At 52.1% G+C, this 121532-nt stretch overlaps 2 protein-coding genes, 1 long non-coding RNA gene and 1 other non-coding gene across 10 annotated transcripts; 1 reads left to right on the forward strand and 3 right to left on the reverse strand.

The window, feature by feature from the left end:
- Window positions 1–659: 659 nt before the first annotated feature.
- On the reverse strand, window positions 660–7924 carry LOC106003748. Of its 3 annotated transcripts, XR_001176412.2 has the most exons (5): window positions 7581–7924; window positions 5874–6064; window positions 2711–2898; window positions 2379–2511; window positions 660–2075 (listed from the first exon to the last, which is right to left on the reverse strand). It is a non-coding gene; the product is annotated as an uncharacterized LOC106003748 (long non-coding RNA). The 3 variants fall into 3 exon arrangements; XR_006604687.1 differs by lacking the exon at window positions 2711–2898; XR_001176413.2 differs by lacking the exons at window positions 2711–2898; window positions 5874–6064 and having other exon boundaries at window positions 7581–7912.
- Window positions 7925–7996: 72 nt separating this feature from the next.
- PCGF3 (polycomb group ring finger 3) lies at window positions 7997–60194 on the forward strand. Of its 3 annotated transcripts, XM_045073162.1 has the most exons (12): window positions 8079–8216; window positions 23931–23971; window positions 24308–24460; window positions 26844–26995; window positions 28829–28946; window positions 30248–30344; window positions 33585–33640; window positions 42263–42373; window positions 43198–43286; window positions 48540–48677; window positions 55850–55930; window positions 56318–60194. In XM_045073162.1, exons 4-12 carry the CDS (start codon window positions 26915–26917, stop codon window positions 56363–56365), a joined length of 819 nt encoding a protein of 272 aa, XP_044929097.1. In that variant the 5' UTR covers window positions 8079–8216; window positions 23931–23971; window positions 24308–24460; window positions 26844–26914; the 3' UTR covers window positions 56366–60194. The 3 variants fall into 3 exon arrangements, with proteins under 3 accessions (XP_004772415.1, XP_044929097.1, XP_044929126.1); XM_045073191.1 differs by lacking the exon at window positions 26844–26995; XM_004772358.3 differs by lacking the exons at window positions 23931–23971; window positions 24308–24460; window positions 26844–26995 and having other exon boundaries at window positions 7997–8216.
- On the reverse strand, window positions 25836–25940 carry LOC123391256. The gene has a single exon (XR_006605885.1). It is a non-coding gene; the product is annotated as a U6 spliceosomal RNA (small nuclear RNA).
- An 18062-nt stretch (window positions 60195–78256) lies between the features above and the next one.
- CPLX1 (complexin 1) lies at window positions 78257–113668 on the reverse strand. 3 transcript variants are annotated; one of them, XM_045073378.1, is made up of 5 exons: window positions 113508–113668; window positions 112749–112847; window positions 111266–111371; window positions 86682–86857; window positions 78257–80254 (listed from the first exon to the last, which is right to left on the reverse strand). In XM_045073378.1, exons 3-5 carry the CDS (start codon window positions 111294–111296, stop codon window positions 80057–80059), a joined length of 405 nt encoding a protein of 134 aa, XP_044929313.1. In that variant the 5' UTR covers window positions 111297–111371; window positions 112749–112847; window positions 113508–113668; the 3' UTR covers window positions 78257–80056. The 3 variants fall into 3 exon arrangements, with proteins under 3 accessions (XP_044929313.1, XP_044929354.1, XP_044929279.1); XM_045073419.1 differs by lacking the exon at window positions 113508–113668 and having other exon boundaries at window positions 111266–111367; window positions 112749–112905; XM_045073344.1 differs by lacking the exon at window positions 113508–113668 and having other exon boundaries at window positions 112749–112904.
- Between the last annotated feature and the right edge of the window lie 7864 nt (window positions 113669–121532).

Raw genomic sequence — 121532 nt, forward strand, 5'->3', positions numbered from 1 at the left:
GTCAACAGGTATAAACTTAGCAAACTCTACACAGGACTTATATGTTAAAAATTATACAACATAAGTGAAAGAAATCAATGAAGACCTTAAAAAAAGGGAGAGATATACCATGTTCATGGATTGGAAGATTCAACACAGTAAAAATGTCAGTTCTCCCCAGACTGATCTATAGATCTAATACAGCTCCTATCAAAAGGGTTTTGTAAACATAAACTGGGAAAAAATATTTGCAAGCCACATATCCAACAAAGGACTGGTATATAGGATATATAAAAAGTCCTCAAAACCCAACTGTAAAAAAGAAAGAAAGAAAAACAAAAGTCCAATTAGCAAAAGACAGGAAGAGACATCTCACTGAAAAGAATATACAAATGACAAGTGATGATGAATGACTAACATCACTAGCTATTAAGAAAATACAAATTAAGGGCGCCTGGGTGGCTCAGTGGGTTAAGCCGCTGCCTTCGGCTCAGGTCATGATCTCAGGGTCCTGGGATCGAGTCCCACATCGGGCTCTCTGCTCAGCGGGGAGCCTGCTTCCCTCTCTCTCTCTCTCTGCCTGCCTCTCTGTCTACTTGTGATTTCTCTCTGTCAAATAAATAAATAAAATCTTTAAAAAAAAAGAAAATACAAATTAAAATCAGAGTGAGGTACCATTACATACCTTTCAGAATGGCAGAAAGAAAAATCAATGACATCATGCTGGTGAAGTTATGGGTAACTCAGTTACCTATCCACTGCTGTTAAGAATGTAAATGGTACAGCCACTGCAGACAACAGGCCGACAGTTTCTTATAAAACTAACATGCAATTATCATAAAACCCAGCAGTTGCATTCTGAGGCATTTATCCCGGAAAACTAAAAACTTACTTTCAACAAAAATCCATACCCAAATATTTGCAGCAGCTTTATTTGTGATACCCCAAAACTGAAAACAACTCACTTGCTTTTTAGTGAGCACATGGTTAAGCCAACCATACTGCATCCACAGCATGGACTGGGACTCAGGGAGAATGCCCTGTTCATACACAAAGCGGTCTGCAGAATCTCAGGGTAATTATGCTGAGTGGGGAAAAAAATCCAAGTTCAGAAAGTTACATACTATGTAATCTATCACCCTCAAAGGGAAACTGCCAGTTATTTTACCAGCAAAAAAAATGGGTTTATTTGGGAATAGCAGAGAATCACGGTCCAGGGCAAGCAACCTACAACAAAACCAAAGGCTAGTCTGGGAAAAGAGAGGAAAGAGGAAGTTGGGAGGAAAACAGAAAGTCCTTTGGGGTAAAACTGGGAGGTGGAAATGTACTGGCTTCTCGTTGGCTAGGCTGTTGCTGGGGGAGGTGGAAGCTTTCCTCCCGCTGGGATAAAGTTGTAGCTACAGTGGCACTGATTTACTTTCAAAGTCCCTCTCTTTTTGCTGGGTCTTCACCTGTAGAGCCTCCCTATTCCATTTTAGTGAGGGTCCCCTTTATTAATATGCACAAATTCCACTTGTTGACACTTTTGAAAAGATAAAATTTTAGAAGTGGAGAGCCTATCAGTGGTTTGAAGAGGGAGCGGGAGGGAGATGGGGTCCTCCTGGCGATGGAAATAGTCTTGACTGTAGCAGTGGGAAGGAGTCTACGAGTCTACGTGTGACACAGCCTTGTGATGTCCGCGTAAGCAAAACTGGAGAAATCTAAGATGGCCATTCATCCGTGTTGGTGTCATGGCTGGATTATCATACGGTTGTGTTTTGAAGATGTTACCTTTGGGGGGAACTGGGCAAAGTGTACAAGGAATCTGTTTTACATCTTACACCTGCTTGTGAATCTATAATTATCGCAAAATAAGTTTGATTTTAAAAACTCACATAACATGGAAAGCACACTCATTTGGAAACAACTTTCTCCACTCTCACACTTTATTTAAATTTGGGCGAGTAGCTTCAGCATAAGCATTTAAGCTGCTTAAATTTTGAATCGAGGTAAAACACCATCCATGAAGGGTCATTCCACACCCAGAATCCATCAGCACACCGCTGGGACCACTATATCTTGAAGAAATCCTTCAGTGATCTCCACCCACGGTCTTCCTTTAAAAATGATGTTTAAAGGTTTGTTTAAAAAAAATTTTTTTAAATAAAGGTTTGTTTAAAATAACATCTGACACACAATTATGACTAAATCTTTCTTCCAATTTTTTATCTCCTTTTTTCTTAAGCAAGTACAGACTCCCATTAGCATCCCAAAGTAGCATTAATCAAGGCTTTATCAGGCCACTGTGTCTTCCCCAAACAATATCTTGTTCAAAATTAAGCAAATGAGAGCAGTCCCTTTGCCAAGAATGGAGCCCAGGAACACCTTCTTCGCTGAGGATATTGGGGAAGAAATCTCACCTCAGATGATGAGATGCTCACAGTCCATCCTGCTTGTTTGGTTTTTACTCGGCTTTTATCTGCTCCTCTCAAGAGTATGTCAGCTGTTTGAGGGCAGGAGCCAGTCTGTCCATTCCTGAATCCCTGGAACAGGCTGGGGCCAGCACACACCAGTGGAAGAAGAGACAAGTGTGTGGGATGGGTGACCTCTCTGCCTTGCCCCTGTCCTGTCCAGCAGGTTCTCCACAGGGTGGCTCACTCCCCCCACCCTGCCCTGCAATGTGCATCCTGGACATGAGTCTCTGAGCCTTCAGATTCCAGACACACACCCTCCCACTCACATCTTTACTCACATCTACCCCATGCTGCTTTCCCCAAGTTCACGGCTGCTGAAAGCCCCCACGCATCAATGCTGCACCACAGCAGGGAACCGAGTAAGCAAATCTGAGTCTAGATTCTCAGACTGCCTCAAAAAGGATGCTCTGACTTCAGCCTTATCCATATGGGTGGCCCATCAGGGAGTTTGCACTGGAATGTGAACCTGTTTTGTTAGAGGAAGAAAGTCTCTGGTCACTGTGGTCTGCGTTCCAGTTGGTCCCCACCAGAGAAAAGCCCTTTGGGGTTGCCTCCTCCTGATCTGTTCTGCCTCTCCCACAGTGGAGGGAAGTCAGCCTTGGAGGCTCATTCCATCACAAAGTCAAGACGAGTATCTGCAGCCCCAGCTGGCTAGCCCATTTCACGAAGAACTCTGAGGTTCAACTCTTTTCTTGTTACTCAGACCTGTTCTGTCCACTAAAAAAGAGGAAGGATCTGAGTTCTCACTTTTTCTGTATGTTCATAGTGAAGTGGACAGTTTTTTGTATGTGCATGGTGTAGAGTAGTATCTAGTATGTATATGAGAGAGAGAGGTAGCCATCTAGTGTTACTGTGCATGGGCTGATGTTCACCTATGTGTGTGTGTGTGTAATACCAGATGGTACCTAGTGTGTGTTCATGTTGTGTTATGTAAGACCGTGTGGATTTTGATATGTATGGTGCAAGATGGGTCTCTGTCTCCTGTATATGCGTAGCAGGATGAAATGGGAAAACAGGCATCTAATTCTTTGGTGTGTAGTTTGTGAAGTGCTTCTACTGTGTGTGTGTGTGTGTGTGTGTGTGTGTGTATGAGAGAGAGAGAAAGAGAGAGAGAGAGAGATGACTGTGTTACCTCAGAAGCTGTGCTGGGTCTGAGATTTTGTTCTACTTGTGAGCTCAGAAGCGAGCCTACCCAGGTCACATGTATGTGTATGCAGGAACTCCGGGACCTGGGTCAGGGGTGAGCAGCACCTGTTCCTTGCAGCTACGGTAACATCTTGTGTTGATTCCTACAGTTCTCGTTTCCAGGGGTGGGCAGATGGCGTGCACGTGCCCTGGGGTGCACTTCCAGAGAAGAAGCCCGACACAGGACACTCTTATCTCATACCACCTTGCCTCCCAGAGAGAGCAACCTTCATGCTGGAATGTGAGTACATCTCCAGGGAAAAGAAGGGATGGGCATTGTTCCTGACTCCCCCAGAATGTCTCTGAGACAAACATCCTTAACTAGGCTGTAAGTGATTTTGCTCTCAGGACCTGGACCAGGCAGAAACAGAAACCTGAGAAATTCATGGGGAACCACCTCTCAACAGGATTTACTTTCTTAAAAATACCTCCACAGGGACTGTGAGATCAAGTCCAGTGTCAGGCTCTCTGCACGGTGGACACTCTCTCTCCATCTCCCTCTGCTCCTCCCCCTTGCTTGCTCTCTCTCTCTTTCTCTCTCTCTCTCTAAAATTAATCAATCAATCTTAAAAAATAAAAACACTTCAACAGGTACCTAATTTTTTCTTTGTGGATATGGCATGATGGATCTTTTAGCATGGCCTTCTGAGGTGGAAGGTAAGTGTTTTGTGTGTGAGAGAGAGAGAGGGAGATGTGAGTGTCTAATTTCTCTGTGTGTATGAGATGGGTGTCTAAGCTTTTCCCCTGTGGGGTTGAAATTAGTATCTGATTCTTCTGTGCATTTTACAGGATGACATTTTGTGTGCGGAATGACATACTTACCACATTTTTCTGGTGTCCCTTGGAAATGGGTACCCATTTGTTGTGTAGACAGACGTGTATTTGTGTGTGTGTGAGGTCAGCGCAGCTCATCTGATTGCTGTTTTGCTGTTTTTACCTCTCTCTGTTTTCTGACACGTCTTGCTGCTGCCACTGGCCAGCTGCAGCCCACAGGGACACTCACCCAGGCAGGCACACAGAGCGCACGGTAACCCTCACTTATGGGATGACTCACAGCAGTCTGCACACACTTGTCTCCATCCTGCTTACCTTTTTTTTTTTTTAAAGATTTTATTTATTTATTTGAGACCGAGAGATCAAGAGTGTGTGCAAGCAGGAGAGAGAGGCAGAGGCAGAGGGAGAAGCAGGAAGCCTGATAGAGTCTCCATCGCAGGACCCACAGATCACAGCCCAAGCGGAAGGCAGAGGCCTCACCAACGGAGCCCCCCAGGTGCCCCTGCACCCTGCCTCTCTCAGCAGCACACCCTGTCTCTCCTCCCTGATGGTGGGTGGCCTGTGGTGGTGCAGGCAGGTGTCTGCTATTCCTGCCGCAGCTGCCGTCAGATGCACAGAGCACATTCACTCCAGAGGCCTTGCTGGCTGGCTCTGGTTGTTTCTGTTACAGATGATGTTTCATCTGCTTTTTTTTTTTTTTTTTTTACACATTTTTGCCAGTGTTTTGCCAGCACCAGACTGGTCAGGAGAGGGCTCAGTGAACCTGAGGGAGGGAGGAACCTCATGAGCAGTGAGGACGGACCACCCAGGTCTAGGAGCGGCTCTGCTAGGCCTTGAATGTGAGAGCAGGCATGTTCAGGAGAGCCATGCTACTGGAAGAAGTGAGTGGGGGAGAGTATCCAAGGCCAGGCCAGAGTCAAAGCAGGACCTTGGAGACCTAGAGCAGCCCCAGAGCTGGTAAGCAGAGGCCTGGCACCCTCTGCCTTAGGTTTCGAAGGGTCAGCTCACTAACTGCTCTGTTCAGCATAGACCGGAAGTGGGCCAGAGGCTGCAGAAACAACCCAGACTGAACAGGTAGGCTTAGGTCAAGGCAGCGTGGCAGAGTCCAAGAGCCATGGTTGGGTGAAGGCATATTTGAAGATAGAGCCCCATGACTTCCCCAGGAATTGGACATGAGAAAACAGAGAAAGAGAGGAATCAGGAATGAGTCCAAGAATTTGTGCCCCAGTAACAGAAAAGATGAAGTGGCTATTGGTTGAGATGAGGAAGATAGAAGGAAGCAGGTCACCTGTATAGCCCCAAGTTGTGTCCTGAATCTGGTGGGAATGATGTCTGCTGTTCACTGGAGGGACACATGATGCATAAGCACTGGAGCATAGCCAGCATCTGGTCTGGGCTTGAAACCATGGGCGGAGTGGGCACTGGCCAGGAGAGGAGCTGATGACGAGAATGGGCTTGGAAGAAAGGACCCCAGTGTCTTACTTAGCAGGCAGGATGGAGTGCTGTCCTCTGCGGTGGGGGCTGGAGTGAGTAGCAGGCTTGAGGGGAGATCAGGAGTGGACACACGATACCAGAGCCTGAGCTCTCTAAAGATAGCCCAGCAGAAAAGTGGCCAGACAGTTGGATACAGGAACCCAGGGTTCAGGTCTGGGGTGTTGTTGCTGACGAAGTCCCTGGAGAGAGCAGGCAGGGCAGATGTCCTGTCTCCACTCTTTGAGAGAGACTTGTAGCCATGCCTCATGCACACACCCTGGCTCTCCCCCACTTGCAGACAGATGGCTACAGTGTCAGAGGGCCATCAGATTCCTGTGGTTACTGCCCTGTGCCCAGGGCTGTTCTTGGCCTTTTATCCCCACCTCTGCTACCCAGACCTCCACTGCAGACTAGTTCAATTTAGCTGCCATCTCACTGGAAAAGAGAAACAGCTGGTCGAGATGCTGCCCAGGCCCCACTCCCTGCATCAGGGTCTTCCTCCCCAAGTGCAAAGGGCTCCCAGAGCCCCGCACCCCAGATCCAGTCCCCAGTCCCAGGTGAGGACTTCAGATTAGGCAGCCTTCCCTCTCTCCAATGTGGTCATCTCTCCCTGTACCCCATCAACACCACTGAGGCTCTGACCCAGACAGAAAACAGTCTTCTAGTCCCAGAAGCCCCTCCAAAGCAAAACACCTGGAAAGTTGTCTGTATTTACTCTCTCCCTTGAGCCCACAATAATTCAGATTTTACCTAGGCAATTCATCCACACTGTGCTCGTCAAAGTCCCAGAAGAGTCCCACTCCCCATACCCCTCTCAACAGCTGACCAGACATCACTCACCCCTGGGGATCCTCCTCCCAAGTCTGCTCAATCAGGGTCTTTCTTGCTGGATCCTCCTGGACTCGCTGATTTCTCCATGTGGGCAGAGGCTCAGTACCCTCATTCCTCATTCACCCCTTGGACTCACTCATCCATCTCCAAACATTGCAAACTCAGACTATACTCCGGAAGCCCACAACCTCACAGCAGCACCACGGGGAGTCCAATGGATATGACAGTTGCATTCCTGACCCCACTCTCCTGCACTCCATCACCATCCCCAGATTCTCAGAGGCTGTCCACCCTTCCCATTGTTCCTCACCCATCCTGCCTATTCTCAGGCTGAGCCCCAGCAGTCTACACTTCCTCCCCTCCTGGGCACCACCCAGGCAGCACCACGGCTTCACCCCTGCACTGCCTTCTGTGCCGCTTCTGCCAGACGAACAAGACAAACAAACGGAGGAAGGTTTTACCGTGCCAGCGCCATGCCATCACTGCTCTGCCCAGAATGCCCAGGGACCTCTCCATCTGACCTCATCTCCTCCCTCTCCATGCCTCATGCCCTCTGACTTCCATGCTGGCCCCTGGCAAGCATCCTTCAGTCCCCCCACTTTGCAGCTTGGTGCTGGCAGGACAGCTTGCCTGTGAACTCCACCTCCAGATATTTGCTGGGCTCGTTCCCTCTGTGTTCCTACTCTGTGCCTCTCTGGCTAGCTCCTTCTATGTCCCTTACGTGCCCATCCACCCTATTGTAACACTCCACACATCCACTGCCTCCCCGACCCAGTTTACATGGCTCCCACATGACACCTGATTTATTTTTCCCTATGTTATTCCCTCCCCCCGGGGCCAAGGTGTGGAACCCACAGAGGAAGGGACGTCACAGTCACTACTTACAGTTCCAGGGCAGAACCGGTGCAAGGGTGGACTCACACAGTTGCGGGGTCAGCCCTGCTGCCCACTGTCCTGCCTGGTGCACGGAGAGCGCTCGGTGCTAGGTCCCAGAAAGGACTGGATCGCAAGAACAAGATCGACTCTGCCACAAGAACGTCCCGACCCGGGCGCTAGCTTCAGCGCCGGCTGCTTACTGGGTCCTGTGTGCAGCAGGACGCTTCCCCAACTCCGGCGCAGCACCCGCGGACCACGCCCCCTCCAGCCACGCCCCCGCAGTCCCCCGCCTCCTCTGCGAGCCCCGCCCCCGGCACCTTCCCAGCTCCGGTTCCCTCGGTGGAGCCTTGCGCAAAAGCGCCTGCGCCTGTGACCACGCCCCGGCCGCGCCTTCGGGCCCCGCCCCCTACTTGCCCCGCCCCCTCCCGGCTGCGGGGTGGGAGCCGGGCCGCGCAACGCGCATGCTCTATGCGCGGCGCCCCCGACTCGCCGCTCGGCTCCGTTCGGGCATTTCCGCCTCTTTGTTTTAAACTCCGGACGGGTTTTTTTCTCCTGCTCTTGGAGGGGACCCGGAGGGAGCGGCGCCCCCCCCACTCCCGACGCTGCCCCCGCGTGCGCCCAGCTCGCCCGCAGCCGAGACGGCAGGTCAGTGAGTCCGCGCCCCGCCTGGCCTGGCCCGCGGCGCCCGCTCCTCAGGCCGCGGCCTCGGCCGGTGTGTGGGCCCGGAAGGCTCGGAACCCCGGCCCGCGCCCTTGCGCCCCTCGTCGGCCGTGCCTGCGGAGCCCCGACATGGCTCGGCATGCTCCGGGCACGGGCCGGACCCACGGGGCCGGGACCCGGGACAGGTCCCGGGGAAGGGCCGGACCCCGGGACGGGTCATCTGGGAGGGACCGGAGAGAACCGGACCCCGCAACGGGCCAGCTGGGAAGGCCAGACCCTGAAACGGTTCACGGAGGAGGGCTAGACCCCAAACCCACCAGACAGGAAGCGCCGGACCCTGACATAGGTCACCGAGGAGAGTCCAGCCCTGGGATGGGTCATCCAGGAGGATCCAACCCCAGTACGGGTCACCAAGGAGGACTGGGACCTTGAGAACGGACAGGAGCCAGAGAGGGCTGGACTCTGAGATAGGTCACTGAGGAGGGCCAGACCCCAGGATCTGGCAGGACCCAAGGAGGGCTGGAGCCCTGGGCTGGGTCACTGAGGAGGGCCAGGACATCAAGACTGGCCCCAAAGAGGGCTGGGATCCTGGAACAGTCCTGTGAGCACTTCTGAGGCCCTGATACAGCCCCTTCCGAGTGGGAGGCCAGGACCCTGGGACCGTACCTTAAGGAGGAGGGTTCATCCCATGCTACAGGCTCCGGGGATGACCAGGGCCCCAGGTAGGTCATTTGAGAACATCTGGATGCTGGGGCAGGACCTTGAAGAAGCTAGGCTCTCCAGGAGGGCCAGGACCCTGACAAGAGCTAGAACTTGAGACAAGTCCCTCAGAAGGCCTGAACTCCTGAATAAGTAGATAGAAATCACCCAGACCCCAAGAGTGAACTATATGGGATGCTGGAACCCCAAGCCAGCCTTCCAGAAGGTTGAACCCCTAGGGCAGGGGCCCTTAACGTGTCCATTCTATGCAACCGGATCCACCTGCTGTGAAGGCTTGGGAGCATCAGGGATCCTGGTCAACTGAGCCCTACAGTGCAAGTCCCTCCGAGGCCCCTGAGCACCCTGATGTTAGGAGCACCTGGGCCAGGCCTACAGACCTTCTGGCCTTCAGCAGATGCTGCCTGGCTGGGCCCCAGGGACACATGTGAGGCAGGGTGGGGACCCATCCTCATACCTATAGGGATTCAAGTGGAGCTTCTAGTCTGAACTGGCTTCATGCCTCAAGCCAGCACTGTGCTCACTCCCCAGATCCAGAAAGCTGTCCCCTATCCTATTCTTCAACACCTACACCAGGGCTACTGTCTTTTGCCTTGGCCTTGTGGTCAGTGTTCATTACCTTCAACCACTCCAGCCCTCCTCTCCCTCCATTGGTGGAGGTCATATGGTTGTCCAGGAAGATCCAGGAGGGGTGGGTCCAACCAGGAGTGTTGGAAGCCTAGGAAAGTGTTTTGAGGGCGCTGGCCCAGGGCAGGAAAGTTGGAGCAGATGAGCATATATATCAGGTGAGTGGATTAGGCACCTTCTCCACTCCAGGAAAGGAAAATATTAAAGGACCTAACAATGGGGGCCTTTGCTTTTCTGAAACCTTTGAATGACACTTTCATCTAAAACTAGCCTGTGTTTTCCTTGAATTTGAAAGTGCTGATGAAAAAGTAGGGTGTGGTATGTGCTACTCTTTGACTGGGGACTGGCTTCAGAGTGCGTCCAATAAGATAATGCTGGAGGAGTTTGAGAAAATGAAAAGCCCAGGAGGGCAAGGGCATTGTCCAGCTCAGCTCCCAGAACTGGCTGCCTGGTGTGAGGTCAGCAGGTAGCACACTATTATTAAATGAAGAAGTGAGTGTGTGAATGAATGGTGAAGGGCAGGAATACTTGTAGAAAGATCAGCGTGTGTTAGGCTTGCAAACTGATCCAGAGATTGGGCAGTAGGATGAGATAAAAATCTAACACTCTGAGCTCTATGAACTCCTGAAAGAGACACTTGAACTGGTCAGTTCAGTATTTCACTTTGTGCCACAACTTTACTGCTTGGTCATTTGGAAGAAGACCCATTTAGGTTTTCAGATTGGCATTTTATAAGACCAAATCTTAAGCAAATGGAGTCTCCAAATAGTCCAGCTTAGGAACTTTTTTTCGCCAAATGTAACCACATGTGGGACCTTCTTACTCAACACTTCTGATTTTTTTGTTGTTGTTGTACTTTTGTACCTTTTTTAAAACTTAATTTGTTTTCTGAAGTTTTGGAAAAGACTTGCCAAATTGGGCATTCAGCTTTGGTTAGGTTAATTTCCTATTTTTGCATTTTTAAAGGTGTGGTAGTCCTGCATGGTTGCATTATTTATATATTGCTGCCCAACAAATTACCCCAAAACTTAGTGCCTTAAAACATTAATTATTTTACCGTTTCTGTGGATCAGGAATCCAGGCACTGCTTAGCTGAGTCCTCTGGCTCAGAGTCTCATAAGGCTGCCTTCAGAGTGCTGGCTGGAGCTGTGGTCTCATCTGAAGGTTTGACTGTGTGTTTGACTGTGCTTCCAGGCCTGCTTGCTCGGCCACTGGGGCTCTTGATAGGGCAAGTCAGAGGGAGCCAGTGCAGAAAAGAGAGCAAGCAAGAAGGCCACAGTCTTCGAGACCTAATCTTGGCTTGGACATCCCATCCCTTTAGCCATATTCTGTTTGTTAGAACCTCGTCACTGGGTTAGGGTTAGGTTTAGAGTGTGTGTACTGGGCGTGGGGTGATGGTCACTGTGGCCATCTTAATGCCTGTCACTTAGCAGATTTCAGCTCATATAGGGCCTGTACTTGAGAAATACCCACAAGTCAATTAGCAGAATTGGATAGAGAACAGTGTGTTCAGTAGAAGGTTGCAACAACTCAGCTCTCTTTGATTGTATAGGTTCCTCTGATGTCACCATAATGACCACAGCCACTGGAACTTACACAGGAGGGAAGATAAATTATAAATAGGGAAGATGCTTGGGAATTACACCTGGAGCAAACCATAAGCAACTCCCCTGCCAACCCTGCAAATTAAGTTGAGTGCTGTAGAATTCTTGGATAGCTTCAAGTTCAATGATTTCAGTGTTTCCAGAGATCATTTTAGTCCTGCTCGAGATTTTGCTCCAGGAATTATAAACTGACCCTTGTAAAAAGTTTTTCAGGAGTAAGATCCTGAGACATTTTAGATATTTGACCCTCGTAAGGAAATCATGCTCCAGGAGCCAGAATGTAAGGGCCTCAGTGCTCAGAGCCTGTGGCTCCTTGGAGCTCATGGACTCTGGTGCCATGCCTCTCTCTGGCACCCCATGCGGGGGCTGGAGTGAGGGCTGTAAAGTGCACTGTGGAAGCCCTCTGCAGAGGGATGTGTCCCCTCCTGCTGCCCAGTTCTTTCTGGACCTGCTGGGGTCCAGGTCTTGCTAGTGGGAGGAATGGGCCTGTTGCCAGTGATTGGAATTACTTACTTGAGTTGTTAGGTTGAATTATAAAGGAAGGTTTATTTTGGTTTATACTTATGCTTTCTCGAATGCCAGGATTTATTATTTCATTTGAAGCTATTTACTTATTGGTCAGAATCGAATTTGAAATTGAAAATGTAATTTTACTATTGAAATATGTTGAGGTTTGGGGACAGTTTCTTACTACCCTTCTGATATTTGCTGTTTGTAGTACAGAAATGCTGCCCAATTCATTGTGCTTCAAAAAAATGGAACTATACTGCTCTACAAGTTGATAGTTTATCATTAAGTTTTAAGAAGTAAGACCTCTAAAAATTTCTGATCTGCCATGTTCCTCCCTACAGAACTGAATTCTCTGAAGGCCAAAGGACAACAATAATGAAACGCTTAACACATGATGAGAGAGTTAAGGTGTGAGCCTTGCTTAGGCACATCTTCAGAACTGTCTGTTAAATTAAGCAAAACTCATTGATAAAAAATAAAATGCTCTAGAAAATATATCCTTAAAAACTAATTGTGGGGTTGATTGCTTTTTTGAAGAGAACTTCTTATATTCAGGTGAACATGGAGAGTGGAAGTTAATTAGATTATTTTGCAAATGAATCAGTATTCACTGGACTTTGCTACGTTAACATGCTGTTAACGTATTCCAGATGTTTAGCAAGAAATATGCCAACAGTAGAAAGCGGTCTGCGTTCTTCTTTGAAGCCCCTGCTAACTGTGGGTTTTATGGGGGCAGAAAGTAGTGATGCTCAGCAGGGCCTGGCCAGTGTTAGATGCGCAACAAAGAATTGAAGTCTGATCTTCATTCACACCTTGTGTGGCCCTGTCTTGGAGATACTGTGTGTGTCAGCTCATCTGGTTCTTAAAGGCACCCCACGTCTGCTCTCTGATCATCCCTATGTGCCTGGGAGGAAACAGATGCAGGCCGTGGCTGGGATGTGAGGAGCAGAGAAGGGTCAGCCTTTCCATTTTTATTTCAGAAAAAAACACAGTGGAGGAAAACGGAAAAGATTCTATACCCCACCCTGATCTTGCAATTATTTATGCTTTGCCGTGTTTGCTTTATCTCTTTTTTCTAAATATTTATTGTCACTGAATCATCTGAAAGTAGCTACCTCCCAATCCCTTCAGTAATTTTGAGCACACGGGTCATGGGATCAGGATGGAGTCGTCTCCGCACAACCACAGTGTCATTCTCACACCTGAGAAATGGGCACTCAGTTCACATACTAGCTAATTTTCTGTTCATTTTCCAATCTCCTGACTTGTCTCAGGAATGTCTTCTGTGGCGTTTTCCCCAACCAGATCCAGGCAGGGTCCTGGGATGGCACAGGGTGTCCTGCGCCTCCTGGATGAGGCATAGGTGGGTTCCCTGGGTGGCACTGGGGGTCATGGCCCCTGTGTCTTCTCAGGTTTCCCTCTTGCCCTCTGCAAGGTTGACTTTTGCAGGCTATGTGTCACACCTGGATTTTTCCGATTCTTCACTTACGATGTCATCCACCTTTGTTGTCTCTGTGTACTCTGAACTAAAGGAATGGGGGAGAGGCCAAGTCAGGCTGCAGGTCTGGGAGATGCATTCGCAGGGGCCAATGAGTGCTTCATGTTGCGCCATCAGGGACACCCAGTCAGGTCCTGTTACTTGGGTCAGTCCTGCCAGCCGCGCTTCTGGGGCCACAGTTCCCAGTGTCCTGCCATGGGAAACTCAGCCAGGCCCTCCCTGTCCCATTTCTGATGGGGACGCAGCCTCTGGCCATTTCATCCTTCCTCACAGGCACATGGGCAAGCCCTGCTCCTCCGTGCCAGTGCTTTAAGCAGACTTTGTAGAGGGTTCAGTGCATGGAAAGGGTTTGAAATTGCTAATGGAAATAGGAATTTTGCTGACAAGTAACATTTCTTTACCCTAAAGTAAGTACCTTTCTTACTGTAGAGACAGGAATGGCTAGAGGCAGTTGGTTTCCCCCAGCCTTTCGTTAAAGGCAGCCTGGGGACAAAGAATCAGAAACCACAAGGGAGGTATCTTAGTCAGCCACCACAGCAGAACGTCACAGACGGAGTGGTTTAAGCAGCAGGCATTTATTTCTCACTGTCCTGGGGGCTGAAGCCGAAAGCCAAGGTGCCAGTCGATGTGGCTTGGGGTGTGGGCCGGCTGCCTCCTGGTGGTGGAAGCCCTCTTCTAGCACCTCTTGCACGGATGCTAATTGTACCCGGGCCCATCCTTACGCATCTGACCATGTTGCCCCAGGTGCTCCGTCTTGGGGCATGGCTTAGGGCGCCAACACAGGAATTTGAGGTGGGCACAGTTCAGTCCAGACCAAGGGGCTGCAGCTTCTGCCACTTGTTTATTAACTTGTTCCTTGTCTCTAGAATTGGGAGAATAGTTGCCAAATGAAAATGTCCCCAGAGCTTGTGGTCACTCTGTTTTCATGCTTGGGAAACTGGCCCTTTCTTCGGCTATTTAATTCCATGTCTTTAAATACAGTTACATTGATTTTCTAACACTGCATAACAACTTGCCTCAAAATTAGTGGCTTAAAAGGACACTGGCTTACTAGTTCCAGTTCCATGGGTTGGAAGTCTAGCACAGTGTGGCTGCTCTTCTGCTCAGGGCCTCAGAGGCTGAAATCAGCTACCTCCCAATCCCTTCTGGGACTCGGGTCATCTTCTGAGCTCACTCACCCACCTCCTGTGGTTGTTGGACTGAGGTTCTGCTTTCTTGCAGGACGTCAGTTGGGGGCTGCCCTCAGCTCCTAGAGGCCCCACAGTTCCTCTTCCAAGGACTGTGGGTAGTTGACAGCAAGTTGCTTTCTGCCGGGCCGGTAGGACTTGCCCCTCTGTCCTGCTCTTCTGCTGTGAGCTGGAGAAAACTCTGAATGACCGTGCTATTTGGCTTACCCTATTTTAAGGTCAGCTGATTTGGAACCCTAATTACATCCTCAAAAATCCCTTTGCAGCAGTACCTAGGGTTAGTAAGGTGGGAGACTGAAGTATGCCAGGGCCCAGAATCTCATGGCCATCTCAGGATTCTGCCTGCCACAGTCCTGCCCCAAAATTCAGATCCTCCCAAATGCCAAATACACCTGTCCTTCTTCTGAGGTTCCCCAGGGTCTTGTCCCATGGTAGCTCCAGCTCAGAGTCCCAGACCTTGCCTGAATCACAGAGTTCTGGAATCTCATCCTCTGGATCACCTGCTTGGTGCAGTCCACTGGCTGCTACTCCTGGACACTTGTGAACCAAGTGAGACAGATCGCCTTCCCAGCACCCCACCCTCACCCCCCAGCAAGACAGGTGTAGATTACCAGTTGAGAATGGAGGAGTGGACATAGCAGGGAGTCACAGGCCCAACGCAGTTCTGAAATCCGGTGGGGATGCCCCATTGGGATTCTTGATTGGGTTTTGAGCTCAGGGTGAGCCCGCTCATTCTGTGCTTTGCCCTCTGGGCTCTTGTTTCTATCCTGAGTTGGCCTTTTTCATGAAGGGGGTATGCATGTCTGCAGCAGAGCCAACTCATCAGTTGGCTGCTACTGGAAGAGTCCTGTCCTGCAGCCCCTTTCCACAACGTGTTTTTCATCTCCAGGGGTTGGATCTGGGAGTTAAAATGGGTATGATTATATAATGATCTGTTTTACAGTTGAGTTCTAATCTCACCTTCCCTCTTTCCTGACATTATCTGACATTACTGTCTCCTGTTCCAAATTCTCAAGGATCGTGTCTGAGCTCGTGCCCTCCTTGGCCCTCTGTCCTCGTCCCCCTGTCCCGTGTGGATGCCTCGTCCTCCAGGCCAGCCGGCCGCAAAGTGATCCTCTTGCACTTCGGGGGCCCCTTGCCCCGTCAGTGGGGTGCCTGCTGCTCTGACCCCCTCCCTCCGGGTCCAAGGTCAGATGTTCCTCCGCACCGGCTCTCCTCTGGTCACTGTCTAAAGCAGCCCCTCCACCTGTTTCCTCTGCTTCGCTGCCTTCCTCTGCTTTCTTCACGGTGCTCATCACTCTTTGCTGATGAGTTTGTCATGTCTCGTCACCAGCTGGAATGGGAGCTCCCTGAGCACAAAGCCTGTGATAACATATGAGCACACTTGTCTCCATAGGCATGCCTGGGATGAGTATTTGAGCACCTTTCCTGAGACGTCGGAAAACACCATGGCTTCCATCCATACTTGGTTGATAGTTTGGCTGGATGTAGAATTCCACATGAAAGTCTCTTTTCCTCAGAACTTGGGAAGAATTACTTCTTTTGCTGGTAGGATTCACTGTTGCTGATGAAAAGTCTGGTGCTGAGTCCCACTCCACTGTGTGCTCCTTTCCTCCCAGAACCTGTAGGACCCTTTCTTGTACCCTTGATGTCTTCCGCTTCCAGGACTTGGTTAGATGTGGGATTTTCCCTCACTGTGCCAGGCACTCAGGCCTTTGTGGTCTGATGGTTCTTTTAGCTGGGGAAATACTTGAATAATTTTTCCCAAATCATTAAATACTACCTACAAATGAGCATAGAGAAAGATACAATGAACACCTGTGTACTTATTACCCAGCTTAAGAAATAAAATATTAAAGTATATTTGAAATCTCCTTATCTCGGTTTTCTGTTTTTTCTAAAACACCTGTTGGTTGGATGTTGGATCTTTTCCATTTCCTATCTTAATCTACTCTTTGAGAAGATTTTCTCGACTTTATCATATAACCTTTTTATTGAAATTTTAATAGCTCCAGTCACATGGCTGGCGTTATAGTATAGGGAGATGGGTAGTAACATAAATAGGTGTATTATAAATTCGAGGGTAATATCTTAAATTTGTGGTGTGTGCACACTGGACATGTAATTGTCAACAAGATGGTCCCTAAAGGCGTTGCTGGATAGATGACATTTGATAAAAGCCTTGATGGAGGTAGTAGGGTAGTTCCTATGTATCCACCTGAGAGACGATGTTCCAGCTACAGTAGGTGCAAGGGCCATGAGGTGGGAGTACATCTAGAATGTTCTAGAACTAGCAAGGAGTCCACCATGGCCAGAGTGGAGTGAGGTGGGTGGCTTGGGGCCTCAGTGGCCACTGGAAGGCTCAGGCTTTCCCTGGGCCCTTGGAGAGTTTTATACCACAAAGCCACCTGCTCAGACTCGCATTTCCTCGGGATTCCTGGGAGTTGCATCGGGGATGAGTGTGGCTTGGTGTGCCTGAACACAGTCCAGTAGGGTAAGTGTGAGGGGTATAGTTGTCCTTACCTCTTGCACATGGGTGCCAAGTAAGTTGAGAAGCCACAGATGGGATGAGCCGGTGTGGACAGGAAATCCAGACTACACACTTGGAGATGCCAGCTTTCCAAGTGGATCACAGGTGGTTAGCATCTGAATTTGGGGTCAGGGAGCATTGAGCGGCCTAAACATGGAAGTGAGAGGCCAGTGGGATGTGACTGAAAGTGGGTGGGCTGGGCTCAAGGGACAGGCGTCTGGGAGCCCACCCTGGGAACTGTATCTCAGATCACTGACTTCCAAATGTATATAAACCCTTAATTTAAGAAGTGAAGATTGGGAGTAAGTTCAGCAAGGGACATGGTCATCAGTCTGCCATATCAGTGAATTCCTAGTCACTCATTTAACACATTAGGCCTCCTGTTGTCCTCAGAACACCCAGTGACGGGAAGAGCAGCTGTGGGTGGTGGCCTGTGGCATCCCTGAGTGGGGAAGCGAGGACAAGGCTGGGGAGGTAGTCCTCAGCTTTTTGCAGGGCTGAGACCTTGGTGACCTGGGAGTGGGGGTAGGGTGTCAGGTCCAAGTTAGGGGAGATGATGGAGCAGCGGCTTCACTGTCCTTTGAGTCATGAACACTTTTGAGAGTCTGAATTCAAAGCAGTTTTTTGTTATTCATTATATTTTTAAAAAGCTTTTGTGACAGTACGTAGCCACATAGAAACACATCTAAAGTTTCACTTTCTTTCATCATCTTAACCTGATTTCAATGTCCTAGCAAGGCACATTCATGATACGGTTCTGTTCATCTTGAGATGGCAGTGAATTCTGGGTATTTGGCCCATGTGTGGAGTGTCCATTCCTGCAGGCCTTGCCTGAGGACCTGGTGATTCTGTCCTCGATTGCATGAGCCCCGCCATGTGCCAGAGCCCTGCTGGGGAGCTGGACCATGCAGGGAATGGGTTAGCTGGGTGCCACAGGGAGTGGCAGGGAGGCAGGATGGTGGGGTCAGGGAGGCCATGGAGAAGAAGCTGCAGTGATCAGACACCAGAAACTAGGGCTCTTCCTGAAGCACGTACTATGTGCCAACACAGGTGCTCTAGTTGGGGGAGAGAGGAAGAGGAAGGCCCATCAGATGGGACAGCAGGTGTGGAGACACATAAGCATCCAAATCGGAGCAGGCTGGTTTGGGAGGAGAGAACACTAGGCATGGGGCAGAGTTCAGCAGTTTGGTGATTTTCTTGTGGAAATGGATGAAGACAGAAATCTCTCTGGTTGATTGGGCAGCTCTGGGGTGGGTGCTCTGCGGACATCATGGCCAGCAGTGAGGGAGCAGCCTGAGCCCTGCTGTGGGGGTTCACAGTGCCACGGGGGCAGGCTGGGCACAGCACCCTGAAGAGGCTGACAGTGTGGGGACAGGATAGCAGTGGCATTAGATTTGGTGCTGTGGTCACCTGACCAGAGGGCTCAGGGAGCCAGCCTGATGCCCTGAGGATGGAGGGCTGGGCTGGTGGGAATGGTGCACACACAGCCAGAAGCAGGCGAGGTCAAGGGGCAGGGACATGCCCTGATGTGGACACTGATCGTGGATGGAGTCCTGATGTGGATGGGGCTTATGGGACTGGAGCATGGCAGGAGGGCATGGCTGGATCCTTTCAAGGCTTTCATGCAGGAAGGACATGTCTGATTTGCTTTTCTATGTGTTGCTCAGACTTGTCCACGAGATTGAATTTGTGGTGAGAGTGGGCATAGGGAGGCCCGTCCTGGGTGCTTCTGCCATCTGTATGGGAGCCATGGTGTGTCCAGGGGATAGCCGTGGGCATGGAAGGCGGACAGAGGGCATGGCATTCAGGAAGAAACGGGCAGGACTGGGGTGAGGGAGGAGAGGAAAGTATGACCCTCGCACAGGCAGCTGGTGCTTGGATGTGGTTAGGGGTGGGAGGGGAAGCAGGTTGACAGTTTCTTATAAAGTTGTCAAGCAGCCTCATGTGGCCCCCTGGTCGGTGTTTACTCCAGAGCATCCGTCCACACGACGTTGTGGTCATGAGTCCCTGACACCCCCACAGGAAACAGCCCAGGTCTCCCATCTGCTGCTGAGCAGGCCAACAACAGGGCAGTGGACGATGCTCAGAATAAGAACGAGCTGTGGGTGCTGCGTGAGCAAGCCCCAGAAGAGGACAAGTGAGGGGAGCCGAGTCGTATGACGCCACAGACACAGCCCCCGGAACACGTCGCCTCAGTGCAGTTCCCGGGCAGATCGGGGTCTCTGGAGTGAGGGTCAGTATCTCCACTGGGCTGGTCCTTTCCCAGGCGAACGTCGAAGCTGAGTCGTCTCTCTAAAGTACGTGTAGTTTATGTTTTGTCAAGTATTTCTCAGTAAAGCTGTTTGGTGAAGGTTAAAGTATTATGATCAACTTTGTGTTAATGATTTTTTTTTTTTAGAAGATTGTGTTTATTTATTTGACAGAGAAAGAGACAGCAAGAGAGGAAACACAGGCAGGGGGAGCGGGAGAGGGAGAAGGAAGCTTCCCGCTGAGCAGGGAGCCCGGTGCGGGACTCAGTCCCAGGACCGGGGATGATGACCTGGGTCAAAGGCAGACGCTTAGCAACAGAGCCCACCGGGCACCCCAGGTGCTGATGATTCTGATTAAGATTTTCCTGGAAACAGAGCTGGAGACTTGAAGGTTCTCGTGAGACGTGGTGGGGGAAACGAAGCACACGCGCTGGCTGTGGATTTGTGGGAGGAGGCAGGTGCTCCGGGGTCCCCAGGCAGGCGGGCCTGAGGGGGGTCTGGGCTGGCGCTGGAATGGAGGGAAGGGCAGGTGGGTCTGGCCCCGAGGAATGTGCTTCCGGGGAGGCCCACCAGTAGGGGCACTGCTGTCACACTGCGTCCCTGGGCCAGGGTGCACAGCTCATCGGTGGCCGGGGAGCCCGAGCTGTGCGTGTGTTGGCGTGGGAAGACAGCTGGGGTAGCTTCGTGGTTCTGAAAGCCCCATGGCATTGCATCATCCGTTGTCTGAGGGCGGCTTTCCATTTTCCAGTAAAAATGAGGGTGTGTATGTACATGTTCCAAGTATTAAAGGACATACCCACAGAGGGAAATACACAATTACATTAAGGACAGCAATTCGTTTGGGGGGTTGTAGGGATTTTCCTTAGTGTTATTCTTTACTTTCCAAATCATGTTGAATAAAGGTGCATATTACATCCACACTGCAAAAAGCCTGGTGTGTTTACCTAACAGATAGTCCAGGCTGACAGAGGTGCTGGTGCACCACGGGAATGGAGGGCTGGGGAAGCATCCCACAATGGGCGCTCACAGGAGTCAGAGGGAGGGCATGACCCAGCCGGGCTCTTGCAGCTGAGGGGCCGGTCTAGGGGCACTGTGCACGGGAATGCACAGGGAGCCTGGGCCTTTTTGCACAGGATGACTGCCTGCAAGTCTGCGGTGGGCCTGAAATTTGTGGCGGAGAGACATGCCACCCCGCCCTTCTGGAAGGCTCCAGCACCAGTGCAGTGCATGGTGGAGCCAGCCCCCCTCCCCCTTAACCACAGCAGGGAGCCACGTGGGAGGGGTCGGCCTGGCCATGGTAGGGGCAGTGACCGGAGATCCTGCAGATAGTTTATGTTGGTAATGTCCTCATCACCGGGATCTCACTGAGAGCAGTCTGACAGGGTGGGGGGCCAGCAGAGACAAGGGAGGTGTTCACCAGTGAGGCCCAGCTGTGGCAGACCCTCATTGGGATTTTAACTTGCATTTCCAGGGTTACTAATGAAGCTGAATGTTTGAAAATACACTTATTTGGATTTTCTCTTCTGTAAAGTGCCTGTGGTTCCTTTTATTGCTTGGAGCAGGAGTTGGCAAATGTTTTTGAGCAAATAATGTAGCTTTCTGGGCCATATGGTGTCAAAATTCTTCCATCCCAAAGCAGGGACAGACAGGACACAGGTGTGTGGGCGTGGTGGGTCCCGCTCAGTCTCTCTTCCCAGAGCAGCCTCGTGGAGCCCTGTCTGGACCATCGTCTCAGGTGTGACTGTTTAACTCTTGTGTTTTGTGATTATCTGAGGTACTTATTTTTAACGTAGTTGATTTTATTAGTTTTTCCCTTTGTGATTAGTGCTTTTTGATTCTGTAATCTTTTCCTCCCCTGAGGTCAGGAGGATTGCTTGCCCTAGTATCTTCCAAAGGTTTAAATTTTGCTCTCACGTTTGGTCTTCGTCCACCTGGAACTGATTATTTAGGGATAAGGGTAGGGGAGATGCCTGGTATAAACTAGGAGTTTGTTTTTATTTTGTTTTTCCAACGTCACCTCCAGGAATGTTTGTTGTAGTTTTTTAAAATTTTAGAATGCGCTTTTTAATGGAGGTACAGTTTACACACACTTAAGTTCACCGCAGCTTTCATGCTGTGTGGTTGGTGTCTTTTGGTGCATCTGTGACCACACCCCACTCCTGACCCAGAACGCTGCCATCTCCTCAGACTTCCAGCCACCAGTCCCTGCCACAGGCCATCCCATGGGCTCCCAGATCTGCCTTTTCTAGAACTGTGTGTCCAGTGGGACATGCACCATGAAGTTCTTGTGCCTGGCTTCTGTCCTTTGTTCATTTTGGTTGCTGAGCAGTACCCACTGTGTGGACGGACCAATTTCTGTTCCCACCACTGCTAACAAGCACTGTGGCTTTTTTCCATTGTGGGACTACTATGAAGAAAGCTGCCTTGAACATTCAGGCATAACCCTTTGAGTGGATATTTGTGTTTGTGTCTCTTTTATTTATTTTTAGAGTGGTGAAGCTCAGAGGCAGAGGGAGCGAGAATTTAAGCAGGCTCCATGTCCAATGTGGAGCCCGATGTGATGAGGCTTGATCTCACGACCCTGAGATCACGACCTGAGCCGCTATCGAGAATCAGACACTCAACTGACAGAGCCACCCCGCAGCCCTGTGTCTCTTTTAAACAGAGAACCTTTATTAGCTTCTAAATTTGCTAAGAGGTTTTTTTTTTTTAAATCATGAATGGATAATGAATCTTACCAGATGATTTCTGTGCATCTTTGGAAAGATCTTATCATTTTTCTCCTTTTGTCTTTTGTCAGGTTACTTTTTTACTTCATAGTAAGCCCCCTTGTATTGTAGGGACAACCCTCATCTGTCAAGCATGCCCCTCCTGCTCAGATATTCCTGGATCAGGTGACTCCGTGTGCTCACAGCTTTGACACTGATGGCCACCAGTGAGTTCAGTCTATGATTTTCCTTCAATTCTGGTCTGAAGTGTGTGTTGCCTTCATAAAATGAGTTGGAAAATACCGCCTTTTTGATTCTCAGAGTGGATTTGTCTGAGGAGGTTGGTTTTGGCTCTTTGAATACTTGGTAGAATCCTCCTGACGGTGGGCCTGGGGTTTTCCTGATGACCATGTCCACTTCCTTAATCGTTACAGAACTTCTGGGTTTTCTATTTCTACTTACCTCAATTCTGGTGAGTTATTTTTCTGGGAATTTATCAACTTCATATAAATTTTTAGCTTTATCAGCATAAAATTGTTCATAATTCATACTAATAGCTTAATTTTATTATTGCTCAAATGTATCTTTCTGAAGGAGGGACTCATTGACCCAGTCCCCCCACCAGTGCCCCTACTTCCCCTACTCTGGTCTTTCTGATAGCATTTGTCACCTGTTAACATACTAAGTAATTTACCTGTGTATTGCATTCATTACTTATTGTCTCTCTTCCTCCAGTAGGGTGTAGGCTCCAGGGAGCCTTTTTTGTGTGTCGTTCTCCTTCACTGAGGTCTAAGACCTCAGCTCAGGTGTCTGTTACCGTGTGTCTAGCAACAACACAACTTAAATAAAATCCACCAGAAGTTTCCTCATTCACACTCAACCAGATGTCAGGGGCTCAGCAGCCACCCTGCTGGGCGGAGGGGATTTCTCAGGAGTCCCACCAACCCAGAGCATTCTGGTCAGCCCTGGTCCAGAGCCAGGCCCTGTGTTTTGTCTTTGTTCTCTTGTCAGTGCCTTAGACACACCTGTTAGTCTTCCTAACCAGCCAGCTAACTCTCTTCCTCCTTCCCCTCCCTCCCTCTTTTCCTTTTTCTGTAGAAGTTAATTGAGCTCCAAAGATTAATTAATAAAAACTGCAGCATGGAAATCTTGAAGAGTAAAAATCACATAAACGGCGTATAATGTGAACATCATTTCAGTATTACTAGGCCCACTGTTCCGAGGTTATATTTAGCCACATTGTTAACCACCAGGGCCCAGTGCTTTCTCAAGTGCATCCTGGCTTCAGAAGGGAGCAGGCATGGCACCTCCAGCCCTGCCTGTCCACCATCCCACCTGGAGGGTGTGGAGACCTTGGGGGAGGAGGGAGAGGCCCATGGGGGTCCCAGAGGAGTCTCAGATGGAGCCCCCACATGGCACCATGGCCAACAGCCTGACCCCCCTGGGGCCTCCAGGCTGGAGTGCAGACCTTACCCCCACAGATCTGAGAGCGACCTGTTGGCTCCCTCTCACCCAGAGTGGGAGCCCAGATCCTCCCAGAGGACTCACACAGCCCTCTCCGGGCCCCAACCTCAGCCCTTTGCTGGTTGGTGTCTGTGCCTGTCTCCACCCAGAACTCCGTGACCCCTGCTGAGGCCCAGAACCCAGCATGCAGCCTGTGTGCTCACCTTACGGGATATGAGGAGGGATATAGGGTGCAAAACACACAGAAATCACAGACACTAAGTACAACTGTGCACTAGTCTCTGGGGCCTCCCATTGGGTCACCCCCGAGATCTCCCCCGTCCTCTGGCCTCACGTCACATGACAGAGCCCCCTGCCTACCCCCACGCCCCTGGGTGCCCTCCCAGCCCAACAGCCCCTGGGTCTTGGTGCCACCAGACTGCCACGGACATCTGCCCATGTCTTTGTGGCCGCTTCTGGTTCTTCACTGTCATCAATTCTTGTTTTCCATTTGGTTGTTTGAAATAAGTAAATGGGCAAAGCCGAGGCTGCAGGTCCAGCAGCGGATGTGGGCTCTGTGTGGACAGCGTATGTGGGTGACGCCCCTATGTTGTGTGTCTCCACAGGCTTCAAAATGTAGCAGAGCGTCCCAGGCTGCCATGTACAGGTAAATGCAGTTTGAACGTGGATTTTTCTCTTCTTTCAGTGCATGTGAATTGCTTAAATTCACCTTGGAGTAGACTGTGTGAGTATGCTACAGCCACAGAAAAAGTCGTCTGCTATAACTTCTCTAAAATGTAGTCTCTAACAGTGATAGGGGCAGTTAGGGAGCAACCACTCACATATACCCAAACCGTCCCTTAATTAACTCTTATGGTCAACTCTGTTCTGTTGTTTACTATGTGGGACTCACCCAAGAATTCTGGAAAGAACATCATTACAGGACTTTGTGCGTTCTGTGTGAATGAGCTGATGTGAAATAACAGGGCTGTTTCTGTGCCAGAAAATGGACAGAGAGCAAGGGACAGAAGGGAGGCGCCGACGTGAAGACCCACAGGGCAGAGTGAAGCCGCTGGCGAGGACCTACAGCCTCAGAGCCGCAGCCTGAGCGCCCAATGCAAAGGCAGGAGGAGGGGACCGAAGACATCTAGAAGAGGTGAGGTGCGGTCTCCCCTGGCCTCCAGGCAGCCTTTCAGCAGCCTGTGTTGTGGCATGGGGAGGAACAACAGCTGTGAAAAGCCCACTGTTCACATTTACTGCTGACCTCTCCTGGGAGAGTCTCTAAGTTGCACCCATTGAGGCATCTCAGGGTCTGCAGGCAGGTGTGTGTGCAAATGGTACAAGACTGACAGTCTTGTAGCACTTTCCTCCTCTGGCTCATGCCCACCTGGTGTCCAGTGTCCAGGGCTACAAAGGGGCTGCCAAGCATGGGAGGCCTATGGGCAGGACATCCGCCTGATGGCAACAGTGGACATGTCCCCTCTGAGTGCAGCTCCTCGTGGGCCTGAGGACAGGAGGGTGGTTGGCCTTGGGGCCCAGCTTGGGCAGAGCTGGTAGTTGGGCTGCCAGTTGGGGGACTCTTAGGGCCCTCTTATCTCCTAATGTGGGCGGTCAGCAGGTAGAGGGTCCCTTTTCCAGGCTGTCAGGGCTGTCCCCTCAGCCAGGCACTGTGCTCAGGCAGCCTGCCCCTCTTGTCTTCCCTTGTCTCTTGCGACCTCCCTCCCTCAGGGGTCACCTCCTTTGGGGTTTCCTGTAGGTGAGACTCGTGTGTGCTCTTTTAGCAGGAGTCTCGTGAGGGGTGCTGTGTCCTTCATGGCATGACTCCAGGAGGCACAGCTATCTGTCTCTCATCTGATGCCCACCTGGGTATCAGCTGGTCACTCGGGAAGTGATGTCTACACAGTGTTTCTACCTGGAGGTCCTGCTGTCTGTGCCTGAGAAGTGTTTGGTGGAGGGGGAGGGGTCTTTGAGACTCTTTGAATCTTCCCTTCCTCAACAAAGCCTCCATTGGTGATTCCTGAGGAAACTGTCGCTGCGGTTTCTGTGGGGGCTGGTGACTTCTACTTCCATGTGATCAGCTCACCTTCTGGAAGGAAGAACGTCTCATGAACTTCATTTGGTCTTATTCTGTTGATAATGATCTGATTCATTCTGTTCGCCTGATGAGAGTGACTCCTTATCTTGAAGCCCCAGTTGTTCTCAGTGTAGCCGATGGAGCCCTTGGAGCCGGGGCCAGGTCCACTTGGGCCCAGTTCTATTACATTCCCAGCCCGGCCTTATGTGAGCCATGTGCCTGTGCCCCCATGAACCTCACGACAGACGGCGGTGTGTCCAAACTGGGACCTGGGCCACCAAGGAGCACTTACTCCCAGGCCCTTCCAGTGGACAGAACTGGGAGGTAGGTGTGCGAGTCCACACGCATAGGCACACACACGTCTTCATCTCCGTACCTACCTGCTCACTAAGCATGAGCTCACACTGACCCCATTCCTCAAAGGGGCCAGAGGCCCCGTCTATGCCAGAGTGACCTGGGACTTTGCTTTGGCTTTACAAGTTTTCATGTTGCCCTTGAGCTGGGGCCGTGCTAATCTGCTTTGTATCATTCTAACTTTAGTATATGTGCGGCCAAAGCGAGCCCTGTTTTGTCTTTTGTTTGGCAGCTCAGTTAACTTGGTGTTTGGGAAGAAATGTCATTGCTGAGCATGTTACAGTGGGATAGGAATATTTGTGTGTCCCGTATCCTTAGTGGCTGGCGTATAAACTGCTCAATAGAAGGTTGAGGACATGAGAACAGTGCTCAGCTGGGGCCAGCATGGGGCCTCACGCAAGATTTCCATGTCAACAGGCAGGCCCCTGTTTTCTGCTCTGCTTCGCTTGGGTTTCCTTCTCTCCTTTTATTTCCTACTCCACAAAGTGGTTCTGGGTTCCCCGAGGGTCAGCTACTTGACTGGGACTCAGTGCACACACTTGCCAAGACCAGAGTACAAATCCGCATCAGTTGAGAGCGAGTCCATCTTCCCCAGCTGAGGCTAGTTGGCTTGTAGAAACCCCTGTGAGAACGTTCCCCCAAGCTCTGTTTCATCTTTACTAGATTCCTAGTAACATCAGTGAGCCCCGGCCCACAGACGCAGCTGGCTGCGAGGGAGGTGGGAAGGTCCCTGTCCCATGGGTACTGCGTGTCTTTTGAAGGGAGGAGAGATGTGGGTGAACAGCAGAAGTATCTGCTTTTGTCTCATGTTCGACGCAAGTCCTGAGTAGGACTGCGGTGTAGACACACTCTGTTCTGTAGGTATGCTAGCCTGGCAGGCCGGCCGGTGGCAGTCACTTGCTCTGGTAGTTTGTTGGTTCCAACAGTGCCCCTCCAGACTGCTGCTTCCTCCAGGGCCTTCGCCTCCTCATCCAGCCGCAAAGCCCCAGCCAGGCCCCCAGCCACACTCACTGTGCAGGCACGGCCAGCACTTGCCCTTGGGCCTCACACAGAGGGAAGTGGGTCTCAAGTCCTCTGCATGGTTTGCTTGCTTTTCCCTTTTCACGAACAGCACTGAGCCATGAGTGTCCTCGCCTGGTGGCCTGGGAGCCATGTGCATGGTGCGGCCAGCCAACCTCAGAGATGCCCTTGACTCCGATGTGTCTGTTTCTGGTCTTCATGCAGAGCTCTGTTAGTGACGCTCACTTGGAGAACATTCACTCCGTGAGTATCCACCGGAGCAGCATTCCGTGTTGGGTTCCTACTGCTGCTCTAACAAAGGACCAGCAGCACGAGTGTGTCATCTGACAGTCCCAAAGGTCAGAAGTCAAGGTGCCCACAGGCCTGACTCCTTCTGGCTCCAGGCGAGAATCGTGCTTTGTCTTTGCCAGCTTCTGGGGCACCTGCACCTTTGGCTGCACCTTCAAGCCTACACCCTAGTATCTCCCAGTCTCTCTGCCTCTGACCCTCCCACTCCCTATTTCAGGGCTCTGTGATGACATGGGGTCTTTGGGGTCATCTGGGAGCATTTCCCGTATGAGGTGACATACAGGTTTGGGGGTAAGATGTGGACATCCCCAAGAGCTGCTGTAACTCCTAGCATAGCTCAGGCGATACAGTGACAAAACCAACCCTGTGGTCTAGGAAGAGACAGGTGACCTGGGTGCAGAGCCAGGTACAGTGGTGTACCTCCCCGACCCTGAGACAGAGACGTCACGTCAGCACTTTGGCACACAGATGTTTGGGCTTTGATGATGTGTGTGCAACACTGATGTCCTGTGGGACAGTGACGGGGATCGGCAGGTGGCCTTAGGAACCCCCAGTTCTGGGACTGGGTTGTGCTGGACCAAGAGGCTACTGTTGTGCTGGGCCAAGAGGCTACTGAGGCCCCAGGAAGGGTGAGGTCCAGGGGCTGGTTGGATTTCCCTTGGACAGGGCAGAGAGTAGGGGAGGAGGATCTGGAGCACCTGCTGGCTAAGTAAAATTGCTTTTGTAGCCAATTCTCGGTGGCAGTTTTCTGTCATTTGCCATTTTAAACAATTGCAGCAAACATCTTTTGAACTTGTCCCGTTATGAAGATAAATCTCTAGAAATGAGACGGCAGCCCTTCTGACCGTCTGCTTCCCTGGGACTGGTCAGGACTGAATGTCAACTGAATATTGGAAATACTGCCTTCTGATGCTGGAATGACATGCAGGTATCACCTGCATTTGGACGTGTCCGTGGGCTGAGCACCTTTGCTTGTGCTTACTAGCTATTTCTGTGTGTCCACACTGAGGCCTCGTCGAGGGACTTTGCTTCTCACTCAGGTTGGGCCAGAGTCCCTCAGGGTCACTGACATCCCTCAGGGTCATTCTTCCCCGAGCTTGCCAGAGGAACCAGAGGCTCTAGCAGTGACCCCGCAGCCTCCTATCCCTGCCCCAGCACAGGTGGCCTGCTCCCCCAGCCTCTCTTCCTGTGGCTCCATGCATCTCCCGACTCACACCCCCCACATGGCTCCCTAGATGGCCTTAGCTCAGTCCCAAGCAGGAGAGGGTTGGGAGAGCCCTAAGAGGGGGCAGTGTCGCAGCGGTTAAGGGGAAGTGGTCACTCGTTTGCAGAGTGCTGCCCATTGGGACAGTCCCGGTTCTCTGTGAGAAGACCTACAGCACTCCCTTCTATAGATGGGAAGCCGGGCCACACAGTTTCTATGGTGAGGACCTGGCCCTCCATCACGCTGAGCCCTTCTGTGCTGGAACTTGATTTACATTGGGCCTGAAACTTTGATGGAGCACATGGGAGTATTTTGGGGGCATCTGGAGGGCGCAGTCAGTTGGGTATCCGACTCTTGGTTTTGGCTCATGTCGTGATCTCAGGGTCATGAGATCAAGCCCTGCATCAGGCTCCTTGCTCAGTGGGGAGTCTGCTGAAGATTTTCTCTCTCCCTCTGCCCCTCCCCCCATTCATGCTGTCTTTCTCCCTCTCTCTCTAAAAATAAATCTGGGGGGGAAAAGAAAGAAAGAAAGAAAGAGATGGGACTATTTCAGATATTAGTTAATAAGTGGTTTTCTCTTGCAGAAGCCAAAGATGTTGACCAGAAAGATTAAGCTCTGGGACATAAACGCCCACATCACCTGCCGCCTATGCAGCGGATATCTCATCGACGCGACTACGGTGACCGAGTGTCTGCACACATGTATGTGGGGAATATTGTAGAACATGGTCTTTGGCAGCCATGGGGGGGGATGCGACCAAGGTCTGTATACATGTATCTGGGGCATATTCTAGAACATGGTCTTTGACAGCCGTGGTGGGATGTGACTGTCTGCATACTCGTAGGCAGAATGCCTTAGAACGTGGCCTTTGACAGCTTCTAGCCTTGGGGTTTCTTGATCCTTGGGCTTGCTCTCCTTCCTTCCTTCCTTTCTTTTTTTCTTTCTTTCCTTCCTTCACTTCTCTTCTCTTCTCTTTTCCTTTTCTTTCTTTTCTTTTCTCTTCTTTCTTTCACCAAAACCTTTTAGCTCAAGCACAACGCAAGACATAGAAGCAGGAATAAAGATTATCTTAAATCAAAAAAATTAGTTCAAATTTAAAAAAAAATATTATGGGTAGTTTCAGTAGAAATATTATTTAAGAAAGCCAAAAATAGGAAAAATTCAGTTATTTCCATGTAACAGCAAAACCAGTGTAACTGTGTTATGACAATATTCATTTTTAGTGGAGAGAAATGCTTACTTTTTAAAATTTCCAAATGAATTCCTTAAACTTTCTGAAAGGGGAAATGTGGTTTGGCTCCTCGAGGCTGATGGGCTTGTGTTGTGCTATTTAGAAGACTCTTAGCTTGTGCTGGACTTGGGTGTTTTAAGCCCCATCTTGAGTGAACATTTAGCAGGTGTAGTTTACCCGAAGCTAGCCTTCATGACGGTGGCTGAGGGGGGCTGAGGGGGCTAGGCAGGAACACCGTGTGGAGACAGGGTCTTTGCCCTAAGACCAGTGCCTGGAATGCAGGTGACTTTGGATCCTGTATTTTCTGCTTTAGAAAATAAAATATTTGCCAGTTTTGATAGAACTTTTATTATAAAGGTAATTATAGCTTTAAATTGTTATTCTCTGTTGAATTTTCTCAAATTTCGTTGTACACAGAAAAATCTCATGATTTTTTTTTTAGACAAACATGAAAATTTTAAGTGTTAGCCCCTCTGGTGAGAATATATGGATGAGACCCTGACGTGCATTCTAGTGATGTCTCCACTCTTGACCTCTGGGCACCCCCTCTCCCTCAGGTTCCTTGTCCCTCCTACCCTTACCCCTCAGACCTGCTGAGTGAGCACATGAGACTTCACCGTGGTTGGTGAGACCCAAGAGGCAGGTGTCCCATCGAAGCAGCCACATGCGCGGTGGTGAGTGGGTCTGCGCATGGCCCATGTGCGAGCCAAGCCCAAGGAGGCGCCGGCATTCTGCTCTCGCTTTCTGACATGTGTGTGCTTTCGCAAACAGTCTGTCGGAGTTGCCTGGTCAAGTACTTGGAAGAGAACAACACCTGCCCCACGTGTAGGATCGTGATCCACCAGAGTCACCCACTGCAGTACATTGGGTAAGTGCCTCCAGGGTCCCCGGGCACAGCTTCTGGCCTCGTTCCCTGTCAAGGCCTTGCCCTGGCCTGTGTGCTTGGCCACCCTGCCAGCCAAGTCAGACCGGGGAGCACCGGGGCCGCTCCCACAAGTTTCTAGGAGTATTTGCTCAAATTGAATAATCTGAGGAACCTCAGGACCCACGTGGATTTCACTGGTTTTACACTGAACTGGCTGAAGTTTGCTCTAAAGTGGGTAGCAGCCCTTGGCCTGCCTTTCTGTTATGGAACAAGTGGTTCTAGGCCCCTTGCTTGTGGCCTGCATCTTGCTTCTCACAGCTGGTGGCCCTCCATGTTGGGTACCTTCTTGGGTAAGGGGGGGCGTCTGGGTTGGCTTGTGGCTCTTATGTGGAGTTTTAAATGGCTTCCAGGTTTGAGGGGCTGTCCCAAAGGAAATGAAAGCACTCCCCTACCACGGGGGAGCAGCAAAGGTAGGTCTGGAAATCTGTTCTGAACCACTCATAAGGATGTGCACAGGAGAGGTTTTAAACATGTGAGCAGCTGGCATCGGCGCAGCAAGAGGCCACTCCCAGATCAAGAGGTAGAAATCACCAGGCCCAGAAGACCCCGCCCAACAGCCCACTGTCCCCGGACAACATACCTTAGTCCCCTCTGTCCAGCTTACTACAAGGGGGACCAGTGGTGTGTTTGTACGCCTTTCCCTTGACCCATCCTGTTCTCCAGACCAGTTAGTTTTGTGGGATCCTGTGGCCGGGGCACATTGGGGTGTCCACAGTGGGCGCTCAGTGCTGCTCTAGGGTTTGCTGTATAGGTGTCTCTTCTTTGCCATCCCTAAGGACAGGGTGTTGGGATATAGAGCTCTCGTACCTTCCCATGCTCTCCTGGGCTGTTGTGGACTGCATTCTTGCTGTGTGGTGTGCTCTTGGCCCTGATTATCAATGAGCACCAGCCTGCTCCCAAATGTTACCTGGCCATTCGGGTTTCTGGGAAGTGTCTCTTCATATCTCATTTCATTTTTTCTACTGGGTTCTTTGTTTTATTTGTTCTGCTTTAAAGAAATGTTTCATATATTCTGGGCACTAATTGTTGGCAGTGTCTATGTATGTGTTTCCTGTCTTAGGGGGTGTAGCTTTGTAGAGCACATGGGGGCTTTCCTGATGTGAACTGTAGAAGGCAGGTGGTGGTAGGAGCTTCATGCCGGTGGAAAGCTGTAGAGACTCTGGCCCTCCCTCCCAGAGTTCCAGGGCCCCTTTCCTGTGCTCTGGGATAGGCAGGGTGTTCTGGAGAACAGAAACACTTTAGCAGTGCCGGACCGTGGTGTTCTAGGAACAGCCTAACCTGTAACACAAGGAAGGGGGCCAGTGGAGTGGAGCTAGCTGGGTGCACAGGCCAGGGCCTGCCTTCTCTCTGTGTAGTGACGATGTAACCAGGGCCAGGGGGTTGAGGTGCAGAGGTAGGGGGAGATGCACAGCCCTGAGGCCTGTCATGGGCTCTGCGCTCCAGAGTGGCTCTTTCCTGCTAATCTTGTCCCTTACTCCTTGCCCTCTGTGCTCTGTCTGGAACTATACTGTTTTACCCATCCTAATGCCAGCTGTGCTGTTGGCTCAGAGCCTTCTTCCTGACATACCTTTGTCCTACACACTTGGCCCAGCTTCTGCTCTGATTCTGCTACACTTTGACCGTGAGGTTGCCCCAAAGGAAGGGCCTTCACGTTTGGGCTGCGGCAGAGTGGGAAGAGGGCACTTAGGGTGGGGCAACAGGACCTGGTGGCCCCATATTGGGCCCCAGACAGTGGCTCAGGCCTTAAGAGGTAAGATGATACCATGGGGTGCTGGCCGCAGACAGGTGTTAAGTCTGAGCTTCTAGGGTCTGGAGGATCTATGAGGCAGCTCTGCCCTTCCAAGCTTCAACTTCAAACCGAGGACCTTGGCCATGTGGGCCATGTCAAGAGAGGAGTTAAGAGGGTGTGTGGCCTGTAGCGTGGAGTGTGAACATGAACCCTGCAAAGGAATTGGCTCTGTTTCAAAGGTTTGCCACAGCAAGAGCCTGAATGTAGCCGACACCAGGAAGAAGACCTTGTGCTGTTGTGCCTCCTGGTACCCTCCCCGAGGAGAGTCCGCTGAGCCCTCCACTCAGCGCTGTGGGTCTCTGGCCATGCAGGCAGGGCCTAGCCCAGTCATTTGGAGGACCCAGGGTAGAGCTCTTTGGCAGGTTCCGTCCAGCATCCTCTCCTTAGGGATCGGGTGAGCTTTCCGCAAAGCCAGTGAGGGTGGAGTCAGCGAGCAAGGGAGTCGTGTGTGCTGCAGGCCAGTGGTGGTTCCGAATGCTTATCCATGTGCATGTGCCTGTCACCCATACACGCACGTGAATGTGAGCGTTGGGACGTGAAATGCATTTCTTAGTGTGTAGCACAATCAGAAGGGTTGAGAAACCCTGCGTCCGTCTGCCATGGGCTGAGTTGTTAGCCCATACGACACCAGTCGTAGAACTTTAGAGTTATTGGAAGCAGTGAGCAGTGGTCTCTGCAGGACCCAGTCCCCCAGCATTTCTGGCAGAATTGTGAGCCTGGTGAGCAGCTGCCGTGTGCCCAGTCCTGTCCTAGCTCTCGCAGCTAAATGTCTGATCTGTGGAGCAGAGCTGTTTGTCAGTTGCTTACAAGGTACCTATCTGTGTTCTTAAGGTTTTCATTTTAATGGACGATGTTTGAAAACAGTTACTTCAATGTATTTATAATTTATGTTCAGAAATAACAAACTGGAGTAGTGTATTTGAGATACTGTGCTCATGTAACCTTTTCAGAAAACCTTCATAAGTAGATCATAAAGACCACCAGAAGGGCCTGATCTTAGCACCTTTTCTCTGCATTTTTGAGAATGTTAAAGAAAACTTCCTGTCTAGTGGAGACCCCAGGAAGCACCAGTGGACAAGACAGGTGTGCGGCTGGACAGACCACACCAGGCCGTAGCTCTGTGTTGGCTCCACATTTGGCAGGCAGGGGGCACTCATCCCCTAGAGGATCTTTGTGCCACCGCTGCTTGAAATGTTCTTAAGCTTCTAGAACCTGAATTAAATGATGCATTAATTCAGATCATATATAACTTCTGCTAGCACATTTTTTTAAGTGCAAACTAGAAGCAAAATTCAACCAAGATTTAGAATTTGCGATTGTGAATTTTGCTGTTGTAAAGGAAAAATGTGCCCAGGTGTTTTGGCTGACCTGACCTGTTGTATTCTTTTTGCCAGTCATGACAGAACCATGCAGGACATTGTTTACAAACTGGTTCCAGGCCTTCAGGAAGGTGAGTGTCAGAGTGTCTCTCTCAGACTGTGGAGTCTGTAGCACGGCCTCTGGGAGGCTTTCCTCATGGGGGTCCTGGACCTGGAGGGAGGCCCCTTCTGTGGCAGCAGCACCGCCTGTCTTGTCCCCACACTGAACTCACGAGTACCATGGTGCTGGTTTCTTCCACTGTCCTCCTCGCCAGCTCCTGTGTTCAGAGGGGCTGAGTTGACCATGCAGTCTCTCTGGGGCAGCCTCCCTAATCGCAGACACACCACCAGTAGCCGGGGTGTCGATAAAGTTTACCTGCATCTAAAGTCCAATCTCATTAAGAATTAAAAAGAAACACTGTGTAGTATAAGTATGCTGGAAGTGGAAATAGCCGTTCTTTTTTTAAACTTTCCTGCAGTCCTGAACACAGAGAGTGTTGCTGCCCCTCTTTGTGGGGGTGATGAGGGGGCAATGGGGAGGGACATTGGCCTTAGGGTCCCACTCGGGATCCGAGGGTGCTGTGCTTGCTGATAAAATTCTGTACATTGTCTTTCAGAGATAAAATATGGTAGGGATTCCTTTTGGCTGTTTTCTCCTTGTAATGTTTCAAAGGAGGGTTGTAATTGAATATACAGCTCACTGTGTAAGCTTAGAAGATACAGCTTTTCCAACAGTGCTGTTAGTCTTTTCTTCACCATTCACAAGGTCATTTATTATAAGAAGAATTTAAGATTCCTGAGTAAAATGTAGATGGAGACAGTCATCTTTTGATACCTCGAAGTTTTTAGTCCTAAAGCAAAGAATACATCAAAATAAAACACCAGTACCTTAAAAATTTTTACAGAGTATTTTAAACACAAAAGCAGACAGAAGCACGTATCAAATCCCATGTGTTTATTACCCAGCATCCGCAGTTTCCCAGCTCACAGCGAGTCCTGTTTCATCGACTGCTCCCGCCCATCTTCTGCCAGAAGATAAGGTTCTTCTTAATATATGTAACCACAAAACCTTTATCAATCTAAGAAAATAATAGTAACCCCTTGGTATCAAAAAGCCAGTCAGTGCCAGCATTTCTAACCGCCTTGAGAACACCACATTTTCCAAGTTTGTTTTAGCTTATTTCAGTCAGGATCCAGGTTAGGTCGCCCTCCCGGCCTCTCCTGTCTCCAAGTCTGGACTTGCCGAGGGTACCCCGGTTCCTGAACCGGCGGCCTCTGCAGGCCTGACCTGATTCTGGCTCGTGTTTCTGGCAAGTCCCACTCCGGTGGTTATTCTGCCTGAACAGGTGCGTTTGGCCTATGTGTCCTGTTGCTGCAGCCACCCTGCACGCAGAGCGTCAGTCTGGGACTTGTTAGGAGCAGTCTGATCTGCCTCTTCTGATCTACCTCTTCCGGCCCGACCGGGCCGTGTACCGGGTAGACCACGTGCGCAGAGCCATACATCACTGCAGGGTTCCTGAGGCCCATTCACATCAACAGGCAGAACTGAGTTTGTCTTTCCTTTGTATACAGCCAGCCGGGCCTTCGGGCCCCTCCAGCCACCGTCAGTGGATGGAAACACATGCACGTGTTCACAGCGTGTAGGGGTCCTTGTCCTTTCTGAAGCCCGGGTGCTCCCATCCGTGGCCTCCAACAGCACCCCAGGAGTCTGGAGTGGCTCTGCTTGCCCAGCAGGCGGGTTCTGGGCTCCTCTTGGTGACTTCCTGTCCTCTCCCCACAGAGTCCGGGTGCCGTCCATGGGTGAGATGCCCGGTGACACGGTTATAACGGAGGTCTCGCTGGTGGAGACCATGTGCAAGTGCGATAATGCCGGCTGACTGAGCCAGTCGCCCTCTCTCCCCCTTGGGCCGGGGTCTCTCTTCTGGCAGACCAGATGCTCGGCTTCTCTGGCCCTCAGACTTGCAGCCCCATGTTGCTCTTCACAAGAACAGCACGGCTTTGAAACCCTCGACAGTGTGGCCGCTGCCACGCTGCAGGCTGTCTGCAGCCCCTTTGTCATGTCAGCTGTGCCCACAGCTGCACACCTGATTTCTCAGGTGGAGGCCCCATTCTGGAGGCTGCACATGCTGCCGCCCGGGCCTCGGAGCTGCGCCTCTTCGGGTTCCACCCCCACTGCCGTCCTCTTGCCAGCTGTTTCTCTGTTCCCCGTAGACAAGGTCTTTGGTGGAGAATTTGTTTTTCAGTTGTCTTTTGTTTCCTTTTTTAATAATTTTTGAAAATCTGCCTTTGAAGAGGCCACATTTGCTCCTTGTCCTGCGTGCCACAGAGGCACTCGCCAGGATGTGGGGCTCTGCCCGTCTGACGATGGCTGTGGGGGTCCTTTCGCTCCTGAACTCCTCCTGACAGATACTTAGGACATACCCATGGTTGGCTTTAACTGAAGGGAGGGGGTTTGCTGATCACCCTTTTGCATACTTTTATGGGAGTGGGTGAATATATTGGGCTTTATTCTGGAAGTAGAATCACTAGGCCAAGGGTTCTGCATTTTTATTTCTTTCTCTTGCCTCTTGGCCCTGCCTGGAGTAGGTAACGGCAAGCTGCAGGCCAGATCTGGCTTGCTGCCTGTCTTCACGGCGCTCATGAGCCAAGGACGTTTTTTACTTTTGTAAGGTTGGGAAAAGTCAAAAGAATAACATTTGTGATGTGAACGTTACATTAATTGAAATTCCATTGTCTGTTAAGTAGTGTTACTGGAGCGCAGCATGCTTACTCCTCTTTGTATCGTTTGTGCTAGCATCGCACCCGGAGCAGGCACTGGTGGCACACTGGGTGCTGGGGTTGGGGGGGAGGCCTCACCGTTTCGTGCACAGTGGATCTAGAAACACAGGCATAGCTCGCCAGCTTTTCGAGAGCCATGTGCCACTGCTGACTCTGTTGTCCGAACCTACCCATCACGTCAGAACCCGAAGGAAGGAAAGTCTGGGCTCCAGATGCTGCCTGTTTAAGCCACAGGGATGCGTCAATGGAGCTGTCCTCGAGAGCCAGTGGTGCCATGCTGAGCCACCGTGCTGGGGTAAAGGAGCAGAACCAGACTGAATACGCAGGAAGGAAAAAAAATCTAAAATAGAGTAGCTCATCACAGCAGAATTTCGTCACAAAAATAAAAAGTGAAGATACGGCTGCAGTTGGAGTAGGTTTCTGACTGGCTGGTGTGTTAGCCAAACAGGGGAGCCATTTACCCTCAATTCAGTCTTGTTTGACACCAGCAGCCAGAGGACAGACTGGCTGTGGAGGGAGCTTCTGGGAGCTGCATCAGTCGTCGCAGAGGAAGCCAAGCCGGTGGTTCTGAGTGTCCAGTCTGCTCAGCCGTTTGCATGGGGAGCTTGCAGTGACCAGAGAAAACGTCTCTCTGAGTGGTGCGCACGGAGCAGCTGCCACCGGGAATCTTCAAGGGGTTGAGAAACTTCCAGTCCAGTACAACCAGAAGTGGCATCTGCTCAGCTGTGTTCCAGCCAGCAGGAGCAGGAACATGTGTGGGGTGGGAAGATGCTCAGTTGGATGGACGAACTGCACCTGTGAAAATGGAAGGTGTCTGGGGGACGTCGTATTCGCCAACAGGAATACTGCTGAGATGACTCTTTCCTATGTCACTGGACCCGCGGTGTCCGCGGTGGACTTCATTCACTTTCAGATGTCACTATCCCCTGGCGTTGGAGGTCCTGTCCAAAACGGAGGTTAAATGTCCCGACTTTCCCTCCCACTCAGCCCTTTAAGGCTTCAGGCTGGCAAAGTGTTTGTGTGGTGGGGTTTGGAGCTGTGGGGAGAGGAAATTTTCAGAGTGGAAAAAAGCACCTTTAACGTTGAAGGACTTCAGAAAGTACCTTTTTCCAAAGACTCGACAATGCTCCTAATGAAGTCAGGCAGTGTGACTTGGGCGCAGATTCCCTGCGGTGAGGCGCTGCCCTCTGGACGTGGTGCTGTCAGAAGCGAGAGGAGGCAGGAGATCTCCAAGCCCATGTGAACTGGGAGCAGCCTTGCTTTCTGAGTTCTGGCTACAGGCCCAGGACCTCGACCTGAATCCACATGTCAGAGTCCACTGACTGTGCTGCTTCCGTCCACCCTCCAGGAGGAGCAATGAGTCCTCAGTGTGATGGCACCACAAGGGACAACACCGGGAGAAAAGGCCCCCCCAGGGTTCTGGGAGCACCCCCTCACTGATGCATGAGCCCAAGAGGTCATGTGCTTGTGGACTGATGCCAGCATTTCTGTGTGAAAAGAGATTTTCAAAAATGAAAATTTGTAAAATCTCATTTGAGATAAACATGCACAATCAGTTTTGATGATAAGGAATACTAACTTTTAACCCCGATTAAATCCCCCCTAAAAGAAGTCCGTTTCTCTTGTTAGCAGCCTGTGATACAAAAAACTGTCCTCAATTATAGTTTTAACCATATTTTGAAGTTTCATGACTGCTAGTTTCCAGTTCCTCACATGAAGAGCTTGGAAGTCACCACTCTGTCCTAACAAATAAGCTGAACAGACTGAGAAATCAGCCACTTTTCTTAGATTGTAAGAAGGGTGGACACAGGGGAAACTGCTGCCCCAAGATTAAAGAAACTGGATATGGGAGCCCTGGCTTCCCAGGTCAGAGGCTCCGGAGCGGAACCCTCCCTGGGAACTGGTACAGGGCCAGAAGTCTGTAGTTGAGGAATGGCTGGAGGCTCCATGCAGACAAGTCAGAGAGAGAAACCTGCAGGAGGATCCGGTGTCATGAGCTTCGCCCCCAGGATCTCAACCACGGTCCCTCAGTGCTTCCGGCAGGGGAAGAAGAGGAGCCATTCAGCAGCACTTCTACCAAGGCCTGCCCACCGGGGAAACTAGCTGAGCGAGGGGAACTGGTCTTCCCAACCACAGTGGGAGAACACAGCTGGGACGCGCTGACCAAGCCCAGAGTGGAGGCCCCGGCTGAGGATCACAGAGCCCTTCCCCTTCCCCACCCCCACCATGTCACTGAAGGCCTCTCCCTGGCACATCACAGCTGGCTCACCAGAAAACATGACAAGGCTCACTGAAAGACAGAAGCAGAGTTTCAGGACACAGAACAAGCACCAGAACCAGGCATGGCAGGGATGTGGGAATTGTCAGACTGGAATTGAAAACAAACGCAACAAATATGCTAAAGGCTCCAATGGGTAACATGGACCAGGATAGCTGGGCAGTGTAAGCAGAAGGACGGAAACACTAAGGAAGACGCTAAAAGAAATGCCAGACATAAAACCACAGTAGCAGAAATGAAGAAAGCCGCGGGCCAGTTAGTAACACGACTTGTGTAGGGTTGTGTCAACAGAAGCTAACCAAAATCAGAGTCTCCCAAGGATGAGCGACTGCCGCAGAGGTGTACCGCACATGGGATGGGAACACAAGAAGCAGAGGAGAGAGAGAAGGAACAGCAGAAACATGTGAGCTGATCATGACTGAGATTTTCCCCAAACTAACATCGGACACCAAATCCCGGACCCCGGACGCTCAGAGAACACCAGTCAGGATCAGTGCCAGGAACGTGAGACCTATGCATATCATTTTCCAGCTACAGAGTAATCAGACTAAATGAGGCCAAGGGAGAAAACACCTTATTACAGAGGAGCAAAGGTAAAAATCCACCTGACTTCTCCAAAGCCACGCCAGCAAGGAGACCGGAAAGTACAGTGTTTGGTGTTGAGAGAAGAAACCACTGGCCAGAGTTGTGTGTCCTGCAGAAGGCAAGGAGAAATAGCTTCTCTGGGAGCCAGAGGTCTCAGGAACTTGTCGGAACGCATAAGTAGTTCTTCCGAGACGAGGAGGTGCCAGAGGTTGGAAACTTTGACTCACATGAAGGAAGGAAGAGCATCAGAGAAGGGATCGTGAAGGTAAAGTGGACCTTTTTTCTTCATCTGACAGATGACAGTTTATTCAAAAGAAGAGCCAGAATGTACTCATTATACTTACATAAAACATTTGCCTTCTCCCCGGTTCCAGACCTGCCTATGTCATACCTCGGCGTTGCTGCGTAGCTCACACAGCCCCAGTGTCCACTGCGTCTGACGACGGGATGCTTGCCAGCCCTGGGCTAGTGCTCCACATGGGGTGTTCGGTCCGAGTGGTGCACGTGGATGTCCTTGTCTCAGGCCGGATCCGGGGGCAGGGGGAGCGGGTTTCAACCTGAGTGTGAAGTCGGCCATGGGACCCCATACGCGCCCACGTCATTGAGGAGGCCTTGAGAGCGGCAGGGAAGGACACGGACTTGGGCCCAGTATGGCCTTGCGTCACTGCCCTGGATTCTCCTAGATCCTAGTTATACCAGGATCTGTAATTTTTGTAAAATTTTATAAAACTATTTTATAAAATTTATTATTTTATAAATTTATTTTTATTTATAAAATTATTTTATAAAATGTATTATTTTATGAATTGTAAAATTGTAATTTTTATAAAAAACGAGATCATGCTACACAGTCTTTTCCATGATGGCCTACTGTGCTTGTTCCACACCAATAATAGGACCTTGGTGCGCCTGGTGGCTCATTCGGTTGCGTGTCAGACTCATGACTTCACTTCGGCTCAGGTCATGATCTCAGGGTTGTGGGATCGAACCCTGCACCAGGCTCTGTGCTCAGTGGAGAGCCTACTTAAAATTCTTTCCCTATCCCTCTTTCTCTGCCCCTCCCTCACTCACCCATGTGCTTGCTCACTCTCACGCTCACTCTCTCCCTAAAATAAATAACTAAATCTTAAAAAAAAAATGTGACTTACATCTTTTTTTTTTTTTAAGTAGGCTCCACACCCAGCATGGAGCCCAATGTGGGGTTTGAACTCACAACGCCAAGATCAAGACTTGAGCTGAGATCAAGAGTGGGTCACTTAACCAACTGACGCACTCAGATGCCCCCAATCTGTATCATTTTTAGTGGCTACACGGTATTCTGCTGAGCAGAAGGCCTTATCCCAGGGTAGCCAGATACATTAGGTTTATCTCACATGTTGACTGTCCGTGTGGATGGCATCTGGACGGAGTGTTGAGAAGGATTCTGAGGCTTTCTTGGCCTCGCCCTTCTGTCAGGCCCAGCCCCCGTTCAGACTTGTTTCTGGCCCTTCAGTGTTGTGAATAAGGCCCCAGGGACTGTGTGCCTCCCCGTCTCCTTATGCACTAGAGTGGTTACTCTTTAGGACGGATTACCGGCAGAATTTTGGGGGCCAGCGGTTAAGTTTTTAAATAGTTTTAAATAGCAAGTTACCTTGCTGAAAATTTACCCCAAGGGACATTTGTGTGCTGATCTGTTCCTGACATGGAGTATTAATTTCAATATTCCATTCACTCTGAGAGGTGAAAAATTTTGAATGACAATTAAAACAAGGTATTGGAAGCAGTGTCATTTGCGAGAACTCTTGCGCTCTGAACGGCGGGACGGCGCTGTACTTGGAGAAGCTGGTGGGAGTGGCCTCACGCCGCAAGCCCTGCTCTTCACACCTTTATTGCTAAGCTAGCTTGAATATGTCTATTTCATTTCTTTCTGAGCTAATCCCAAATTTTCCAGACCAGTCTTCTGGTTTGGCACTTTGCCGTATATGGTTCCAGCACCCCATGTTTCCCTCTAGGCAGTAGAGCCGTCCCTTTAGTTCTGAGGGGCGGCCACTTTGTGCCTGAGCCTTTTGTCCCCCTGTACCCATGTGCTTCTGCGGAGCATCAGTGCACGTCCAGGTTGTGACCAAGATGTATTCCTGGCCCCAAGGAGCTTGTGCTATAGGGGAGGACACGGGTGCAGGTAAAAAGTGCAACAGAGTGTTACAGGGTTAAGTATACAGAAGTGTTTTTCATAGGCTATTAGTTTGAGCAGCTTGGTTTAAAGTTTCTTTGCTGCCTGCCGTGGGGCCCCGAATAATGATTAATTGCTTCGTTGTCTGGGTGTATGGTTTACAATCCTTTTCTGCTCAGAGTCAGCCTTTCAGCCTGCTGTCCCTGCCTTCTCCTGGCCTGGCTGCCACTCTGCACGGGGGGCTTCCTCTGGTGCAGCCGGCAGCAACTGGCCTGCCAACCCCCGGGAGTAGGGGTGCTGGCTGACATCACTTCTGAGGAGCGGACTGGAAGGCAGTGTGGTGGCAAGGCTTCTGCCCCCAAAGGAACCTTCCTGCGGGTTGAGGGGCAGCTCCACTGCCTCCCCAGGATTCTGTGAGCCGTGATGGCATGCCACAGACACCAGGGGCCACTCTTTACCCCGTGCTGGCACCCCTGGGGTGGCCCTCTGTAGCCAGGAGAGGACACTGCACGTCAGCAGCACTCAGAAAGCCCGAGTCTGTCACTGAGCCGCCCAGCGGTCCGGGGGTCCTGTATGCTGGCCACTGAGGAGTCCTAGAACATTGAGCAGATGCCCTGTGCTGAGAATGGCAGTCTTGGGTCTGAGGGTGGGGAGTGGCCTGCAGCTTGCGGTCAGGGGTCTGTGCGTCCCCATGCCCTAGTGCTGGCAGTTTCAGCCTGGTGCCCAGTGCGTCCTCCAGTCAGGGCTCCATGGCTCTGAGGTTCAGAGGGTGACAGTCCAGAGTCGTCTTCTCGTTAGTGGCAGCCATCAAAACCCTCCAGATCCAGATCTGTTGTTTGCTTCACATGACATTTGTGAACAGAATTTTCATGTGATTCACTCCCTTCTTAAGATTAAGATCTTGTATATATTCATTTTCAATAGCGGAAATGAGGAAACAGAGGGAATTCTACCACAAGTTAGGCATGGAAGTGCCTGGAGATATCAAGGGGGAGACCTGTTCTGCAAAACAGCACCTAGATCCCCATCGGAACGGTGAGTGGGCTCCGGCGTGCCTGCAGCCAAGGCCGGGCTTTGGTATGAACCTCTTTCTCAGGATGCCCTGTGCCCCCTCCACAGTTTGTGGTACAACCTGGGAGTTTCTGGGGCCCAGCTGAGAAACGGGAGACAGAGGGTCCCCCATGAGTACCTGGAGGTGGGGTGCTGTGCAGTTGGGCCTCCTGAGACTTCCCTTCGATTTGTACTGCTTCAGTGCAAAATTAGTGATATTTTCAAGTTGGTACAAATTAAAACAAATTATTCAAGTATTTCATGCCAGGGTGTTTTTCTAGTGACCCACAGGGGTTCCTGAGAAGTTTCTAGACTACCCTGTGTATGTTTAACAATGTTAGAAGAAAGGAGAGGTCCTGTCTGGCCCCGAGGAAAGGCATGGTCTGCATGCTGCACCCCTGTGGAGGCAGAGGGAGGCAGTTGTAGGCTGTTTGGGAAGCCAGGGGTCTTGTCCCAGCCACTTACTTGTAAAAGCAGTGTTGGAACGATAAAGATTGTAGGGGCCCTGTGCTACCTAGTCGGTAGTTGTATATTAAGCATTGAGTAGTATTGGGTGCGAGGGTTTCTCTGCCCCTTTCACTGCCCCCACCAGCCTTTGCCTGCTATGTCCTTGGACACACACTTGAAGGGACACCGTGTTTTAACAGGTGCCCTGTCCAGCTCTCCCCAGTTTCATATCCTTTTGAAGGTGCAGCTGTCTTATTTGAATGAGTTTTTATAGCATTTTGAGTATAGTGTACAGTTTAAAAAAAAATAATGGTTTGACATTCTGGGTTTCGTAATATAATATCTCCTGTTATTGCTGAAAGGTGAAACCAAAGCAGATGACAGTTCGAACAAAGAAGCAGCAGAAGAGAAGCAGGAAGAGGACAATGACTACCACAGAAGTGACGAGCAGGTGGGTGCTGCTGCTGTGTGTGCACTGTGGTGGGCTTCAGAAAATCTTAACTACCCCAGGGGGATGTTTCCTCTATTTACAGAGAAAAGGCCAAGTAGCCAAGAAATGACACGTTCAAATGTCAACATATTTCCTTAGATTTTCCTTCTTTATCTTTTCTTTTTAATTGCCAAAGTGATAAATGCTCACTTTAAAACATTTTAAATATAAAGCAATTGAAGTCCACCGTCTGCACATTACTGCCCAGGTAGGATAATCCCATGTCAGGCGTTCTGTGCACCTGCACATACAGTATCCAGATCTACAGTCCTGCCTGTGTTAGAGGAAAGGAAACAACGCAGCATTGAGGGATCTGTGCATCCGCCACGCAAAAAGGAGAAGGAAACAGTCACAGAGATGCTGTAAAAGCTTGTGATCCAATCTCATACCCATGGTACTGGGCCTTTCCATAGGATACCCTGCCTGGAAAGCTCTCACAGTCATCATACCGAAATTAGAATCATCTCGTTAACGTGAAAGACAGGAAAGTGCACAGTCTCAGCTGTTACTCAGCATGGCTCGGAGGACTCCAGGCACTCACTGAGACAAACCGAGATGTGTGTGACACAGCAGAACGCTGTCCCTCTCACATTGTCTTCACATAACCTAAGACTCCGTGGGGGCAGTGGTAGAACTTGTTGCTTGTCAGGGGATGAAATCATCTTGGGGGGAGGGGGGCTCATCACAGGACTGAGAAAAACTTAAGAATATTCTAATAAGAAATTGTGTGAGGCTAAATGAAGCCACTGAAATGTTATGGAAAAACATAAGAAAAAACCTGAATAATCAGGTGTTAGGTTATTTTAGAAAGATTTATTTATGTACTGGAGAGAGAGCGCCTGCGGGGGTGCAGGGAAGGCCAGAGGGACAGGGAGAAGCTCGGGCAGACTCCCCTCCGTGCTTCTCACAGCCGGAGCCGAAACCAAGAGTTGGATGCTCAGTGACCGAGCCACCGGCCCCAATAATTATTTAGATTTAACAAAAGGTAGTATGGGTTTGTGTGGGCTTTTGCTCATACTATTGGGTTTATCCCATCTTCCTGTTTTGTGGAGTCTGTGTTTCTTCTGGAGGGACCGAGCATCCCTCTTCACGTCTTTTCAGAGAGGGTGTGTGCATAATGAATTCTGAGTCCCTCCGTGTTTCCCATACAGGGCTGCATGATACTGTGGCTGGGTGTCAGATTCTAGATTAGGAATAACTTTGAAGACAAACACTTCCTTCTTCTGTCACTCAGATGACTTGACTGAATTGTGCACTTTTCACACTAAGCATGAGCAAAAGAAAAAAACAGCTAAGGGAAGTGCGAGCCCCCAAGTCTGAGACACTAACAGGCTGGAGTCCTCAGGCCCAACGCTGACACTCGATGCTCCTCAGGGTTTACTGCTCTTGAACTGTGGCTGGGCTACAGTCCTAGGTATTTGTTCACAGAGAATCCTAATGCCTGGCGCGATTCTGAATTTATTCCTTATAGAGCACCTGTGGTGTTTCCATCCGCTGGAAGTGTTGCTCAGACACCTTGATGGCTCAGTGCCCTAACCCTTTCGCTGCCCTCTCTGCCCTCTGCCTTTGTCCCTGTTCCCACCCTTGTCCAGAGCACGTTTCTCCCTGCTGATGGGACAGGACAGCGCCCACCCTGGGCTGCTCCCAGGTGGGCCTGAAGGAAAGCACATATTCTGGTGCTCTGGTGAGTCACTAGAGTAAACATAAGAAAATTAGAATATACACCTACTTTTAGGAAGAATTTGGCCCTCCTATAAGGCCCATTTTCTGCCTGCTTTTGAGCAAATGGGCTGTTCATCCCCAGAGGTGCTGTTGACCTGTGGAGTTCCCTGCACAAACAGCCATAGGAGGGTTCTGAGAGCTTCGAACCGTTGGGCAGCATGGCCACAGCCCCATTTCCTGCTCACTTGGGAAGCACGCACTGAGCCCAGCATGGCTGGGTGTGATGTCCAGGCCCCAGAGAGGAGGATCCAGAGCCAGTCTGGAGATGCCTGCCCCACCCAGGTTTGGGGGATGCTGGGTGCAGTGTGCACCTGTTCTGTACTGGTGGCCAAGGGGGTGGCCTCAGCCCTGTGGGACAGTGGAGGGGGGAGGCTGGGCACCACCCCACCACAATCCCTGAGCACCCACCCTGTCTGGGCCCTACCCTGCTCCCAGCTGGTGAGCAGGCCCTACCCTGCTCCCAGCTGGTGGTGCAATGCAGGGGTGTCAAGAGGGAGGGAGGGTGGGGTAGAGCTGGACCTTGCAGCAGGGCTGGCTGAGGAGGGAGGAGTCAGTGAGTGTGGAACCCTCAGCAGAGCAGAAGACTCGGGGAGGCCAAGGCTCCCCAGATGGGAAGGCGACCAGGCAGCATCTGTGGCTCGGGACATGTGAGAAAGGGTGCCTGTGGGACACTCTGGTCAACTGGGGAGGAGGACACAGGGCTTGGGGCTCCTGTGCCCAGTGAACAGAGAACTGTGTGCTGGGCTGGGTCACTAGGTTTGTGTGTATATCTGTGTTTGTAGCTGTAAACCGTAGGAAACAGAACGTGTGTCTTTCTACAGCTGACTTCTTTCAGGTGCAATTATATTTCCGAGAATTTGGGGATGCATGATGTTGCCACATAGTGTTGCTATGTACTCTGTGGTATGCAGGGCGACACTGTGTCATTGCTCACTGACCTTTCTGTCCGGTGTCCTGGTCCCTCTGGTGCTCTGACACCTGAGGGGCCGACTGGCATGGCCAGCCAGGTCTCCTTGCACCTGTGCCAGACCTCACTCGCTGCTCCCGGACATGACGCCTGGTTGTCGTCCTCACTGCTGTCTTCGTGTGTGTACTAGTGGTGTTGAGCGTCTTTTCAAATGTCTCCTGGTTCTCTTGGGGCCTCCACTTTTTATCAAATTACTTATTCTGTCATGGACTGTATGTACTGGGCAGTCTGACATGCCTCCTCGAGTTGTCTGGGGCCTGCTTGCCCCCGGTCACTGTGCTCAGCCTTGAGGCTCTGGCATGGACTCATTAGTATTCAGAACTTTGCGGTCTCAAAGTAATGAAATTCATTAGTGTTTCTTTCCGTTATCTCAGGAAATTTCCCCACCCCAAGGTCATAAATATGTTCTCATAAATGTTTTCTTGTAAAATGTTTTAAAGTTTTACTTTTTACAGTGACGTTATAAGCCACCAGCAGGTAATTTGAGTGCAGCTGGAGAAGAGGTTAAGTCTCTTTTCCTCCAGGTTGACTAGCTGGCTCATCAGCATTGGCGAATAGGCCCTCCTCACCTGTCTGATAAGAGCCTTCCATCCGTGCTGGGGTCAGTTGTGTTCTGTGCCACTGCTCCTGTCTCCCCTTGTGTCTAAACCCTGAGGAATTTACTGAGTTGCAATTATTTAATTATTTTACCTGTGAAGCTGTGGCTTCTGATGGGGCATATACCCCTTATTTTTCTTTCTCAAAATTATCTTGACTAATCACGCCCCTTTGCTCTTCCAAATAAAAGCTAGAAAGCAGCCGGCCACACTTGCTGAACAATCCGGATAGAACTAGGGGGGCCCGCCAGCCTGCCTGCTCACCTGCCCACGGCTGCTCTCGTCTCCCTCCCAGACCAGGGTCCCCTCTCCTCGTCTGTTTCATTTCATCCTCGCTCTTGAGTGGTCACTTCTCTGCTTCCTGCTGCGCTTTCCAGGCCCAGTGGCTGCATCTGGAGGCCCACCTACTGCACCTTCCTGGCCCTTTCCCCACATCCATCCGTGCCGGTGTAGGTTTCCTTCATGTCTCTTGTTTTGGCGTCTTTGCTTCCTAAATTTGAGAGTTTTTGTGCTCCATCATTTTGATCCTTAGTTGTTACTTAAATTTTGCCTTTCCCTAGTTCTCCCTTCTTCCTTCAGAATTTCTGTCACGTGTGTGTTAGACCCCCTCAGTCTCTTACCCCCTCACCCTTTCTTTGTTTTCTTATTTTAATGGATATCTTGCTCTCTACTTCTTTTAGGTAATCTCCTCAAGTTGATCTTTCATGAAATTGGTCTGTGTTCTGCTGAGACTCATCTGTGGTTCAGCCACCCACTGAGTTTTTACCGGTTGTATTTGGTTATCTTTTTTATACCTGCCTGTTTTTTATTCAGAGTGTATTATGTCTTTAATTCCTTCTTTCTATCTCTAGTAATTTTAGACATATGTATTTCAGTTAATTCCTCCATTCTTTTTTTTTTTCTTTTGAGAGAGATTGTGCAGGCAAGGGGGGAGGGGCAGAGGGAGAGACAGAATCTCAAGCAGGCTCCACGGCCAGTGCAGAGCCTGACACAGGGCTCAGTGTCAACGACACTGAGATCATGACCTGAGCTGAAATCAAGAGTTGGCTGCTCAGCCATCTAAGCCACCCAGGCACCCCTCCTTTGTTAATTCTTTTATCAGAATTTTGGGGGTCTGACAGTGCCATTTTTTGTGGCTGCTACTAGAAAAGGATTCGTTCGTGAGTGCTATATTGAGTGGGCCTTCTCAGCAGTCCTGCGTGGCCTGGGGGTCCTACCTTTTGCATCTGCCGGGTACCCCCTCGTCCCAGAATCCCTTTTACTTAGTTACATTGCAGTCCCTTGTCACACGCCCTGTACTGTGACCCCACTGAACTGTTGATTGTCTAAGAGGTAACTGTGAACTTTCAAAGTTTGTGCCTTTGCTTATGGTTTTTTTCCCGAGCCCAGAGTCCTTTCTTCGCTAGTGACTTTGCCGTCCTGTGTCAAGGCCAGGCATCCTACTGCTTCCTTACAAAGCTTTCCTGGGCACATTCATGCAGAGTCAGGCGTGCCTGTCCCTGCTGGCCGCATGTTCTTCCTCATCGCGCCAGCAGAGCACTCTGCACAGCCCATGGGATGGGGCTCGGGGAGAAGCTCAAGATGGGGCTGCAGTCTGTGTCCATTTCCCTCTGAGACCAGCGCTGTGTGTACAATGAATAAATAATTCTCAGATTCACTTTGAAGTACTATGTTCATAAAACAGAATTAAAAGTGTTGGATTATATTTCACAAAACGGTAAACAGATTTTAAGATAATGTGTATATAACAATGAAAGTAAAGCCCCCTTCCACAGTGTTGAGGCCAAAACAGATTTCTGATTTCACAAAGCCAGTGTTGTCACATTTACTGGAATGAGTAGCTTCTCCAAGAGCCTCTGAGCCACATAGCACGCCCCCGCCGCGCCCCCCCCCCCCCGGGAGGCCTGCCAGCCTGTCTTTCTCTCCCAGGTGAGCATCTGTCTGGAGTGCAACAGCAGCAAACTGCGGGGCTTGAAACGGAAGTGGATCCGCTGCTCGGCCCAAGCAACAGTCCTGCACTTGAAGAAGTTCATCGCCAAAAAACTTAACCTTTCGTCTTTCAACGAGGTAATAGTTGTACCGCAAACAGAAAGTGTAGCAAATCTTTCCTCATTTGTGGAAGTGATACTTCTAAAGGTCTTCAGGGGTTTTTGTTTTTACATCTTTGGAGATTTTAAATCAGAAAAAAAAAATTTTGGTTTGTTTTGCGGGCTCCCAATTAGTGTGATGGGACACAGTGTGGCCAGATGAGGGCATGGGGAGCCCCCTAACAGGAGAGACAGCAGTGGGGATGGCAGGGAAAGGCTGAGATGTATGAAAGGCCTTGCTCTCGATGAGAAACACCGTTCTGTAATTTCACAAATGGGTTATTGGCTGGGTAGGGGGTGAAACGGTTGGGAAGGTCGATAAGGTAAAATACTTCCAGGTATTTTGTGGTAAATGACGGGAATTGAATGAAAGTCTGCACCTCTGGTGTGCACAGGGGTTGGTGGCTGGCAGCTCTAGTGAGTACCTTGGCTCAGATTCTCAGGGAGCCTTCCCGAGGCAGCAGCACTTACACTAAGCCATATTTTGCTTATGGGACAGATGTGGATTTGAGAAACCAGAAGGCAGATCATACTTGGCTAAATGGTGACCCCCACAAAAGATATGTCCATTTCCTAACCCCCAACACATGTGAACATGACTTTATTAGAAAAAAGGTCTTCGTCAGTGTGTCGAGAATCTTGAGATGAAGAGATCATCCTAAATCATCCAGCTGGGCCCTAAATTCAGTGGCAAAGGTCGTTATAAGAGGAGAGCAGACACAAATTGCCTCAGTCAATTTTAAAAGGTAGATATCTTACAAAGTGTCCTCTCTGACTACAGCAGCATTAAGTTAGAAATCAGTAACAAAAGGAAAACTGGAAAGTTCGCAAAACTATGGAAATTAAACGGCACACTTTTTTTTTTTTAAAGATTTTATTTATTTATTTGACAGAGATCACAAGTAGGCAGAGAGGCAGGCAGAGAGAGAGAGGAGGAAGGAGGCTCCCCGCCAAGCAGAGAGCCCGATGTGGAGCTCGATCCCAGGACCCTGGGATCATGACCTGAGCCGAAGGCAGAGGCTTTAACCCACTGAGCCACCCAGGCACCCCAAACAGCACACTTTTTAAAAGAGATTTTATTTATTTATTTGAGAGAAAGAAAGAACACAAGCAGGGGGAGCAGCAGAGGGAGAGGAAGAAGCAGACTCCCCATCAAGCAGGGAGCCCCCCAGGATCCAGGACCCCAAGATCATGACCTGAGCCAAAGGGAAACACTTTGCCAACTGAACCACCCACGCACCCCTAATCAACACACTTAAACAACTAATGGATCCAAGAGAAATTGGAAAATACTTAGAGAAATATGAAAGTGAAAACACAACTTACCAAAATCTGTGCGAAGCAGTGCGAAGGGGGAAATTGATGCTATCAATACTTACATTAAAAACAAGAAAGATCTCATCAACAACCTAAATTTACCACTTGAAAAACTGGAAAAAGAACAAACTAAACCCAAATCTAGCAGAAAGAAAGAAATACTAAAGATCAAAGCAGAAATAAATGGAATAGAAAACAGAAAAACAATAGAGAAATTCAGCAGTTCTTTGAAAAGGTCAATAAAATTGACAGGGCGCCTAGGTGGCTCAGTTGGTTAAGCCTCCGACTCTTAATTTCAGCTTGGGGTATGATTTCGGGGTCGTGGAACTAAACCCCGGATTAGGCTCTGTGCTTAGCACAGAGTCTGCTTGTCCCTTGCCCCCACCCCTCTATGTTTTCTCTCTCTCTCTCAAATAAATAAAATCTTTAAAAATCATATATTTTTTAAAGATTTTATTTATTTATTTGAGAGAGAGAGTATAAGAAGGGGGAAGGTCAGAGGGAGAAGCAGACTCCCTGCCAAGCAGTGAGCCCGATGCAGGACTCGATCCTGGGACTCCAGGATCATGACCTGAGCCGAAGGCAGTCGCTTAACCAACTGAGCCACCCAGGTGCCCCTAAAAACCATATTTTTAAAAAAAAATTTTTTTACAAACTTTGGACTAATGGATTAAGAACAAAGACAAATTATTAAAATCTAAAATGAAAGCAGAGGCAGTATTACCAATTCTACAGAAATAAAAGGGATTGTCAGAGAACACTGTGAACCATTATATGCCAGCAAATAGGATAACCTAGATAAGTGGACAAATTCCTGGAAACACAGAACCTACCAAGACTGCATCACAGAGATGCAGAAAGTCTGAACAGACCTACGACTGATAAGGAGACTGAACCAGTAATCAGAAATGCCCAAGAGAGCAAAGCCCAGGACCAGATGGCTTCTTAGGTGACTTCTACCACTTAAAGAAGAATTAATACCAATCCTTCCCCAACTTTTCCCAAAAAAAATGAAGGGGAGAGAAACTTCCCAGCTCATTCTATGGGGCCAACCTTACCCTGCTATCAAAGTCGGACAGAGACACTGTAGGAAAAGAAAACTATAGGCCAACATCCATGATGAGCACAGATGCAAAAATCCTCCATGAAATACTAGCAAACAGGATTCAGCAGCATGTTACAAGAACTATATACCACAACTAAGTAGGTATTTCTGAAATGGAACTGTGGTTCAACATACAAAAACTGATCAAGGTAATGTGTCCCAGCAACAGGATGGAGAGGGGAACTACATGATCATCTCAACTGATGTAGGTCTGCAAAGCATTTGACAAAATTCAATACCCTTTTGTGATTAAAAAAAAAAAAAATAGGAATGGAAGACACATGAAAATAAAAGCCATATATGAAAACCCACTACAAGCATCAGACTCACTGGTGAAAGACTTACAGTGTTTCCTTTAAGATCAGGAACAAGGTAGGGATGCTGCTTTCACCACTTCTATCCAACATGGGACTGGATGTTCTAGCCAGAGCAGTTAGGGAGGAAGAATATATAAAACACATCCAAATTAAAAGGAAGAATTAAAATTATTTCTGTCTGCAGATGATATGATCTTACATGTAGAAAACCCCAAAGATTACACACACATATTAGAACTAATAAATTAATTCAGCAAGGTGGCAAGACACAAAATCAATACAAAAATCATCTGGATTTCTGTACATTAGCCATGAATAATCTGAAAAGGAAATTATAAAAGAAAATTGAATTTACAGTAGCATCAAAAAGAATAAAATACTTAGGAATTAACCAAGGAAGTGAAAGACTTACACACTAAAAACTGCAAAAATTGCTGCAAGGAATTAAAGAAGGCATAAATAAATGGAAACGTATCCCAAGTGGGTGGATTGGAAGACTTGATGTTGTTAAAATGTTAATACTACCTAAACAGTCTATAGTTAGAGCAATCCCTATCAAAATCCCAATGATCTTTTTGCAAAAATTTAAAAATTTTTATTAAATCTTGGTGGACCGTGAGTACCCAAAACAATCCTGTAAAAGAACATAACTGGAGGAACCACGCTTCCTAATTTCAAAACTTTTACTATAAAGCTACATTAGTAAAAAAGTGTGATATTGACATAAAGACAGACATTTAGATCAATGGAATTGAATAGAGAGTCCAGAAATGAACCCTTATGTATGTGGTCAAGTGATGTTCAACAAAGGTACCAAGACCACTTAGTGGGGAAAGGATAGTCATTTCAACAAATGATGCTAGAAAAACATCACCATGCAAAAGAATGGTGTTGGATCCCTACCTCACACCATATGCAAAAGTTAACTTAAAGTAGATCAAGGACCTAAATGTCAGACCTAAAACAGTAAAGCTCTTAGAAGAATACGTAGGAAAAAACCTTTTTAAAATCCATGACAGTGGATTTGGCAATGATTTCTTAGATGGGGCAGTAAAGGCACAGTCAGAAAATTTTAAAAATAGACAAATTGGACTTTCTGAAAATGAAAAAATTTTATACAGATTGTGAGAAATTATTTGCAAGCCATACCCTGATAATGGATTACTATCCTGAATATACAGAGAACTCTTAAAACATAGCATAAAAGAAATCGTACAACCTGATTTTAAAATGGGCAAAGGGCTTAGACATTTCTCCAAAGAAGACACAGCCAAGGGGCGCCTGGGTGGCTCAGTGGGTTGGGCCGCTGCCTTCGTCTCAGGTCATGATCTTGGGGTCCTGGGATCGAGTCCCGCATCGGGCTCTCTGCTCAGCAGGGAGCCTGCTTCCTCCTCTCTCTGCCTGCCTCTCTGCCTACTTGTGACCTCTCTCTGTCAAATAAATAAATAAAATCTTTAAAAAAAAAAAAAAAGACACAGCCAATAGCCATGAAAGGGTGCTCAGTGTCACTGTCAGGGAAAATACAAATCAAAACTACAGTGAGAACTACCTCATACCTATTAGGACAGCTACTGTAAAAAAAAAAAATAAGTGAATAACAAGAAAGTAAAAGATGGTGAGGATATGGGGAAACGGGACCCTGTGCACCATTCGGCGGGGAGGTGATGGAGTGTAAAATGGTGCAGCCACTGTGGAAAACAGTGTGGACGGTCCTCAAAAAATTAAACGTACAATCACTGTATCATCCAGCAATTCCACATCTGGGTGTGTTCCCCAGAGAATGGAAAGTGGGGTCTTACTGAGATGCTGGCGGCACCACCGTGATCATGGCAGCGTTATGCACCACAGCTGAGACGGGGAGGCACCCTACTGTCTGCGGATGGGTGGGTGGACAGACGGTCGGATGGATGGATAGATGATTGACAGATGGAAGGATGGATGGACAGACAAATGGATGGACAGATGAGCAGATGGATAGAGAGAAGGATGGATGGATGAATGGGTGGATGGATGGATGATGGACAGACGGATAGATAGAGGGACAGATGATGGATAAATAAGAGGATAGACAGGATAGGCTAATGGAGAGATAGAAGGATGGTTGGACGGATGAGCGGATAAACAAAATGGACATACAATCCACACAATGGAACATTCTCCAGCCTTAAACAGGAGGAACATTCTGACACCTGCCCCCACCGGGATGGACCCCAAGGACATTGTGCTCAGTGACATGAGCAACCATAAAGGAATGACACTATGTGACCCTACTTCTATGAGTCCCCGGAGGAGTCAGATCATAGAGACAGAGTGTGCATGGTGGATGTCGGGCTGGGGGACAGGGGGAGATAGGGAGCTAGTGTTTCTTGGGGGCAGTTTGGGAAGAGGAGAAAGTTCTGGAGGTAGAACATTTTGAATGATAAAATGGTAAATTTTATGTGTATTTTACCACATTAAAAAAAAAAAGGAATGAACTCTTGATACACACAAAGAGAGGCGGAAGGCAGTCTGAGGCCTGGAGCTAGCGCAAAGCTGTGCAGACGGAGCAGAGCTGGAGGGATGTGGCCTACTGGCTTCAGGTGGGACTCTGAGAGGTTCAGTCAGTCGTTTTCAACTCCCCAGCAGTGGGGTTTCGGGACAGCCCTGGAGACTGATACTGAGATAGCCAAAATGATTTGCTGGTCTCTCCGGTGGGGCTGCAAGTGGGGAGCAAGTTCGGGCTGTGCTCCTGGGTGGATGGCCTCTGGGGACAGGCTGCTGTGGCCACTGCCCCCCGCACAGTGGAAAGTGAACTAAGAGGTGAGTGTCAGGGCCCCTGGTTAAGGTTGGGGTCCTTGGCATGTGGAGCCATTTGGAGCCCAGGGTCATGATGAGTTCATCCAGAGGGTCGGCATGTAGAAGGGTCCTATCTGGGGGAGGTGGGGTTCAGAGCCACCCCCGGCCTCCCCAAGTGTTCTTCTCCCCAGCCCGGCCTTCCTGCAAACGCAAGAGCCTTCTTCCCCTTGCCCTGAGGGAGCAGTTTAAAAGACCATCTGAGTCAGCATCATTTGTCATCAGGGAAACAAATTCAAACAATGAGACACCACTCCACACCTGTCAGAATGGCCAAAATCCAGAACTCTGACCACCACATGCTGGCAAGGGTGTGGAGCAACAGGGACTCCTGTCCATGGCTGGTGGAGACAATTTAGCCGTTTCTTACAAAACTAAATACACCCTCGCCATGTGGCCCAGCAGTCCCACTCTGTGGGGTCTCCTCGAATTAACTGAAACCTTACGTCCACACGAAAACCTGCACGCCATTGTTTACAGCAGCTTTCTTCACAATCGCCAAAACCTGAGAACCACCAAGAAGTCCTTCATGTGTGAGTGGGTGAATTAGCTGTGCTCCAGGCAGACCTATGACTCATGTTCACGAGAAACGAGCGCCCAAGCCATGAAGAGACACGGAGGAGCCTTAAATGCACGTCACTAAGGAAAAACGCAGCAGGATTCCAGCTGTGGGACATCCTGGGAAAGGCAGAACCAGGGGGACAGTGACAAGACCTGCAGTGGTCGGGGGCTGAGGAGAGGAGGGCGAACAGGGGGAGCACGTGGCATGTGGGGGCCGGGAACCAACTCTGGGTGATACTGCAGTGGGGGCCTGTCCTGATGCCCTCGTCCAGCCCCCGATGTCATCTGTGTACCCTGGGTGATGGTGTCGTGTCTGTGGAGGCTGGTCCACCGTAAGGGACATCCACTCCAGTGTGGATGTGGCTCACGGGGGACTAAGGTGCATGGGACATCTCTCTCTGCTCCCCTTGGTGCTCTCACCCTCAAACTGCTCTAAAAATAGTCTTTTTTAAAAAGAAAGGAAAGGGGCGACTGGGTGGCTCAGTCATTAAGCATCTGCCTTTAGCTCAGGTAATGATCCCAGGGTCCTGGGATTGAATCCCACATCAGGCTCTCTGCTCAGTGGGGAGTCTGCCTTTCTCTTTCTCTCTCCTTCTCTCTCTCTCCCTCTGGCCCTCCCCACCGCCCACATGCTTCTCTCAAATAAATAAATACGATCTTATTAAAAAAAAAAAAGAAGAAGGAAAAAGACCATCTGAAGAGCCCATTTACTTTTTCCACTGAGATAAGAGGGACAGACTTGGCCAGGAGACTGACGCAGTGTGGTAACCACAGCTGAGGGCCCTGGAGGGGCCATGGTGAGTGGGGACCCCCCCAGGCGCCAGGTGCTCCTGGCCCTCAGGTGGGTTGGGGTGGGGCCTTTTGAGCAGTCCCCACCTGTGCCACCTGGAGACAGGACACGATCCCCCATAGGCGACTGACATCATGTGGCCCAACTGGCATAGCCAGCGTGGCCCAGGGGGCAGATGTGCCGAGCGCCGTGCCCTTGGCACCCTGACTGAAGCCTTCTTCTCCCACCAGCTGGACATTTTATGCAACGAGGAAATCCTGGGCAAGGACCACACACTCAAATTTGTGGTTGTCACAAGGTGGAGATTCAAGGTGAGACTTTGGAAAAGTTGGGTTGTTGGTTGCAAATGGCAACTACTTTTCTGTGCATATTTTTCAACTAGGAGCTTAGAAGTAACTGTCACGGCATTGTGAAAGACAGTCATTGTGCTGCCATCCATGCTGCAGCCGCACGGGGTCTTGGGCAAGCACCATCCCCTGACCACCCTGTGGTGGGCTGCTGCATTCAGAGTGCGGGGAACCCTCACTGATGCAGGAAGCAGATGGCAGGACCCCAACTTGGGCGTGACAGCTAGCGGGGGTGACAGCTAGCGGGACCAGGTGGGGCAGCAGGTGTGCATGGGTCCCAGGTCTCCTGGACCCCAGGAAGGGGGGGCCGTCCGCGTGGCTGGTGGCTAACTCTCTGACTTTGTCTTACAGAAGGCGCCGCTCCTGCTCCACTACAGACCCAAGATGGACCTGCTCTGAGCCTGGCCCTGGGCCGGCTCTGCTGCCCTCCGTGCCACCTGCGGGTGTCATGGGGACCAGACTTCTGAATAGAGAGTATTTATAACTTTTGTATGAGAGAATTCACACTCAGCAAGACACTACCAGCACCACGGTTATAAGACAACAAAACACTTCACAGTCTCAGCGGCAGAAGGGGCGCCTCTCACAGACCAGATGGTAAACACGGTGGCCAGGCGACCTGTGCTTGCTTCCCGGGCCTTGGAAATCCGGTCATTTCCGTTGCATTTATGAATTAGGGTTCATGCTAAGCCTCAAAAATCCTTGTACATTTACTGAACCCTTCCTAAGTTATTGAAAAATCTCTCTCCATGGTGAATGACAATATTTATGTTGCCTTTAGCTTCCTGAAAACCCAGAAGGTATATAAAGGGTTAATTTTAAAACCATTCCATTAATTCTATGAGTTTGCCGTGGTATTTCATCATCCACCACGTTAGGAACCGTGACAAGCCCATAGCTCTCCTGCCTGGCCTGGGGCTCTGGGTTCTGAGGCCCCAGGGTGACGGAGGGCTCCACCTGCTGCTACCCAGACACGGGCACTCCCCACAGGGTAGACCAGGGGTGGCTTGGCCAGCTTAGTGCTGGTTTGCAGAGCCATTCTTGTTCTCAGACGGGACTGGTGTTCAGTAGGGCTCTGATCCTTCAGGGACTTAAGTTCCCCACTTAATTCTTTCCCGGGTTCATCATGCTGAAGAGAGAGGTGGTGGCATTGTGTGGGGTCTCCCTGAGATGGTGCCGTCAGTCGGAGGAGGGCTGGCACCCAGGGCATACAGACTGAGGTTCCCACCATGTCCACCCCACGCTGCCCCGTGGACAGGGATGTTTGGGGGGTACCCTCCAGCGAGCTTTGGAGGAGCCTGCTGGCTGCTCTTTAACTTCCTTTGTGACCTGAAATGCCAGTCACAGGCAGCACACATTTTGTCTACCCCTTTCTCCTCCCAAGTGTTAACATTTTTGTGGGATTAGTGAATAAACTCTGACGGCACATAAGTATTTGTCCCTTTAAAACAGTAACTGGGAACATGGAAAGGCAGCAGGAGAAAGCAGCCGTTTTCCGGGGTCGTGAAAGTGTTCTGGGGTTCTGTGGCCATCCTTGTCCTCTCCATCTGCCCGCACTGTCCGTTTGTCTGTGAGCTCTGGGTTCCTCCCCCTCGTCCTCAGTCACCCCCAGGCAGCCGCAGCCACCCACCTCCTTTGTTCATGGAATGTGTCACCGTCCTGTGTGGAATTTCTTCTCACATTTGCTTTGAACATTATGGTGGGGTTTTTTCTGTTTCCTTTTCTCTTATATACGTGAGACCTAATCTTGGTGACAAGAAAACCATTCAGATTAATTCGGTCCAAGTGATTCTAACATAAGGCCTTTTAGAAGCCTCGAAGCAGGTTCTGTTAGGAATTGGTCACCAGTCACCCCTCCCTGAAGCCTCTTGACCCCCGGTGCTGTTTGCCGCGTTCAGTTCGCTAGCTTGCTGTCCGTCCGAAACACGTCTGTGGGTCGCTCCACGAGGGTCACTGAGTAGGTGTGTATGAGTGCATATGACCTGTCTACCTCAACATACACATTGTTGCTGAAGCCACACTAACCACAGTGTGGTCTGGGCTCTGGCGTTGGAACTCGGCTGTTTTCCTGGGCGGCGGTGGAGGGGAGGGTCCCACAGTGTAAGCATCCAAATTCAAACGATATCAACTCACAGTTCAGGTCAGACTGAGTGTCGCTGTCAGAATCTCCTAATAGATATTTGTGACTTTGTAGCTATCTTTGGAATCACTTGAATTTGCTATGGTGCTAAGTGGATGTATTTCGATACACAGGTGGAGGTGGTCAGGGCCAGCGCTCACACCGCCGGCTGGCTGCTGACCCACCCGTGACCCCCTTTTGTAATCGTGTTACCCTGACAAAACCTCAGCTGCAGACCTACTATTTTTCTAAGATTCCTCATGCAGACTGTCTTCACTGCAGGGCGTCCCCAGGGACCCACAGCCCTCGGCAGATGGGAGCCCAGAGCCCGTGTCCCGGGGCGACTTCTGTGGTCCCCTCCTCACTGGCACGCTTTCATTTCACCTCAAAAGGCTGAGTTTCATTTTTTCCAGCATGCAAGCCAGGATCAGTTTCTTTTGTAACAGACGGAATTCCTGTGAAGTGGTCTTCACGACTGTTGACGCTGGTAATAACACACGTGCTGTTCAGTCACCTTCCTGCGTCACTGTCACCGGCAGTGGGACCCGCTCCCCAGCACACGGGCTCACTACGTGCAGTTCTCATGAAGATAGAAAATTCAGATAGAATATATAATATTGAATTTAATATTTGGGGGGTTAAAAAAAAGAAAACTTAACTTTATAAAATTATTTATTCTATTTTAAGCATTCTATCATATTTTCCCATCCAATTGTTTGGTTTCCGTGGTCCAGCTTTATTTACAGGCATATAAAATGAAATTGTGACATGTTTTGCAAGCTTCTTCTTTTTACTTTGAGTAGCTTTTAATTTGTACGTTTTTGTTTCGTATAGATGAAGAGCAACATTCATGCTTTTGTGCGATAGGTTCCAAGATGCATTTATTAGATATCTGTTTAAATTGTAATGTCACATCTCTTCTGCTAAATCGAAAGGGAATGTCGGTGGAATTTCAAAATATGTGCATTCAGCTATTTGGTTTTTCCTTCTCACTGTTGTTCCAAGATCGCTGTTCGGGGATGGTTTGTGTGTGTGCCCCGTGCGAAAACACCTGTCTATAATATCTGAGGGCGCATGACCGGGCAGGCAGCTGCCAAGCGCTGTGTGGCCGCCCCAGGTCCCCCGTCTTCAGACCCTGCATGCTCACAGCCCTGGATATGCCACCGCGTATCATACGTGGGATGGTGCTATTCCCCCTGCGGCCCCAGCCCTCCGGGTCCTGCGACCTCTGATGCCTCCTTGTGGTAAAGTCTTTAGAAATTCGTTTCATTTTTTCCTCAAAGCTCACAGGCGGGCATTTTAGAGCTTTTTAAAATGTGTCATTGAATCGATTGTTCTAGGAACGAGCCCGCTGATTTCTACTTTATACGTGAATATTAGATACGCTCTCAAGATGTTGAAAGTAAACAGCGCAGGTAGCCAAATCAGAAAATACCCAGTTTCTCTGTTTCCTCAGGAAATCATTAACACTCCAGCATATCACGTGTGACCTTTGCGTGATAAGCCAGTGGGTTTCTCTGCCTTGGTATTTCAACAAACTATAGAAGTTGGGATAAGTAGATTAGAAAACCATTATTCACACTAACCATAACCCTGCCAGGCAGGGACCCAGGTGGCGCGGCTGGCCACCAGCCCACCGAGGAAGCTCTGCCTGCACAACCCATCCCCCCACCCTCCACCTGCATCGCGTGTGGGTCACCACATCCATGAGCGCATCTGAAGGATGGACTGACGTTTGAGTGTCCCCTAAAATGTGTGTAGCATTAGTGTAAATGTCTATTCCGACAGTTTAATTGGGTCTAAGGAAACCATTTTTCCCCAAATGATGAAGGGTCCAGGGGTGTGAGCCACCATTAGCCTGATCGTCACACGTGTTGCGGTTTACTGAGATGACAATGCAGATACATATTTTTGACTGTTTAATTTGAAAGTTTACATTTTTTATGCTTTGTGTTGGTGTGTAATTTTTGTACTATTGGTGGCTAGTTTTTGTCTAAAATCTTTTTTGGAATATTGCTTAAATGTTTTGATTTTATGATAGTGAAGCTTGTACTCAGTGTTTTGCCAATTAATATTATATGCTTGTAATAAAAGCAAAAGAAAAACTTACCTAAAATTCTTTCAGACTGGAAATTTATAATCTAAAATTACTTGACTTTTGGTTTTATGGGGTTTTGTGGGGCTTTTTTGTAGATAATATAAAATATTTGTATGAGCATATGGTGGATGGTCTGTTGTCTACTACAGTATGATGAAAACACCACAGGCGTTGGTAGTGTCTGAAGGACACACCCCTCACACCATTTTCTGCTTCACCCTGTCCTGAACCCGCACAGGTTAACTCCCTTATCCCGCTTCACGTGGCCCCTGTAGCTGCACAACTCCTGTGGAACTGGCCTGGGGTTCGGTACCACAGGTTTGGCGGGAATGTGTGTACCGTCTGCGCTCATCTGTCTGCTTGGAGTGAGAACTCACTTTGGTGGAGAGCGCCATGTGCCAATGAAAATACTGTTAAAAAAAGAACCTGCTAGTCCCTGTGGTGGGTGGGCTGACAATATTTTACTTCCCTGTTAGGGTGTCAGTCGGAGTTCCCAGAGGAGCAGAAGCTGCAAAGACACATGTACAGGGATCTGTGTCTGTTGTCGTGAGTGCACTAAGAGCACACACGGGTTGTGTTTTCCCAGAATGTCAGCTTTATTCAGTTGTAAAGCAAGGCTAAAGCAGGTTTAGGGTCCCAAACTCAATAACGTTTCATTGCATATGTCATTTTGGCTTCATATATCACACAAACCAAAGCGCGTGAGAAAATCACACAACAAACAAGATACAAGGGGATAAGTTGTTAATAAACCAAATGCAAAGTCAGCCTGTGAGCGAGCAGTTGAGATGAGGATAAAGTATTCGTTGTGTCCGGGCCATGATGGGTGGTGGCAGGGTGGGGCGGGGGCTCTCCCTGTTCAGAGATCAGTTGGACAGAACTTGGTGGCAGTTGCCTTCTGATCCAGTCAGACATGAAAGCATCATCATCTGGAGAGTCAACGCTTGCTGCAAAGGTCCTGCCTTTTAAAGGAGTTGAATCGATGGTGGGCCTTTGCCAGGTTCTTCTGGTTCTCCTGGTTATCAGTTCCTGGTGCTGTTGGCCTGTGCTGGTCTCGACGGTCCGTCCCTACTTCCGGAGGGTCGCATCTCTGCTTGACGGGACTGACTCCATTTGCTGTCTGCATGCATCTTCAAGGAGTTTGCTCTGTGGAGGCCATCTGTCCGCTGCAAACTGGGGAGGCCTGTGCAGTGCTGTGAAGGGCAGGAGAGGACCATGTCTCAGCTCAGGTGTCAGGCGGGAGGCGGTCCCTCTTCCTCCACCTTTCTCTCCAGTCAGGCCTTCCAGGGCTTGCGTGACGCCCACCGGTTTGGGGGAGGGCTCAGCCCGCCAAACCAGATGCTCTTCTTGTCCAGAAACACCCTCACAGGCACCTTCAGAGTCACTTTGAACGCCACTTGAACACCAAGGCCCATTCAAGCAGATGCATGAAATTACCACGAGAGAGAATGGCGGGGGCACTATGCCCAAAACTTTGTTTTTTAAAGGTTATGTAATTGACAGCCGTCTTGAAAATCTGAGAAAACTGGAGCTGAAAAAACAGAATATGATGACCAAAATTATATTCCCTCGTGGGTTTCAGATCAGTTAACGTGAAAGAAAAGTTTAGTGTTAAGAAATGGACTTTGCCAGGCCACCAGGGGGCTCTATTGGTGAAGCATCTGCCTTCAAGTCTGGTCATGATCCTGGGGTCCTGGGATAGAGCCCCACATGGGGCTTCCTGCTCAGCAGGGCGCCTGCTTCTCCCTCTCCTCCAAGTTCATGCTCTCTCTTGCTATCCTGCTATCTCTGTCTCTCCCAAATAAGTAAAATCTTTAAAAAAAAAAAAAAAGAAGAAGAAGAAGGGAGGGAGGGAGGAAAAAAAGAAACTTTCTGCCTGTTCTACTTGCTTTCTTTCGGTAAGTGGTCTAGAATGTCAGGTTACCAGATGTTCACCTGGATCCCGGAGTTGATGGCCGGGAGCAGCAGGAGGGGAGGGGGCATCTCCGGGCTTAGGCCCCCCTTGCTGGTCTGAGTCTCCACTGGCACCAGGTGAGGCTGGTGGGACCCAGGGCTCTGCAATCCTCCTGGGCTCCTCCTGAGACCAGGGAGCCCTCCCTCTAGGCCTCGAGGGAATGTGTGTGCCTTTCTGCTCCTCTCCCCTGAGGTCTTACTGGAGGTTTTGCTCCTTCGGTGTGAATGCATGTTCGTGAAAATGTGAGTCCCGTTTTAACTGGAAGAACTATTACGAATGTGATTGTGCAGCCCTAAAATGTAACAGGAGCACATGGCACAGCTTGAATGTCTCCCTTAGGTTTTTGGTTCTTAAGGATAAAACCCCCAGTGGGTGCAACAAGAACCCCCTAAGGGGCGGCTGTGGCCAGACCGTAGGGTGTGGGGCGGGGGCTGCCTCACTGTCCCCGCTGCATTGTAATGCACCCTTTGCCTGAAACAATGAAATCATATGTCCATCTCCCAGTTATGCCTGTGCTGACCCAGTAAGTCTCCTGTAGGGCATACAGTTCACTCCCTCCATCAAAGACCAACAGTGGAGGGTACCTGGCTGGCTCAGCAGGTAAGAGCCTGCAACTCTCAGCCTTAGGGTCATAAATTCAAGCCCCACGTTGGGCCTGGAGCCTACTTAAAAGAAAAAGACCACTAGTTACATTTTGTACCTTCTCTTATTTACATGGCAGTGAGATGCTTTCCCAGGTCCTGAGGAAAGGGACAGGGCTGTCTTAATGTCGTGCGGACTCTGCAGTAGGACCCTTGTCAGCTTCATTTTTATTAAGCTTGATTTATTTTGGTATGAAAAATTAACAATGTGTTACATTTATTCCTACTGTTTTTCAAGTGTATTGGGGTACTATGAAAACAAATTTTCTGCTTTAAGAACATTTTTTTAAAGATTTTATTTATTTCAAAAAAAGATTTTATTCATTTGAAAGAGAGCATGGGCAGGGAGAAGGGCAGAGGAGAAGCAGACTCCCCACTGAGCAGGTAGCCTGATGTAGGACTCAATCCTGGGACCCTAAGAACATTTTTAGTCAAGGGGCGTCTGGGGGGCTCAGTCAGTGAAACGCCCAAATCTTAGTTTCAGATCAGATCGTAATCTCGGGGTCGTGGGATCGAGCCCAGCGTCAGACTCCCTGCTCAACACAGGGTCTGCTTCTCCCTCTCCCTCTGCTCCTCCCCTCGTGCTCTCTCCCTCTCGCTGTCTCTCAAGTAAATTAACAAAATCTTTTTTTAAAAAAAGTCTGAGACTTTAATGAGTTTATTTATTTATTTTGGAGAGAGAGCATGCACTTGAGTTGGGGAGGTGGGCAGAGGGAGAGAGACGCTCCAGCAGACTCCCACTGAGCGTGGACCCCGACGTGGGGCTCTATCTGAGGACCCTGAGACTATGACTTGAGCTGAAACCAAGAGTCGGACGCTTCCCCAACTGCGCCACCCAGGCATTCTGACAGGGATATTCTTTTCTTTTCTTTTTTTTTTTTTTTTTTTTTTTTTTTTTTAAGATTTTTATTTATTTATTTGACAGACAGAGATTACAAGTAAGCAGAGAGAGAGAGGAGGAAGCAGGCTCCCTGCTGAGCAGAGAGCCCGATGTGGGGCTCGATCCCAGGACGCTGGGATCATGACCCGAGCGGAAGGCAGAGGCCTTAACCCACTGAGCCACCTAGGCGCCCCTCTTTTCTTTTTTTAAGATTTTATTTATTTATTTGACAGACACAGTGAGAGAGAGAGAACACAAGCATGGGGAGTGGGAAAGGGAGAAGCAGGCTTCCTGCTGAGCTGGGAGCTGGATGCGGGGCTGGATCCCAGGACCCTGGGATCAGGACCTGAGCCGAAGGCAGACATTTAATGATGGAGCCACCCAGATGCCCCCCTGATGGGGATATTCTTAACGTCTGCTTTAAAAGCATAATGGTTGTGGGGTTTTGATAAACACCTTCTCCTAAGTGGAGAAATTTCCTTCCATGACAGCTTACTTAATATTTTAATCAGGAATATGTGTTAATTTTTTTTTTATTTTTTAAAATTAAAAATTTTATTTTACTTTTAAGATTTTATTTATTTATTTGACAGAGAGAGATCACAAGTAGGCAGAGAGGCAGGCAGAGGGAGAAGGGGAAGCAGGCTCCCCGCTGAGCAGAGAGCCTGATGCGGGGCTCAATCCCAGGACCCTGAGACCATGACCTGAGCTGAAGGCAGAGGCTTAACCTACTGAGACACCCAGGCGCCCCTAAAATTAAAATTTTTAAATTACCCTTTTGGTTTTGGAGTTCTTACACATGAATTCGTGCAACCACTACAGTGAGGACACAGAGTGGCTCCTCAGCCGAAAAGACTCCTTCTTAGTGCCAATCTTTTGTTGCTGAGCACCTGCCCCACCAATGGCCTGACCTTCAGCACCACCCTACCTTCTCAAGAGCATGGTAAGCACATACCCTGAGCTCCACAGCACTGCCTAGGTCCGTACTCCACCTTCCCTATGCTCTGGGCAAGCCACAGTTACCAGATCCCCTGCTCACGCAGACCTTCTGTGCTTGCAGTATTCACTGACTGTGAACAGAGCAGCTGTGAACATTCCCACACGGGTTTGCACGGGGATCATGAGACTTTGTTCTCTGAAAGTAGAATTGCTGGGTCATCTGCTGAGCGTGCACTTCACCTGGTAAGCTGCTCTCATCTGCATTTCTGACCTCGAGGTGTGAGAGTCCCAGCTGCTCCACTGCCGGTGTCCACCTGAGTGTTGCCCGGTTACTGTCGTGCAGGAGGGTCTCACTGTGGTTTGAGTCTGCCTTTCCCTGGTGGCCACAGATGTTGAGCATCTCGGTGGCTAGTTGGCCATTATATCATCTATAATGTGCCTTTTACGCACTTTCTAATTGAGGATTTTTTTTCCCCTCATTGTTGAGTTTTGACAGTTCTTTATATACCCCGGATACAAGTCCTAAGTTGGATATGTGGTTTGTAAGTTTTTCTCCCAGTTTTTAGCTAGTGTTTTCATTCTCTTGACACTGTCTTTGGCAGGGCAAATGTTTTTAATTTTCATGAGGTCCAATTTATTGCTATTTTTTCCTTTGTGGATTATTTCATGGATTATGCTTTTTTTTTTTTAAAGATTTTATTTATTTATTTGTCAGAGAGAGCGAGAGCGAGCATAGGCAGACAGAGTGGCTGGCAGAGTCAGAGGGTGAAGCAGGCTCCCTGCGGAGCAAGGAGCCTAATGTGGGACTCGATCCCAGGACACCGGGATCACGACCCGAACCGAAGGCAGCTGCTTAACCAACTGAGCCACCCAGGCGTCCCTCATGGATTATGCTTTTACTGTCATTTCTAAAACTCTGCTAGATCCCAGGTCATGAATATATTTTTCTGTTTTCTTGCAAACATTTTATACTTTTTTAAAAAAGATTTATTTATTTGACAGACAGAGATCACAAGTAGGCAGAGAGGCAGGCCAGGGGTCGGGGGTAGTCAGGCTCCCCAGGACCATGACCTGAGCCAAAGAGTCTTTAACCCACTGAGCCACCCAGGTGCCCCAATATTTTATAATTTTATGCTTATTTACATGTGATCCATTTTGAGTTAGCTGTAAGACCTAAGGTGTATGTCACAGTTCAATGTTTTGCATACAGATGACTAATCATTGCATTACCACTTGTCAAAGAGACTGTCCTTTCCCCACTGAATTGATTCTGCAACTTGTCAAAGATCAACTGATCATATGTCTTTGGGTCTATTCCTGGTCTCTATTCTGATCATTCACCTGTATGTCTTGTCCCCACCAACGCCACATTGTCTTGACTCTTGTTGCTTTAGGGAAAGCATTGAAATTGGGTAATCTGATTCCTCCACTTTTGTTCTTCTTTATATAAAGTTACTTGAGCTGTCCTGGCTCCATTACCCTTTCATATAAATTTTAGAATCATTATATCTATGAAAATGTCCCCCTGGGATTTTTGGAATTATGTTAATTCTACAGATTACTCTGGGGGAGATTTATATCCCATATTGACTCATCCCAACATGAGTTTATCACTCATTTATGAGGTCTTCTTAAATTTTTTATCAGCATTTTATAGTTTTCAGCATATGGATTCTGTACACGGTTTGGTTAGCTGTATACCTAAATTTTTCAGTCTGCCTTTTTATCACTCACCCTTCCTCCCTTCCTTCCTTCCTTCCTTCCCTAACATTTTTAAAATTTTAATTCAAATAATTACGTATAATGTATTACTGGTTTCAGAGGTACAGGTCAGTGATTCATTAGCCTTATATAACCCTCAGTGTTCACTATGTCACATGCCTTCCATAATGTCCATCACTCAGTTACCCCAACCCTCCACCTCCTTCCCCTCCAGCAACCCTCAGTTTGTTCCATATGACTAAAAGTCTCTTATGGTTTGTCTCCCTCTCTGGTTTCATCTTCTTTCATTTTTCCTCTCTTCCCCTATGATCCTCTGTTTTGTTTCCTAAATTCCACATATGAGTGAGATCGTATGATAGTTGTCTTTCTCGGGTCAACTTATCTTGCTTAGCATGAAACCATCTAGTTCCATCCACATTGTTGCAAATGGCAAAATTTCATTCTTACAGCTGCATAATATTCCTCTGTGTGTGTGTGTGTGTTTACAACATCTTTTTTTTTTAAAGATTTTATTTATTTGACAGAGAGAGATCACAAGTAGATTGGGGGGGGCGGGCTCCCCGCTGATCAGAGAACCCAATGTGGGGCTCGATCCCAGGACCCTGAGATCATCATGACCTGAGCCAAAGGCAGAGGCCCAACCCACTGAACCCTACCACGTCTTCTTTATCCATTCATCTGTCGATGGACACCTGGGCTCTTTCTATAGTTGGGCTATGGTGGACATTACTGTTGTAAACACTGGGGTGCACATGCCCCTTCAGATCACTACATCTGTATCTTTTGGGTAAAATCCATTAGCGCAATCACTGGGTCGTAGGGTAGCTCTATTTTCAACTTTTTGAGGATACTTCATACTGTTTTCCAGACTGGCTTCACCAACTTGCATTCCCACCAACAGTGTATGAGGGTTCCCCTTTTTCCACATCCTCTCCAACATCTGTCGTTTCCTGACTTGTTAATTTTAGCCATTCTCACTGGTGTGAGGTGGTATCTCACTGTGGTTTTGATTTGTATTTCCCTGATACCAAGTGATGTTCAGCATTTTTTCATGTGTCTTTTGCCATTTGTATGTCTTCTATGGAAAAATGTCTGTTCATGTCTTCTGCCCATTTCTTGGGATAATTTGTTCTTTGGGTGTTGAGTCTGATAAGTTCTTTAAAGATTTTGGATACTAGCCCTTTAGCTAGTAAAACATTTGCAAATATCTTCTCCCATTCTGTCAGTTGTCTTTTGGTTTTGTCCACTCTTTCCTTTGCTGTGCAAAAGTTTTTCAATTTGATGAAGTCCCAATAGTTCATTTTTGCTTTTGTTTCCCTTGCCTTTGGAGACATGTCTAGCAAGACGTTGGTGCCTGTGTTGTCTGCAAGGATTTTGATGGATTCCTGTCTCACATTGAGGTCTTTTATCCATTTTGAGTCTATTTGTGCATGTAGTGTAAGGAAATGGTGCAGTTTCATTCTTCTGCGTGTGGCTGTCCAATTTCCCCAACACTATTTGTTGAAGAGACTATCTTTTTCCCACTGGACATTCTTTCCTGCTTTGTCAAAGATTAGTTGACAGTAGAATTGAGGGTCCATTTCTTGGTTCTCTATTCTGTTCCATTGATCTGTGTGTCTGTTTTTGTGCCAGTACCATACTGTCTTGATGATAGGGCTTGAAGTCCAGAGTTGTGATGCTCCCAGTTTTGGTTTTGTTTTTCAACATTTCTTTGGGTCTTTTCTGGTTCCATACAAATTTTAGGATTATTTGTTCCAGCTCTGTGAAGAATGTTGATGGTATTTTGATAAGAATTGCGTTGAATGTGTAAATTGCTCTAGGTAGCAGACATTTTTTTAAAGATTATTTATTTATTTATTTGACAGACAGAGATCACAAGTAGGCAGAGAGGCAGGCAAGGGGTGGGGAGGCAGGCTCTCTGCTGAGCAGAGCCCAATGCGGGGCTCAATCCCAGGACTCTGGGATCATGACCTGAGCCAAAGGCAGAGGCTTTAACCCACTGAGCCACCCAGCTGCCCCAGTAGCAGACATTTTAAACAATATTTGTTCTTCCAATCCATGAGCATGGAGCCTTTTTCCATTTCTTTGTGTCTTCCTCAGTTTCTTTCAAGAGTGTTCCATAGTTTTCAGAGTGCAGATCCTTTGCCTCTTTGGTTAGGTTTATTCCTAGGTATCTTATGGTTTGGGGTGCAATTTTAAGTTGGATCAACTCCTTAATCTGTCTTTCTTCTGTCTCATTGTTAATGTATAGAAATGCAACTGACTTCTGTGCGTTGATTTTACATCCTGCTACTTTCCTAAATTCCTGTATGAGTTCTAGCAATTTTGGAGAGGAGTCTTTTGGGTTTTCCACATAGAGAATTATGTCATCTGTGAAGAGTGAGAGTTTGACTTCTTCTTTGCTGATCTGGATGCCATTTCTTTCTTTTAGTTGTCTGATTGCTGAGGCTAGGACTTCTAGTACTATGTTGAACAGCAGGAGTGATAGTGGACAGCCCTGCCATGTTCCTGACCTTAGGGGAAAAGCTCTCAGTTTTTCCCCCATTGAGAATGATATTCGCTGTGGGCTTTTCATAGATGGCTTTGATGGTATTGAGGTATGTTCCCTTTATCCCTACACTGTGGAGAGTTTTAATCAAGAAAGGTTGATGTGGGCGCCTGGGTGGCTCAGTGGGTTAAGCCGCTGCCCTCGGCTCAGGTCATGATCTCAGGGTCCTGGGATCGAGTCCCGCATCGGGCTCTCTGCTCAGCAGGGAGCCTGCTTCCTCCTCTCTCTCTCTCTCTCTGCCTGCCTCTCTGCCTACTTGTGATCTCTCTCTGTCAAATAAATAAATAAAATCTTAAAAAAAAAAAAAAGAAAGGTTGATGTACTTTGTCAAATACTTTTTCGGCATCTGTTGAGAGGACCATATGGCTCTTGTTCTTTCTTTCATTAATGTATTGTATCACATTGATTGCTTTGCAACTGTTGAACCAAACTTTTAGCCCAGGAATCAATCCCACTTGGTCATGGTGAATGATCTTTTTTTTTTTCTTTTTTTTTTTTTTGACAGACAGAGATCACAAGTAGGCAGAGAGGCAGGCAGAGAGAGAGGAGGAAGCAGGCTCCCCGCTGAGCAGAGAGCCCGATGTGGGACTCGATCCCAGGACCCTGAGATCATGACCCGAGCCGAAGGCAGCAGCTCTAACCCACTGAGCCACCCAGGCGCCCCGTGAATGATCTTTTTAATGTACCATTGGATCCTATTGGCTAGTATTTTAGTGAAGATTTTTGCTTCCATGTTCATCAGGGATATTGGTCTATAATTCATTTTGGTGGGGTCTTTGGTTTTGGGATCAAGGGAATGCTGGCCTCATAGAGTTTGAATGTTTTCCTTCCATTTCTATTTTTTAATAGCTTTACAAGAATGGGTATTAATTCTTCTTTAAATGTTTGTTAGAATTCCCCTGGGAAGCCATTCTACTCTGGACTCTTGTGTTTTGGGAGATTTTTGATGACTGCTTCAATTTCCTTACTGGTTATGGATCTCTTCAGGTTTTCTATTTCTTCCTGGTTCATTTTTGGTAGTTTATATCTCTAGGAATGCATCTAATTCTTCCAGGTTGTCTAATTTGTTGGCACCTGGTTACTCATAATATGTTCTTAGAATTGTTTGTATTTCTTCAGTGTTGGTTGTGATCTCTCCTCTCTCATTCATGATTTTTTAAATTTGGGTCCTTTCTGTTTTCTTTTTTTATAAGTCTGACCAGGAGTTTATCGATCTTATTGATTCTTTCAAAGAACCAGCTCCTGGCTTCATTGATCTGTTCTACTGTTCTTGTGGTTTCTATTCCATTTATTTCTGCTCTGATTTTATTATATCTCTTCTCTTTCTGGATTTAGGCTTTATTTGATACTCTTTCTCCAGCTCCTTTAGGTGTAGGGTTAAGCTGTGTATTTGAGACCTTTTTTTTGTTTCTTGAGAAAGGCTTGTATTGCTATATACTTTCCTCTTAGAACTGCCTTTGCTGTATCCCAAAGGTTTTGAACAGTTGTTTTCATTTTCATTTAATTCCATGAATTTTTTAAATTCTTCTTATTTTCCTGGTTGACCTATTCAATCTTTGTAGGATGCTCTTTAGTCTCCATGTGTTTGAGTTCTTTCCAACTTTCCTCTTGTGATCAATTTCCAGTTTCAAAGCTTTCTTTCTTTCATTCATTCTTTCTTTTCTTTCTAGGAGGCTATTGTGTTCAATTTCAGTTTCCAATTTTGTATTGTTTTATATAGTACTAAGATTGATTTTTATTTGTTATCCTGTGACTATACATTTAACATGGGATAAAATATGTTGTGGTTGTTTTAGAATAACCTGCGATTTTCTACATAGATGACCATATAGTCTGTGTGTCTCCCTTTCCAATCTACATTATTTTTATTTCTTTTACTTGCCCTTTGCACTGGCTGGGACTTCCAACACTGAATAGGTGTGGTGAGAGAGGATGTTTTTACCTTGTTTCTGATCTTAGGGGGAAAGCATTCAGCATTTCACCATTAAGTATTACACAGTTATGTAAGTCTATACACTAAAACTCATAAAACTGTACATTAAAAGAAAAAAGTTGCAGTGTATAATAAGTTTTTTACAAAAAAATTTAAATACAGTAAGTACCAGTAATGAACAATTGAATTTTGAAATAAAAGACACAATGCTATGTACACTAGTATAAAAAAAATGAAATACAGGTATAAATCTAACAAAATATGTAGAAGATCTACATGAGGAAACTATAAAACTCTGATGAAAGAAATCAAAGAAGCTCTAATTAAATGGAGAGATAGTCCATGTTCTTGAATAGGAAGACTCAGGGCACCTGGTGGCTCAGTCCTTGAGTGTCTGCCTTCAGCTCAAGTCAAGGTCTTGGGTTCCTGATATTGACCCACATCAGGCTCCCTCCTCAACAGAATCTGCTTCTTCCTCTCCCTCTGCCCTTCCCTGGTTGTGTTCTCTCTTGCTCAGTCTCTCGCTCAAATAAATAAAATATATATTTTTTAAAGTCAACAATAAGAAAACAAACAACTCAGTTAAAAAATGGGCAAAAGGGGCGCCTGGGTGGCTCAGTGGGTTAAGCCGCTGCCTTCGGCTCAGGTCATGATCTCGGGGTCCTGGGATCGAGTCCCACATTGTGATCCTTGCCATCTCCCTCTCCCTCAGCCTGCCATTCTCCCTGCTGTGCCCTCTCTGTCTCTGTGTGTCAAATAAATAAATAAAATCTTAAAAAGAAAAAGGAAGAAAATCTACCTCCACACAAAGTTTTCACAAACGTTTATAACAGCTTTATTTGTAATTACCAAAACCCGAAAACAACGAAGCTATTTTTCCGTAGGTGAATGGATCTGGAAGGGGGGGATGAATCTGTGGATCACAGGCAGTATAAAATCCTGAAACCATGACGTACTCTGTGGATCCATGTCTCTGCACGTTCATCAAAACACACAGAATGTACAACGCAAAAAATTAAATCTAACGGAAACTATTAAGACTTTAGTTAACAACCAGTACATCAATGTTGGTTCACAATTGTAAAAAATGAATCACACTTATGCAAGATGCTAACTATGAGGGAAACGGGTGGGGGGAATGTATGAGAATGCTCTGTACTTTCCACTCAGCTTTTCTAAAAACCTATACCTGCTCAGAAGAATAAAGTCTATTAACCATTAAAAAAAAAAAAAAAAGACAACTTTTGGGCGCCTGGAATACTGGCTCAGTCAGTTAAGCATTTCTTAAGTTATTTTTCCTGCTAGGGGCTCTTGGCCATGTTTGCACTCAATATTTATTTGTTTGCTTGTTTCTCTGCACTGTGTCTGGTTGGTTGCCTTGCTGGTTCTTTCCATTTTGCTTGTGCTAGGACAACCCCATCCAGAATACATTTCCAGCTTAGCTATAGCACAGTGAGGTTTCACACTCTTCCCTCCATTTCTGAAAATGACTTGCTCTTTCTTCCACATCGGATTGTTGTGGGGCTTTGGTGACCCTGCATGCCTCTGTGGCCTGCGAGTCTGGAAGAGGCTGGGCGAGTCCAGGGGGGCCAGGTCAGTCACCTGCGCTTGGCTGAGATGGCACGCTGAGTCAGGCACACTGGCAGTGTTTACCCCACCCAGCAGGCCTGGGGCAGCAAAGCATCGAATCGTCCCCAGGAGGACAGAGCTCTGGACCCCTCCTTCCCATTAGGGATCCGCCTGCTCTTCCCTGTTTCCCTGTCACCTGTCTCCATGCAGCAGCTCCCCCCTTGCCTGTGCAGGAACAGTGAGAATACTCAGAAGGAAGCCTGGGACTGTCCGGCCCGGTTTTTCCACTCTGCAGGCAGGTGAGCTGGTTAGGGGTTGAGTCTGCACTTCCTTCTCTTCTGTGTCTTTCATTAGCTGCTGGTTTTAATGGTGTTTGAATTGGATTCTGCCTTTTCCAGATTAATTTTGTAAGTAAACTTGTAAATTTAGAAGTTTTAAATTTCTAAAAAAAAGTTACTGTGCAACTGGGTATATCAGTCGGTAAAGTGTCTACTTTAGGTTCAGATCATGATCCCAGGACCCTGGGATCAAGCCCCACTTCAGGCTCCCTGCTCAGTGGGAAGCCTGCTTCTCCCTCTCCCTTTGTCTGCCCCTCCCCCTCGTTGTGCGCTTGCTCTCTCTCTCTCTGTGTCAAATAAATAAATAAAATCTTTAAAATAAAATAAAATAAATTTTACAAAAATTTATGAAGGTAGTGCAGTATCCCCATATTCTTGCACTTGATTTCTCCTATTACTAACATCTTTCATGAGAATGGTGGGTACATTTGCCACAGTGGATGAACCAACATGGATATATTTTTGTTAACTAAAGTCCATTCTTTTTTTTTTTTAAGATTTTTATTTATTTATTTATTTGACAGACAGAGATCATAAGTAGGCAGAGAAGCAGGCAGAGAGAGAGGGGGAAGCAGGCTCCCTGCTGAGCAGAGAGGCTGATGTGGGGCTCGACCTCAGGACCCTGGGATCATGACCTGAGCCGAAGACAGAGGCTTTAACCCACTGAGTCACCCAGGCACCCCTAAAGTCCATTCTTTATTCAGATCTCCCTAGATTTTACTTGGTGTCCTTTCTCTGTTACAAGATCTCATTGAGGATACCATATTTTTTAGGTGTCATGTCTCCTTAGGCTACTCTTGGCTATGACATTTTCTCAGACATTCCTTGTTTTTTATGGCCTTAACATTTTTAAGGAGTGCTCTGTCAGTTAATTTGTAGAACATCCTTTAACTGCAGTTAGTCTGATGTTCTTCTCATAGTTAGTCTTCTCATCACATCTCCTCGAGGGCGCTCTCAACATGATGAATCACTGTACTGTTGCCCTTGACCTGGGGGTGGTGTTCCTGTAGGCCTTCTCCACCATCAGCTGCTGTTTTCACCCCGTCTCCATACTGTGTTCTTCAGAGGGAAGTCACCATGTGCAGCCCACACTCCGAGTGAGAGTTTGTTCCATCTCCTTGAAGGCAGTATCTACCTAATGTGGTTGGAATCCCACATGGCAGACTTAGCTCTCCTCCCCATGGTGTTTACTCATTCTCTTATATCTGTATGGACTAATGAATCTTTATTCTGTAGTTGTTATAACCCAACACTCTCTTACTTGTTGTTCCAAATGTTCAGCCTTCAGTCACAGCAAGCTTGGTCAGCTGCTGCTGTGTCCCTTTGACATGCCATTGTGGGTTCATGTCTGCTAATTAGCATTTCCTTGCTACCAGGCTTATTTTGGATATTTCCAGCCCCAATCATAGGTGAATTTCTCCTAGTGAGGAATTCTTATTATCTACTTAACTTTATTTCTGCCCCATGTATAAAGAGTCAACCGCAGGAGAACCCATGCAGAGAGTCAATGGTCCATCTTGGCTGGAAAGTTGCAGCTGGGCCCACTCCTGGGTGGGTGAGGTGGGAGCCAGGAGGTGTAATGGGCTGTGCCCCCCTCCTTGAGACTGGTGGTCAGGGCCTAGTAAACATGTGTGGACAGAAGTTCTGACTGATGGACTCCTTTGAGAGAATCAAAGTTTTGGCCAACTGGACACAGAGCACGAGGCCTTCCTCTCTTGGCTGCTGCACTAAAGGTTTGTTCTGAAAGCAAATCAAAGGTCAGTGTTTGTGTTGGCCTTGAAGTAACACGTTAACTTTTGCCTTTCTGAGAACTGTCTTTGCATAGGAAACTTAAGAGATGGCAATTAGTAGAAGCAGGAGCTGTGACCCTGGGATTGCCCTCTCTGCCCACCAGCTTCTCAGTTCCTGGGTCTCCTGCTGCCAGAAGGCAGCACCCACAGCTTCTACTATACCGTCCCCCAATCCCGTCCCTCCCTCCAGGCCTCTCCCTGGCCAGGCCAGACCACTTCTCTCTCTCTCTCTCTCTCCCTCTCTCTCTCTCGGCAAAGCCCTTTCTTGCCCCTGGGCAGCATAAATCCCTGGGGACTCACTTAATTGAGGTGCCAGAAAGCGCTTTGTTTTAAAAAATCAACTCAACCTCGAAGGCTGGGAGAAATCACACTGGGCCCCACTGGGAAGATGCGCAGCCCTGGGCAGGGCCCAGCAGCAGGGAGGCGCGGCCAGCTGCACCTCCAGGAAAAGCACCTTGAACAGTGCAGGACTCTGGGTGCGTGCGGGCTGAGCCCACTCTCCTGATGAAGGATCTTCCCTGAGCCTCAGGCTGCAGAGCGAAGCCCGCCAGCCAGCACTGGCCACTGGAGCCCCTTACTCCCAGGCTCTGCCCTCAGACAGGTGTGGGCCTCTGCTTGGCCAGCTGGGGCCACCTGGGCCTCTCCCGCACGGGCTGCAGCCTGGCCCTGCCTGGTCTGGGGGCCGAGCGGGGACAGCGGGAAGGATGAGCCCACCCCGCCTGGCTTCGGCTCCCTAGGCGAGGGGCAGAGACTCTGCTGTCGCGGCCGAGGATGCGCCACTCGTGGCAGCCCGGACGTGTCCCCTGTCTAGGGTCTGTCCAGTGTCCCCTGTCCGGTGGGCGGCCTCCCAGTTTCCAGTCAGCGCCCAGCTCAGAACCAGGGGCTGCCTCCTCGGCGGGAGCTCACGGGATCCAGGCCGTCCCCTCCTTGCCCCAACTTAGCCTGCAGAGGACACCGGGACGACTCCGGAAAGACTTCGGGAAGAAACTACGGAGGCTCCAGAAAGGCCGTGCGGGGACTGAACCCCAAGACCGTCCGGGGTCTTGTCGCGTTTAGCGCGGTGGCGTCTCCCCGGTTCTGATTGGCCAGGTTCCTGGCACGTGACCACCTCGGAGCCAATTGCGGAGGGCCGATCTGCACGCGCTTATTGGCTCAGGCCCGCCAGGTGGGCGAGAACAGAGCCCGGGCGTGCGGGGGCGCGGCCACGCTCCGCAGGCGGGGCTTTGGCTCCCCTAACTCTTGGTCTCAGCGCACACCTCAAGTGGCTCTGGGCCGGGGGATTGTCCTGAGGCCCTTCCACGCGTAAGACCACGCAGACGTGTGGTCGACACTGGCGTCGCATTGAGACAGCCCGGGCGCCTACCACCAGCCCAACACGAGCCTACTCCCAAGATCGGCTGCAATCCCGCCCCCAGCCCAGACCCACACCCGCCGCAGCCCCCCAATCCCGACCCCAGGCCAGCCCTACCTCCCGCCCCAGCCCCTCAATCCCGCCCTCAGCCCGTCCCTCAATCCCGCCCAGCCCAGCCCCACCTCCGCCGCTGTCCCTCAATCCCGCCCCCAGCCCAGCCCCACCCCCGCCCCATTCCCGGTCCCGCCCCTGGGACCAGCCCAAGCTAGATTGTTAACCACCCCGCCCCCGCCCCTCCGCGACAGGACCTCTCCTTTCCCTAGATTTGAGGGGACCTGCTGAGACGGAGTGGAGACGGTTCCAAACTGTGTGGACAGGTGGCCCGGACTCAGGGTTCGCTGAGCCCCGCTGGCCGCGACCGTGGCCAGCAGGACTTGTCTAGCCGCGGATTAGCAGAACTAGACAAAACGGTCCTTAATTGCCAGACCTTTAAAATTGTGTACTGACAGCCTTGATAGTTAAGTGGCTTGTGAGTCAAGCAGTTCCTTGAAGAGGAGAGGAAGCAGGAAATCTCTGGCTGCTGGCAGGGAGCAGGGAGAGGAAGTCATCAGAGCCAGGAGCTGGCCGGAGATGCAGGTGGGCAGAGCCAGAGCGGGAGAACGTCTCTGCAGGGTGCAACCTATCCATGTGTGCTCTGCTTTGTCAAGAGTTAAGCATCCAGAAGGAAGGGAGACTCTGCTAAGAGTCAGTGTGGATCTAGAACTGGCTTCTGGAGCAAGGCCAGCTGCTGTTATGGTCACTGTTCTGAAGGGCCCAGGGCACCTCCTGCCTCAGGGCCTTGGACATGGCTGTTCCTCTGTCTGCAGTGCTCTCCCATGGGAGTCCCACAGAGCTCCCTCTTCCTCTCCCGAGGGCTTCTCTGTACCTCGTCAGAGGTGAAATACTGGTCCGCACCATACTTTCTGCCCCCTTAATCCACTCAATTTCCTCCACAGAAGAAATCACCACTTGATTTATGTTTTTGTTTATCATCTGTTCCTACCACTGGAAAAATCACTTCCAGGAGGGAGGGACCTCAGTTATCCCTGGTGCATAAAGCTGAGGTTGGCTCATCATAGGGAGCTGAGCAAGTGCTTTACCTGAAGTCCTCAGACTCCATCACTTGAGGTTGCTGGGAGGGGCTGGCCAGAGGGAAAGGAGTGCCAGGTCACCCAGCAGATTCAGGTTGCTGCTCAGGACTGAGCCTCATCCCCGCCAGGCCGGGGTGGTGGGGGGAGTGGAGGCTGAATGGTGGGTGCCGTTTTCAGTGCCCTTCTATAAGTGGCCATCCTGTGGTGGGAATGCAAAGCCGAAAGCCACAGAGTTGTCTGTAAAGAGCTCTGGATCCAGGGAGGGAGGACAGACAGCTGCTCCTTCCTCAGGAGCCAAAAGGCACACGGGGCTGGGGGCCAACATCTCCCCAGAGGCAGGTCTGCTGACAACACCTGCCCCTGAGGCAGAAGCAAAGGCCTGCTGCTCTAGAGCTACTCACAGAGCACAGCTCTGTGTGGGGAGGGGTGCAGAAGGCAGGGGTAGGGGGTGAGGGCACTCTTTCTACTTGCCAAGACTGGGCAGGTTTTACTGAAAGTATTTCTGGCCAACAGTATGAGGAGAATCACAGAAGACAGATGACCCAGACTTGCTCCCTGGAGAGAGGCCGGTGGGGCCGGGGGGCAGAGGCCACACGCGTCCTTTCTGGGGTTACAAGCAGAACCGCGGTTATGGTGCCTTGGGGTAGGCTTGGGGGATGGGAAGGACATGGGTGGGGGCCCAGGAGGGAGAGAGCCAAGCTGTTCCCTGGGCTGGGTCAGGGTGCCCAGGGTTCATGGGCACCTCGCCCAGCCTGGCCCAGAGAGGCAGGCTTCCCTGGTGGGGTGTGGGACCCAGAGCCCCGGCAGGGCACAGAGGCCTCCCTAAGGACACAGGGAGGTGACGGCCACCACAGGACAGACTAGAGACTGTGAAGGAGTTTAGGGTGGTGGGGGTTGGCCAAAAGTGTGCCCAGCACAGTGGGAGCTGGACCCTCAAGGGCCTGGCATATCTGTGGGGAAGGCAAGGACTGTCAAGGGGTCTGTGAAGGTGGGAGATTCATGGAGGGAGGGGGCAGGGAAGAGGAAGGAAGGGAGCCCAAAGGGTTGGGTCTGCCTCTTAGATGGGTACCCTAGGGCTGCCTTAGAGAGCGGGGGGGGGGGGGGGGGGACCTGGGTCAGGGTGTGGTGAGACCCTGCTGTTGTCCCAGTGACAGGGGAAGGTGCTTCCTATCTGGCAGGACGTGGAAGTAGATCTGTCCAGCAGGGTCCAGCCCCTCCAGTGGGGACCTCAGGCTGCCTAGGCAGGATCAGGAGTCGGGAGAGAAGGGCCACACGGAATGAAATCACTGTGGTGTTTTATTGGCTGTGATTCCATCCAGAGACTACACACGCGACGGCCCCCGACATGCAGGAGGAGGCGCAGGCGCAAAGACAGAAGGACGGACGACACCCACAGTCTACGCTAAGCTCAGCTGCTCCGGGCGCCCCATGCGCTGGGAACGGGATGCGGGGTTTCTACGAGACAACGCCCTGTCTGCTCAGAGCTGGCTTTTCAAAGTGTGAAAACAGGCATTTAAAAAAGACGTGGGACCAGGAGGAGTCAAGGAGGACGCCGGAGGCAAGGGGGCGCAGCGGGGCGGCGCGGGGGCGCGGGCACACGCACTCCCGTCGCAGAGCAGGGGCGCGCGGTTAGTATTGCGGTCTATTGATATGGCTTCTCTAAAGAGCGACGGGGGCCGTGCCCCGGGCCCGCAACACGTGGACACCATGAATTAGTGATCGGGACAGAAAGGGGCCCGAGCACCGAGTCAACGGGCTCTGTCACGATGAAACTCCCCAAACACGTAAGACCTCATTTACCTGAGATTCAACAGATCGTGATGCAAAGGAAAACAAGGATGAAGGAACAAGGAAGGTTCGGGAGGCCCGCGGTGGTACCCGTCAGACTCCGCCTCCACCGATCGTAAGGCCTCCCGGCAGGCCCCACCTCGGGGGGCCTGCACCCTGCAGAAGAGGCCAGGGGCGGCCTTTGTCTCCACACTCCTCTCCAGATGCACGCACTCCTGCGAGGGCTCTGCGTCTCCTCCCAGAGCTGGGGCGGGTGGGTGGGTGGGAGGGGGACGGCGGGGTGCAGAGGGAGGCGGCAGGGGATCCCCCCATTCAGAGCAGCCTCCAGGGGTTAGATCAGAGGTGGCAGCCAGGGAGGGGGGTGGCCGGGCCCTCGGACTCCGAACTCCGGGGCAGAGTTACAGGGGTGTGTGAGGGTCAGCGTGTATTCCGCACTGGGCGGGGAGGGCAGGTGGGGGGGGGGTCTGAGAAATTTCCCCTAGGCCTATTGCTTTGTTTCCCTCAGTTTAGAAGAGAACCGGGTCCTGGTATTTCTAAGAAGCAAAGCCTTCCAGAGGAGTGGGCCGAGAAGGGAGAGTGAAGGACTGGGAGAGACAGATGGACAATGAATGTGAAGGGGGGCCGGTGGAGGTGGGCAACCTTCAGCAGGAAGATTAGAGATCCTGCAGCCCAGGTGTAACCGCAGGGATGGGGGTCTTCCCACCCCTGTCCCAAGGGTGAGGCTGCTCGCCCCTCCCAGCTCCTCTCCCAGCCTGCACGCCCGCCTTCCCCCCACTATGGCTGTGCTCCTGAGTTTGGGACCGGACAAGCGCCCACCAACGCAGGGACGGCGCACCCAGGGTTGGTCGAGATGCTGGCCCTTTCGGTGGCCCTGGCCTTGGGCACTGCGGGGTGGGTGTGAAGGGCGGGAGCAGTAAGGGACTTCCCAGGCTCTGGGGGAGGGTCCAACCCAGAGGAGCACGTGGGCTGGTCCCGGGGGCGGGGGGCGGGCGCCTGCAGCACAGACCGCAGGGATCCAGGGGCGGGGCGGTCGCCTCTACCCCCGGGGGCGGTGGCGATGGTGGTGCTGGGAGAGGGTGGGAGTGAGAGGTGCGTAGGCTCCCGAGGTGTGAGGGGGACAGGGGCTGACAGATCTAGGACTATGGCTTATATTGGCGTTGGGGGGCTGCACTCTGCTCCCGACATCCCTTCAGGGGCCTCCGGAGGGCACGGGCAGGGGCTAAATGGGAGATCGGGGCGATGGGGTTGGGGGCTCCGGGCGCGGGCAGGCTGCCGTCCAGCGCAGGGTCGCTACTTCTTGAACATGTCCTGCAGTGGCCCGGGCAGGTACTTGATGACCGTGTCCAGGATGCTCTCGTCCTCCTCCTCTGGCTCGTCCCCACAGCCCGGGGGGATGGCCTTCTTGGGCCTTGTCAGGCTGCCCTCCGAATTGGCCTCCATGGCGGCCTGGGCCTCCGCCTCGCGCTCCTCCTTCTTCTTGATACCGTACTGGGTGGGGAGGAGAGGGGGGCAGCCGGGTCAGCAGGTGTCCCAGCCCCCCACGGAGTGTGCGGAGACAGAGGAAGCCGGGCTTGGGGGGGGAGGGCTTGTTGTGGCGCTGTGGCGGAAGCAGGGGGGGGGTCCCTATCGGTGTCCCTGCCCCACCCCCAGCCCTCCCCGCTGCCATCCTGCTTAGCCTTCCCGGGAGGCTGGGGCTGTGGTCCAGGAGCTGTCTGGTAAAGAGCCCACTGCTCCGTGGCTGGCAGGCCCACTCAGCCTAGGTCCCCAGTCAGGTGAGAGGTGCTCACACCTCAGGCCTGGCCCATCTCCCCAGATGGCCTGGATAGCCAGCAGACTGCACAGTGGCAGCTCTAGATGGCAGCTCTGGAGCCCCACCCAGGCTTGTGCTCAGCCAACACTCCTGGGCACCCCTGGGCCCCCATTTCCAGTTTCCCCTCCGTAGTGGGTAGAATGGTGTCCCCCCAAAGTTCATGTCACCTGGAACCTTAGAATGCAGCCTTATTTGGAAATAGGGCCTTTGCAGATGTTATTAAGGTAAGGAGATCTTCCTGGGCCCTAAATTCAGGGAGAGTTTCCTTGTGGAAGAAAAACAAGGACAGAGAAAGCCATAGGAAAGTGGAGAAAGGCTGATTACAAGCCAAGGACCCTGAGCATTGCCTGGAGCAGCCACAGGAGATGAGGAAGGGTTCTCCCCTGCAGGTTTCAGAAGGAGGGAGCCCTGCCCACATCCTGATTGTGGACTTCTGGCCTCTAGAACTGAGACAGTAAGTTTCAAAGAGACCAATACATGTTCCCTACCCCCAGGCCCACCACTAGCCCTGCAGGAACCAGCACTGAACCATCCCTAGCCCCACAGGATTGAGGAAGATGAGTCTCTGGTCACCAAGAGGCCTCCTGCCTCAGGGCTGGTGGGAACTGGGTGGGGTCATGCTGGACTCACATCTCTCTGATGGGCCAAGCTTGGGACCCACTCAAGCTGGAAAGAGGGCACCCCTTAGGCAGGTCTGAGGTTCTGAGTCACACATGAGCACACAGGAGCTGAAGCATTAATATGGGTAAAGAGGGACAACTGGGGACAGTGTATGGGGGCAGGGTTTATCCACAGACTCCAGATTTCTACTGGGGAGCACACAGGCATGATCACCGGCCTTGGGGAGAAGGTGTTTCTGCCCAGGGGGAGGACTGACCCCACTGCTCACTCATCTCTCTTTGCCAGCCCATCTTCTGCTTTGGGGCTGGTGGGGAGGAGGGAAGTGCCGACTCTCCAAGAAGGACCTTCCTCTGCTTCCAGATTTCAGGGGAACTGGCTGTGTCCTAACCCCAGCCTGCTGAAGACACAGGCGGCAACCTCTGCCTCTGTCTGCTCCCTGAGCCTGCTGGTGGCTTCAGGCATGGGGGAATCGATGGCCACCTTCAGCAGAGGTCAGAGGAGGAAGCGATGCTCTCTGGTCCCCTGTGACCACAGCACAGCCCAGGGCCTCACTGGGCACCTGCCAGACAGAGAGAGGAATGCGGGGCTGTTGGGGGCACCCAGAGAACACCTTGGGCAGTGGGCACATGGACCAGAGGGCCCTTCCTACTGAGCCCTGATGTCAGGTCAGACAAAGGCACAGAGTGTAACAAACTGGCCAGATACTAGGCACTCCCTTGCACAAGGAGCTCATGCCCTCTCCCTGGGTCACCACTCTGGGACAAAGTCCTGGTGGAGAGAGTGGCCCCTAGGCTTGGAAGGGGAAGGAAGGACATGTGGCTTGGAGGCCTGTGGGGTGGAGCGTGGGCAGGGGAGAGAGACACTGCCAGAAACTAGGTCAGACCAGAGAGAGCTTCCCCCCAGCCAGGAACACAGACTCCAGCAGACTTCTCCAGCCAGACGGCCTTGCACGCGGCAGGAACATTCATGCGCTGGGGGTGTCAGTCTTGGGGCCGGGCCCAGGAGCCTGCACTCACGCTCACCACCTGTGCTCAGGGGACACGCATGCTACGGCAAGAGCACACAGTGCAGCTGAACAGAGGAATCTCCCCGTCTGGAGAGGCAGGCTCTGGCCCAGCACTGTGTTGGCACTGTCCCCTCTGGTGCCCCCAAAGGAGACCCTGGACCCCAGCCCAGTCACTCCAGTAAAACTCAAAGTCATTCCAAGGATTAGGTCCCTGGGCTCCACCTAAAGGTCACCATGTTAGGGGAGGGACTCCTGAGCTGGGCTCCAGTGGGACCTGGCTGGGAGCTGCTCCAGACACAAATGTCCAGCTACAGACAGTCCAGGCACCCACTGGAGGTGCCCAGCCTCCACACCAACTACGGAGATGGCAGGGTCCCACCGCACACCCAGTGGCTGGGAGGAGCCTGGTGCTAATTAAGTGAGGATCTGTAACATTCCCAAACAACAAACAATCGGCAATCACATATTTGCTTGTTACTTTGACCACAAACCTCAGACTAAGCCTTGAGTGATCCCAAGGGGATATGGGGGACCTGGTGGTCTGAGATCCACCAGCATGGTGCTGGGAGGAGGGTGGTTGTGGCTCAAAGCTGAGAGGGTCTCCAAACCTGGTGGTGGGTGTGCAAACCAGGCGAGTATGCAAATCAGGAAATGCATATGCAAACCAGGCAGCACATAGGCAAATAAGCACAGGTGAGTCAGTCTCACAGGTACACAGCGATGGGGTCGGGAGAAGGAAGTTATGCCCACCAGCCCTAAGGTGAGACATCCTAAAAGGCTGTTTCTGCTTTCCTTGGATGAGGTCGCCGAGGGACCTGGGTGCCCCAGAGGATACGTGACCCTGGCCCCTATGTCCTCCATCTGATGGTCCCCCCACCCATCTGGGGGCCACCCTGGACTGAGCAGCTCCTTTTCTGACCAGCCCCCAGGAAGCCTAGGGGTACATGGCGCCAGGGGAGGACTGGAGGAAGCCACGTCTTGTGCCTGGGGGTCAGAGAGCGTAACCTGGGGGAGCCACACCTGAAGAGGGTTCAGGGTTCCCACCTGTGGGGAAGAGGAAAAAAGTGGTTACATGGGCCAGTGGAAGAGGGCTCTGCAGAGAACCCAGGGGCCTTGAGTGGCAGACAGACCTCTCAGGGGCAGGACCTGGGGGCTAGGTGACTCAATGGTGCTATAGGTACAGCAGGGAACAGGGGATCCCCCCACGCAGGCAGGTGCCCTGCCCTCACTCACTCAGCAAGGGGGTCAGCTCCAGCCCTGCACCCCACACCATCAGCACACAGCCTCCACTCGGACTCTGAGCTTCCTCCCTTTTCACAGGGCCCTGGAGCTCATAGGAGGGGCCACATTCTGGAGGTTGGAATGGTGGCACTGGGACAGCCTGGGCCTTCTGGGGCTCCAGCATCCAAAACATGTCAGACCCCTTACTGAGTTGCCTCTGACCCATGTATGGAGGGACAGACCATCGTCCCCATCTGCCCAGCACCAGCACCACCCCCTACCCAGTTCCTGGCCAGGTGACCACTGTCTCATTTATCTCTGTAGCCACACAGGAAAGGCTCCTGCCTTGCAGACGGAGTTTGTGGTGTCCAGGTGGACCCCAACAGGTGTCCCCACACCCATGCCTTCCCTGCAGGTGGACCCTCTGGGGACAGTCCCACTCATCCTATCTAATCCCACAATAGCTGGAAGAATGATTAGGCTGCCAGGTAAGGTCAGAGCCCCTGGTGCTCTGAACCCTGCCCCTGGGTTCAGCCGATGCCACCGTGCCCCACTGGGCCCATGGGAACAGAACCCAGATGTGCACGGGAAAGAGTTCTCCACTGGGCAGGGGCGAGACCCAGCCTCCAGGGGTGGCAGAGAAGCTGAAGGCACCCAGCCAAGGGGATCCGGGGTAGGGGTGCTCATGTGGGGAGAGAGGGGGTCCTGAGGCTCTTCCAAGGGATGTGGCTCTCCACAGAGCCACCCCAAGCTTGGGGTCTGGAGGACAGAGTCCATCCTTGGGAGAGCTCCCTGAGTGTTGCTTGTCCATGGAGCAGTGGGACACCTGCTGCTCTCATGGAGGAGGCACCTCCCACTTCCCCCAGGCCTCTTTCTGTGACAGCTCCCACCAGATCCCCACAAGGAGGAAGAGGACCCTGAGCTCATGCTCACTCGAGTAACCACTCCCTCACTCACTCTCTGGCAGGTCACCTATTGGGCTGGGCTCTGTTTTAGCCGACAGGTACAGAGCCAGACACAAATAGCCAAAGCTTCCACCAGCCATGTGGGGGTGGGCAATGGACAGCAAACAAGTGAAAAATAGGAGTGGGTCAGATCAAAGTAGGTTTGGGGAGCAAAAGAAAGCAGGAGTGGGGGAGGATTGTGTGGAGGGTGGAGTGGGGAGGGAGGAGCCTCGGGAGACATCCAGGGAGAAGCAACCAAGCAAAGGCCCTGGGGCACTGGCAACATGGACCCAAGGAGGCCCAGGCACAATGGGCACAAGTCAGCACAAGCCTGGGGCTGGGGCCCGGGATGAAACAGGAGCCCAGGGGCAGTCTGAAGTGAGGAGGGACAGAAGGGGTTTCCATGTTAAAGATAAAATGAGTTGGAGCCTATTGAGCTCATGATCTCTCACCAACAGCACTTGAGTCCCTGCAGGCCAGGTGGGGGCTCAGGGGAAGGGGTTCACTTGGCATCTGCCTCCTGATGGGGGAGACGCCCTCACTGCACACCCCAGGGCTCCAAGCCCTATCCAAACACTGACCTCTTTGTGAGGCTCAAGGGCAGATCCCCCAGGACCCATCACCGAGTGCACAAATAGACGGACAGAGAGACAGACAGGCTTCAGAGCACAGCTGCTCCAGCCTTCTCTGCCTGGGCATCTATCTGTCTCTGTCTCTTGATTCCTCCCCTTCTGCAGCATCCCCCTGTTCCTGACCCCTACAGGGATGACCCCTCCCAGCCTGGGCTGCCTGACCCAGGAGGCAGCAGGTGCTTGTCAGGGGTTCTCACAGCAAAACCAGCTGGAGCTCTCTGGGGCTCCCCAGAAGAGGTGTCCTGTGACCAGTGGTGGGATGTTGAGGTCTGCGGTCCCCCATCCCTGTCAATGTGGGGGCCCCGTGTAGCCTAGAGGTGTGCAGGCACCCCGGCTATGCCACCCCACCTTGGGAGGCCTGGCCCCTACCTCATGGGTGGGGACGGCCCTCCCTGGGTACACTGAGGCAGCACTCGGCAGGTGGGAAGATACCGGGGTCTAGGCTCTAGATCCAGCAGCCTGGGCATATCAGATGGTCCAGGGCCAGGGACCACAGACATCTCCTGAGGAGACCCAGTCCCCTACCGGCAGGTTTTATCTACAGCGTCTGGGAATGTCTCTCTCAGAACCCAGAGCCAGGGTCATCGGGGTGAGGGGCAGGAAGGAACCAGCAAGGCAACACCCCCCCACCGAGTCTCCTACCCAGGCACCTGGACCCAGCGACCGCCAGGCTGTAGGCATCTATCATGGAGGTGGGAGCTTGGGGACAGGGTGGCCTTGAAGACCTTGGGTGGACTCCCAGGTCCCCAGGGGAAGGCCCCATCTCCTCACCCGGCCCCCAGCCTGGCTCCCCCAGGTGGGGTTGGATCAGCTCCCCCAGCACGTGCTCTCTCTCCCACACTTCCAACCCAGCTGCTGGATGGGCCACAGAGGATGGGCCATGGACATGCCCTTGGGGGCATGGACCCCCGGTGTTCCAGCACTGTGCTGAGTGTGTGACCTGCTGCCAGCTCAGCCTCGCTTGCACCCTCCCCCCTGGGCCTCGATTGCCCCGTCTGTGCCTGGCACAATGTTTTCACTCATTGCCGCACTTGCTGGGGAAGGTAGCCCCGATGATCCCCAGAAAGACTGTGGTTGCCAGCCCAAGGCCCCCCCAAGCCAGACCTCAGTCTACAGACCCGTTTCCCCCAACACTCTGTTGCGAACCTCAGAAGCTATGAGGACCCTCTGTGGCTGCTCAGGTGCATTCCCCTAATCCTGATGACTGCCCACCCAGGGCCTGCCTGAGAGCCCCCTTCCCTGGGCAGCCCGGCACCTACCCACTCTGGGTGGGGGTGTCTCCCTAGAGGCCTGGGGAGGGGGTTTGAGGGGACGGCTCCAGGAGGAGCCAGATGGGAGGCTTTCTCCTGCAGAAGCCACCGTTGGGCCCAGAGAGTCTGGGAGACCCTGCCATGAGGAGGGGACCCAGGCCCACTGTGGAGAGCAGGAAAGACTTGGTGTCCCACGGGGTGAGCCCTAACTCTGGTGGGCCTGTGCGGCAGACATGGGCTCCTGGGGGTGTGCAGACCTCTCTGCCCCGCTCCCGTCCCCTTGCACCACCTCCTGGAGTTTGGGAGTGCACCAAGCAAAGGTCTGTTTCAAGGAACCAGGCCAAGGAGTGGGTAGAGAGAGGTCTGATCCAGGGGGGTGAGGTGTGGGGTGCCCTGTCCAGAGTCTCATCATCCCTGTGCCCCGCGCCCACCTTGTCTCGGATGCCCTGGCGCATGGCCTCACGCTCGGCCTCCATCTTGGCATACTTGGCCTTGCGCTCCTCCTCCTCCTGACGCAGGGCCTCCTGGCGCTCCTCCTCCTTCTTGGCTGCATCTGGGTCCTTCTCCTCATCGCCTCCAAGCATCTTCCCCATGTCCTTTGTGGCCCCTGGGGACAGAGGGTGGTGAGTCAGGCCAGCTTCCCCTGTCAGCTGCTGCTGCCTACTGAGGGTCCAGGCCCCAGGCTCGGGTCCCTTCCATCTCTGCCCCTTCCCTCCTGGTGCTGGCCCCTGCCGGTTCTGGCGGATTCCACCCAGAGGAAAGCCTGGCCTGTGCGCGTTGGGGGAGGGAGGAGGTCTGTGCCGGCGGGGAAGTGTGATTACATGTGCGTGCATCTGCCCGTCTATGTGTGGCCGCGTCTGTGTGGCCGGGGCTGGCATGTCTGCTCTGGGTCTTGTGTCCAGAAGCTCGGCCTCCAGAAGGTGGTGGAAGGCTGGTCTGAAGGCATGAACACCTGGCTGGGGAGCAGCCCCGGGGCCGAGGTGTCCAGAGGCTCATGGGCAAGGGCTCGGCTGGAGGCTGTATGTCGGAGCACCAAGGCCCTAATTTCTCTGCCGCACCAGCCACCACTTTTCTCATGAGCTCCTGATTCACAGGCAACAACAAACACCCCCGGACGCCCTCTGGGACTCGGCCCACAGGACAGAGACATGTAATTACTGCTCCAGCTCAGCAGGCACGGCGGCGAGCCCGGCCCTTCCATGGCTCCTGGGAGCAGAGCCGTCCCACATTGAAGGCATTGTCAGGAGTGGGGGGGGATTAGTGGGGGGGACTTCAGCCAGGGGCAGTCAGCTCCTTGGGGCGCCCCTGCTTGGCCAGTAGGAGCGAGGCAGCGTCCCCATCATGCCTGCATGCTTCCTCCGCACACCCTTCTGTTGGCCTCTGGCCTCCAACCCCGTGATGACCTACAGCTGCGCAGGCAGCTGCGCCCATGCCTTGGCCATAAACCGTGAGGTGGAAATGCACAGAACCCCCTCAGTCAAGTCCATGCAGGTGGGCACAAATGTCACTGCCCCCCCTCCAGAAGGGTCCCCTCCCAACTCCGTACTGCCCCTTCTCCCTAAATTCAGTAACTCTGGGTTCTGAGTCCCCACATCCACGTCTTGGCTCTTCCAGACGGTCATCCTCCTTGGCTCCCGCACAGGTCTATGCAGTCCTGAGCCTGGAGACACTCCCTTTCCGACTGCTCTCTGGGCATACACTGTCCCCACCAGTTACTCAGGACTGAGCCCAACCGTGTGAGTGGAGGAAGTCGTTTGCAAGACCACTCGCTGTTGATGGCAAGAGAACAACTCTTGGGGGACGCCTGGGCAGCTTAGTTGTTAAGCGTCTGCCTTCGGCTTGGGTCCTGATCCCAGGGTCCTGGAATGGAGTCCCACCTCAGGCTTCCTGCTCAGCAGGAGTCTGCTTCTCCCTCTGCCTGCCACTGCCCCTGCTAGTGCGCGCTCTCTCTCTTTCTCTGTTGAATAAATAAATGAATAAGTAAATAAATAAATAAATAATCTTTAAAAAGAGAGAGAAAGAGAAAGAACAACTCTTTGGTTGAGTGTTCTGGGCTGAGAACTAGACGTTCATCAGGCCGGGCCATGCCCACCCCCTGTGGGCCTTCCTAGCTGCTAGAAACTCCCACAGCGTCTTGAGTGTGGGGTGCCAAGGCCACCATGTCACTGTGAGGTCAGGGAGTCCTCCTGTACTGGGCACTTGGCACAGATCCGGACTAACAGAAAACTAAAACCTCAGGGTCTGTTTTCAGAAACACCTGCCCAGTTTGATAAAGCCGATAGGATGCCAGTGATTCAAGGAAAAGCAGGTCATAGAGGAGAGTCACTTCTACACTCTGCTAGTAGTTGCCCAGAGAAGCAAGCAGGATCTCTCTGCCTCCTGTGTGGCAGTCGTCTCTGGCAAATGTGGAGGAGGCAGGAGCAAACCCCACAGTCCAGGGAGCAGCTACAGTTTTCCAAACAGTGCCAAGTCCCACTTTTCTGTAACCCTCCCTCTTGAACTCGCTAATTCACACTAAAGTGAGAGTGACCAACTGCTCTTCCTCCCTCCTGAGAGAGTCTGGTGTACTCAAGCAGAATTGGGGGAGATGTCTGGGGGGCTCAGTCAGTCAAGCATCTGACTCTTGGTTTCGGCTCAGGTCACGATCTCAGCACGGAGTCTCCTTGAGATGCCTTCCCCCTCCTGTCCCCCACCCCCCTCTTTCCCCTACTCACACACTCTGAAATAAATAAACAAATAAAATCCTCTTTAAAAAAATACCCAAAGCCGAGCTGGTGACCTGGTGTCCCCCCTCTCCCTCCTGGGAAGGAAGGTGTGGGACAGCTGGGGGAGGGCGGGGGGTGGGGTGCGCTTGCTTCTCCAACACAGCACATGAGCTATAGAGCTAGTGATGAAAAAGGCATCTACTGAGCACCAGCTGTGTGCTGAGCTCTGCCACGTTAGGGTGGGCCTGGAGGTGGGGGGCGGGGTGTTGTCCAGGGCCCTTCTGGCTCTGAGTTTCAGGGACTCCTCAGGGTTCCTGGTGTCTTCTTCTGGCCCTCAGTTGAGCTCTGGGCTGATTCATTTGGCCTGAGGCTTAGGGAAAGTCAAGGGAGGGCCTGGCCCATTGGATGGAGGGGCAGCTCTGGGGACCTGTTTGGCCTCTCCAAGGCCAGGGGTGAGGGGACCCGAGGTCACTCCACAGTGGAATGGATTTGTGCCACACCAGCTGGCTGGTGCACCCGGCATGGCACCCGGCCTGGGGTGAGCTTCCCTGGCCCCCAGCCTCCTCTGCATGGTCTCCACTGCTGCGCAGAACATGCCTCCGGAAGACCCAGCGGGCTGGGAATTAGAAGAGTGCCCAGCACCAGAGCAGAAACTGCAGCAAGCTTGGTCCCAGCACGGGAGCTGGTGGGGAGGGGTGGGGTGCCCGGCCCCTTAGCGGCCCACCGCCCTCACAGATGAAAAAACAGACACGGAGCCATTCTCCCCCAACTCCAAGGTCCAGGTCTCTGACTGCAAAAGGGAGGTGGACTCTGTGCTCGGGGTCCCACAGCCGGGCCCCTTGCTGTCTCCGTGGGGGCAGGAGCGCAGGGAAGGGCACCCCCTCATCCTAACCCAGACAGGCTTTTCTGGGGCCACTCGTGCGCACTGGTCACCCATATAAGAGTAGTCACTACCATGGATGCGTTCACTTGTGGTACGTTACACATACTTCAAATTATGTGTATTTAAGTAACATATAAGTTACTGTTGACTTTTAAAACTTCATCTGGAAATAGTTTTAGATTTACAGACGTCACACAGGTACAAGGGCTCCTACACGCCCCTGGCCAGCGTCTTCTAAGGTTTGCTATGATACATTCACCACAGCTAATGAAATCGTCACAGGGGCAACACTGGGAAGCAACCTACAGACTATTTAATGTCACTGCTGTCCCCACTAATGCCCTTTCCCATTCCAGGATACCATGTGATATTTACATTAAAGTCAATTTTTTAAAAGTGGAAAAAAGTACTTTTTACCTTGAAATAAATCTATGGGAAAGTTACAAAATTTAGTGGAAAACTAAACTATTCTAAATAAATACAGATACTTGTCATGTTAGTGGCTGGGGAGATTGCATAATGAGTCTCAGTCACAGCCCCAAGAGTTAAAAAGAAAATTCTGTGAAATGTGACAAGCTAAGAGTTTTGCATACAGAAAAGCTAAAGATGCCCTAAAGGCCAGGACAGACACCAGGAAAAGAACCAGGAAGAAAATGGCACGAGCACACAGCCCTTGTGAGCTGCGCTGTGATACAGAAATCGGGATCAGAGAGGACAGCCCATACACCGCCCCACAAACACACCCACCCAGGACTTGGACACAGGGCCGGTGATGGAGGCGGGGCCTCAGAAGCCTGGAAAAAGAACCAGCTTTCCCTAAACGGGGCTGGGTTAAGTTTTTGGTGAGGAAGCATGACCCAGAACTCTAAGGTGACACCACAAATTACAGATCTGAATATGAACCCAAAATAAAAATGAGGGAAGATATAACAGTCCTCAATTGGCCAGGTTTGTGTCCCCACAGGTACCATTATTGAAATGATATTTAAATTTGTTTGCTTGCTTTTTCTTGTCGGTCTCTGCCAACAGAAAGTGAGCTCGACAAGAGCAAGGACCGAGAGCAAGGTTGAGTGGGCTGCGACCCCTCAACCTAGAGCTGTGTCTAGCATGTCTGCGTGCTCAATAGATATGGGGCAAATAACAAACTAAAATTGTAAAGGAAATGTATCATGCACTCAGCCACAGATAAAATCTCAGCAAACTCTACTGCTCATGTCCTAGTCCGTGATGAAATACTAAAACACTGTTCTCTTGGCTCAGCAGTGAGCAAAGGAAGCTCGCTTTCACCGATCCCACTCATCTTTGCACTAAAGGACTTAGTCCCTGCACTAAGGCAAGAAAAGAAAGAGAAGGCATGAAGGTTGATAGGGAAGAAGTTGCCCTTATTAATAAACGACATCAAAAAACCTCTGCTAGAACCAATACATGATCTTAGCACGGTCACCAGATATAAGATTAATAAGCAATAAATGGATTCTTTTATATACGAACAGCCAACAACTAGAAAATGAAATTTTAAAATAATCCCATTAAAAATACTGACAAAAACATAAAATATCTATGCCTCTGTTCTTAATAGATGTGCAAGTCTGCTTTACCTAAAGCCACAGAACTGTTGAGAGGAATTAAAGAAGACCAGAGTGAATGGAGGGGTGTACCACGTTCGAGGACACAGGGCTGCTGGGACGTCAGCCTTCTCTGGGCTGGTCTGTATATGCAGTGCAATCCCAAGGAAATGCATGCAAGCTTTTTTGAACAAATTTGCCAGCTGATTCTAAATTCATGTGGAAATGGAAGAAGACCTAGAATAGAAAAAACATCTTTGCAAAAGGTAAACGGCTCTAGACAACTTACATGCTTGACTTCAAGACTTCCTATAATCAAGACAGTGCGCTATGGACAACAGAGTGGACATACGGGTCGATGGGATAGAACAGAGCCCAGAGATGGACCCACCCATATATGTTCAGCTGATTCTTTGGGACAAAGATGCAAAAATAACTCAATGAGGAAAGGACAGTTTTCTCACAGGGAGCACAACAACAAGCAAATAAGTATATGAATAAATTTCTTCCCTTACCTCACTCGTTACACCAAGCTCCACCATAGACCTAACTGTAAAAGCTAAAATTACAAAAATTCTAGAAGAAGGCATAAGGGAAGAATCTCTGTGAACGAGTCTGACTTACAGAGATCTTTTACATAGGTGACGAAGAGCTTGAACTTAAAGGAAATATTAACCAGCTGGGCTCCATCCACACTAAAACCACATCCCCTGAGGTCTCGCCACCCCCACCCCTGTGGGATAGGCAGGACATGGGTCTCAGCTGCCACTGGGTCCCTCTGCCCTGCCTCCGGCCGCAGGGATGGTGTGAGGACACAGGTGGCCTCGCACCCTCTGTAGGAGAGGGCCTTGGAGTTCCACTGAATGTCCTAAGAAAATAAAAGGAGTGTCATGAAGATACCAACTCCTCCCCCTGCACCCCCCCCACCTCCTTTGTTGGTGACACGGTCACTTTGCTAAAGAACTCCCAGCATCTGGGAAATACCTACCACAGCTCATCACGGAATATGGCAGAATGGCTAGACGAGGTATTTGTAGCTGCCGAATTCTTTGTCAGCACCATCCAGTCAATAACAGGCTGGGACACAAATGGGACAATGTTCTACCCACGGTAATTACAGAGACGGCAAATGATCAGGAATATATTTAACAGAGACAGCAAACCTCTCCTAAGTGTCAGGCTCTGCGGACTGCGGATTCCTGAAGACTAGGCTTACGGCAACGAGGCTGCTTGACACTGCCAAGCTGCTGCCCTCCTGCGTATTCTGGGGACCCCCTGCCAAAAACGCCAACTCTTCTTTCTTCCTTTGTTTGGGTTTGGACCAAATCGTGATTCCTCTGGCAGTTGAGCTGTTCAAGAAGACCTGACCCGCGTGCCGTAGGGAAAATGCCCACTCCTCCCCGGGGGTCCCAGGAACAGAGAGCTGCAGAAGGCACTGGGGTCACTGGGAGTGCTGGGGATGCACGCCCTCTCTCCCTCTGGGGACAGGCCAGCGGTCACAGCATCCCAGAGGTTTGTGCAAACAATGTGACAGTTCTCAGCTCATTGAGAGCACCCGGAGCCTGGAGCCTCGACCCTGCCAACCCCTCCCTCCACAACGCTCCTATTAAAAGAAACACTCCACCCTGTAGAACACAGGTCCACAGGCTGTTTCCCCAGGCTGTTTCCGCAGCGGCCTCAGCAAATGTCTCAGCAAAGCCCTCAGCAAATGTCTCAGCAAAGGTCTCGGGCACACAGGCATGTGGCCACGCTGCCCCCAGGTCAGGGAGCCCCAGGTGGTCATGAGCGTGAGGGACCACCGTGCACTCTGAGAGCCGGGTGCCGGCAAATGAATGTCAAGCTGCCTTGTTTGGAAAGCCAGCAGAGGAAGGCCTACAGACGAACACACCTGTGTCTCTCGATTCTTTAAAGACAGAAAATGATCAGCAGGTTACAAACCAGGTTCACACCAAACCTAAACCTTGAACAAAATAGCACGAGTCCTTTTCAGATTCACAGAATGTTTACAAAAAGCAACCAAATGTTGTTCTACGCCACAGTGAGACCTCACTTTGCACCCATGACTACTGAAAAATAATAATAATAACAGTTTAAAAGAAACGGAAGGGTGCCTGGGTGGCTCGGTCAGTCAAGCTTCTGACCCTTACTTGGTCTTGATCTGGTCACCATCTCAGGGTTGTGGGATCAAGCCCCATGTCGGGCTCTACCCCTCCCCCCTCATGCTCTTTGTCGCGAAAATAAATAAATCTTAAAAAAAAAAAAAAAGTAGGAAACAAGCCTTGGCGAGGATGTGTGGAAACTGGAAGCCCATGTGTAGACCGGTGCAGTCGCCGAGGGTGACAGGTCCTCAGAACCAAACACAGAATCACCATGTGTTCTCCCAGGCACGTGCCCAAAAGAACAGAAGACAACACGAGTCACAATAACCAGCTGTCCATGGATGGACAGACGCACAGCCACATGTGGCCCGGCCACACGAGGGGACAACACTCAGCCTTTGATAGGAAGGACATTCTGACACTCGCCACCACCGGGATGAACCCTCAAAGTACCATGGGGGTGGAACTTGCCAGACACAAGGGGACCAGTACAGTGGGGCCACACCTAGGAGGTCCCCCAAGTAGGCCAAATCACAGCGACATAAAGGGGACGGTGAGAGTCGGGGCTTAGGGGAGGGGCGTGGGCAGCCAGCGTTTGATGAGCACTGTCCGGGAAACAAGGACATTCTGGAGGTGGACGGCGGGGACGCTTGCTGAACAATGTGCCACGGACAGGGCACTTAAAAACGGTCGGAGTTTCACATTTTATTCTATGAATATTTTACGACAGTAAAAAAGAGAAGCATAAATTCAAAACAACACATCACCTTATGTCTGGAAAAACCCCGCCAAGCTGCACAGATAACCTCAATGCGTTAGCAAAGAAGGATTAAGGCCACATCCCACGGACGCCAGTAGGTGGCCTGGGGAACAACCCCACCTCTCAGACCATTATAAAGCTCCCTAACGACGACGAATGAGTTAGGAAATAGGAGTGAAACCGGGATTACTCCAAGTCTGGGAAGCAGAGCCAGGAGGCCTTGACCCAGCAAAACCTGGGGGCAGGGCAGCCCATGATGTAGATCCCGAACACCTGTGTCCTCAATGCAGCAGGAGCACAAAGCGAATCACATCTCGGCTTGGAGCCTCCGGGGAGAGGACCTAGGAGAACAGGAGGTGGGAGGGGCTGAGGAGGATGGGCGGGCTGGATCCAAGGTGAGGGTCTGCAGCTGCATGGCGCAGGGCAGCCTGCTCAGGGCAAAAAGACGGAAAGCATAAAGACATCCAGAATTAGGAAAAACGCACGGGAAACTGCTGCAGATTGAGAGGACATTAATACGACCAAATAATAGATTATATCCTAATACGTTCGAAAACGTGAATGAAGCAGATTTTCTAAAAAATGTCAAAAACAGAGAACTGTGTCTAAGAATTCACAGATGGATTCTTTCAAACATTCAAGAAAGATAATTCCAATGATATTTAAAATGTTCTTGGAAAGGAGAAAAAAGAAGGAAATTCCCCAAGTTATTTTTGTGAAATCCCATAAGAGTCATGCCAAAAATTGGCACGGGAGAGAGCAGTGGGCCAGCTCCCCCCTGCAACAGTGGGAAATGCTAAACCAGAGGCGGGCTTAGGGAAGGGAAGCTGGCCTTTCTCGCAGAATTCTACAGGAAAAACAGAATCTGTTCTCTGTGGGGTCCATTGTAGGCAAGTAAAGTCAGTTCTGTATTAGAAAACTGGGAGGCTCCTGATGCTGTCCGTGCCACAGCTGTTACAGCAGCTCTGAGGTCCCACGGGAAGCCTGGCACCTGACGCTGCCTTCCTCTCCCACGGATGGACAGACAGATGGACTGACACTGGGCAGCCGGCCCAGTGTCCCTCCACCCTCGAGGCTAGGGGCCAGCAGGGCACACTGATGCTCTCCTCCAGGAGGAGGCCCTGTGGCTTCGAGAGCCCTGGCCTGCCTGTCCATCGCCACCTGACCCAGGCCCGTCCTACCTCCGACAAGGGTGAGGCTGTGGGGACCTCAGGCAGGCGGTTCCCACGTGCCCTCACCGCATCACCACTGCAGACAGGTGTCCTCACGAACACAACCCATTTTTAAAACAGCTTTCTGGAGGCATAATTGTAATCCCTCCCACCAAACCACCCCAGACAACTGCTGACCTACTTTCCGTTCTTACAGATTCATGTGTGTTCTCCAGAATTTGGTATAAATGGAATCACAGAACAGGTAGTAACTGGGAAGGCAGGGTCTGCTTCCATCCCTGAGCATAGTACCTGGGAGAGCCACCTGCGCCGTCATGCGTGCCAACAGCTTGTCACTTCTTACCATGGGGGAGGGTTGGGAGGCATCATACGGATGGACACGATCGGCATCTCCCTTCCCCTGTTGAGGGACATCTGGGTTGCTTCCAGTTTGGGTCTTTGGTGACTGAATTGCTCTGCCCATGTGTGGATGTGTTCTTCCTGTTCCCCTGGGCAGAGGCATGGCAGGGAACTGCTGAGCTGTATGGTATCTTAGGGCTCTCTCCTTAGGAAACCGCCACACTGTTTTCCAAAGTGGTTGCACCATATTAAAGCCCCAGCAGTGCCAAGCAAGGGTTTGTACTTCTCCGTGACCTTGCTCACATGCACTGTTGTCTTTGTTCATGGCTTCAACTGTCCAGGGGGCTGTGACGTGTCTCTGTATGTGCTTAGTTGCTATTTTTACATCTTTCTTGCTGGAATAGCTATTCAAAGCTTTTGCACACTTTCAAAAATTAACTTTTTATTTTGAATCTACAGAAAATTTTTGGAGAAAGTACAGAGAGTTCCCACACACCCAGCACCCAGTTTGCCCTGTTAACACGTTACAGTAATGTGATATATCTGTCACACTTAATGAGCCACGTTGATAATGATATTACTAACTGAAGTCCGTGCTGCACTCAGACTTCCTTAGTTTTTACCTGATGTCCCTTCTGCTCCAGCGTCCAGGACACACATGACATCTCCTTAGACTCCTCTTGGCTGACAGTTTCCCAGGCTTTCCTTGCATTTGATAACCTCGACAGCTCTGAGGACTTCGGGAATTTTTGTCTCACAATTAGGATTTGTCTGATGTTCTTCTTCTTCTTCTTCTTCTTTTTTTAAGATTTTTATTTATTTATTTGAAAGATCACACGTAGGCAGAGAGGCAGGCAGAGAGAGAGGAGGAAGCAGGCTCCCCACTGAGCAGAGAGCCCGATGTGGGGCTCGATCCCAGGACCCTGAGATCATGACCTGAGCCGAAGGCAGAGGCTTTCACCCACTGAGCCACCCAGGTGCCCCTGTATGATGTTCTTCTTAAGGCTGGACTGAGGTTCTGGGTTTGGGGAGGAGGACCCCAGTGCTGGGTGCCTGTCTCAACACATCATGTCTAGGGCAGCTGGAAGCAGCATGACTCCTCACCTCTGTGCTGACCCTGACTTCCCAGCCTGGCCCACTTGCAAGGTAAGCGCTAATGTCCATGGCCTTGAGCGTCTGTCTGTCTCTTAATTGGGTTGCTGGTCTTCTTACTGGACAGCAAGAGTTCTTTATAGATTTTGGATACAAGTTTGACTTTATCTTAAAGAGGTAGTTTTTGGTTTTCTTTTCTCCCCATTCCCCTCTAAACACAGCTTTAGTGAATCCCAGAAATTTTGATTTTTTTTTTATTTCCATTCAGTTTACAATCCTTTTTTTAAAAGATTTTATCTATTCATTTGTCAGAGACAGAGAGAGAGCCCATGCGTGCATGTATATGTTGAAGCAGGGAGAGTGACAGAGGCAGAGGGAGAAGCAGGTTCCCTACTGAGCTGGGAGCCTGATTCAGGGCTCGATCCCGGGACCCCTGATCATGACCAGAGCCAAAGGCAGACATTCTACCAACAGAGCCCCTCAGTTTAAAATACTTTTCTAATTTCCCTTTAGATTGCTTCTCAGACCCATGGGTTATTTAGAAGCGTGGTGTTTCATTTCCAAGTATTCTGGGGGGACTTTCCAGATATCTTTCTGTTATCTGTTTCTTGTTCCACCTGCTGCGTTCAGAGAACTGACGGCGTGACTGAACTCTTCCACATTCACTATGACTTGTTTTATGACCCTATACACGGTCCAGGCTCGTACCTGCTCTGTGTGTCTGAGGAGGATGCATATTCCAGCCTCGCTGGGACCGTCCTCCGAAATCCATCAGCTTGGGACCACGGATGGTGCTGTTCAGTCCCATACGTCCTTGTCACTTTTCTATCTGTTCCAGCAACTACCGATTATCCCCACCTCAACCTGGGAATTTGTCTGTTTGCCATGTAAACTACCTGTCTGTTTTCATGAACGCACCTTGAAGCTCAAATTCAAGGTAGAAACGGTTGAGACTGTTAGGCCCTCCTGATCCGTCGGCATCTCTGTCACAGGAGAGGAACTTCTTCATCCCTGGTAATAGTCTCTGCTCTGAAATCGACTTTGTATGATATTAACAATGTGCACTCCAGCATTCTTTTGATCAAGATTAGCATGGCTTATCTCATCCATCTTTTTACTTTTTACACCTTTATATTTAAAGTGAATTTCTTTTAGGTAGCATAAAGTTGGGTCTTGACTTTCTACCCAATTTGACAATCTCTGCCCCTTAACGAGAGAGCTCCAATAGCCAGAGCAGAAAAGGCCATGGATGCCGGCGCACCTGCATGTCAGCACAGGACAAACAGACAGCCGGGCTGTGGGGGAAGTATCCGCACACTAAGGGTGGATCTGGCCCTGCCCAATGAAGCCCCAAAATCAAACAGGAAAGAATCCGAGTGTCTAAGCCGCCTGACCACATCTGGAAAAAAGCTTACGAATATATTTAGGAAAACAAAAATATCCAGCACCCAACAGTGTGAAACTCAGAATGTCTGGCACCCAGTGAAAAAGTACCAGACGCACCAGGAGGAGGGAAGCCCCAGCCCACGACGAGGAAACCCCACCCCCAAGCTCTGCCCAGCCTACGGGAATACGCGGAATACGCGGCAGAGACACCCAGACGCCGCAGAGTTAAATGGCAAAGCTATGAGCACAGAAAGGGTTAGTAAATAACAGGACGTTCACCTCAGATGTACAGATCATAAATATGGTAACTACAAGATATTAAAACTTGCACTGAGTAAATAAAAGATGAATTAAAATTAAAATTAAAAATTAATTTAAAACGAGAGCATTTTATCTGGTCAACCTGCACTAGGTGAGGAAATCCCAGGTGGGGAACATTACCGAGCCTCGTCAGGGACACAGATCTGTGGGGTCTCTGCAGAGAGCAGGTGGGGAAGGTGCGTCACAAGGATTTCAGCTCTGCACACCTTTCTACCGTCTGTACTCTCCTCAGCGAGGATGCAACAGTCTTCCAAGAGGTCACCCCTCCTGCAATCCCAGCACCCACACATCCCTCTGTCTGCCAGGCTCCCCTGAAGACTGGTCTCCTGCTAGGAGTTACAGCTGCCAGGCACCTGTCCCTGCCAGCCACGGCACCCGACTTCATGTTTGCTGATCGGTTCCCAGACTCGAGTGTGTGCTTCATCAAGACAGATCCCATCTGCGGGTCTGGTTCATGGGACGAAGGCAGTAAATCCAATGGTAGATCCTGTGATGACGGGTCATTGTCGGTCAAGTCGACAGCCAAGAACCAAGCTCACACCAGGCGACCCGACACCAGGCTGATTCCGATCACCCAGGGCCGCGTGCCCAGGTCCACACACGTGCCCATGTGGGGACGGTGCACTGAGGCTAGTTAAACATGATGATGGAACACCCCTCTCTGCACCTCCAGAAACGGGAGTAAAGACATTTACAAGTATAACCATACGAGGTCTGACAGCAGAGGAGATGAGAGATTGAGGTCCGACAGGAGGGATGGCCGACACGGCAGCCCCCTGAGCAGAGGGAACCACTGGGATGCAGATCCTCCCACGGAGCCCGAGGTGCCTGTGGGGTCGCAAAGCTGGGGGACACAGGCTGGGCTGGGGTCTGAATGGAGGACCTGGGCTCCCTGCTCCAGAATCCACTGCCCAAGCCGCAGGGGGAAATCAAGGAGTCATGTCCCTGGGGAAGCCAAACCAGGCCCCACAGATGCAGGCACCAGGGACAAGAGGTGATGGTCCAGCTCCAAAGCGGGTTCAGTGGACTTCTGCTTCGAGAAAGAGAAGATCCCCCAGGTCCCCATCCACTGTCCTGCTGCAGACCCTGATGTCCCACCACACACGGTCCACTTCTAGAGAAGTGGAACTAACACATCTGCACAAGACCTAAAGATCCCAATACGTGGGGACCCCAAGGTATCCCATCATACACACATGTGTGTCCCACAGGGCAGCCCAGGGTCCCCTGCAGCACATGAGACAGGCAGACAGGCACTCGTAGCACACTCAGAAAGACAAACGCACAGCCAAGAAAAGCCTCCACCGTGAAGGCAGCTCCCAAATCAGAGGCTGGAGGGCCCCAGAGAGGAGAAACAGGACCAAGGACCGGGGCACTCTTTAAACAGGGTGGTTAAGAACACACAAAAGAGCTCTTGGAGGTTAAAAATATAAATGTAGAGAGAAAAAATTCAGTTGAAGAGTTAGGAAATAAAATTGAGGAGACATCCCAGAGAGTAGAACAAGAGACACAGAGATGAAAGACAGGAGAGAGCACAGAAGAAGGCAGAGAACCTACGCAGGAGAGTCCCCGAGGCAGGGAGGTTGAGCCCTCGGTGGGGCAGCCATGGGGGCAACAGAGACCAAGGTCCAGGGGAGGTGAAGGACTCATAGTGGGCCTGAGGATCCCAAAACGTCGGGATGCCAGGGTTGGAGAGAAAAACCGTACAAGCCTCCCAAGAGAAGATATAAAAGCAGGTCACATAAAGGGCACTGGGAATAAGAATAGCATCGATGATTCAACAGCAACTTGAGAATCTGGAGACAACAGGAAAATAACTTCACAATTCAAGGGGCAAAACTCTGAATCTAAAATGTTATTTGCAACCAACCACGCGTGAAGGCACAAGACAGAGACTCCCTGTCTGCACTGTCACAGAAAGCTCCCAAGGACCCAGCCGGGGTCCAGTGACTGCCTGGGCAGCAACCAGGGCCTGTGGGAGCAAGTGGGAGGTGCCAGGGTCCTGGGGCAGCTGCTCCAGAGGAAACACAGCAACCAGTCCATCTGGGACTGTTGACTGCACCCAAGTGTTGTGGGGAGGGCTGCTTTGCTGGTGTGGAAAGCCTGAGAAACAGTCCACAGAAAATTAGGCAAACGGAAAATGAGCCCTATGTTAGCAATGGGGCAGACCAAAGACTTTCTAAGAAAGAAGTGTATTTGCGCTGCCTGGCCTGGCACTTCAGAGGCACTGTTTACGTGCTCACAATGGTACCAGTCCCGTGGCTGATACAGCCACGTAAGGAGCACGGGGCAGGAGGTCTGCGAGAGCTCAGTGCCCGCCCCTACCCCCCACCCCATCCAATAACGTCTGAGCTGATCCCAGTGAGCACACGAGGAGCAGAGAGGGAGGCATGCACGCAGGGACAGCACCCGTGGGCTGACTCCGTATTATCCCGTTCATTCGGGATGAGATTACACCCTCACCCCACACCTCTGTCAGGAGGATGGGGGAGCCCTGGAACTATCTGCAGATGGTGCCTTGAACTCAGAGTGAAGTCCAGCTGACCCTGCAGCCCTCCAGCTGAAGGTACAGGGTTTCACCCTCCTTCCGGGGGCAAGAGAGTGACACCACGCCAGTGTTTCCCACTGAACCCCACTTGAAACCAATCACCTCGCCAGGTTAGTACCCTGCTGGGGTTAACCTGCTGACCCCCTTGAATGAGTTCTAATAACCAACAGCATAAAGGACTTTGCAGAGTCTTAAAATTAGAAATAGATCTGAAGGCATCCCTCCTTGAAAAAGTACTTTTAAGTAAAGTAATGAGCGATTCAACAGGTGCCATCTCAAATTTCCCTACCACTTTTTCATATTCTTCTGTGTTATTTCAATTCCCCACAAGAAGCACACACTTTCATGTTAAAAAATAAATACGTATAACTATCTCTTACAAAGTTGAATGCGAAGATCATAATATCCTTTCTATATTAATAGGACCTACCGCAACCCTAGTCCCCTGGATCCACATCCCAAGGCCCAAAGGTGGGCACAGACATAGGGAGGGCTCAGGGGGGCCCAGAACTCCAGGAACAGCATGGGCGAGGGCTGCCGGCACACCGTATCATTCTGGCCCACAGTAATTAGAGCTTAAATAACATTTTGGAAGCGCCCATCGTTTCCAAAACCTGCAGCAGGTTTTTAAAAAGAAAACTTAGCCCATCCATTAAGATAAAATAAGTTAAACAACATGAAAGCATTTTAGGAAGGTGTGAGTGAAGCTGGCAGAGGTCGGATCCGTGACCGCCATGGCGCCTACCTGCTGTGGCAGGGGCCCCCTCACCGGATGCCCACCCCCTTGCCCCAGAGAGGAGGGGCGAGCTTGGACTCTCCTAGCCAACCTGGTCAAGGAACGAATGAGCTTTCAATGAGAAATGAAGCCTACCATTGGCCACGGGGCCACTGCATCTCCTGCCCTCAGCCCACTGCTCAAGGTCAAAACTCCGTTAAAAAACAGTTGGCTTTCTGCACGGTCCTTGCCGGCCCAGAGCTGAGCATCTCCTGAGTGCTGGGTGCAAAGCCTGGGTACCCCTCACCAAGGCCTTAGGAAGGGAGGCACCAGACACTGGGGACCCCGTCTCACCCTGCTGCCACGGAGCTTAGGGCCTGGGCCTAATGGCTGGAGGGTGACCCACAGATGCTGCCTGCTAGCCTCCAACCGGAGCAGCTGCACTGAACGCACACCCATGATGGTCTGCGAGGCCCCTCGGGCTTCTGTGCGTGCTTGGAAGGACCCAGATCTCCTCTTCTCTGCCCGCCCATGCCTTCTGCGGTTTTGTTAGCCTTTATTAGCTGCCTGGAGATTTTCCTCCTGCCATGAACGAAGTCCCCCTCTCCTCAGCCTCAGTAACCACCAGAGGCTTCATGCCTCCTGGGGGTGGGGGTGGGGTACCCAGGGCCCAGGGCCTGTGGAGCCAGGTGCCAAGCGAGAGCGTCTGGTCTTAGGAGCCCAAAGGAGACAAGAGCGAGATGAAAACGCCCCGTGGTGAGCCCACGCAGAGCCACACCTGGGGATAGATGGCATGGCCACCCAGCTCCAGGAGGGCTGTCATTGTCATGGATCCATCCTTCCATTCAGCTGCCTCTGCCACTCACGGCCACCCACTCACCAGTGTTGCCGTGATGCAGGACACCACAGCCGTGGGCCCTGGGGTCACTGCCCTCGACCCCTCACCTGCTGCCAGGGACAAGGGCCAGGGACGGCCCCACACCGCCTGGCCCTGAGCCTCAGGGACCCCTCATGATGTCTCCGCCTTGATAGGGACCCCAAGTACAGGGTGGGCTCTGATGGGCAGGACATCTACTTGGACAGACAGGACAGGGGAACTGACACCAACACAGGTCTTGGGCAAAGAGGGCTGCTCTCTCTCACCCCCGTGGGCCAGGCTTGTGCCTGGGGTGGTCATCTACATTTCCAGAACCCTCCTTCTGAAGGAAAGCTAAGTGCAGGACGGTCCCAGCAGCCTTGAGGAGCCTTGAGGGCCCCAGGACAGCTGTGTGCTGAAGGTACCCCAAGACCACCCCGCATCTTCTGATAAAGGAGCTTCTGCTTGTCCCTGATGCCTGCTCCCACCACAAGCACACAGCACTGCTCTTCCGGCCTCTCCCAGGAGCCCCCAGGTCCGTGGGCCTTGCTGGGCGACTCTCAGACCACGGGGGGGCCAGAGTGAAGGCAGAGGCCTGGGGCCAAGACAGCCTGGGGGGCATACATTGGACAGCACCTTGTCCTGATGAAGCTCCCCTCCCCGCGTAGGAAACAAAGCTCTGAACGGGCTTGGTCCTTTCTGCCAGGACCCACTGCCACATCCTGCGGTGGGGTCAGGGAGAGCCAATGGCGCCAGAAGTCACAGATGTGGACACCAGCCCGCCTATAGGTTCTGTCAGAGCTGCTCTTAGCCAGCTGCCTGGCCTGGGCCCCAACCTCCTGAGTCCCAGTCTTCGCTGGCACCCAGCACCCAGCACCCAGCATGCAACTCGTCAACACCCAGACACAGCACTCGACACACAGCACTGAGCACTGGCACCCAGCATCCAGCATGCAGCTTGCTCAACACCAAGACTCAGCACTTGATACCCAGCACTGAGCACTGGCACCCAGCACCTAGCATGCAGCTCATTCAACACCCAGACTCAGCACTCGATACCCAGCACTGAGCACTGGCACCCAGCACCCAGCATGAAGCTCACTCAACACCCAGACCCAGCACTTGACACACAGCACTGAGCACTGGCACCCAGCACGCAGCATCTTGTACATAGCACCCCCAACACTGAGCATGTAGCATCGTCAGCACCCAGAACCAACACCCTCAGCACCCAGCACTCAGAACCAACACTCAACACCCAGAATCCAGATCTCAGTATCCTCAGCACCTAGCATACACACCATCAGAACTCAGTACATAGCACTTAGCATCTAGCACTCAACACACATTACCCAGTACCTAGCACCCAGCACCCAGCACTCAGAACCCTAGGCCCTCTGCTGGAGCCTGAGCAGCTTGGATGCCAGAGTTCACAGTCAGGTCCATGGGACCAAAAGGAACCTACTGGTCGAACAGGGACTCTCCCCCAACCCTGCCAGGCTGCCCCTAAGAAAAGGAAGCCAGAGCTCCTGACTGATCCCTGCAAAGGCAGAGAAACCATGTTCTCCTTTGTTTGGGAGATGAGAAAAATGAGAGCAATCCTAGAAAAGAGAGATTTGGGGGCACCTGGGTGGCTCAGTTGGTTAAGGATCTAACTCTTGATTTCAGCTCAGGTCATGATCTCATGGGTTGTGGGCTTTGCACTCAGCAGGCATCTGCTTCTCCCTCTCTCTCTGTTCATCCCCCAGCTCATGCTCTCTCTCTCTCTCAAATAAATAAAATCTTAAAAAAGAAGAAGAAAATCTTCTTAAAAAAAAAAAAAGAAGGGCACCTGGGTGGCTCAGTGGGTTAAGCCTCTGCCTTCAGCTCAGGTCATGATCTCAGGGTCCTCGGATCGAGCCCCGCATTGGGTTCTCTGCTCAGCAGGGAGTAGGCTTCCCTCTCTCTCTCTGTCTGCCTCTCTACCTACTTGTGATCTCTCTGTCAAATAAATAAATAAAATCTTTAAAAAAAAAAGAAAGAAAGAAAGAAAAAGAGAAAGAAAGAAAGGGTGCCTGGGTGGCTCAGCTGGTTAAGCATCTGCCTTCGGCTCAGGTCATGATACCAGGGTCCCAGGATCGGGCCCCACATTGAGCTCCTTCCTCAACATGGAGTCTGCTTCTGCCTCTGACCCTCCCCACTCTCGTGTTCTTTCTCTCAAATACATAAATAAAATCTTTTTTTCAAAAAATGAGAAGAAATTTTATAAAAAAGATTCACACGAAGCCCAAGACCAGGCAGGCCAGGAGGAAGGACTGAGCCGTGCCCCTCCGAAGCCTTCCCCTCCCCCTCCTGCAGACAGAACCAAGGCTCTGGGCAGTCCCCACCAGCAGCAGGAGTCTCAGAACGACCCTGTGCCTGATCTTCTATGACCTGGGCTTGGGTTTACCCTGCAGATCTCTGAAGCTTGTTGGCGTGATGGTCCACCATGACTTGACGCTCGTTCTGCCAGTTTAATGCCCCAGTATTAAGTATGCAATGTTCCCAACCCAACCAAGTAGTCCCTGGGGTTAGTGAAGGTCACTGTGAGCCCCGTCACACAGGAGCCCTTAACACAAATGCTTTAATCCCAACCAGAATCTCTTGCCAACCAACAAGGCAGAAAACAAACGACTTTATTGGCCAAAGTGCGATATATCTGTTCTATTTCCACACTGGGGCTAAAGCTTTGTAACTGAACTGTGGCTCAATCAACTAGGAGTCCGGTCTCCTAAGGGAAGGCCTGTCCTTCCTAGGGAGAAAAGGCAGTTTCTATGATGCGTCTTTCCAACCTCCGAGAGCCATGAGATATGTGCTGTCTCTCCTGAGCCCAGGGAAGTGAGCTGGTGCCCATTCTGAGCACATGTTGGTGTTTTCTCACTGACTCTTTGCTGTCCGCCTGTGGAGAAGCCCGGCTCTCAAGGGTGAACAGGGGAAGGAGGAGGCACCCCTGCCCTCGGAGGGTTCCTGGTCTGGGGGTCTTGCATCTGAAAACCAAGACTTCCCACGTTGACGTGAGTCCTGTACTGTGAGCTGCCCAACAGTGCCCACTTTGTTTGGAGGGCGATGTGACCGCCTCGGCCTGAACTTCCGTGACACACAAGTGGAAATCCTCAGTGCCATCCCATAAACACATTTGCTAAACTGAAGGAGGGGTTGTCCCTTGGGCCCTCACCTTCCTCCTGCTCTGTGCCTGTGCCTGTGACGCCGGAACAGTGGCAGCCACTTTGCTGCCGTGAGAAGCAGCCTGAGCATGAAAGCCCAGGGAAGCTCGTGGGGCAACAGGGGCACAGCAAGAGCTAAAGCCATGTCCTGGGTAGCACCACGGGACAGTTGAGCCACCTCCAAGTCAAGCCCCTCTCTGTTTCTCTAATTTGAGCCAAAAGCATCTTCTCTAGTGCAGAATTCTGGTGCTTCCCCTCCCAGTCTGCTCCTTCTGCAACCCAGCCCAGCCCGTGGGCCCACCAAACCCCCAGAGAACCTGGCTGCACCTGGGAGTGTCCCAGCTGGACAGCCTCAGGTCCACAGGAGGCTCCAGACAAGCAGAGCTAACTCCAAAACAGACAGATAGGGTGGGGAGCCAGTGAGACCTGGGTTTGGGACAGGATGGGGTTGCCTGGCCTCATCATCAGTGTAGAGGCCCATGAAGGACACTGGGGGGTCCAGACAGGACCACCTGGGATCTCAGGCTTCTCTGCAGTTCTGATCAGAGGGCCTAGAGGGCAAGGTACGGAGGGTCTGGAAAGACCCTCTGATCTACAAAGACCTCAGGATCCCTGACGCTACGTCCCCAGAGCAGCTGCAACACAGAACTCAGCTGGGAGTCAGAGACCCAGTCGTGGGAGAAGGGGCTTAGGATGCTCAACAGAAGCAGGTGCCATGGGGCACCTGGGTGGCTCAGTGGGTTAAAGCCTCTGCCTTCGGCTCAGGTCATGATCCCAGGGTCCTGGGATCAAACCCCGCATCGGGCTCTCAGCTCAGCAGGAAGCCAGCTTCCTCCTCTCTTTCTGCCTGCCCCTCTGCCTACTTGTGATCTCTGTCTGTCAAATAAATAAATAAATAAAATCTTTAAAAAAAAAAAAAAAAAAAGAAGAAGCAGGTGCCAGAAGAGGAAGGAGCTTCCCTCCCCCCGCAAAATGCCCATTGTTGTGGGAGGGCATCAGCGCTGAGGGAGATGCTTCTCTGCCCAGGGCTTCCAGCTGCAACCCCAGCCCACCCCATCTTGTGTGAACGACGAGGTGGATACTGCCTTCTCTCCTAGTATCTGACCCTGGCAACCTTGACACCTCTGGGGACTGATCCCGAGAAGTGCCCAGCAGAGAGCACATCCTCTACCACCCCCGGGGTGTAGGGGGTCCCCAACCACAGCAGCCCCGGACACTCTCCCTGGGCCATGTGTCCATGAAATGGTCTTCGTCCATCCGTGTAGGTCTGGGAGACAATGATCCATCTCCCTCCCCTAAGCCCATAGTCTGGCTCAGCGCAGCTGCTGTCCCTGCTCAGACACGCCCGCCTTGGGATGGTGGCTGTTGACCCGCCTCCATCCTCCCCAGATACCAGGCACAAGCCTCACTGGCCCCCTCCCCCCCAAGAGAGGATAGCCTTCCCACTCCCAGGATGCCCCAGGCAAACTCACCACAAGACGCATGACACAATGACAAGGTGTCAAGGAGCTGCTGGCCTGTGTTTGGCCAGAAGACCCCCCCCTTCCCGCTGTGGGTTCGGTCACGGTTGTCCTGTAATGTCCTCCTTCCCATCTCCTGCTGCCTTCCACACCTGGCCCAGCACTGCAGCCCTGGGGCCTTTTCACATGCTGGGTCCCAGGGTCATCTTGAATCCCACCTCAGATGCCCCCTCCTCCGGGAAGCCCTCCCCTGCCCCCACACCACCCCGAGGCCCCAAGCATGCTTTAGACAAGGCACATGTCACACCAAGGCAGACTGACAGGATAACCGGCCACGAACCAGTTGTTAGGGTCAAAAGAGCCACACTCCCCCTGCTTTGGCCTGACAAGAGTCTACACCAGCCACCCAGTCGCTGGTCCTGACAGCTGCCCACGCCCTTGTCCATTGGCTCCAGGGCTGCTTGCCACTTCCCGGCCTTGGGGGCAAACCGTTTTTTCAAATTGCGCCCCTGAGGACCCTGAACCCCAGATCTGCGCACATGGCCCCCGTTCAAGGCCCCCTTGCTGTCATCCCCAGGCCCCCACTCGAGCTGCTTCCACAGACTGTGCAAGTGTTCTCTTCTTTGAAGGACTGAGCATTATGTCTGGGGTGGATCTTGGGGTGGCCCAAGGAGGTAAAGGCCTCCAGGATATTCCCTCAGTGAGAACAAACTTGTCAACAATGGGACACTTTCTTCAATAATTTGGCCCCAGGAGAATTGTTGTCAGCCAGCCCTGTGTGCCCACGGCCCCCACCGCTCCCTGGTGCAGAACAGTGTCCAAAGGAATCAAGGCTGACTGTGAAGGAACCAAAGATACCCCCTAGTCACCCCACAGAGAACTTGGGCCCTAAGAGCAGACGCATCTGTGGCCCCACATAGTCCCTCCCAGGCTGCATCTTGAGAGAGAGATGGCAAATGTGCAAAGCCCTCCCATGTCCACGCCAGGGGCCCAGGGACTGGAGTGTCTGGGCAGATCCTGCCATCGCAGGAAGAGGAGACCTGGGAGCCATCTGTCCCTTCCTTTGTGGCCCATGGCTGCCTACCTGCTCTGTGAGGCCACCAGTTAGTGCTGGCAGCCTTGCTGGGGTATTGAGTCCCACTCCCACCTGTCAGGCCCCCTCCTGGCCTGCTGGGTCCTGTGCTCCCTAGGGCAGCCCCTTGTCACCAAAGCAACTGCTAGCCACCTCCCTCCCTCCTCCTTCCCTTTCTTCAAGTAGCAGGTACTCAGAGGTCTGTGCCCTGCTCCCAGGTGGCCTCATGGTCCCCAGACCCCATGGAGGAGACAGCCCTCAGCCCAGGTCACACGGCAGCCACAGTGGCAGACAGCGAGAAGCCTGCTGACCAGGCGTAGGTTCAAGAGGGGTTGGGCTACCGGGACTGGGCAGCACTAGCCATTGCCAGAGGCTTATAGGAAAGGCCTGGGCTCACCTGGGATTTCACCACTGTCCAAACAGCATCTGAACTCCTTCAGGACTGGCATCCCCTGAATTTCAGGATCTCACTCAGTCCATCATACCCTGAACCCCAGAGTGGACCAGGCAGGCCCTATGTAAACAGCCATGGGCTTGTGGCAAGGACTGGGGGCTGGGAGGTGGACCATAAGACATATGCTCAGGACAACACAGCAGCCCAGTGAGCTAGGGACAGTCTCTAATGGCCATGACTCATCTAGGCTCCAACGAGTCCTGTCCCCAGTAGGGCTGAGTGAAGCCTGCACCCACGGGGCTCCCTCCAGGCCCTCACCTCTTTCCTCCCTCCTGCTGCACAGGAGAGCTCTGTGTTTCCAGTCGGGACTCTATTTCTCAGTCTATTTCTCATACATCTGTCTCTGTCTCTGTGTCTCTCTGTCTCAGTGTCTTTCTCTGCCATGCACCCTACACTTCAGTCTCCTGTCCTGTTTCCTTGTGTTCCTCAGTCTTGGTCTCAGGACCCCGTCTTCTTCTCCCGGCTGCTCTGTTCCAATCCTCCATCCTCCACAGATTTTCAAACAGCCTGTGCCCCACTGTCCCTCTCCCTCAGGCCTGTCCCTCCCCACATCTGTCTTATGTGTTCGGGGCACCTTCTCTCCTTCTCTCCAACCCCACACCTGCTCTCTATTTCTCGGGTCTATCTCTCTGGGTCTGGGTCCGGGTCTGTCCCAGTTCCTCTGTCTGTACCCACTCATCCTAAGAGGCCAATATGACGCCTGTCTGGTGGGAAAGAAAACACAGGAGAAAAACACAAGGGCTCGCCCTGGAGCTCTGATGGAGGGCCCAGCCCCCACCTCAGGGGGATGACAAATCCTGGGGGGCAGCCCCTGGCAAAGGCCCTGCAGGCACCTGCTGTGGGGGGCTGTTCCGAGGTGCCTTGGCCGGCTGCCCCCCTGCAGCTCCCCCGTTGCCCCAAGAAGCCCGCCCTGTCGCCGCCACAGGAGAAACTTTGGGCTGACATGGAACAAAGGGAATCCAGGCTGGCAATTACCCAGCTAATTTCAGCCATGTAGACAGCCAAATCAGATATTTCAGGTTTCTTACAAACCCACCTCAGGGCCTGAATTAGCCACCTAATTAATTATCTGTAACAGCCGGGGACTGGCTGGGTGGGAACATGAATTGCTCCTGGTGCCAGGATGCTTGTCCCTGAATCACGTCCTGGTGACGTAATCATTATAATTAGACCCAACCTGCAGCCTATCCTTGACCACAGCATCTCAGGATATGTGGCCCCGGGCCAGGCCCAAATGTCTTTCCATTTAATTTGTGGCAGCAGAAATGCAGCCATTCTGCAAGAGACAAGCCCACCCACAGGGCCCCTGTCCTGGGTTTGGTGGCCCCGGCCCCACCATCGTGCCCTCCAGCCCGCCCTCCATCACGGCGCAGCAGTCCCATCTGCTCCCCACCTCTGGCAGCCAGGTCCCGATTCTTCCTGCCCTGCAGCAGCCCCATGAGGATGGCCTTGTCACACAGCACCTGACTCACGCTATGCTGTACCCAGCACCAGGTCAGGGTGTGGCCCATGGAGGCCACCAAAGGAAAACATCCTGAATGGCAGAGTCAGGGGTGGCCACAGGTTCCCCTCCCAGGGAGTTCTGGGGAGCTGGTGTTGCAAGCAGGGGGGCTGGAGCACACAGGATGGGTCCCCCGGGCCCCAGCTGGCCAAACTGCTCTCCCAGGACGCACCTATCCGAGTGTGGACTTCAGCCCAGTGCCTGCCCACCTCCTAGGCCAGTGTGTTTGGCCTCAGTATGGCACTTGCACCAAAGAGGCACAGGATTCTCTTCAGGTAGGAGTCAGCAGGGTCAGAAGGGCGGTCCCCTATACACACACACACACATACACCCCTAGCACGGTCTCTGCGGAAGTGGGCCAGGGACACACCAGCTATCTTAGCCTCTGCTCTTGTCCCCCTGCTCAGCCAACCCCGGTTCCCTATGCATAGGTGAAACCCATGGGGTCCTTGCTGGACACCATAGGTCCAGGTCTGGCCTCCACCCCCCTCTGCAGCCTCCCCACAGCTGCTTGCCACACCATGCCCATCAGGTTGGCCCTTGGTGCCCATGAAACCCACCCTGGCCTATTCTCCCAAAAGCGATGATGCTGCTCCCTAATCCTTGACCCCAGCCTCAGCACTGTCTGGTGGGCTCTGCCCTGACCACAGCATGCCAGTGTGTGCCCTCCCCCACCCCTGTGATGGCCAAAGCAATTTGGGAGGCACTGGCTTTGGTCCCTTTCTTGCCCTCCGGCTCTGTCCTGATGGGGGAGTGGGCAGGTGTGTTTCCGGGGATGTGTGGTGAAGACATGTGTGAAGTCTGAAGGTGACCATGTGCTGAACATGCCCCTGCGCAACTGGAGCTCCGATGTAGGGTCCAGCCCCAGCCCCGTGCCTTGGGCCCCCACGCCCTCAACTTCCTACCTCCCAGGGCCTGTTTCATCACGAACTCCATGACGATGGCTTTGATTCCTCAGTGGCTCCTCCAAGGGTTGGAACTCACATGCAAGTGTGGCCAGGAGTTCTCTGCCTGGGGGAAAGGAAGTGGTCACAGGTCACCCTGACCAGGCCTGGGGGTGGTCTTTTTCCTCATCCGGACTGATGTCCCTGAGCATGGGTCTGTGGTCTGAAGAGAGCATCCTTTGTCCATTCCCCACTCCCAAGGCTAGACCCCGACACTGACAGGGACACCTGAGAGGGTCTGGGAGGGTCTCTGTGGAGAAGGGTTTCCACCCTACATGCTGACCATGGCAGGTTGGTCCTGAGACCCCAGCTGGACTTGAAAAGTGGTCTCCCCTGGCCCATGGTTTTCTGAAAACAGCTTATGGTGGCTACTGCAGGGATGGGGGCTGGAGAGCGCGGCTCAGAAGGAGCCAGGCTGTGCAGGGCTGGGGCAGAGCCATAGGATGTTTGAAGGTGACCAGCTCTTCTGCCGCCTTGTGGGCCCTGGGCCACAGGGGCGTGGGGGATCCGTCTAAGGGACAGGAAGGGTGTGGTGGGCTGAGGACTGAGTGGATGCAACTTGGGAGAGGCCTCCTTGGCTTCTGACAGAGTCTCAGGGGCCGGCAAACCAGGCTCTACCCAGGGGAAATTCCAGGGCCCACTGCTGCTGCCCTGCGCAGAGACTGGGGTGCAAGGTAGAGACTGCAGGGAACCCAGCCTTCAGGGAACAAATGAAAATGGGAGGTCAGACCCCTCCCACCTGCATCTGCATGGGTGGGGCATTACAGGGTCCAGGTCAGCTGAACTCTGGTAGGGCAGCGCGGCCTGTAGGTTCAGCGGCTGCAAGGTTCCTCCCTCCCCACTTGTGGGGTCTCTCCAGGCAGGGAAGCCCAGGGCTCTGGGACCCAGTGTTTTACGATGTTTTCCTCTGCAGACGAAGGAGACCAGCGTTTGCGGGGCCTGGGGAAGGCCGGCAGGGTGGGAGTGCCCCCGCCTCACCGCAAAGCGCTGGCGCGCAGGGGCGCCCTTGCCGCAAAGCAGATTCTCTTCCAAACTTCTCCCCTGGCTCCTGAGGGCGTGGGGAACTCAGGGCCAGACACAGGGAAGCTCAGGGTGCTCCTGGAACTCCCCCCAGGCTTCCCACTGCCTCTCCGTGCGGGCTGGGGCTCCCACTGCCGCCGCACCCCTCGGCTTAGCGGGCGGGCGAGTGCCCCGGCTCTGCTGAGCGGCCCTCAGGCGGGAGGGCGCCAGAAGAGAGAGACAGAGGACCGGGGAGGGGAAGGGGAAACGCGCAAGGCAGAAGCGACAAGGCGGGAGGGCGCGGGCCGGGACAGTGGGGCCCGTTTCAGCACCGCGCCAGAGGACAGCGCCCGCCCGTGCCGGGCGCGCGCCCCGCGGGGGCCGGGGAGGGGCGGGCTGGGCAGGGGGCGGCCTGGAGTGGGGTGCGCGCGGGAGCGTGGGTTACCTTCCCCGGGCCGGGGTGCTGGCGGGCGGCGGGCAGTCAGTGGCGGAGCGCGCTCGGGCTGGCCCGGTCCATGTGGCGCCCCGGGAACTGCGGCGGCGGCTGAAGGGCACCGCGAGGAGGGCGCGTCACATGGAGGCGCACCCCGCCCCCCGCCCGCGTCCGAGCGTGACGACGAGGGCGGGGCCGCAGCGGCGAGGCGGGCGCCCGCGGGGGCCGGGGGCGGGGGCGACGGAGCCGCGCCCCCCTCTCCTCTCCCAAGCGCTGCCCCCTCGCCAGATGCGGTGGGGTCTCAGAGCCTAGCCTGCGACCCCCGCCCGCCCAGCGGCTTAGAATCCCCGATACGCCCCCCCCCACCATCCGACCTCCTCGGTCTGGACCCGGCCGGAGGTCGCCCTCCTGCAGACAGGGTCCCGCACCCTCACGTCCCCGCCCGTGCGGGGCATCTCGCGAGCGCAGGTGGGACCCATACGTGCGCAACCCTCAAAAGCTCCTTCTCTTCCGGAGAGGCCTGGCGGTTGGGGGTCGCGGCTCCCCTCCCCACTCCACTCCGCCGGGGCGCGCGGAGGAAGGGGCTCCCGCCGCGTCAGCAGCAGTGAACCGGACCCGGACGAGTGCCCTTGAGAGCTACCCGCGACCCCGACCCTGACCCCGACCCCGCCGCTTTCCGGCCCCTCCGAATCCCAGGGCGGGAGAAGGGAGCCCCCAGACTCTGAAAACCCACCACCCCTGGCCGAGAGAGAACGGCAGACCTGCCCGGACCTATTTTTCAGTGTAATAGCGTCTGAGAAAGGGAGGACGCCACCCTGAGTTTCATCTCAGCGGGACGCAGGCGGGAGACCCCCGCCCCCTCGGGCGGCCAGCGCGGCTGCGGTGGGGGAGGAGACCCGCGCAGAGCGCGGCTGGCGCCGGCAGCGCAGAACGGGCGGCCCCTCGCAGGGCAGGGACGCGTGAAGGTCACTGCAGACAGGGCCGCTCCGCCCAGGCTATCCCCGCAGCCCCGCCCCCGCCGCGGCCGCCCCCTCCCCCGGGCCTCCGGGATTTCCCGGCGGTAGAAGCCGCACTGCGGGGACAGCCGGGTCGCCGCAAGGTCGGACGTTAAGCCTCCAGTCCCGCCGCCCCTCCCGGGAGTTGGGAGACCCCCCGCTCGCAGCCAGGGCAGGCGAGAATTGCGGCGGGTGCTGTGGAGAGGGGTGCGGCTCCGCCGCGTGCCGGGTCTCAAAAAGCAGCGGGGCTGAAATGTTGCTCCGGCTGCTGGCCCAGGGCTGACCTCCGGGTTGGTGGGCAGATAACGCTGGTGGCCACTGCATTAACTTGCCACCGACCCCCCCCCCGACTGAGTCTCGAGGACTTGCTGGACCTGGGGTGGAAGGGGCGGCCCCTGGAGCTGCTTCTGGCCCTAACCCCAGGGAGACCACACCCCCTGGTCCTCTCTGCCCCTCCCCTCAGCACCCCGGGAAGCTCAGACTCAACTCTGGAAGAGTTTCAGGCCTAGCCTGTTGGGCACCCTGCTACCAGCTCCCACCCCTCGCTAACCATCTCCAGGCCCTACTGTGCCTGGCAGTGACCTGGTAGGGGCCCAAGGAGAGGGTATGGTGGAAGTCAGCCCTTCCTCACATGACCCTGGGAATGAAGGGTCAGACTCCACTCAGCGGCCGCTTTGGTTAGTGACCCTGGAGGAGGCCCACGTCCCAAAACATAGCCCTCAGGACATGCACAGCCTCTCCGGATCCCGAGGCCCTGGGTACATTCTCACCTTCTCCTGCCTACAGGTCCTGTCACTCAGATCTGGGCCAGGAGGTAAGGGAGGGTGGGGGTTGCTGCCCAAAGGGGGAGACTGGGGAGAGGACATAAGACTCAAGCCAGGGCTGCAGGACTAACTGCCCTGGCTGCCCGTCCAGAATGTGAGTTCCCGTTACATCTCATCTCTCCCCTGACCCTTCTTGAGAGGTGGCTTATAGCTCCAGGCCTTAAGCAGGTCTGGGGACAGGCATTCTGGGATCTGCTGTCCCCAGGTGCATGAGAGTCTCAAGGATGTGCCTTGAGCCCCCGCTCAGGATCTGCCCAGCCTGGCCTTTCCAGTGTCCTCAGAACCTGAATATGGATGCTAGAGGGAGAGAAGTCCCTTCTGCCCTCTGGAGCGTCTTCCCTCCACCCCTGCCACCAGATGAACCTGGAGGGTGAACCACAGCCGACCTCCTGTGACCCCAGAGGTGACCTCCGTGGAATCCATAGCAGGCCCCACAACCAGTGGCCCCTGGTACCCTCATGAGCCACCTGCAGGAGACTCCCGTTGACCTCAGTACAGCCAGGTTGAGCAGGGTCCTTCGTGTGCCGTGACAGGGCAGTGAGGCTCATAGGACAGAGGAGCACAGAGGTCTTCATCTCAGTGGGCACTCCACAGCCCCACTGACTCCATGATCGGGGCCTAGCTGAGCTCCACACACAGCCCTGAGCCAGGGTCCCACAGATGCTGTCTGGCCCTGTCCCCGTCCTCCCTGTGGGGTCACCACCTGTCTGTCGTTCCCCCTCCTACACCTCCCATCACACGGTGATCCTCCTCATGTCTCACAGGTGCCCAGGCCCTGACCTGGGGATGCATGGCCCAATTAGGACTCAGGCCCCCCTGGAGGAAATAGTCCAGGATCAGAGGGACTGGTGCCCCACTCCAGGAGAGGGAGGCTGGGCAGCTTCGAGGCCCAAGAAGGGCCATCTCTGGGCAGGTGGTGAGGACATGAGGCGAACCGGCTGCAAATGCCGCCTCTTGCCTGGTCTGGTCCTGTGGTAGGATTTGTGGCCCTGTGAGGGCCCAGAAGAGGCCTTGCCTCGAGGCAGGAGCTTAGCAGGAAACTTCCAGATAGCCAAGGAAGACCCAGAGTGAGTTCAGAAGGCACCTGGATGTGGGCGCCATCCATGATGGGCTCAGGGCACAGAGGAGGTGAATAGTGGTGCCACTGGGGGCGGGGTGGATTTCGAGGAACCAGCAGGAGGGGAAGGGTATCCCACTACAAGGTGAGCATTTGGGACATGTGTTTTTGGCCACAGCCAATACCTGGCAGTGGGACCCTGGCCAGCTGGCCCCCCAGGTAAACAGCCCTGAGGCCAGCCCTCTGCAAGCTCAGGAAATGCATTGCCCTCCAGATGGGCCCTTCAAGGCCAGAACGCCTGATCCAAAGCAAGGTTGTGCCAAAGGCCACAGGATGCTGGGTTTGAACCCCCTGCCATTCAGAGTCCCCTTTGTAGCCCCCACTGAGTCACTCCAGATGGCAGAAGAGAGGAGCCAGGCACCCTGCCCCTAGCCCTCCCCAGGAGCCCCTCTGCTCCCTCCAGGGAGGCCTGCACCTGCCAGGCCCATCTGTCCCATGGAGGGCCGGCCATGGCTCCTGCACCCCAGGGCACCAGCCTGCTCAGGCTCAGAGAGGGCCCTGGAAGCGCCTTCAGGAATTGCTGGCGTTGTTCCATTTGGGGTTGGCATCTGGCAGGGGGTTCGGGCCCTCAGGAACGGCTGGAAGGGATTTTGGCACACATGGGTGCCCAGAAACCTCATATGCAAGCTTAATGATGTAACCCACTGAACCCTTCAGTCCCCATGCTGCTGTCTTCCTGCCGGATTTCATTACTACTTAAAAGGTAATGACACAGGAAATGCAGAAGCAAAGTGAGACCATGGTTGTCTTTCATCAGAGCTAGGTTAGAACCATGGCTCTGAGGGCAGGGACCCTGTGTCCCTGCCTAGTCCCTTGACCCTTCGCTTGCCACCATAGGCAAGAGGCACCTAGCCTCTAGGACCAGGTAGCTGGCCATGGGGTTAGCACCTGGAGCTCGTCCCTTTGGGCTCCTGGGAATGAAGCTGGAGGTGCTGACCAGCCTGGGGCACCAGCTCATTCCTCAGATCCCTGTCCCCTCCTGTGCTGGGGCACATGTGCCTGGTCAGGGTCTTGGGATGAAATGCACTCTCTTCCCAACCACCTGGTTCTGCAGAGGCCCTGCCCCCATCCTCAACAGAAAAGGAGGCCCCTAGGTCCCACCAGGACCCCCGTGGACCCGCTTTCCTGAGGAGCTGGTTCAGGATCTGGGCTCGGAGCATAGTGATGACTCCAGCATCATCTGCCTCAGATTCCAGACCACCGGGCGCAGTCCACCTTCCCTCGCAGGGTCCCCTCCCCAGCTCCATGCCCATCTCGCCATCAGCCAGCGCCTTCGTCTCCCCAGGCTCCAGTCACAGCCATCACAGCCACCTTGCACACAGCTCCGGGAGGAGGCAGAAATGGTGGAGTCCCTGATTCATCCGCAGGATATCCTATCAGAACGGGGAGACAGGCCTTTCCAAGGGGCTCGGAGAAGAGGGCAGTGTGGGGCCCAAGGGAAAGTCAGCAGGGGTGGTAAGGGGCCACGGGCTGCTTGGCTGTAGCAGCCCCCCTGAGCTCCGACACAAAACCCCTAATGTGGGCTTGGAGACAGAATGTAGCCTCTCACTGGCAGCTGGGGGGCAGGGGACACCCACTGGCTCACTCAGGGAAGAAGGTGCAGGGCTTAGCTGGACCTTCCTGCCTCCTGGGCCTCAACCTTCTGGCTGGGAAGGTTGGGTGGGTTGCTCTGTGCCTGCGTGACTGCCCTTCAGCCTGTGGGGCGGCTCTTTCTCAGCAGGAGTCTGAGGTCTCTGTGGCCTTTCCTGTGCCCAGCAAGGGCGCCGAGCTGGAGAGAGGGGTCTGCAGCCTGCAGTCCACCTCTGTGGGAACACTCACATCACAGCCAGTCTTTCCTCCCTGTGTCTCTACCCTGCCGACACACCCCTGCTTCAAAGGCTCCTGCGTGATCTGGGGTTGGATGGGGAGCCCCTTGCAGTGGACAGTCAGGCCTGCACCCACCCAGGAAAGTGGGGCCCTCTCAGGGTCCCAGGCCTGCAGGACCCTCGGATTCACCCCCAAGGGGGCGATGGACCAGGACTGCCCCCCAGTGGCAGGGTTCAAGACACCCTATGGTTCCTCTGTCCACCCCTAGGGCCAGCCTGAGACAGGGGTTCCCTCCTGCTCTGCCCACCTTCACCCCCTTTGCGCTAACTTTTCTTTCCCGGCACTGTTCTGGGGCACTTGCTGTGAGTTAGGCAGGCAGAGGCTGCTGCTGGCCCAGCTTCTCCAGGAAGAGCAGATGCCCGAGACACAGCAGTCGCAGGTAGAAGGACCATGCACGTTTCACCACACAGCCAAGTGACCGACACTGTTGGCAGGGGGCAGGGGCGGGGGAGGTAGGAGGAATGGAGACTGGGAGGGGGTAACGGAGACCATGGGGATGGAGACCAGAGACTGGACTGGACGGGGGAGACAGAGCCTCAGGGGGGGTTGGGAACGGGGGGATACAGAAACGGGGGGAATGGACACTGGGGAGATGGAGACAGGAGACTGGGGGCACAGAGACCGGGGGATGCGGATGGGGGAGGACATAAACCAGGGACAGGGGGTGGGGGGAAAGTGGGATCGGAAAGTGGGGTGGGGGATGGAGACCAGGGTCTTGAGACTTGGGGGGATGGGAACTGGAGGGGAACGGAGACCTGTGGGGATGGAGACAGGAGGCTTCATTAGCCCCTCTCGGGGACATTTGGGCTTCAGGTAGGATGACCCAGTAGAATGACCCAGTGTCCCCCAAACTGGAGGAACTGCATTCCATGCAGAACAAAAACAAATCCCGAGACCACCACGGAGGAGGGTCTACATCGTGCCCGTGGGGACAACACACCACCTGTCCAGCCCCAGGGATGGATGTAGAAGCTGTGACCCCACCCAGGGCTCTAGAGAGGGAGACCCCCCACCCAACCTCACCGCACTGGCCCTAAAGCGAGGGCTTCTGTGGGAATCCTAGAGGACCCAGTGCTCCCTCTCCAGAATGAGGAGGACTTCAGCCCTGGGGAGGGAGGCACTAGCAGGACTGCCTTCAGAAGAAGACAGGACAGGGGCGCCTGAGTGGCTCAGTGGGTTAAGCCGCTGCCTTCGGCTCAGGTCATGATCTCAGGGTCCTGGGATCGAGTCCCGCATCAGGCTCTCTGCTCAGCAGGGAGCCTGCTTCCCTCTCTCTCTCTCTCTACCTGCCTCTCCATCTACTTGTGATTCCTGTCAAATAAATAAATAAAATCTTTAAAAAAGAAGAAGAAGAAGACAGGACAATGAGCACGGAAGTCATCCCAAGCCACAGGAAGCAGGCAGAAACTTCCTCTAGAGACGAAACATCCCTCTCGGGGGACGTGCTCCAGGCCAGCACAGGGCATGGGGTGGATCGCTGGGACCCCGGGAAAGAGGCAACCAGGTCACACTGCAGACGGTACCTTGCCCTAGCCAACAGGCCGCGGGGAAGCCTTGGAGCCAGCCCTGCTGCTGGAAGGGGGGGCACTCAGACCTACCGCCCGGGACTTGAAGTCCTGGCCTCAGTCTGCCCAGGGCCTGAGTGTCTGGAACCACCTCCTCCCTGTTGCCGAGGCCTGGAAGGCCAGGAAGAAGATCCAATCCAGACCCTGCCCCTGGTGGCTAGTGGAGGCAATCCTAAATCAGGGCCTGGGGCCAGAGAATGTGACCTCCAGTGGCCCCTTAGTGGCCCTGGCTTTGCCGCTTCCTCTCTAAACTCTGCACACCACCAATTCATAGCCTCTCCCCAAGGTGAGACTAGAGGCCCCCAGCCCGCCCCACCCTCACCCACTTGTAACATGGCCACTGGTACATCACAGTCTTCCCCCCTCGAGCCAGAGTCTCCCCAAACAGCTCCTGCCACACATCTTTGACCCCTTCTCTCCAGCTCCTGGGAAGGGGTGAGCAGTGCCCAAAAGGTCAGAGGCTGGGTGGCAGCCATACCATCTGCCTGTCCTCAAAGACACCTGGACAGGGCTGGCCAGGAGCTGGGTGTGGTGGGGACACAGCCCCTGGCTCAGCTTCCAGCCAGGACAACTCACAGCAGAGCTCTGTCCTATAGGACAGGTGTCCCCTTTGCATGGACCCATCAGCCCCTGGCCAGCACTGGCCTCATGCCCCCCAGCAGCTTTGGTTCAAGTGGGGGACGAGAACTGGAAGGCCAGACTCCCACGCTGACCTCAGCCCTTGTGGGCAGCTGAGGGGCAGTCATCTGCTCTGCCAGTCCCCACCTCCACCCTGTGGCCTCAACATCCCAGAGGCCCCTTGCCAGCCCACACAGATTCCCCAGGGCAAACAGCACTAGGGAGCTGTCCACTAGGGTGGACCCACCTGGACGTGGGTGTGAATGCTGCCTGGGTATGAGCGCTGGCTTTGGAATCAGGCAGAACCAGGGTTGAGGGTACAGCTCAGGGCCTGCGGACCCAGCCAAGGGACCAAGCTTGAAGAACCCCCTATGGGCAAGGGCACAGGTGCCCCAGGAGGCAGGCCTGTTGAGGCCAGAGGTGTGGAGCAGCCACCCTGGGGGAAAGAGGCCAAGAGCGGTGGGGCTGTGGGAGCAGCGGGCTGGCCACAGCTGGATGCGCCCATCCCCAAAACTACTCTCCCCACCAGACAGGGCTCAGGACAGCCCTCAGCCCCAGGGCACAGCTTGCTGAGAGCTGGGTGGAGGGCTTCCTGGTAAAAGTCCTTGGGACCATGGCGGGCAAGGATGGACAGTCCCTCTGCTTCTGAGACCCGTGTGTGGGCTGCACCTGAGCTGGAGAAGAGCTGGGCGTGGCCCATGCTCTCTGCTTTGATGGTGCCCCAAGGTCCTGCGTGTGCTAAGGCTGCAGCCGAGCCTGGGGGCTGGCCACCCGGGCCCTCCTGCTGGCCAAGGGTCACTGGCACCGGTGTGACGCATGCCTTCCCATCCTTCCCAGGCCTTCTTTGGAAGTGAATGCTCACTAGCCTGGCTCTGCCGGCCAGCTGCTTCTCTGGGAGGGCTCACATCACCCAGGCCAACCCCATCCCTGCAGGGCGTGACCAGGACCCAACGTCTTAAGCCTCAAGGAAGGGCCTCTGCCCTGCCCTTATGCCAGTGCCCAGCGAGCGGATGGCACATGGTCGCAGGTATGAGCCATTGTGTGCCCCGACAGGAAGCCCCTGTCCAAACTGGCAGGGTAAGAAGGCCTGTGGAGAGGCTGGCTGCTCCTCAGTGGGGACACAGAATTCCATGAGACGCAGAGCCGAACGGCCCAACTCCCCCAATTAAGAGGACAGATAAAGGTGTCAAGACAGTGGATATCGTCAGCCCTAATGACACGTGTACGACGTGGATCTGCCCCCAAATGTCCCCTCCCTGCATGGAGGTCCCTGCCCCAGGCGCCACCAGGGAGCTGGGTCTGGACAACTGGGCTTGATTCCTCCTGGAGATAGCCCTGCCTCTCAACCTCCAAGGAAACTGGGTCTGACCTGGGGACACCCCTGTTCCACCCTGTTTGCCATCAACAACTGGGTGAGGCCGCTATGCGCCGGCGGACACTCTCAGTGCTTCTGTGCGGCTGGGTTGAGCTGAGCTATGGCCACACCTCTGGCCACCTCTGGGGGTCCCCATGTTAGCCCCTCCATCCCACCCTGTCTCAGCCAAACAGAATGAAGTCTCCCGCTGCTCCAGCTGTGGGGAGGGGTCTTCCTCCCGGAGGGACCCCACCCAGCAGGAGTGGGCAGGGCAGGTGCCAGGCAGTAGGATTCGCTTGGGACGAGACCCTGTCCAGGCCATCCTCACTGCCCAGGATAGGCTCCCAGCCTGAGTGAGAGGGCCACAGGGCTCAGTTGGATGCCAGCACCAGACCTGAGTATGCACGCCTTCTTTCTGTCCTTCTGGTGGCCAAGGTACACCCCTTCCGGCCAGCCT

This window comes from Mustela putorius, unplaced genomic scaffold, assembly GCF_011764305.1.
Source record: "Mustela putorius furo isolate JIRA1106 unplaced genomic scaffold, ASM1176430v1.1 tig00000083_pilon_pilon_pilon, whole genome shotgun sequence".
NCBI classification, from domain to species: Eukaryota; Metazoa; Chordata; class Mammalia; order Carnivora; family Mustelidae; genus Mustela; species Mustela putorius.

Coding starts and splice junctions, on each gene's coding strand:
- PCGF3 (XM_004772358.3), top strand. CDS start 8,040: ATGCGCGGCGCCCCCGACTCGCCGCTCGGCTCCGTTCGGGCATTTCCG. Junction 28,947..30,247: donor GACCGAGTGTCTGCACACAT/GTATGTGGGGAA, acceptor TTTCGCAAACAG/TCTGTCGGAGTTGCCTGGTC. Junction 30,345..33,584: donor CACCCACTGCAGTACATTGG/GTAAGTGCCTCC, acceptor TCTTTTTGCCAG/TCATGACAGAACCATGCAGG.
- CPLX1 (XM_045073378.1), bottom strand. CDS start 111,296: ATGGAGTTCGTGATGAAACAGGCCCTGGGAG. Junction 86,858..111,265: donor GATGAAACAGGCCCTGGGAG/GTAGGAAGTTGA, acceptor CTCTGTCCCCAG/GGGCCACAAAGGACATGGGG. Junction 80,255..86,681: donor GCCAGGGCATCCGAGACAAG/GTGGGCGCGGGG, acceptor CTCCCCACCCAG/TACGGTATCAAGAAGAAGGA.